The 141,720-nt window shown below is 40.2% G+C and overlaps 10 protein-coding genes and 2 long non-coding RNA genes across 20 annotated transcripts in view; 7 read left to right on the top strand and 5 right to left on the bottom strand.

The window, feature by feature from the left end:
- The first annotated feature begins 18,551 nt into the window (after positions 1-18,551).
- On the top strand, positions 18,552-31,179 carry LOC307031087 (cilia- and flagella-associated protein 100-like). Its single transcript, XM_079667862.1, has 15 exons — positions 18,552-21,610; positions 22,559-22,780; positions 22,860-22,957; positions 23,071-23,311; positions 23,393-23,457; positions 24,366-24,529; positions 24,614-24,694; positions 26,548-26,729; positions 27,178-27,262; positions 27,689-27,731; positions 27,824-27,978; positions 28,796-28,925; positions 29,015-29,217; positions 30,180-30,273; positions 30,531-31,179. Exons 2-15 carry the CDS (start codon positions 22,696-22,698, stop codon positions 30,654-30,656), a joined length of 1,752 nt encoding a protein of 583 aa, XP_079523988.1. The 5' UTR covers positions 18,552-21,610; positions 22,559-22,695; the 3' UTR covers positions 30,657-31,179.
- A 346-nt stretch (positions 31,180-31,525) lies between these two features.
- On the top strand, positions 31,526-47,327 carry ap1ar (adaptor related protein complex 1 associated regulatory protein). 3 transcript variants are annotated; one of them, XM_079670938.1, is made up of 10 exons: positions 31,527-31,758; positions 34,440-34,488; positions 34,587-34,613; positions 35,299-35,324; positions 35,410-35,506; positions 36,302-36,400; positions 37,735-37,796; positions 39,493-39,560; positions 39,690-39,812; positions 43,768-47,327. In XM_079670938.1, exons 1-10 carry the CDS (start codon positions 31,688-31,690, stop codon positions 44,037-44,039), a joined length of 894 nt encoding a protein of 297 aa, XP_079527064.1. In that variant the 5' UTR covers positions 31,527-31,687; the 3' UTR covers positions 44,040-47,327. The 3 variants fall into 3 exon arrangements, with proteins under 3 accessions (XP_079527065.1, XP_079527064.1, XP_079527063.1); XM_079670937.1 differs by having other exon boundaries at positions 37,732-37,796; XM_079670939.1 differs by lacking the exon at positions 36,302-36,400 and having other exon boundaries at positions 31,526-31,758.
- Positions 47,328-49,638: 2,311 nt separating this feature from the next.
- On the top strand, positions 49,639-61,850 carry smad5 (SMAD family member 5). Of its 3 annotated transcripts, XM_079670934.1 has the most exons (8): positions 49,639-49,900; positions 50,280-50,417; positions 52,965-53,847; positions 55,351-55,650; positions 58,296-58,403; positions 59,057-59,278; positions 59,790-60,046; positions 60,806-61,850. In XM_079670934.1, the coding sequence occupies exons 3-8, from the start codon at positions 53,445-53,447 to the stop codon at positions 60,947-60,949; spliced, it is 1,434 nt and encodes a 477-aa protein (XP_079527060.1). In that variant the 5' UTR covers positions 49,639-49,900; positions 50,280-50,417; positions 52,965-53,444; the 3' UTR covers positions 60,950-61,850. The 3 variants fall into 3 exon arrangements, with proteins under 3 accessions (XP_079527060.1, XP_079527062.1, XP_079527061.1); XM_079670936.1 differs by lacking the exon at positions 50,280-50,417; XM_079670935.1 differs by lacking the exons at positions 49,639-49,900; positions 50,280-50,417 and adding an exon at positions 50,429-50,598.
- Positions 61,851-62,695: 845 nt separating this feature from the next.
- Positions 62,696-72,172, top strand: syvn1 (synovial apoptosis inhibitor 1, synoviolin). The gene is made up of 16 exons (XM_079672121.1): positions 62,696-62,900; positions 64,729-64,880; positions 65,300-65,392; positions 65,513-65,665; positions 65,753-65,801; positions 66,112-66,215; positions 66,938-67,064; positions 67,174-67,273; positions 67,469-67,534; positions 67,931-68,047; positions 68,266-68,423; positions 69,420-69,566; positions 69,740-69,883; positions 70,417-70,600; positions 70,687-70,811; positions 71,202-72,172. The coding sequence occupies exons 2-16, from the start codon at positions 64,749-64,751 to the stop codon at positions 71,405-71,407; spliced, it is 1,905 nt and encodes a 634-aa protein (XP_079528247.1). The 5' UTR covers positions 62,696-62,900; positions 64,729-64,748; the 3' UTR covers positions 71,408-72,172.
- Positions 72,173-73,822: 1,650 nt separating this feature from the next.
- On the bottom strand, positions 73,823-80,956 carry gpr137 (G protein-coupled receptor 137). The gene is made up of 8 exons (XM_079672122.1): positions 80,833-80,956; positions 79,262-79,735; positions 78,430-78,479; positions 78,106-78,343; positions 77,433-77,582; positions 77,023-77,148; positions 76,794-76,912; positions 73,823-74,662 (listed from the first exon to the last, which is right to left on the bottom strand). The coding sequence occupies exons 2-8, from the start codon at positions 79,640-79,642 to the stop codon at positions 74,566-74,568; spliced, it is 1,161 nt and encodes a 386-aa protein (XP_079528248.1). The 5' UTR covers positions 79,643-79,735; positions 80,833-80,956; the 3' UTR covers positions 73,823-74,565.
- On the top strand, positions 80,916-93,832 carry pld7 (phospholipase D family, member 7). 5 transcript variants are annotated; one of them, XM_079672117.1, is made up of 13 exons: positions 80,916-81,035; positions 81,176-81,351; positions 82,402-82,515; positions 84,751-85,707; positions 85,896-86,080; positions 88,986-89,160; positions 89,248-89,362; positions 89,953-90,080; positions 90,220-90,423; positions 90,940-91,079; positions 92,165-92,330; positions 92,415-92,514; positions 93,072-93,832. In XM_079672117.1, exons 2-13 carry the CDS (start codon positions 81,196-81,198, stop codon positions 93,263-93,265), a joined length of 2,634 nt encoding a protein of 877 aa, XP_079528243.1. In that variant the 5' UTR covers positions 80,916-81,035; positions 81,176-81,195; the 3' UTR covers positions 93,266-93,832. The 5 variants fall into 5 exon arrangements, with proteins under 5 accessions (XP_079528243.1, XP_079528244.1, XP_079528242.1 ...); XM_079672118.1 differs by lacking the exon at positions 80,916-81,035 and having other exon boundaries at positions 81,047-81,351; positions 84,751-85,522; positions 85,622-85,707; XM_079672116.1 differs by lacking the exon at positions 80,916-81,035 and having other exon boundaries at positions 81,047-81,351.
- A 498-nt stretch (positions 93,833-94,330) lies between these two features.
- On the bottom strand, positions 94,331-96,120 carry smim19 (small integral membrane protein 19). Its single transcript, XM_079672123.1, has 3 exons — positions 95,840-96,120; positions 95,056-95,180; positions 94,331-94,869 (listed from the first exon to the last, which is right to left on the bottom strand). Exons 1-3 carry the CDS (start codon positions 95,971-95,973, stop codon positions 94,811-94,813), a joined length of 318 nt encoding a protein of 105 aa, XP_079528249.1. The 5' UTR covers positions 95,974-96,120; the 3' UTR covers positions 94,331-94,810.
- An 8,833-nt stretch (positions 96,121-104,953) lies between these two features.
- LOC307033861 lies at positions 104,954-106,510 on the bottom strand. The gene is made up of 2 exons (XR_013806682.1): positions 105,568-106,510; positions 104,954-105,088 (listed from the first exon to the last, which is right to left on the bottom strand). It is a non-coding gene; the product is annotated as an uncharacterized lncRNA (long non-coding RNA).
- Positions 106,511-106,789: 279 nt separating this feature from the next.
- Positions 106,790-118,051, bottom strand: fam199x (family with sequence similarity 199, X-linked). The gene is made up of 8 exons (XM_079668931.1): positions 117,921-118,051; positions 113,915-114,093; positions 112,889-113,111; positions 112,151-112,309; positions 111,240-111,401; positions 110,968-111,145; positions 109,812-109,915; positions 106,790-109,183 (listed from the first exon to the last, which is right to left on the bottom strand). Exons 2-8 carry the CDS (start codon positions 114,079-114,081, stop codon positions 109,010-109,012), a joined length of 1,167 nt encoding a protein of 388 aa, XP_079525057.1. The 5' UTR covers positions 114,082-114,093; positions 117,921-118,051; the 3' UTR covers positions 106,790-109,009.
- A 94-nt stretch (positions 118,052-118,145) lies between these two features.
- On the top strand, positions 118,146-126,475 carry commd5 (COMM domain containing 5). The gene is made up of 7 exons (XM_079668932.1): positions 118,146-118,280; positions 119,036-119,196; positions 119,767-119,795; positions 119,911-119,961; positions 120,797-120,892; positions 121,823-121,898; positions 126,095-126,475. Exons 1-7 carry the CDS (start codon positions 118,151-118,153, stop codon positions 126,194-126,196), a joined length of 645 nt encoding a protein of 214 aa, XP_079525058.1. The 5' UTR covers positions 118,146-118,150; the 3' UTR covers positions 126,197-126,475.
- A 5,202-nt stretch (positions 126,476-131,677) lies between these two features.
- LOC307034366 (LON peptidase N-terminal domain and RING finger protein 3-like) overlaps positions 131,678-141,720 on the top strand; it is a 12,170-nt gene continuing 2,127 nt past the window's right edge. Inside the window, exons 1-12 of the mRNA XM_079673186.1 lie at positions 131,678-132,551; positions 136,596-136,714; positions 136,822-136,944; positions 137,332-137,448; positions 137,547-137,727; positions 137,820-137,898; positions 138,077-138,191; positions 138,641-138,762; positions 139,298-139,456; positions 140,146-140,308; positions 140,399-140,548; positions 141,378-141,720. The exon at positions 141,378-141,720 is cut by the window's right edge and continues 2,127 nt beyond it. Of these exons, the coding sequence (XP_079529312.1) occupies positions 131,864-132,551; positions 136,596-136,714; positions 136,822-136,944; positions 137,332-137,448; positions 137,547-137,727; positions 137,820-137,898; positions 138,077-138,191; positions 138,641-138,762; positions 139,298-139,456; positions 140,146-140,308; positions 140,399-140,548; positions 141,378-141,536 (2,175 nt within the window). The 5' untranslated portion in view covers positions 131,678-131,863 and the 3' untranslated portion in view covers positions 141,537-141,720. The remainder of the gene's footprint in view (positions 132,552-136,595; positions 136,715-136,821; positions 136,945-137,331; positions 137,449-137,546; positions 137,728-137,819; positions 137,899-138,076; positions 138,192-138,640; positions 138,763-139,297; positions 139,457-140,145; positions 140,309-140,398; positions 140,549-141,377) is intronic.
- The window catches only part of LOC307034367, a 14,471-nt gene continuing 10,264 nt past the window's right edge, over positions 137,514-141,720 (bottom strand). Inside the window, exon 3 of the long non-coding RNA XR_013806873.1 lies at positions 137,514-137,651. This is a non-coding gene — a long non-coding RNA (uncharacterized lncRNA). The remainder of the gene's footprint in view (positions 137,652-141,720) is intronic.

The raw sequence follows: 141,720 nt of genomic DNA, 5'->3' as shown, positions 1-141,720 counted from the left end.
TGTAGCTTTTATAAACAACAAAAAAGATGTAGTCTATTGTTCAGTCGTTGAACCAGGGACCCTGCGGTCATGAGTCAACTGCTTTCCAGCTGAGCCACAGCACACACACTAAATCTCCCTGAAAACACTGTACCATATATTCCTGTATTTATTTATTCATGTTTTCTTTCCTACATTTATTTATGCTTGTATCGATTTATACTTATGACATGTTCCGACCTCTATATAAGTGAGATTCTGAGCTCTTTTAATTCCATCGTGTCACCGGGCCCAGATACAGGAGGGGTAATATGGTTCTTATTATACATCCATGGGCATTATGAGCGTTGTGGTTCAACCGATTTGAATCGCTTCCTGAAGCAGTCAAGTGGTATCGACAGGCAGCGAGGCTTCGTTTGTCATCGATGACGTCACAGGCCCAAAATGACACAAGCCTCGATACATGCTTCGCAAAAAGCTTTGGGGATTACTCGACACACGCTCCGAAGCCTCGGCGCAATACTTAACATCACTACTGTGAATTATTGGGTCTGATTTAATAAATGCCCACACAGGGTTATATTTTTGGACGTTCTGCCTCTGCCTCCTTGCTTGGTCGGGCCGCTCAATTGTGAGCTTCACAATTGGTGTCAGAAGTGGGATTGACCAAGTGAGGAGGTGAGAGTGATGGAGGAACTGAGGGAGATGATGAGGTCACTCACTCCTGCAGCTTCAGGCAGCCGGTGAGCAGTAGTTCGCACGGGTACAAGAACGGGAATTGTTAGAAATTAAAATCAATGTTTTGACGGCATAATTTAGTTTAAACATACCGTAAGTTTAAATGCTGTTTTATACTGAAAAGACAGAAGTTCTCTCGCATAACCAGTTGTTAAGATTTTATTCTGAAAATCCTTCATCTCCGGGTAGCATTTAGCATGTGGCTAATATTCCTATAGAGGTGAATTTAGTAGCGATATGACACGGAGTGTTGCACACCGAAACCTACTGATTTCAACACCACAACTATAGATGTCGAGATATTATTATTGCTGAATATTAAATGAAGGTACAGTTGATTTGAATACGTTTTGTTTACAGACGTGGGAAGCATATGACAACATCCGGAACTACCGGAAAAGATAACTGCCGTGAAGTATTTCCAGTATTTTTGATGTATTACAACGTTTAAAGTGCAACAAATGAAAACTCATGAAAGACAATATGAGGAGGAAAGACGTGTTTAGTTATATCATTGGCGAGCCGTGACTTTTATACCTAGGCCCTCTGACCGCAACGATGTCATCACTATCACTGAAGTGAGCCATCATGAACAAACTTATGCTAATCATAAATCTGTCGATCAGAAATCTATCAATTAGATTTATGATTCGAAAATAATAAAAGTAGGGTAGACATGTGGATATTATCCGGCTGAACAAAACGTGCATTTATCTAACAGGTTCGTTTTCCACAGACCTTATTTCGAGCTATTTTCCAAAATCCTATGGAGAAATCCCATTGCTTTCTGTCGAGGGAATCCGAGCGCAGCTTACTTCCGGGTTTAAGGACGTGTTACTGCACCACTTGCATAGACCTCACAGCGGGCGGAACCTGTCATAAAGTCCGCGAAAATAAAGCCCGCCCATTTAGAGGGAAGATATGATTGGTCAATTGTACTGTCATTTGACATTACTCCCTCATTGAGTTACTATAGCGGGCCCTCTGTGAATGTAGAGAGGGACAAACAAGCCCTCCCGTCTTCACAGTAACTCGCAGAGACGGCATTTAACCCTTCACATTCCAACAGAAACTGAACAGGCAGATTCGAAGGATTTATTTCTGGGGAAATCTTATTTTAAATACAATTAAATCAAGTTATTTTGGTAAAATTAATAAAAAATGTAGCAACAAAAAAATATAAAAAATAATATTTAAAAGAAAATGTTTTGTTTTTTTAATGTTTTCAAATATTATCTTTTAGAATATCTTAGGCCCTCACAGAGGGACTTGAGGGCCCTGACGGCTCGCCACTGAGTTATATATTGAATGTACAATGTCTGAATCGTCTGTTATGCGCAACAACGGACATTTAAGAAGTGGAGGGCCGGCCCCCAGCAGCGCCACCGGCCCACAGGGAGGAGCCAGCAGAGGATATTTAACAGCTGGAAGAGTGTTTCTCGCTAGTGATGGGATTTATGGCTCTTTGAAGGGATCCGGATCTTATGGCTCCGTTCCTTTCAAAGAGCTGTTCAAAAGAGCCGTTTTTTTTAAAAGGGGGCGGTGTTTATCTCTGAAATAATCACCAGGATATTATTGACTGTATTGCCAGACCTAATGTCAATAATCGGCATTGTAAACATGACACAAGGTGGCGCCATATCCATGTCATTCATGTCAGTGAATGTACTTTGAATTTACCCTCTGTATGTGTTAAGTAAATAAAGTTGCCTTGCATGCAATGAAATTCATGCAACTCTTAATATTAGATAATGTGTTTTTAAGTGGCCATGGAGATTATTTGTTGACCCTGCATTAAAGAATATTTTGCAAATGGTGCGCTTTATCACTGCCTGGGTTTTGGTTGAAGTGCATCCAAATGCTGCTGCGTTTTCGCATTTGGCTAATTTTCCATCCGAAAAACGCGTCGTCTACCTGCCCTGTACCACTTGTTATGACTTCTCTCTCGCGCGTATTCCGTTAAAACCAGTGGTGTAGTGGGCGTTGGACGCGGGGGTACCCCGTACCCCCACTTATTTGAAGCGTGATTTCTTTTTTTAATAGTCTAATAATATCTAATACATCTAAAATAATTGCCAGTGTTATCAGTTGCAAGTGTGTGTTGTCATAATGACAAAAACATAATAGGCAGATTTCACAGTAATTATAATAAAAACGTAGCTCTAGCATTTATGCAACTTGATTTGAAGTGTGTGTGTGTGTGAGGGGCAGCACCGTGTGTGTGTAGGGTGACCAGGTGTCCCGCACTGTGCGGGACTGCACACACAGCATTTTTATTATTTGTCCTGCGTCCCAAAAATTGAGACTATGTCCCGCATTTGAGTGATAGTCGCGCAGAAAGGCGAGATTGGTTCGCTGACAGCCGACACCGCCCTTTATTAATATATTGTCTAAACCCCCCCCCCCCGTTGATAGTTCACGAGCGCGTCCATATATGTCTCCCGTCCACCCACCACCCAGTAAAAAAATCCCTTCGTGCTGAAACCTACCAATGAGAGTAGGGGCGGGTCTTCACAGAATACGTTCGGGGAACAAAATCAAGCTTTTAAAAGGCGAGTGGATTTTGGCAGGCAGTGAGTGCGGACCAACAATTGAACGATGACAAGAACGTCTCTCACCAAGTAGGACTCGGTTCCCCTCGTTCGTACCAAAGAGCCGTTCAAAAGAATCGTCTCGTTCGTGACCGACACATCACTATTTCTCGCTCTCTTTCCTTCACTCTCGAGAGCCCGAGAACACGGCTGTTTCTCACTGAACAATATTCTGCTTGAAACATTACCGCGCCACTTTAATTAAAGTACCCACTTGAACCTTCTGAGAGACTCCATTGGTCTCCTTACTTTTAAAGCTCCTCTCCTGGACGCGAGAATAACGAACAAAGCTATCAATTGGTGACCCTGACGTGATCTCGTTACACCGGGAACGCGGGCATCCGTTCAAACACACAGACGAGCTCAAAAACACTCGGTAAGGAGAAGCCTGTTATATCGAATTCTTCCATAGTTTATGCAGGACAAATTAGGTTTGTGTGTTTGACGGCGGCCAGCGGATCCTGAAAATAGCTGTGCATTTAATGTTAAAACAACCTACAGTACATTTATAAACATAAGTATCCTATAACTCGTGGCGTTGCTCTGTCGCAAGCAGGGTGAGTTCACATTTTCTTTTGTTCTTCTAACCCTGCATGCTATTAATTTGTGTGGGTGTTGTATTTTAAATATTAATGTGTGTAGTCATTTTACTCCATTTAGGTGTCTTGTTGCATTTTCATGTAGGTGTCTCTTATTACGTTAGTAGTTTTGCCTATAAACGTAAGGGTATTGATGCCCATTTAACGGTTTAAAGATGTTAAGATCTATGAGACATAGCGAGTCAGTTAAGCATTGAATCTTCTTGTGAAGAACGAATTATACTTGTTAAGTGTAAGTATTAATATGTCTGCATGTAACTGCACTATAACTGTTCCACAGTAAGAGGGCGCTATAGGCGTAAGGAGGCGCAGCTATTGTAGCTGACGTCAGATATCAGATATAAGGGATTGTTCCCTCCCCTTCTATCTCTCTCTCTCTCTAGCTCTCATGGAGAGCAGGTCAAGTGGTGCAATGCACATATGAAAATAAACCACGCCAGTTAAGGCTAAAGAATACCTCGTCGTCATGATCAGTTTATTGCTATACATGTGACTCTGTGAACAGGTTATGGGCCCAGATCACGGAAGAGCGAAATAACGATAGCTAGTTAGCTGAAAAGTTTAGGCTAGTTTAGCGGCGGGAAAACCGCGGGACACTAAAGCTAAGCTAACGGGCAGCTAAGCTAAGCTACAATCAAAAGATGGCGACCAGAGGCAGAAGCAAGTGGCCCACGTTTGACGGAAGGGCAGAAGAATACGAGCTCTGGGAAGAACGGATGTTGTGCTGTATGCACCGAGTGGGGGTGAAAGAGACAATTTTGACGGGCCTCACGGGAGAAATAACGGAGGCCGCGCGAGCCCTGGATACTAAGCTGAACGCCGACGCATACTGCGAGCTAGCACCACTCCTAGACAACACGAGCTTGGGGCTGATATTCCGGGACACAAAGGACAAAGGCCGAGAGAGTCTAAAAGTGTTAAGAGAACACTACATCGGAAGAGGTAGGCCCCGGATTGTATCCCTGTATATAACATTGACCGCGCTGAAGAAAGCTAACACAGAGACGGTGACTGAATACGTCATCAGGGCGGAGCAGATCATCACGGCGCTCAAAAGTGCAGGAGAAGCACCGAGCAATGGATTAATGATGGCGATGGTTATGAGGGGACTACCGGAGATGTATAAACCGTTAACACTGTAGGTGACGCACAGTTCAGTGGACATGTCGCTGGGGGAGTTCAAGGCCAAGTTGCAGAACTACGAGGCCTCAGAAGACTCAGACCCGGTCACCGAGGAGGCGGGAGAAAGGGTAATGAAGGCCCGGGCAGCGCCAAAGAAAAAGACCGGACCCCCGACGGAGATGGCGTGTTGGCGATTTGGAGAAAAGGGTTACCGAAAAGATAATTGCACAAAAACTGTTTGGTGTAGTTCCTGTAAAACTTCGGGACACGCAGACAGAGTGTGTAGAAAGAAGCGCGAACAGAGCGCGAACAGAGCGCTCGGTACGCGCGCGTGCAAGATGGCGGCTGTGGACAAGATGGCAGCAGCGGTGGACGTGAGGCGAGTCGAGATGACGCCCGGAGAGCAGCGGGAAGAGAGGACTTCACCTTCGGGGCGCAGACAGCATACGCCAGCTGGTCAGCGCAGCAGCAGCAGGCCAAAAGGAAGGGACTGATCGTGGACACAGGTGCGTCGTCCCACATTATCAACGACAGGAACCGATTCAAGAACTTTGACAGCACCTTCGAGCCGGAGAGACACAGCATGGAGCTGGCAGACGGGAAGCGCACTTTTGGGTTGGCGCACGGGAGAGGAGACGCACAGGTATGCCTCATAGACAGTGAGGGGCGCCGGTGTACAGTGACGTTGAAGAACGCCCTCTACATACCCTCGTTCCCCCAATAACTATTTTCTGTCAAATCTGCTAATGCAAATGGTGCCAAGGTGTTCTTCAATGAAGGTAACGATGTTCTTGTTGAGCCTGACGGTACAAGATTTAACATTGAGGTGTACAAGAGAATGTATTATCTACAAACAGAATGTAATGAAAATGATGTGTGTAATGTCAGTCATGATATTCAGACATGGCATGAGATCATGGGTCATTGTAATTACGAGGATATACTGAAGCTGCAGGCGGTAACAGTAGGCATGCACATTAACGGTGAAAAGCATAGACCTAACAAAGAATGTGATGTGTGTATAAAGAGAAAGTTCACTCAAACAAGGAACAGAGGTGCCACAGAAAAAGTAAAGACACCACTTGAGCTAGTTAACACAGATCTAGCTGGTCCAGTAACTAATGAGTCCATAGGTGGCTTTAAATATATGCAGTCTTTCACAGATGTGTGTACAGGGGCAGTGTTTGTTTACTTTCTCAAAGCAAAGAGTGACGCACTTCAGGCCACAGAGAAATTCCTTGCAGATGTAGCTCCGTATGGCAGCGTAAAATGCCTGAGGTCCGACAACGGAACAGAGTTTACAAATAGAGAGTTTCAGTCACTGCTGAGAAGGAACAAGATCAGACACGAAACGTCCTGTCCTTACTCCCCACACCAGAACGGGATAGCTGAGAGGGAAGGGCGCACTCTTTTCGAAATGGCTAGGTGTAAGCTAATAGACGGTAACTTACCTAAGAGTCTATGGCATTATGCGGTCCAAGAAGCAGCTTACACCAGAAATCTGTGTTTTAACAAGCACACGGGCACCACCCCATATACAGCACTGACAGGAAAAAGGTGTGATCTAGCCAGGATGCACAAGTTTGGGTCAGTGTGTTATGCTTACCAACAGGACAGAGGAAAACTTGAGTCCCGGTGTGAGAAAGGACTTTTTGTAGGGCATGACAAAGGCAGCCCCGCTTTTCTAGTCTATTATCCCGGTAAGGGGAAAGTGCAAAAGCACAGGTTAGTAAAGTTTGTCACAAAGACAACATGTGAGAACGAGACACAGACACAGGAGCCAGAGCTGGACTCCAGAGTAGGGTGTGAGGAAAGAGAGACGACACAGCCTAGTGTACTGAGCACAGACATGCAGACAGACGGTCAACAGCCACCGGAGGATGATGGCGAGAAGCACCCTAGGGCAGGGGTTCTCAAACTTTTTCTGTCAGGCCCCCCCTTTGGAGAAGAAAAAAAGTCGGGCCCCCCCAGCTAGCGGGGAACGTTCTCACAACTTTGGCTAACGTTACCTATTGGTTCTAACAAGATTTTAAATAAACATTTTAATCTGATGTTCAAAGAACCTTTTTAAGATGTTTATTTGTTCAAATAATGTTCCTATAAGGTTAAGTAAGACATAACGTTTTAACTGCAAAATTCAGAGGATGTCTTGAGGATGTTATTAAGGCCTGAGATGACAGAAAGTTTTTTTATAAAACGTTCCTTTAATGTGATATGTTAACAAAGGTGGAACGTTTTGCCTGCAACATTCTAAGGACGTGTTTTGGACGTTTGGACACATTAAAGATGTTCTTTATAAAATGTTCCCTCAATGTTACATGATAACAAATGAAGAACATTTTCAAAGCAACATTCTGAAAATGTTTTCAGGATGTTATTGAGGCCTGAGATGAGAGAAAGGGTTCTATAAAATGTTCCCTCAATTCTCCAAGAAACATTCTGAAAATGTTTTCAGGATGTTATTGAGGCCTGAGGTGACAGAAAGTGTTTTATAAAATGTTCCTTTAATGTGATATGTTAACAAAGGTGGAACGTTTTGCCTGCAACATTCTAAGGACGTGTTTTGGACGTTGTTGGGTAACACATTAAAGATGTTCTTTATAAAACGTTCCCTCAATGTTACATGATAACAAATGAAGACCATTTTCAAAGCAACATTCTGAAAAATGTTTTCAGGATTTGTTATTGAGGCCTGAGATGACAGAAAGTGTTTTATAAAATGTTCCTTTGATGTGATATGTTAACAAAGGTGGAACGTTTGGCCTGCAACATTATATGAACGTGTTTTGGACGTTGTTGGGTAACACATTAAAGATGTTCTTTATAAAACGTTCCCTCAATGTTACATGATAACAAATGAAAAACATTTTCAAAGCAACATTCTGAAAATGTTTTCAGGATGTTATTGAGGCCTGAGATGAGAGAAAGGGTTGTATAAAATGTTCCCTCAATGTTACATGATAACAAATGAAGAACATTGTCCAAGAAACATTCTGAAAATGTTTTCAGGATGTTATTGAGGCCTGAGATGACAGAAAGTGTTTTATAAAATGTTCCTTTAATGTGATATGTTAACAAAGGTGGAACGTTTTGCCTGCAACATTCTAAGGACGTGTTTTGGGCGTTGTTGGATAACACATTAAAGATGTTCTTTATAAAACGTTCCCTCAATGTTACATGATAACAAATGAAGAACATTTTCAAAGCAACATTCCGAAAAATGTTTTCAGGAAGTTATTGAGGCCTGAGATGAGAGAAAGGGTTGTATAAAATGTTCCCTCAATGTTACATGATAACAATTGAAGAACATTCTCCAAGAAACATTCTGAAAATGTTTTCAGGATGTTATTCTTTTTTATATAAAACGTTGCTGTTATGGCAAATATTAACACGGTCATGATCAACGTCAGATTTATTTCTAGAGCGCTTTAAAAAACAAAATTGTTGCATTTGTTTGAAAAGGATATTTAAAGAAAAATCTGATGTCACCACATTTTCCTTTTGAAAAAAACAAACAAGCACGTAATTCATGATAAGCTGTAACCAGATATTGCATGTTTGCGGTGGCATGTGTGAGTTCCCAGCTAGAAATGTTTGTTACCATTCGTTGTTCTAGGAATGTTTTCAGCGGGACGTTTTATTTTGGTTCTGTTGGGGCAGAATCTCTGCTCCGCGCCGTTCCTATATGAGCGGGTTCTCAAAAGAAGGAAAAATTCAAAGCAGCCAGGATAAGGGTTAAACAATAATCTGCTTTAATGGCAAAAACATACAATACATCACCCAATCACCTAACCACGAAGCACTCTGCAGAGTACTCCGGGCTCAGGTTCTACCACCGTGTGAGACACGTCTCAGGAACGGCAAGTCAAAAAAGAGCGCCGATCTTCAAAATGATCACAACATTTATACACAGGTGGGGAGGAGTTTTATCGCTTGCTCTTCCCTAGCTATTTGTTATTGGCGAGTTCACTTCTGAGCGAGCTAGCCAGTGAGTTGGTAGTGTTCCATTGGTCGGTTTCCCTTCTGGGCGGGACCCCAGGTAGTAGGCCGCAGTTGTTGATTCCATCTGTTGCTTCACAGTGTATGTGTGTGTGTGTGTGTTTGTCCCTCTGCACTTAGGCAGATCCCCCAATCAATGATTTGGAGTCATGACAGAGGACTCTTTGACAGGACACATACTCATTCCCCCTAAACATCTTCAACACACACAAACATCGTATCATGTATCTTATCACACAACAGTCACCTGTTTTTCTCTATGAAAGCCATATTTGTAAATATCCAAACGCCATCGTCCCATGACAGTCACCGCATCAGTCAACCAACATAAGTTAATTGTTCTTGTGGCTTAATGGCTTCCCTGAACTTCCCTTCACCCCAAAGTCAGCTTACTAGGAATGAATACATTTTATTGATAAGCTCAAAAGGACGTTTATCTCGTTTACTGCTGGGTGACCCAAGTCTCAAGGCCTGCAGGATGTGTAGGAGATAAATCATTAATTCTACAGGACTTTAACTGCCTTATATCTGAAAATGTATCCGGGAATTCCCCTGTTGATTGCAAGGACTATTGATAATTAACAGAGAGACCCTAGGGGCCTCTTCTTGGTATCTGCTAGGCAAAAGTCACTCAATGCAGAAATCACAAGTTTAACACACATTCTATATAAGGTGAAATTAAAATGAATATACCAGATTGAACTTTCCTGCCATAACACGTTACTTTAATCCTTCAAATAATTCAAATAATACTTCAATTCCCCCTTTTGGTCTCGCCCCACGAGACCAACTCACATAAGACATTTGAAACATAACTACTGTCATTCTTTGCTACTGTGTCTGTCCCCCAACCTTAAACCTTTGGGAACAGAACACAACTTTCAATGTCAGTGAAGGAACTATCAGAGTGCGAACCTGATTGCCAGAAAGCAGCATCCTTGCGTGTTGTTGAATCATCAGGGCCCCCCTCCCCCTCAAAGGAATACGCCAACAAGGGCAGCTGATAGGGAGGGGGAGATGCGGCCTTTCCTTCAAAGGTGGAACTGATGAATCTGATCAGAGAGAAGTAGACTCCTCTGCTGCCTCGACAAGTCCCCCAGCCTGCTGACAGCCGCTTCCGAGTCGTCTGCTGTAGGGATGTCCTCGAGATCCTTCTCCTCCAGTCCGCTGATGACAGCTTCCGAGTCGTCTGCTGTAGGGATGTCCTCGTTGACGATAGCCAGGTCCGTCCTGATGTGTCTGGGTCCCTCCAGGTGATTTCCTCGCCGCACACTGGCTCCAGTAGTACCCGATGTCCCCCTTTTCTCCTAGGCGGACGGCATGAGATGTCCTCTGGGTCACTCAGTGGGGGCCGGAGAACCTGGGGTTGAGCCACCTTCAGCCAGACGAACTCCGCTGTGTCGGCCTCCTGCCCCTCGTGTCCCCCTTTTGGCGTCAGGAACCTGTGTGGAGAAATCTGATACCCACCCTTCCAGTCTACGCTCAGGGCTTCTGGGCCCTCAGGTGTTTGACCCACCACTGGTATGCCGCTTGGAGCCTGTTGGTGGGGTGTCTTAAAACAACAGCTGTCTGTGAACAGGTTTTCTAAATTAGTTTCAGACCTCCTATCTGCCAGTGCAGCTTCAGAATCTTAATACTTGGCCTGTGTCAACAACATAAACCCCAACATCTTCAGATGAACTAAATAACATATTTCAATAGCTCTGAATTTCTGACAAGCATCTGTGTTATTTTTAAATAAAATCCTATTTAAAATCTAAATATAATCTTAACTGCTAATGTCTCTGGTAATGGAACACACTAATGTTATGGATTAAAAAACAACTAAAATCATGATACTGACAAAGTGAATAATTTCCTGGTGATACTGCTTCTACTTGTCAGTGCTTAGATATTATCACGCTGAAAAAATGAATACAGAAATCCAACATACTGTCATCAAATGTCGTTCTATTATGAATTTAAATTAAATGTACATCCCCATAATGATCTAAACCAAAAAGTCTATGGCTTTTACTTCTTTACCAGGCTAGTTACAAGATGTTGTCTAAATTAAATTCTATCTCATTACATTACTATGTTTTAACTTAGCTGTAATATGTTCTTTCTACATTTCAAACCACAGTTACTCTAATACCTGTTGAAATATTACAAAATTGTTTTCATTATCACAGTTCACCTTCTCATTCTCATTCTGGAATTACCTCTCTCAGTAGCCCCTCGGCCACTGATTCTGCATCTGTGTTACCTGTTACAATTTAATCAATATTAGAAACATGTCAACATTTTTTAGGAAACCTCTCGTTTCCCTTGGAGCTCCAGAATAATGTGTTAGTCCAAAAACATGCTTGGTTAGTCATTGTTTTAGAATCATGCAGTTGCACTGATCACATGCAGACATTCATTCACACTCACTCTGTCAGTCAGGGTCAAATATAATTTGGTCTCAGTCTTTTGGCCATGTGTCGTGCTCTGCAGAGACTTTATTATTCTACTAGCTGGAGTTGTACTAGTGACATCATTGTGTTGATGTCAACCAATGCAACAAAGTTTTTCTCGTGTTCGCAGCACCATTTTCTTCAGATGTTTTTGATAACCGTCTTAAGATGTGGTTGATATCATTGTTAAACATTATGCCCTACTATTCTTAAAACGTTTTCAGCGGGAAGTTTTTGTTTGGTTCCCAGAATGTTCTTCTGAAAGGTAGGATAACGTTCTTTAAAAACATTCTGGAAATGTTTGGTGATAACCTTCTTAAGATGTTTTTGATAACCTTCTTAAGATGTTTTTGATAACATTATTAGAACATTATGCCCTACTGTTCTTAAAACGTTTTCAGCGGGGCGTTTTATTTGGTTCCCAGAATGTTCTTCTGAAAGGTAGGATAACATTCTCTAAAAACATTCTTAACATTTTTGGTGATAACCTTCTTAAGATCTTAATAATAAGTGCCGTTCGAATTCTCTACATAATAGGAAAGGAGGTTTCAAACTTCCTTTATAACCTCCTTTAGCTTAGGAACCACTGGACCTCCCTAACCGAAAGGAGAGGAGAAAATGCTGCCCCACAATGCCTTGCAGCCGCAGCATTTGCCATCATACAACAGTCGGCCGTTCACAGAAACAACCGATCATGACGGAGAAATTATATCATGAAACCTACGGTGCTTATTAAGCATTTTAAAATGTATGTGGTAAGTTGCCAAAGTTCTTTGTTTTGAACATTCATCAGTATTATAATCAAAAAGAGAAATATGAACGTTAGTTTTTACTGAAATGATTAAATAAAGTCAACATTTCACAGAGCTGTGTGGGGTTTTTTCAACTTTTAAAATATGTTTGAATGGTGATATACACAGTGATAGATGTTAAGGACTAACGTTTATAAAAAAATACATCCCAGCTAGCGGGGAACGTTCTCACAACTTTGGCTAACGTTACCTATAGGTTCTAATAAGGTTTTAAATAAATGTTTTAATCTGATGTTCACATAACCTTTTTAGGATAATACAAATAATGTTCCTATAAGGTTAGAATGCAAAAACAGAACGTTTTTTTATAAAATGTTCCTTTCATGTGATAAGTCAAGAAAGGTGGAACGTTTTGCCTGGACGTTGTTGGGGTAACACATTAAAGATGTTCTTTTATAGAACATTCCCTCAATGTTACATGATAACCAAAGAACAACATTTTGAAAGCAACATTTGGATAATGTTTTCAGTAGGTTATTATTTTTTTTATAAAATGCTCCTGTGATGCGAAATATTAACAGGGTCATGGTCAACGTCAGATTCATTTGTAGTGCGCTTTAAAAAACAAACTTGTTGCATTTGTTTGAAAAGGATGTTTAAAAGAAGTCTGATGTCACCACCTTTTCCTTTTTAGAAAAAAACAAGCACGTAATTCATGATATTGCATGTTTGCGTAGGCATGTCTGAGTTCCCAGCGAGACATTGTTGGTTCTAAAAACATTTTGAGAATGTTACCATTCATTGTTCTAGGAATGGTTTCATCGAGAAGTTTTATATTGGTTCCTAGAATGTACTTCTGAAAGGTAGGATAACATTCTCTAAAAACATTCTTAAAATGTTTGAACATTATACCCCAAGTGTTTTTGTTGTTTATGCACATATCTCTATTGTCATATGGATCGAATAACACTCAGAAAACCAAAGACAGACATCTAGAAGAACGGACCGACTATCACTGCCCGTTCCCTGAAACCCCTGTTAGTGTTTGTATGTGTTTGTTTCTACTGTGTGTCTCTCTCTCTGCCTGCTAGTCTGCTCTACACGGCTGGGAGCAATCTCCAATCAACCACACCTGCAACCTGCTCGTCAGCCACACTATGAAAACCTGCAGCCTGCACTCATTCCCTGCCGGATTGTTTCCGTGAACGTTTTGTTGCGTGCAGCTCTAGCTTTTTACCAGCATATTCTTTGACAACTTTGCCTGCTGTTGCCTCACACTGATTTTTGTGTCTCTCCCAGGAGGAATCCAAGACCTTTCACACTCCCAAGACCAGCCAGGCCTCTCTACCCACCCTGGAACAACTTTTTCTCACTGCCGCCATAACCAACCTCCACTCCCAGCTCCCCTTTTCTAATAAACAAATGTTACTTTCACCAGCTGATTCCGTGTCATCCTTTTACATGTGTTAATAGTCAAATTCCAATAGTTAAGTAAACTATCATAATCATCCTAATGACCACAGTGGTCAGTCCACTTACCCAGGAATTTTGAGTTGAACAATTACAGGAATATTATATCTTTTTGTTCTAATAATGTTAACATATTTTAGTAAATTGTTACCATAGAACATTTGCATAATTTCTTTAACATAAACCATGTTATCCTTCTCTAAAATAATAACATTCTGGCAACATACAAATCTAACTTGCAGCTGGAAATGTTTTAAGAACAGTAGGACATAATGTTCTAACAATGTTATCAAAAACCTTTTAAGAATGTTTTTAGAGAACGTTATCCTACCTTTTAGAAGAACATTCTGGGAACCAAAATAAAAGCTTCTTGCGAAAACGTTTTGAGAACAATAGGGCATAGTGTTCTAACAATGTTTTCAAAAACATTTTAAGAAGGTTATCACCAAACATTTTAAGAATGTTTTTACACAGCGTTATCCTACCTTTCAGAAGAACATTCTGGGAACCAAACTAAAACTTCCCGCTGAAAACTTTTTAAGAATAGGAGGGCATAATGTTCTAACAATGTTATCACCAAACATTTTAAGAATGTTTTAGAGAACGTTATCCTACCTTTCAGAAGAACGTTCTGGGAACCAAACAAAAGCTTCCCGCTGAAAACCTTCCTCGAACAATGACTGTAACATTCTCAGAATGTTTTTAGAACCAAACATTTCTAGCTGGGCCCCCCAAAACAAATAGTCAGGCTCAGTGGCGGCCCCAGAGATTTCTTTTGGGGGTGCTGAGGGGTAGCTTGACGTTTCAAAGAGGGTGCTCAAACATTTAGGGTTTCCCATTAATGTACCGGTCGATACAGTGGAATTTTCTACTGCAACATTCCCCACGCATATACAGTGTACCCGCGACTGTTACAATGAAGGCTCGATAATCAGCTCACGGCATATAGGTGTAAGCAGGGGTAAAGTGCTATTTTTATAGGTGGTGTGTGGACCTCACATAGGGGGGTCCGGGGGCAAGCTCCCCCCCGGGAAGATTTATTTTTAAATATTGAAGTTAAATGCATCAATCTGGTGCACTTTGAGAGCAAAATGAAGAGATCTATGGATACATCTCTCAACACGTAATAGTACTGTACTGCATCATATTATTTTCGAACGAATAATCTTTCAAATTATGATTTATTTATTTTTTAATCTTTTTTTTTAAAACAATTTTTCCTCCTGGGCTCTCGCGCCCCCCCTGGTATGCCTCTGCGCCTCCCAAGGGGGGCGCTCCCCACTTTGAGAACCACTGCCTTAACCTAAAGTATTCTTTACTGTTTAAATAAAGCCTTATTAGTTTGTCTGTCTGTGTCTCCTATTAATATCTAATAATACAAATAATTAGGGCCGGGACTCGATTAAAAAAATTAATCTAATTAATTAGAGGCTTTGTAATTAATTAATCAAAATTAATCGCATTTTTAATCACATATAAATATTTGACCTGAGAACAGTGAGAAGCAATTTTTTTCACATGGATTTTAGTATACCATTGAAAAATGACCGAATACATAAGCTTAAGCAACAAAACATTGTTTATTTTTTTCAAGGTGGTACTTAACCAAGACCAACAGAAAAGTGCAATTTTTGCCATAAAGTGTAGCAATAGCATATTTAGGAATATAGTACATTTCAGAGATTCAGGTAGCCTATAGGTAGGTAGACCTTCTGTAAACTATAACACTTTGTTTTTTAAGTAAAACACAATACTTTCAAGTACATTCAGAACATTGGAAACCCTGACTATTAGAAAACATCTCTCTGTTGCTTCAGAGGCCATAACAGACTCTGTTGATTTACCAACAGTTGATTTAAAAAATCTAATCAATTCCAGTCCAACTCTCTCAATAACCTTGGCCAAAACAATAAACAGTTCAACATAAAGTGCCAGTTGCACCAACAACGTAATAAATAGTTCAACATAAAGTGTACCATTTAAAATAAAATAAAAAAGTGCCAGTGATTGACCTCAATCCCTCCTATTCTTCCAATATCCTGATGAAAAATAAAATCTCTCTGTTGCATAGGCCACTGTTTGATCAACGCGAATTGGGTGTGGGTCCTTGTACTCCGAGTCGGGCTAACGTCCACGCTAGCTTCCACGCTAGCTGCTATAGGTTTTGCATTGAGGTGATACTTGAGGCTTGATGTGCTGCGGTAATATGCGAATTCCTTTTTGCATAATTTGCAAACAACCGTGCTCTTATTGACGCTTCCATCCGTCCTTTTTTAAAAACAAAATGTCCCATTCACGGGGCCAACCAAAGCGGTCTCATCAGCTTCTTCGTTCATGTTTTACAATTGTTCACTGTGGTTTGTTGTTGTCTGAAGTCATGAATGTTAGTTGGTGCTCCAGTATAATCGGTACCCCTGAAACTCATCCAGTGAGAAACGTTCTGCGGTGCAAAAATAAGTGCGATTAAAATGCGTAATTTTTTTTAAGGCGTTAATTTTTGTTTAATTAATTCATCTTAATTAACGCGTTAAAGTCCCGGCCCTACAAATAATACATTTCAATAACGTACTTTAACCACCAGGTGTCCCTTTCTATCAGCTGTGCACCGTTATGGTGTAAATATACCAATATACCGATTGGATCAAATATAAAAGTCATCCGAATTAATGTTGATACTGCAAGGAGACTTATATTGTGAAGAGAAATTGAAGATGTTGTTTAATTGCTGATATATTTATGATCCAAGTCACATATTCAGTTTCGGTGGCAGTTCTTCTAGTTTGTCCAGAAGTCTTCTCATCAGGGCTCTATAAATAGAGAACTACGGCAGATGTGTAATATTTAATGCAGCCGAACCGTGTATACAATGCTGTTATGTGATGACTTTCAAAGAGAAAAGCAAGCACACTCGGAATAAAGTATTATTTTCTCTTTTTATTTTAATTTTTTTGGATTTCATATCGCATGAACACCATATCCCAACGTGCATTGCAGCTAATCCATCCAATCACCAAGCTTAAACCATAGCTGAGTATCTTGGGTAATCAGTTCAGTGGGTGTGTATCTGTTTTCCAAAAAAGCCCGAGATTATAGAATTACACAAATAAATAAAAACAAGGATAGTTGTGTGTTATTGTTGAGTAAATAACAGTGTGTTTAGAAAAGAATAACAAATTAGAAGGAAAAAAAGATTTTAAAAATACAGATTTCAGTATTCTGAGACTCTGAGCCCCATTTCTTTTCCTCGCTGACGGCAAAAAAAGTCAGACACTATACGGTTTAAAATAAAAACAATTATCGTGGCTTGATATTGAGTAAGAACATGTTTTTATGAACCACACAGCTTCCGGTCTTCCAAGACCCGACCGGATAAAAAGACGTGGTGCAGGCACAAAACACACAGCCAATAGAAATACATTGCTTTTTAAATCGTTCTGTGTGACACGAAAAAAAGGGGAAAATCGTGTTGGTGAACACGAATCAATAGATTAAATGTTGTGACTATAACACGAAATGCCGTGAGACTGGGTTGGCTCTCCATCTCATCTGCATCGTAAGACACTGATACTGTATGCAGAACAGCATTCTGGGTAACAGAACTTAAGGAACAAAGTTTTTCGTGAACACAATTGGTTGAAGCAGTACAGATACAGACATATAAGTGACAAAAACAATATTTCATATATTGCCCATTCCCGCATTATCACCTTGTAAGATGAAATACCAAATGTTAATGCTTTAGAGCAGCGGTTTTCAAAGTGTGAGGCGTGCCTCCCCTGGGGGGCGCCAGAGAGCTTCAGGGGAGGCGTAGCGTGAGACACAAAAGAACGAGAAAAAGACGAGTAAAGTGACACTTGTCCACTTGTGGCTGTCTGTGGAGACCGAGTTCCCCCACCTTGCCAAAAAGGCTGTAAAAGTGCTCATTCCCTTCACCTCCACCTACCTGTGTGAGTGCAGGTTTTCCGCATTGACTTTGATCAAAAGCAAGTACCGGTCAAGGCTGCAGCCAGAGGATGATCTGCGTTTATTCCTGTGCATCAAAGAAGCAGACTCATTGTTCCCACTAAAGTTCAGTGTGTTACCGGGACCATATAAGGATTTATCCACCATGTTGAAAATGTTAAAAAAAATATGTCTTGAGAACACGGCGTGCGGAAATATACGGGTCGTGCTGCAGCTAGATGTGCCTGTCCTCTGTAAGAAGGTGTCGGCGACTGACATGCAAGGAAGAACGGCTGTCCACAGGCTGTTCCAACTCTAACAACTGTATTAACTTCCAGGGTAGTGAATTGAACATGCAATTGTAATTGGGTGTGTGGTATATTTTCATGCACGGACACGCATGTTCCACAGACCACAACACACAAACTGAACAACACTCATTTTTCCCCTTGCGATCTTGTTATAATAACAAGTGCACGTCACTGATGCAATATGGTTGAGACCATTCGGACTTATTCTAGAGGGGTGCAAGGAATAGTCCAAGTAGTGGGGGAGTTTTATACAATATGTTTAAAACATAAAATGGTAAAATGGACTGTACTTATATAGCGCTTTATCCAGTCTTTAAGACCCCTCAAAGCGCTTTACATATTACATGTCATTCACCCATTCACACCCATTCATACAGAGCAGTGTACCTTACTCTAGGACCTAACATTTCACACACATTCACACACCGTTGGCCATGCCATCGTGAGCAACTCAGGGTTAAGTATCTTGCCCAAGGATACATCGACATGTTGACTGCATGGGCTGGGATCGAACCCACAACCTTCTGGTTGAAAGACGACCACACTCCCTCACAGCCACAGTCGCCCATTTATTTTAAAAATAAAAAGGTTTAAAAAAGTTATTGTTTAATGTTTTAAGGAGGTGACGCTACTCAGCCAATCAAATCGGTGCAGTCAGCACGATAGATTCAAACACACACAGAGACACGACAAGAGGAGAGAAACAGTCGGAGTAATTTCAAATAGCGGAAGGTAGACAGCGAAAACAGAGCATTTAATTACATTTTCTCTTACTGGACCTCTTTGAAATGCAATTGAATACCCCTGCATTATAGCAACAACAACAATAATAATAATAATAATAATAATAACAGCAATAATAATTGGGAGGGGGGTCGCGTCTGTTCTTATGTTCTCTGAGGGGAGGCTCACCTACCCACACTCTGAAAACCCCTGCTTTAGAGTGTTGTTTTCATTTTCACCAAGTCTACACATGTGTTTACATACCCCAATATTTAGATTTGTAATACAAACATATATGACAATGTGTCACATTAATTAAATACAATAAAATACATTTAAAAAGAACATTAAGATAACTAATTAAGAACTCATTAAGAATTAATTAAGAAGTGTTGCACCACAAATGTTGTGCAGTAAAGTATATGATTATTATCATTTCTATTTTACAAGTATTACTTGTATGAATAATACCCTTTAAAGCACTTGAAATAAAAAAAAATGTTATCTACGTATTTTATTTTTTAAACTTCTTTTGAGTTATGTACATTTTCCAATATATCTAAAAAAAAAAACGATTGACACAAATTTGTATTTTTTTCTTTAACGTGTAAAGTGCTTTTTAAAACAAAATACTAAATATGAATTTAGTGAAAATTATCTTTTTTCATACAGAGTTTTTATGAAGAAATTAAAACAATAATTCTTGACACAAATATGACTTGCTGTGCAGGATGACTGTCTATCAGTAGCATTACTAAGCCTCGAATGTAGAAACTTGGAAGATAGGAGACTCGATTCCTACATGAATATATTTTTCCCCACCCCTGCCCATTAATTCTGGTGAGTACAATTTATTTTTACAATTATTATTATTATACTTGATAATAAAGCACTTAACGTGTTTGCTTTATGTTTGCTCTCCATCCCTTACGAGCATGAAACTGTCTCCTTCATATCTAAATAAAACACCTTTCCTCTCTCTTTACACAAAGTGCCCTTTCTTCTGCAAGAGCCAACACTCCCCCATGTGTTTGCATTTTAGTTTAGCCTGACAATCTGACACTGGGATTTCCTAGAAGCAACTGTGTGTAGAGTGTGTGGGCTGCTCTGTGGAGCTGAGATGAGCAGGGTCATGTGCGGATGTGTGGAAGGGAATGTACAGTATCAGCTTCTAAGTATTATCACTGGAACACACGGTAAACTGAAACAAAAGTCCACTTCATTTAGGAAGACGGTATTAGGGTTGGGAGGGTAACTTTAGGAGTGTATTCCGTTACAAGTACATGTAAAAAACAATATGTCTTCTGCTGAGTGTTTTCTTATTTTCTAAGAAAAAAACAACTGCCTTTCATTGGGCAAATTCACAATCAACCACTTACAAATCAAATCTAATTTGAGCAAGAGGGAATGCTCGGTTTTACTTGAACACATTCAGTAGATATTGCTCACCATCATTGTTATTTTTTAAACATATGGGTCCAGCTACTGAATAAAAAAATCTTGTCACATATATTCTGCTTGTTAACTATTCTCTTTCACTACATTTCAAGTCAATATATTTCTATGTATTTTAAGATATTTTTAATACTGAAATCTCTGTTTGAAGTATTGAGTTGCCTCTTTGACACAGACTGTATGATCTGTCTCTGCCATCTAGTGGAGGATTAATATGACTGGCACACAGAATTGACTTTGCCAAATGTTCTCCCCAGTAGGAAAACATATAAACAAAACATCCCCCAAATACTCATTTTAAAAAGAGACTTTTTTGGAATAAAAATGTAATTCAGAAGCAATTTGACACCAACAGTATTTGGTATTGTTTTCACAGCAAGAAATTCTTACAAAAGCTGTGCAGATTTGTCGTTGGTAGAGAAAATGTCATGTTTGGTTTCTTCAAAAACCCATGAAAAGGAGAGAATGTTATCCTGAAGGATACTGACCTTTTGAAATGTCTTACCAGAGGTGGAAAAACTACTCAGATATGGTAGTTGAGTAAAAGTAGAAAGAGTGTAAAAATACTCTGTTACAACTCAAAGTCAAAAAATTCAAAATGTTACTCAAGTAAAAGTACAAAAGTATATGCATCAAAATATACTTAAAGTAACAGAAGTAAAAGTAGTCATTGTGCAGATCGATCCATTTCAGAATAATATACATAATACGTTTTGATTATAATGATTGATCATTAAAGTGTTATCAAAGCTGGTAAAGGTGCAGCTAGTTTTAATTGTAATGACTTTGTATACTGCAGGGTAGCTTGTGAATTTACTCCAGGTGGAACTAAAGTCGATTCAAGAGTTGACTATATTTCACATCTTAAATCCAAATTTGCAAAGTAACTAAAGATATTTAATAAATGTAGTGGAGTAAAAGTACACTATTTACCTCTGAATTGTAGTGGAGTTGAAGTAGGCTACAAAGTAGCACAAATTAAAGTACAGTACCTCAACATTGTACAGTACTTGAGTAAATGTACTTTACACCACTGCTTCTTCTATTTAAACTAACAATAAGGCCAACCTTGTCTAGTGTGGTATAATCCTGGGTTCTTTGTTATTGGTTTATTTAAATAATATTTCTATACTGAATCTCCATTATGTTTTTGTTTTTTATTGAATTAAACTGCTAGCCTATAGGCTCAATATAGCCTATCGAGCCATTTTTAATTAAATTAAAATGTTTTGGCCATGAAATTAAAATTAAATTAACGTGTGTTTTTATTTAATTAATAAGCATCATTCTTTTAAAAATCCATTAATCATCTAAAAAATACGTAAATTGTAATACAGCTCCAGAGATTGATGGAGTACTATGCAAACAAGCTTTATCCAATTGGAAGGGAGTTAATAGGAGACCGTGAAGGCAACTGTTACCAAGGCAACAGTACACAAACAAAGAGGCCAGTCTGGAGATGTGTGATGCTAACAGCAACATTATCAGGCGGTAGGTGGAATACATTTTAAACATCAAATTAAAGACGTGTGTAAACAGTGAGCTTCATGCTAACCCGCACAAATTAAAAGCAACATTCCGTTTGGTTATCAGACAAACTGGGCTAATTTCACGTTAGTTTAGCAAGTAAACAGATTAACCTAATTCAGCTAATCACTCCCGGGATAAAATGTGAAAACAATCCAAACGTGATATGTTGCTAAAGTACACAGAAACTCATTTGAACGCCCATAAAGAGAATATTTAGTTACATTGTTCATCTTAACTGATGGTAGGCCTTATCATAACTAACTTGTCAAATATAAATACATATTTAAAACAGCAAATTAGTATACTATGGCAGCTTTAGTCCTGGTCCCTGGGATTGATGTGTGTTAGACATTTTGTATAAATGTAAATATCAATCCTTAAGATTTAATTCCTGGTTAATTAAGAATCTCTTTTAAAGTTTAGCAATTTGGTGACCTGTTGATAATTTAGCTTCCAGTTTTATTCCAGTTTCAGACGTGTGCATAGCCACTGACACCCAATTTGTAATACTGCAATAATATCAATATTGCAATACGTTAACAATTAAGGCCATGGGTATGATCACCATTGAAAGGTGAAAGGTTTTTTGCATCATTTAAGCACAATATTAATTGAAATAATATGTATTTTAAGCCTGACTCTAGGTCCCTCTACAAGGTACTGTAAAAGGTGAAAACCTATTATATAATAAACTATTACATTTGTAAAACATGTTGTAATTTTGTAAAAATGTGTAATATTCAAATAAATGAATACATATGTGTTGAGTTAAAAGATAAAAAGTTTTGCACTTGGACAGTTTTATTATGTTGTGTGGATTTGCCCAGCTCTGCTTTAAATGTACACTTTAAGTTCATGCTGTTTGTCTTCTGCAAAAAAAGTGTAATCTTGTATTTCTGTTACCTGCAGACACACAAAATGCTGAGCATGCGTGTTGCCAGATGGAAGAAGTCACCTCAGAGATGTCATCACTTAATCCCATAATATTTATTATAATACCATGCGTCACACATAAGACCCAGTGTCCCTGCATTCAGTGATTAATCATGTTATCAACAGAAGTACCGGAGATTTCTCCAGGCAGCGTTGTTGTTTCAGAGACTCTCAGTGCTGCCAAATCACGCAAACCAGGTACAGTAGTAGCCAGTGACAAATCTGTAAAATAGAAAGCCAAAACAATGAGATGATTGATATGTTTTATTGTTTGCAGACATGAAAAAGAGAGACACTCGACAGAGCCCATTCAAAGTGCCGGACAGCAATAGCATGTTCCTGCTGAGTGTTAATGAAAAAGCGAACCGAAAAGAGGTTGGCGTGTGTACTAATAAGTTATTTTACATACAGTGTGTGATACTCATATGGGAACAAAATGAAATATATTACCATATTAAAGTCCTGCTTCTGTTCCCATCCATGCTCAGGAGATGCGTCAATTCCTGGCTTTGCCAATTAATGAGAAGACCACCCACACTGCTCGAATGATGGCCAGGTTGAGGAAAGAGCTGCAAGAACAAGTGGAGGAGGAGGAGGAGGAGAAGAAAGAGGAGGAGGGAGAAGAAGAAAGGGAGAAGGTAAAGAGTCTCAAACAAAACAGGAGTAAGACAGTTTTCCCTCAACAGACATCCACCAGACATGAGCTGAAGATGGCCATGATGAAACGAGGTGAGCGGAGACAGAGGGGAGTGCACACCGTGGATTACTTGCTAACGTAAATGCTGACCGTTGTCTCTCCTCCATCTCCAGAAAACATTGCAAAAGACAGCAAACATGACTTGATCTACATGGAACGGCAGAAAGCAGTATTGGAGGTAAATAAAAAAGTTCCTAAATGTCCCATATTGTAAGAAGTTAGATTTCCAGATTGATATTCAATTACAAAGTAGTTCTAATTGCTGTAATACTGTAAATCAATCAAAACGAGCGATCTACGTAGAAACGAAGATAGCCCGTGTTAAAAAATCAGGCCTTTAAACAAGCTATCATCATGGTTGTGATATCAGAAATATACTGTTTATTAGTAGAAAAAGCTGCTACAGTGACACAACGGTAATATCCCAGCAGCTATGAGGAAGCAGTAACGCAGAAAGTGAAGAATATCCAGAAAGCAGATATCAGACCAGATGGACGATAACATTTTTCCAAAAGTGCTGAATCTGTGTCTGTGGCTAATGGTTGCACAATCCACAATTGTGACGTCACAAAGTTGCTGAAATCTGATCAGCTCATTTTCAGACAGGCTTTTATGTAAATGGTAAGGACAAAAAGAGAGAGAATATTTTTTCCTGAAACTTTCAGAATCTCTTAACACAGAGGGGACAGATGTTTATATAAAAGACATGAAAAAGTGGATTTTGATAATAGGTGACTTTTAAGGCAATACGAGCTGAAGACTTCAAGTTTGAAAATTGGCTGCTTTAGCTTCATGGTCTCCTGATATGAGGAAAATATGCAATAACGTTGTTGAATATAATAGCTTGTTTAATAAAAAAAAAACAGGAAATAATTTACCTAACTTTCTTTTAATGAACAAATTGAACATTGAAGTGGACACAAAATATACCATTAAAATAATGCTGGTTTTATTTTAGAGTGCAGCGAAATATCGCAGTTTGTGGTTATGTGTTTATCAATTACAGTAACAAATGTGTGCAGCCTTGATAATCCCTGCCAACGCACCCATGAGGAACAATTGAACCCTTTATTCTCCCCTCCCCAGCTGTCTCTGATGATGAAAAGGTCAGAGATTTTGAAGATGGACAAAATCATTGCAAAGGAAGACAGACAGCTGAGGCAGCTGGAGAAGAATATCGAGAGAGACAACCTGAAATTTGAGGAGTTCCTCAGGGAGAACGAGAAGAAGTCTGTGGAGGCCAGAACATTGTGAGGAGACGTGTTTTAAGACGGATGGTCGTTGCACGTTAAAAAGAGTCACGTTGTGAATGATTCTCTTGTCTCTGTTGCCAGCTTTGAACAGGAAGCAAAGGCCAAACAGGAGAAGAATGCTGACATCAAGAAACTGACGGCTGGAATAGGAACCGTAACAAGGTATGATTATGTTGTATAATTACATACAGTTGCAATTTAAATTATTCAAACACCATTCCACATTAGGTTTATTGGCAAAATATAAAAATGTTCAGCTGTTTGCAATAAACAAATGACACAAGAACTGTTTAAGTAGTTCAGTGAAACTAATATTACAACGGTTTTTATCCGAAATTCAAAACAAAATATGGCTAAGTCAAAAGAATTGTCCAAAAAGTTCAGAGAAGTGATCATTGCCTTGCGCAAACAAGGACAATTATACAAAAACATAGCAAAAGCACTGAATGTTCCTAGAGATACAGTTGGAAGCATAGTTCGCAAGTTAACATTTAAAGGAACAGTGGCTTCACTGCCTGGACGTGGCAGAAAGAGGAGGATATCAGCGGCTGCCACAAGACTCCTGAGGAGGCAAGTGGTCAAAAACCCTTGAGTGACTGCAAAACACCTGCAGCAAGACTTGGTGGCAGCAGGCACTGAGGTTTCAGTTTGCACAGTTAGGCGCCAGGCTCCATGCCCGGACTCCAAGACGTACACCACTACTGACCCAAAAGCACAAGAAAAGTAGGCTCCAATATGCTCAAGACCATACTGTATACACATGCCGAAGAAGTTTTGGAATTCTGCTTTGTGGAGCGATGAAACGAAACTGAAACTTTTTGGGCCTATGGACCAGTGGTATGTCTGGAGGAAAAAGAATGAAGCGTATGCTGAAAAGAACGCCCTGCCTACAGTGAAACATGGCGGTGGCTCAGTGAGGCTCTGGTGCAGCTTTGCTTCCTCCGGCATTGGAAACCCTGATGGATTCAGTCAAGTATCAGGAAATCTTAGGAAAACACGTCATGCCGTCTGTGAGGAAGCTGAAGCTTGGTTGCATTTGACCTTCCAACAGGAAAATGATGGATACCTCAAAGTCCACCAAGGCTTGGTTTCAGAAGAAGAGATGGAAGATTCGAGAGTGGTCTCACAGTTGCCTCACTTGAAACCCATAGAAAACCTCTGGTGGGATTTGAAGAAGGCGGTAGCAAAACGCACACCCAAGAATATTACTGAATTGGAGGCAATGCCCATGAGGAATGGGCTAAGATTCCTCAGGAAGGCTGTCAGAAGCTGGGGTCTGGCCAAGCATCATGTTAGAGCAGGTCACAACAGAAAAAAGGTGCTCTACTAAGTTCTGAAGATGCTAGTCATGAAGGGGTTGAATAACTTTGAGACTGCAGTAGTCATTGAAAGTAGCATTTTTTCTGTTGAATTTGGATAAAAACCCTTGTAATATTAGTTTCATTTAACTACTTAAACAGTTCTTGTTGAATTTGTTTATGGCAAACAGCTAAGACATTCTTTATTTCGCCAATAAACCTAATGTGCAATGGGGGTTGAATCATTTTCAATCTTTCGTTGTCATAGTGAGTGTGGTGGGAATGTATTTATCAAATGTGAATAGAGAATCAAACCATTCAGCTGTCTTTGTCGTATTTTATTTCTTGCAAGACAGTTCAGTCAGTCATACAGAGAGCATACAGTCTGCAGAGTGAAAGACGAAGGATAGAGTTTGGGTTGCATGTTTAAACACAGAGAGAGGACAAAGGGAGGGGTGAAGCTTGGTGATACTGAAAGGAGCATTCTGGGAGTTAGGGAGGCCATATCAGGATGTTCTCAGTTCACCTGAGTTGAAGGTCATACTGTTGGTGCACATGGAGTGTAACTAACAACGTTGCAACAAATCTTCTTAATAAGGAATTTTCCCAAGCTTAGCTAAGAAGTGTGAGAAGTAGTAAATATAGATAAACATTAGCAAATACGAATCACACAATGATATTTTTAAAGTAAGTGAGTATAATATGTTTCTATTACAGTGAGATTGCCAAGTTTGAAGATATCCTGATAGACTACAAGAGGTACAAGGAGCTGCTGTTTGAGTTGTCTCCTCCAGAGTGGCAGGAGGCCCAGAAGACCAAAGCTTTGAAAAACAAGGATCTGTCTGAAGGAGAAGCTCAGGAGAAGGACAGGGAGCCTGAGGAGTCAGCTGTTAGGAAGGGCAAGTAAACCAAGGGAATCAACATCACACTCATTATAAACACCAGGGTATGGAAGCCCATTGCATACGTTATTATAATAAAATTGTCATTCCTCAAAATCATAATAATCTTCGATATGTTTAACTTATTTAAAAGTAAAATAGAAAAATACAATTATTACAATTTGCGTTTTCATGCACATACTAGTATCCATTTTTTTTAAAGGAACACGCTTTACAGTGAGCAATATTCACTTTTTTTCCATATTTGTATGAAATATTTAACAAAAAATTAAAATCCTATTTTCTTATAATTAAGAAATACCATAAACAAATATTTCATAAAAACTTATAAGAAAATATTCAAATGTAAAATCAGTGATAAGTGGTCCAAGAACCCTTTTGTTTAAGTAAGTATGACTAGTATTGTAATGTGATAATGGCGGATTTGGATTTTTCTAACACACAGGTTTGGAGATGGAGGTGTACGGTCCAGGCCGAGAGCTGGCGTCCATCACAGAGACCGGGCAGTCCTCAGCCAATAGCGACGCAGTGTGAGGGAACACAAACACATCACATCACAACATTGATGGCTGTTTTGCTTTTATTATTTATTCTTTATATTCATACACAATGATGCAGCAATAAATAAGAGTAAACACCAAAATAAGCGCAAAAATAATAATCGCCTATATTCATAATAGAAATAGCTTTAAAATAATTTGTACCTATTGAATACCTATGTTCGGAAGCACTTAAAGGCAAGTGGCAGACTTTTGAGTGTGATCCATTTTACTTTATTTATTTTTTTCGATAGTATGATTGAAAAAATGTCTTCAGACCATTAAACATGATTTCAAGTCATTTTCCGAATGCTTGTATCATTTTGAACACCTTACCATAAATTCATTTTAAATCCTGTTTATATGCTGCTGCAAACACTTTCTCCTGACTCCAAAACTCCTTCTTACTTCTTCCAGGATAACAATTTCCAAACTGGATAGTGGCCACCCAGAATTTGAGGTCAGTTTTCCAAATCTAAAATATTTAACATATTTTTATCTTGCAGTATTATTGCAGTACTTTTTTGCCCACCTTGTGTATGATCTCTGCAGGAGGATCCGGAGCTGTACTTCTCTGACCCCCAGCAGCTGATGAATCTGGTGACGGAGCTGACGGAGCAGATCTTGTCTCTGATTCAGAACTCTACAAGGGTGGAGGAGACTCTGGAAAAACTCAAGCAGTCCATGGACACGACCAGCAAGAAGATGTAAGCATCATGGGTCAAAGGTCAAAGCTCTAGGAGTTGCTTTAAAATAAGAAGACTTTTTGCCATCCTGAGCTCTGCAGGAGCCTCCCTTTTTACTTGGAATCACATATATATTATTACCTCTATTCTTATTTGCACATTATTTATTTCCTTATCCCCTCAACTTTCCCACATCCTATTAGAAATGTTTTATTATGAAACATCATTTTCAACGATTATAAATCGTGGTATTGCCATGTTTCCCTTCATATAAACAAACAATGTTAAAAGCCATACAAAGACACACTTAAAAATAAATAAATAAAAAATGAATAAACTAAAGAATAATAATAGTAATAACTATTTAATTATAAATAAAATTATAAATAAAATAAAAATATCAACAATAAAAATAGTCATATTTATTTAACGTTCCTTCATATAAGAGAGAAATAGAAGACCTCCAACCCATTACTAGCTTCACACTCCCCACCCCCCATCCGAGGACCACAAATAAAACGTGGTTCCTTCTGTGAGATGAGGGAATTAAGGTTTCCATATTTCCTGAAAAAATTAATTAAATAGTCTTTAATGAGAAGATAGATTCACGTGAGGTGAAGTTCATCATTTATCTGAGCCATATATTCATAGGTTAGACATTGTTTGTCTTATTCAAAAACACAAAAAGGCGACAGGTAAAGTGTTTTTGATAAGTCATTATAAAAGGAAGTACCAGTTTTAGTTTCCTTACACATTTTTTTATATCCACACCATTTTTAAACTTGGGTCTGGAAAATGTTTCACAATCCATTGAATGCTGAAACCCTTCTGACTGAAGTGAAAAGGACAAAGAGCAGCTGACCCTGCAGATCAACGACATGAAACAGAGAATCGACGTAGAGAAGGAAAGAGGCGCCAAGCTCGGACAGAAGGTTGAGCTCCATGTGATTCTGAAGACAGAAGACCAGGTGAGGAAGCAGCCTTTCTAATTTAAGGACTTAGTGATGACACCCAGGAAGTCATTTTTTCCCTTGTTCCTTTCCACTCTTGATTGCAGGACGTCGTGTTGGATGATCTGGGGGACAAGGTGGATGAGGTCCATCGCTGCTGCGTGGACGACAGACTCACCAACCTCAGCACCTTGGAGAAGATGGCCAATATTGAGAACCGCATAGCTTTACTGCTGCAGAGCCTCGAGAGCATCCCTGAGGACAGCTTAGAGATGATGAAGAAGATCAAGGACAGTGAGAGGAGGAGCAGGTATGCCTCAGTGGAGATATACAATTATTACTTACTCTTGCCTGCAAGAAAAAGTTGATTGAGCAACAACTTCATTTCTGCTTCTAATGTCGACTACTAGATTGCATGTTTTTCCTTTAATCAGGGTTAATACAGGTTCTGAAAAGATTCTTACAATATATAGGAATCATTCAAATCAAAAGACTTATCAGTATCAAACTGTGGCAAATCAATCTATGTAAAGTCTAAAAAATCCTAAGACATGGCAAGTATCTTTTTTTCTGTTATTGAAATGTAAGATCAGATCAATTTAGTGATAGTGGAACCACCGAAAATAGTTATTTCATCAATTGTGGTTACTGAAAAGTTAGTCTTACACATTATGTGGTAAACTCTTGAAAATGCATTTGATTTATTAAATAAAAAATATGGACTTCCTTGGTATTGAAACATCTAGAATAAATCTTTTTGAATTCTTAAAAAATCTAAACAATGGCAAGTCATTTTTTTATGACATGGTACCATCTATTTTCTTATATAAGTTGCAGAATGCCTTTCTGATTAAAATCATACAGATCAGAAGGGTAGAACTGACAATAGTTTTTTTCTTCAGATTTGGTTCTTGTAAAGTTGGTCTTGAATTCATTCGGAAAGGTTTTTGTTATTTTATATATAGGTTTTTGTGCATGTAAATGGTTTGCAAAGGCTAAAATCTCTGTGATCCCTCCAGAGGGAGTTTCTCCCCCACAACCCCCTGCCTGGAACTCCTCCATTAAACTCCTTTCTTAAATACTCCTTTTTATTTACACAAAATACAAATATAAATCAGAAAATGAGCATAGTATGTTCGCTTTAATTATTTTAATCTTTGCCGTAGAAACCCGTTTCAGCACTTTAATTCCAAATGTAATTTTTTTAATACAATAGCTTGTTGTATTAAAAAAACGTGCTCTTACTTCATGTCATCCTTCATCATGTTGCAGGCAGCGTGAAGAAAAGCTGAGAGAGCAGAGAGAGAAACAGCAGGAGAGGATGAGGAGGTACCTGGAGAGATCTCTGGCTGACTCCAAGAAAATAGTAAGTCATTTCCTGCATTTAAAATAAATGTGTTGCACTGGGTAAGATATGGATGAATTTTGTGGAAATAAATGAAAGCTCATTACAAAAAGACAAAAATCAACTTGTGTATACATTATTTTAAAAACATTTTATTAGCTTTTAATGTTTTTGAAGATTAACAGAGGCTCCACCTCATACAATTACCCACTTTTAAATGAGAAACTGTCAAAAAAAGAATAAATTAAAAACAGGACCAATACAATTATTTCTTTCAGACTGGGAGAAAGCTCGTGCCCAGATGCAAACCTGTTGCCCAGAAAGTCAGAGTCAGCAATGTGGACAACACGCCTGCTGAAGACGAGCTGCATGCCTACCTCTTCAGCCCCGATGACATAGACTAGAGGAAACTAATCTAAGCTAATCCATCCAACACAACAGTTGAGGAGTGAAAATATTTCGCAATATAATCATAATTACTTGCCTACACCATATCATGACATAAAACCAGATAGATTCCATTAATCATTAGCTGAAATGTTAACACAACATTATCATGCATTATAGTGTGACTCGAGCAATGAAGTTTATGTGTAAGAGAATCATGTAAAGAATAATAAGTCTGATTGCAATGAGTGCCTGGTTGTATAACTGTTGTGAAATAGAACATTTTAGATCATTTAAACCATATACATAATCATTTATAAAGCATGCTTTCCTACTACAAATCTGTTGCTGACTTCATAGGAAAGACTTTGTCACTTGCTAAATTAAAGACAATGTAGGATGTTACATTTCCCCTATAAAATGAAAAAACTTACAGTTTACTAAACTTTATTTTTGTTGTCATGGTATAATATAACGTTCTTACAGCTTAATTAAATGATTTGTTTGAGACTTAAAAACATTCTCTTTTTTCTTCACAACTTAATGTGTCTTAACTTAGATGTGTAGTTGTTTCTCCTTAATTTTTACAAAATACAAATTTGTTAGAGATAACCAAAGATCTTGAGACAAATATGTGGCTGACTGTGATAAATGTCATGCTTGTTTTGGGAAAGCATGTAAAAGGGAGACGCCATTCCTACTGTTCCTTTTGCTGTATAAATAGTTACTTATATCAGTAGGCCTACTTATGTTAGTTTGGCTAATTATTAACAGTAACAAATAGAGGGGGGGTCCAATTTGTGTAGCTTCTTGCCTGTCAAAATGGCAATTTCTATCAATAACTGTTTTGAAGTTGTGAAAAAACGTAAAAAATCGTCAGCAGGTGGTGGTATCGAACACTTGTGTCATCATCGGGAGAGGAAGGAGGATGAGGAAGTGGCTGCTGGAGTAGGACTGGAGATGTTGCTTCCTACACCAATGCACCAGCATCTGTCAGGACTTTACTAGCTAGTAGGCTGATAGATAATAGTAATATTTTGAAAATGCGATGGGTAACTGCTGGGCATACTGTGCTGGGTTCTTCAGGAGAGAAGCTAACAGGATTCAGAGAGGAGGCGGGTGAGTGAAACATGACATTAGCTAGCTGTGCTAACTAGCATGAAAGCATCTGTGAAGCAGCGGCATCCGGTTACAGCTAACGTTAGCTCAAAGTTAGTTAGTCGATAAGTGGCTCCACTTAAGACTTATTGACAGCTGTATATGTGAACCTGGTGGGGATGTTGTTACCCTGAGATAAGGGTTTTCTAGTGGTGAGGCTAGGGTCTGTGTGGGGTGGTCTAACCTGCAGTCGGACAGTCCAACAGTTCAGACCCCACCCCTATTGTCAACAGTGGTCATGTAGTTTAGCTAGGTCTAATTAAATTAGCACTAGCATAAAAAACACTAAGCTACGGTTGTTCTATAAGTCTTTCACAAGGAGTGTAGACTTATATTTGGACATTGTAGTTTAATGTATTTTTGAAAATATGCTGGGAATCAATTTTCTGTTTCTATGCATTATTTGCACCCAGTTATGTCACCAAATTTGAGTTAATAATTCATGAGTTTTGGTCTGACTGTTCTTTGTTTAAAATACAGAAGGCCTCCTCTCTTCTAGCAGCTTGCTTTTTCACACTTAGGTATACTATGTATCCATATGTTAACATGTTGGAGCTGACAGATAGGCCTACACGTACAGTATAGGTAGCAGTGTTTGGTGAAAACCTGCATTAACATTTTGTAAACGTACACTTTAAGTGCTCTTATTAGGTCTAAAGAAAACGGAAATCAGGTCTTTAAAATCAGGATTAAAAACATGAAGGGCCAGGTTCTGTGCAACACACAACAAAGTCAAATAAAAGGAAGAATATAAACCCAAAGTGGACATCCTTAAGCTTAAATACATCTTAACTTAATCAAGTACATAAGCCAAAAGAGAGCAATTGCACTGCTGACATGTCATAGCACTCAAACACAGGTGTGATCAATAATGCTAATTAACGCTGCAATGGATTTGTAGGAGTCTGTTAAAGGGCCCTGATCCCTTACTCTGTCACTTAAATGGAACTTACTGAACCATTTTTAATATTAGTTACACCTGTGCTTATTTGCTGTGACAGAAGCAGATATTTGCCCCGTTAAATGGACAGTGTCTAAAAATCCATTAACCGTTAACTCCAAGAGAACCATATTTTTTCATGACTTGGCAACACAATAAAATGCCATTGATTGCATATAAACATTTCAGGACATTAAATAAACTAAGAGAACAGATTGTTATGATTCCAAGCTTATCTATGAATCTCTGTAGGCCTACTGTGTTACAAACGTTGTGTTACTTACTGCTTTATTGTGTAAAGCTGCTGAAGATGATTCTTGGTTGTAACTATTACAGAAGACGCATTTATTACACATGATATATTTGTATTACTGTCACAGCATTATCAGTGAGCGAAATCTGTCAAATCTGGCATCACATCCGCAACAAAAAAAGGTCTTAATGTTGGCATAAAGTGCCAGAGCTGCTGATACTCATCTACTAGGGCCCCGTCTCAGGTCGGTTAAATTAAATCCTTGCTTCCCTCACTTGCGTCGTTTCCCTGTGTTTAGTCCCTCCCTCCAGGGAAGCAGGGAGGGACGCAAGGAAACCACGAGAAGCAGGGAAATTAGTTTTAAGAGCAATGGGAAGTGCTTTCCTCCGGAGCGTCACGTGAAGCGACGTCCGTTTGTGATGATGCCGCACAGCTGTTCGTCTGACAGCAGCTCTGTCCCCGTTATTTTCACAAACACCCCTGCCACACATTTACTGACACAAACATGTGTATCATCTGTTGTAGACCCCAATAAATAAAATCAAATAAGAACTCATTCTCAAAAAAGATAAACACCATTCTTAAAATTTATAAACGAACAATAGTTTGATTAATATTGATTAGAGTGCACAATAGAAATAAAATAATTGAGAGAAGAAAAAGATATATATTATCTATCAAAACCCAGTTAGATTAACATTCATTGGATTGCACACTTTGTTTGTTTGTGTGGATATGTAGCACATTAACATTTTAATAGCACTTAATGACTGACTGAATGGAAATGACAGTAAATGAAAATATAAAACGAAAAAAGCGATCATGAAAATGTTTCCAATAAATGAATACAATGATTTTTGACCACTTTGTTGTTCAGATATATCACATATTTGTAACTAAATGATACATGAATTGAAACAAAACACAGTTTAAACTGAGGAGTGACTCTCGTGAGTTTCATTTATTTTCTTCACTCCGCTGGGGTACTGCTCTCATGTCAAGAACAAGAAGCATGAGATCAGTGCATGCACTGCATCGTCCAATCAGTGAGCGATACACAGTAAGGGGGCGGGGCGAGTATCTGAGGATTTCATCGGAGGATGGACTGGTGGTTCCTCGATTATCGCTCCTCCATTATCGCTCCTCGCTCTTCGATCCTCGGTCCTCCGGCAGAAATAAGAGCCATGGGACAGTACTCAAGATGGCGCAGACAAATCAACTTCCGGTGAGACAGAGGACCGAGGAGCGAGGAAAGGAAAATAGTCGACCTGAGACAGGGCCTAGGAACACAGAAGCTGCTTTGTCTTCTTTATTGGCAGTTATTCACAATGTAACCCTCATACTGCTCTGTCATTTCAAATGGCCACTTTTTAAATTCCATCTTTAAGCCATCATCCCATTTTTAAGATGATTGCCAGTATGTTTAAACTCTCTCAATTATTCCTACAGGTCCAAATACTTCCGGAGCACCACCACAGGGGAACATTATACAATAGAGGTGTGAGTCGTGCATTTACTAGCATTATGTTTTGGTATTAAAGATGACTCTTCCGTATAATGTTATATATTATATATGTGTCTCTTTTCATTTTGCAGTTTGAAAATCTGGTAGAGAGTGATGAGGTAAGTTTGTGCATGTAATGATGACGTTTCCATAAATAACAGCTTTAAATAAGTATAAGGAAAATATTGTTCTGTCAACTGTTGCGACTGATAGACAGCAGCATTGTTAGCATTGCACATTAATTACAAATATTTGAAAAATTGAATCAAATACAAATAGAATAAAATAAACATAAAGAGCAAATATACATCCACGGTAGAAAAGACAACTCTCAAGAGAGTATCTAAAGAACACACAATATAAAATATACAGAATGAATTAGAATACTCTATAATAGACCAATCTACTCTAGGAACAGAAACAAATATACATAGGGTACTTTATACATAAGTAGCTGTTTTTTTAATTTAGATAAACCTTTAAATTAGATCCCTTCAGGTAGTGTGAGTACAATTTGTGCAAAGTTCAATTTGTAAGTACAATACATGCAAATACATATTTTGTTAGACTGATTTTGCTGGTAGTCCCCGGATACCCTTTACTTTCAGAAGTCACTTTGTTAGCCTTCCTCCAGTGATGGATATAACATGATGGGTGCAGCCACTGTGCATCACCGTGTAACTCGATTACTGTCTTCAGAGTCCCAGACTAGTTGCACTTGAGTCAAACCCTGCAGCAGGGAAGAGGATCTGACACTGATAACTATTACTGTAATGATAAACTGTTGTGTTTGTTGCATTGCAGGCTGAGAGCCCACAGCCCTGCCCGAGGTAAGAGATCTGGTGTGAATACAAAACAATAATCATAAATATTCTCTGACAAAATAATGCTTGACCTTTACTTTTTTTGTATTAGGCCCATCAATGAAGAGGAGATCAAGAACCTCAAGGAGCACCGCTACGCCGCGCTCCAAGATCAACAGATCCTGATCGACCAGAAGCTGCAAGCGGAGGTGAGACACACTGTCTTTTATTTAATTTCATGTTTTCGGCCTATTTTTTACAACGTCGTATCAAGTCCATTGTAGGTAAAGAAGAAAAAAAGAAGCAGTAATTTGAGAGATCTATGAAAGGGGGGGACATTTTGGGTAAAAAGTAAAGATTTCCACGTTTAAGTTAATAATTAAAGAGATAAAAACTTGAATATTTACTTAAATTAAAAGGGTACATTTAGAGAAAAAATATATATTCTATAGATTATAAATGTATGAATTGTGAGAAAGAAATCTGAATTTTTATGAGATTAAACTCACACATTTAAAATAAATACATTTGGAAACATAGTGTTTGATATGAACCACTTCCCTTTGCAAGGTTGCAATCCCAGTTTAAAGGACAGGGGAAACAACATGTTAGTGAGGAGCTGCAACATATAATTTTCTTTTTTTTTTTCTTCTCCAATGGCCGAATTCAAATGTTTCTTTGAAGTCGGGATCAAAAGAAGAGATTCTGGACTCACAAATATTGTGTTATTGCTAATTCATATTGCAAAGTATAATTTGTATAGGTCTTGTAATCCAGTGGAGGTACGATAGGGTTGATCCAACCTTGCAAACTGAAGTTTTCAGTGTACAAATATTTTATTTTGAGGCTTACTTTGTAGGGTATTTATTGTTTACCTACAATGGCCTTAACACAGCGTCATAATTTGTCTTTATTTTTAATTTGCTGCATTGTTTTTTCTGTTTGGTAATTTTCTGTTCTGTGTTTTTTCTGTTTGTTTTTTTATTTTTGTTATGTCTGCCCAGTTAGAGGCACAAGAGGAGAAGTTGAGGCTAGAAGAGGAGGCTAGAAATGCCACCCAGCGCGAGGCCGCCAGGTTGGCGCGTGAACGAAAGTTGAAGGAGGTGAGGCAGCACTGAGTGCTCCCTTCTGCCACTTTGACTAAAACAAACTAACTCCTCTAACCCGCTGGCCCTGTGCACAGCCTTCCAGCGTTTCAAGTCCTCAGCCTTATCTTTAAGGGACATTTCTCTGTTCAGTCTTTTGTTGCCCTTTTGTCCTTGTCATTGTATGTCTTGTTGCTTAATTTACGTGACAAACAACTTGTTAGCATTCTTAATTATCATAGAGGAACAAAGCTAACTATCAGTCGTTCAGTCATTTCAAGGACTCAAGATTGAAAGGTTTTTTTGGCCAATGCTAGCTTTCCAAAAAGTCTGAGGCTCTTCCAAAAGTGCACTATACAATATACTTAAGAGATACAAGAAAAAAACTTAAATAGTGCAAGTACAAATGCAGGAATAAGTAGACTCTGTACATGTCAAATTAAAGAGGCCCTATTATGCTTTTTAGGGGTTTCCCTTCCCTGTAGGAGGATTTTCTGCATTTACATTGAGAGATCTCTAATCCGTTGACCAATCAAAAGACAGCTGACCAGCTAACCAATTAGAGCAGACTGGGCTCTGGTTTCAGACAGAGGGTGAAAAGAGGTGCTGCAGCACAGGCAGTATTAGAAGAATAAAGGGCTTTTTGAACCTTAGAGCATGGAGACATGTTACAGTAGAGGAACGAAATACTAATATTAAACCTGACCTGAACATTAGCATAATAGGGCGCCTTTAAATAAAATAATTTAAAATGAAATACTGCACACCGAAAACATGTCTTATTGTAAAATAAAAAATATATTTTTCTAGTAAACGAAAAAAAATTTTTTTCTAGTAGAACGGCAAGAAAGCTCTCTTACAGTACATATATATTAACCAGTAGATGATGTACAATATACAGCAAGGTCTAAAGTGCAAACAGACATAAAACCTGCTATTACCTTCCTTTACAAGGAGTCAAATGAGAAAATACAAGGCCAGTGCTGCAAATAATAGCATTATTTTTGCCTTGCTATTTTTTCCATTACAGTCCTCGCATCACAAATAGAGAAATGTGACCCATTGTAATGTAATAGTATTGCAGCAAGACAAATATTATGGCTGTATATTTCCTATACTATTTCAGGGTAATACATGCTCCAGGGGATATAGCTTTCATTGAAAGTGAAATAATGAGTATGGGACTTTCTTTGCTTTTCACGCCTCATTCAACTGCTTCTCTGCTGTCGCTTGGTTTCTGTTGTTTGCTAACATTTTTCCTTAATGGCACCAAATAATGTGTTTTTTCTTTCAAATTAAGTCTATATTTTCGTTCTGAGAAGAATCTGAACTGTGTTTTTTTTTGTTAGCAGCTGCCTGCCCAGAGGACACGGGGGAAAGCAGATGGCTCCGGCGGAGAAACGCAGCAAAGAAAGTGAGTCACTAAAGTCCATCAGACAACAGGACGACTGTGTGGCTGAGGACACGCTGCGGTCATGAGGCTCTGCTAAGGCTTCAGTAGGCGCACTCAAGTAGATATAATTAGTAACGGCTACGTTCAGCTGGTGACTCGGGAATCGGGACAGAGAAAATGTCAGGAGTTTGGAAGTATTATAACATTGAAAGTGAAGGCAGTGTAACAGCCTGTTTGCAAGGCGGAGACTTTTAAAAGGAAAGAGAAACTGCCCCAGAACATTGAAAAGGCCAAATAAATAACAGCCACGATAGCTGAATTCATCGTGTTGGATGACCAGCCGTTATCTGTTACCCTATTTTTCATACCAAGGACCACTTAACCAATAAAAAAACACTCGCGGACCACCTAACTCCACACATATCCAAAAACACATCGTTTTTCTAGAACAGATTACAAATCGCCTGAAAATGGTACAAACAGGTTGCAACATGTGTGACGAAGGTGTTGCGCTGGGCCATATCATAAAATCGAAAGTCAAACTTAAGCTCGCTCCATTGCGGAGATATTCCCGCGAGAGTGCGGAAAACTTAAATTTATTTATTTATTTCAAATGTGAAATGTTACCAATATACTCAAGGACCACTAGGGGGCGCTCACGGGCCACCAGTGGTCCGCGGACCACACTTTGAGAAGCACTGCTTTAGATGTATGATATTTGTGTTGATATTTGGCAGACAGGCGTCTTACCTATTTATTTTTTAAGATCTCAGCAGAAAATCTATTTTGAATCATGTCATTTGTTTCTCCAGTTAAAGCACTACACAGTGAGTAAGGATTAAAACGCAGCTAGCCCATCATTTTTGTGTAGCTACTTACTAGAGAAATCAATAATTTGACACACCATATTAATTTAAATGGGATTTTATTGATTTAAAAATGTCATGTTGCTCCCGCTAAGATAAAAGGGCCCTTTTTACTGCGTAGCGATAGTTGAAACTGATGAAGGTTTTCTGCTCTGTCAAAAGTAATTTTATTTTCCATTAACCAGTCTTTAAATACTGCCAGATCCACTGCTGTGTTCCTGTTAGTGTGTACTTCCTGTCTGTTTAGCCATAATGAATCCAGAGTTTTTTGCCCTCCACAAATATAATAATATATAAAAACAAAAAAAGTATTCAAGGGGGTCTAGAGCAGGGGTTCCCAAAGTGGGGGTCGCGAGATGATTAAAAAATAAAAATTGTGACGAAGGTGTTGCGCTGAAAACACATAGTTTTTCTAGAACAGATTACATATCGCCTGAAAATGGTACAAACAGGTGGCAACATGTGTGACGAAGGTGTTGCGCCGGGCTATATCATGCAATCGAAAGTGAAACGTAAGCTCGCTCCATTGCGGAGATATTCCCACGAAAGTGCGGAAAACGTATATATATTAATTTATTCACTAGCACCCCCCCTCTCGTTGACAGGGGTCGCCAGTCTCTGGCACTGTTATTTTGAGGGTCGCGGGCTGAAAAGTTTGGGAACCCCTGGTCTAGAGGACCCGGGTTCGTCATAGTCCTTCAACACAAAGTACAGAAAGAGTAGACCGCTGAATGTCCAAATTGACCAATTAGAATAAATGATCAATTAAGCTGTGTTTATAAAGTCTTAACAATTCCAAAGTCAGTGACTGCTCTTCCAGTTGTGTTGATTGTTGTCATGGCCAATTCCAGGGCTCCTGGGGATTTTGACGTCTACCTCAATCATGTGAAGGCCCAGTCGGACGCCTTCAGGAGCAACAGTAAGTGCCCCACCTGGCCTTGGTAATATTAGTTCAAATAATACATAGGTATACATACAAGGTGTTTGTTGGTTCCTATGAAAGAGATCTAGAGTTACTCCCTGTTAATAATTGACTCTTTATTTCCAGGACTGCCGTCAGACACGAACGTGGTGACCCCCAACACTGAGTACAGCTGGGACTTCACCACCAAGACGCGCTCCACCAACGACGACGGCACCTCGCTGGATCTAGAGTGGGAAGACGAGGAAGGTGAGGGATTCATTTCATCTGTCGCAAATCACTAATCCATCAAAGGTTCTGGTGACATCTTGACTGATGTTCAATCACAGAACGCTCCCGGCCTCCAGACCCGGGCTCTGGTCATTTCTCAGCCGAGATCAATTCTGTTTTCAATGACACTGCAGCAAAGTTGGGGGAGAGAGGCAGAGCAGCACTGTTTGTGCTCAGTGCAAACAAACGGTATTGAATACAAGCACCAGGGTTATTTAAGTTTGGCAGTCAATTCTGATGACCTTAGTGTGTTATGCTGTTCTTGGTCACCACTATGTTTCTTCTGATCATCTTGATACACTCCTGATATGTCGACTGTGGCTGTGAGGGAGTGTGGTCGTCTTTCAACCAGAAGGTTGTGGGTTCGATCCCAGCCCATGCAGTCAACATGTCGATGTATCCTTGGGCAAGATACTTAACCCTGAGTTGCTCACGATGGCATGGCCAACGGTGTGTGAAATGTTAGGTCCTAGAGTAAGGTACACTGCTCTGTATGAATGGGTGTGAATGGGTGAATGACATGTAATATGTAAAGCGCTTTGAGGGGTCTTAAAGACTGGATAAAGCGCTATATAAGTACAGTCCATTTACCATTTACCATTTACCATGTCAGGTGGTCCAAAAGTTATACATTTATATAAATATATAATCATATTACCGTAATTTTCGGACTATAAGGCGCACCTGAATATAAGCCGCAGCAGCTAAATTGAATGATGTGTACATATATAAGCCGCACTGGACTATAAGCCGCAGGTGTTTTAATGTTTAATTACCATATGTAAGGGTTCGTGCACAGAGGGGATTGTCGGGAAAGAGATGGCTGTTTGAGGAAGCTCCCATTTATTAACATTTCAACAAACAAGTTGCATAACGTATTCAAGTGTTACCATTTAGTGCAATGGTAGCTAGAGAACATGTACTGTGCTGTGTAAACTGTACTGTATCACATAGCGTTTCAGACACACAAACTTTTCAACTTTCAAACTTAAACGGTGCGCTCCCAGCGCATGTTTAACACCTTTGCACAAACTGTCTCGCTCTCGTAATGTCTGTCTGTGTTGCTCTCATTCTGTCTCTCGTACCACTCTCGGTTCCACTTTTACTTTTGCGCGCTACCTGTCTCACTCTTTTCCGGCCTCCAGCTTTTCCTGCTGGAGCCCGCCGCTTAAAGGTAGGGGGCGCGGACCGGCCATAGAGCCCATAGAGTTAAAGGTGGTGGACTGTAACCTGTAAAATCCATAGATTTAGGAGGTCCCCTAGACCCTAGTGGCCGTTAGCTGTAAAAATCTATAGATTAGCCGCACCGTTATATAAGCCGCAGGGTCGAAAAATTGGGAAAAAGGCGCGGCTTATAGTCCGAAAATTACGGTATATACATATGAATGAGCAAATGTTTAAACAATATTTATTTTTATTTTATAGTTAATTTTTTGCTATTGAAATACACATTATATTAAAATATGTACCCCCTGTTTAAAAAAAAAAAACAGAATTTGCATTGGTAGAATTTTGGTTTTTACACTAAGTGTATTTCAGTTTCTTGAAAAGCTCTTTAATTAAAAATTAATGTGTGTATATGTATATATATATATGTATGTATGTATGTATGTATGTATGTATGTATGTGTATATATATATATATATATATATATATATATATATACATATATATATACATATATGTATGTGTGTGTGTGTGTGTGTGTATATATATATATATATATATATCTATATATATATATAGATATATATACACACATTCATTTTTAATTAAAAAAGTGGCTATTTAGTCAGCCACCAATTGTGCAAATTCTCCCACTTAAAAAGATGAGAGAGGCCTGTAATTTTCATCCTAGGTATACCTCAACTATGAGAGACAAAATGAGAAAAAAATATCCAGAAAATCACATTGTCTGATTTTTAAAGAATTTATTTGCAAATTATGGTGGAAAATAAGTATTTGGTCTCCTCTAGAGCAGTGACGTTTTGGGGCTGTCGCTGGGCAACACAGACTTTCAACTCCCTCCAAAGATTTTCTATGGGGTTGAGATCTGGAGACTGGCTAGGCCACTCCAGGACCTTGAAATGCTTCTTACAAAGCCACTCCTTCGTTGCCCGGGCGGTGTGTTTGGGATCATTGTCATGCTGAAAGACCCAGCCAAGTTTCATCTTCAATGCCTTTGCTGATGGAAGGAGGTTGTCACTCAAAATCTCACGATACATGGCCCCATTCATTCTTTTCTTTACACGGATCAGTCGTCCTGGTCCCTTTGCAGAAAGACAGCCCCAAAGCATGATGTTTCCACCCCCATGTTTCACAGTAGGTATGGTGTTCTTTGGATGCAACTCCGCCTTCTTTCTCCTCCAAACACGTCTAGTTGAGTTTTTACCAAAAAGTTCTATTTTGGTTTCATCATATCATATCATTTTTTCATATGACATTCTCCCAATCCTCTTCTGGATCATCTAAATGCTCTATTGCAAACTTCAGACGGGCCTGGACATGTACTGGCTTTAGCAGGGGGACACGTCTGGCACTGCAGGATTTTAGTCCCTGGCGGCATAGTGTGTTACTGATGGTAGCCTTTGTTACTTTGGTCCCAGCTCTCTGCAGGTCATTGACTACGTCCCCCGTGTGGTTCTGGGATTTTTGCTCACCGTTCTTTTGATCATTTTGACCCCACGGGGTGAGATCTTGCGTGGAGCCCCAGATCGAGGGAGATTATCAGTGGTCTTGTATGTCTTCCATTTTCTAATAATTGCTCCCACAGTTGATTTCTTCACACCAAGCTGCTTACCTATTGCAGAATCAGTCTTCCCAGCCTGGTGCGGGTCTACAATTTTGTTTCTGGTGTCCTTTGACAGCTCTTTCGTCTTGGCCATAGTGGAGTTTGGAGTGTGACTGTTTGAGGTTGTGGACAGGTGTCTTTTATACTGATAACGATTTCAAACAGGTGCCATTAATACAGTTAACAAGTGGAGGACAGAGGAGGCTCTTAAAGAAGAAGTTACAGGTCTGTGAGAGCCAGAAATCTTGTTTGTTTGTAGGTGACCAAATACTTATTTTCCACCATAATTTGCAAATAAATTCTTTAAAAATCAGACAGTGATTTTCTGGATTTTTTTTTCTCATTTTGTCTCTCATAGTGGAGGTATACCTAGGATGAAAATGACAGGCCTCTCATCTTTCTAAGTGGGAGAACTTGCACAATTGGTGGCTGACTAAATACTTTTTTGCCCCACTGTGTGTATATATATATATATATATATATATATATATATATATATTATTGGTATATATTCTGAAATCATGATAATTTGGGCAGGTTGGCTTTGAGTCTGTTATCGTTAATATCACAAAACACAGTAACTCAATAAGGTTAAAAATCATTTAATTTGCTGCAAATAGCTTTTTATATTGTTTAATAGCTCGTGAATGAATGTAGTGCATTGTGTAATCACGGAAAAGGTGCAGAATTCCCCCCATCAACAAATCAATTGATTGAAGTGTAGTTGCATCCACTACAGCCTGTACATACTGTACATAAATGGCTTCTAAGTTATATGAGAGGGAACGATCATTTTTTAAACATTATTCACATTATCATTGAAAAATATATTCAAATGATCATGGTTTGAATTTTTTTTTTACAATTTCTATGATTTTTACTAACTGTACCAAGCAAGGTTTTTTTTTATTCTTCTCTGCAGCACCAAAATAATTGCTCTGAATTATATTTTTTATAAAGTTAGCCTTTACCAAACATTTTTTTGGTCCATATTGTCCATATTTCGATAAAACTTGATTAACTGATTAAGTTTCAAATTCGGTTTGGACAGTGTTGAGTTGGAACAGATTACTGCCTGCTGCCATTTTGGACTTCAGTGACTTCTGCTGTCAGAATGAAAAGCTGCCGTCCTTTCTTTGCAGGAATCAATCGTGCTCTTCCAGCCTGGGAGAGGTCCCGGACGGAGGAGGACATCCTGCGCGCCGCCCTGAAGCCCGGGGGCAAGCAGGTGACCAGCGGGCCCACCTCTACCTCGGAGGACTCCAACGCACTGGAGTGGGAGAACGATTTTGTGAGTACGCTCCCAGAGGACAGCTTAGACACTGAATTCGAAGGGTTCGTCAATCCCGTCCTAGACACTCCCTCCGAGGACGCGTCGGACCGCGGCCTCAAGTTGGAGCTCCAGGACAGATAGTGTTCAGCACCAAAGGAGACGTTTGTTCTGTCCTCTCTATGTCCAAGCTCACCAGCGTCTGCCTCATCGAATGGACTCTTCCTATTTCTGCACTCTGACGCTGCAGGAATACGTCACGCTACTCACTACAGTTCGCTGTCGTGATGTCTTTATCAAATACTCATTTTTTTTCAGTGCCTTCATTTGCCATATTAGCCGACCATATATGCATTGTAAATTACACAGATCAGTTACCATCCATTACAATTTGAGACATTGTGTAAAAAATAAATTCTAGGCAACTGGAATGAGTGCTAACGTTAGCTTAAAGCTGCATTCACATGCTAAGCTAACAGGGAGGTATCATAGGTAACTAATCTAAACTCGCTGTTTTCACAGCAAGGCTCTGCACCCGAACCTCGTGTTGAGCAAAGACAACATTGTGTATCAAGTGAATGCAGCTCAACAGAAAACTTGATCCTTAAAAGCATAGTTAATTATACAGTTAAAATGAAAAAAACGACTTATCTGAAATCTCAAGTGCCACACAAATGTACCTCAAGGCGGTTTAAGGTGAGATTATTTTAGCTACAGTGGGGTACAGTTTCGATAATTCAGCATTGGAAATGATTTCATCCCGAGGAGTTTACGGCACACAACACAAGGTGAAAGTAGCAATCAAAAACGTTTTCATTGATGACAACAAAGAGATGCACCAAAGTTTTTTCAACGCGCTTTGATAAAACAAACCCTGATCATTATTTAAAATGCACAGACAGTGCCCAGGCAATAATACAGAAAATACTCTGACATACTCGAGGAATAAAAAACGCTGTGTGTTTTAATCACTGACGGAAACTACACATTTCCCTCGATGTAAGTTATTACTGTTCTTTTTAAAGCCCAGCATGAGCATGTCTCTGCATTTGAACTATCCTAACTGTTTAGTACGGCTCTAACAAAACATTGATCTGGACCATTCAGTGTTTAATGAGCTGTTATCATCCACGCAAAGTGAAAACATTAATACATATAAGACAAGCCCTTATTTTTTTAAATATATAAAAAATCAGATTTTCATAAAAGAGCCCATTCACACAATTGTCAAATAATATTATCGTTGCTTTCAGTGAGTTTATATGAATAGAAACTGACTGTGGTAAACAGGTTTATGATATTGTCCCATATCGAATGCAGACCCCTAAACTGAATGGAAAATTGTGATATCAGCAAATATGTTTTTAGGAAAAGTTAATATATCTTACCAATACAAAACGTGTTGTTTACGTCCCTACTAGCTAGCAGCAGCAGACTATCCTGACTTTTGGTTTGTATCCTGTTGATGATGCAGTGTTAGCACAGCCACTGTTTCCACATTTCAAGCCTGTACCCAAGATTGTTTCTGCAGTCGCTCGGGGTGTTGTTTTGTTATTATCATCACTAAATTTTTGACAACATTTATACTTTTTGTTTAATTTTGTACTGTTTAATTGAAGGTGGTAAGACAGAGCATGTCATAAAGAAGCAGCCACTAAAATAAGTCCTGGGGTTTGTGATGTCACAAAGTCAGAGGATTATTGCCAATATGGGGCCCGTCAAATGTAAGACTGCGTAACTGATAACTGTAGAAGATCAACAAATATGGTACTAATGTATGAGACACCCATTCAAATTCAAAGGCTTTCATATTTGATTAAATGTATCAATATTCAGGTCAGCGTTCACAAAATTAAAGAAACACTCACTGTCCATTTGCAGTCAAAAGCACAGTGGTTTTATGCTTTTAAATATTCATATTTCTTATAACATCTGCCAACAAAAAAAAATTTTATACCATTTTATTTTAGTTAAAAAACAATAGCACAGAACAGCGACATCATTGCCACAACACATAATATATTATGGATTATTAAGGACAGTGTTTTTATGCATTTCTACATATATGCATACATTCCCTATTTCAGAAATATCTAAACTGGCCATCTCATCTTAATTCCAGTAATTCTCTTCAACTGTATCTTTCGTTATTGTGGATAATTATTCTGATATACAGAGGAATAGCTGCAGAATCTACAACATATGTGGAACAAATGTACCAGTTTAGAACAATTACTGTTGATTTCTGATTGGTTTCTGGCATTAGGTGTTCAAATTATTTAATTTGATATGACATCATTTATCGTTTATAATTAAAGCAATATTTTGTGCAGAAAATGTGAAAAGATGGAGGTCAGGAAACATTCAAAATGTGACGTAATATTAATATGAATAGATATAATGCTGCTCACCTGAGGAATCTGCTGTATACATGAATCTACTTCCTGTGCTTCGACCTTCGCAAACGTTTGTGCTTCACGTTGATTATTTAATCTGTTTGAATCAAAGGTAGTTCACTGATTGCACTCTGATTTTTGATTTTGGTGTTATTATCTCTTAGAAAACTTTCACTGAAATGATTTTGTGTGTGTGTGTGTGTGTGTGTGTGTGTGTGTGTGTGTGTGTGTGTGTGTGTGTGTGTGTGTGTGTGTGTGTGTGTGTGTGTGTGTGTGTGTGTGTGTGTGTGTGTGTGTGTGTGTGTGTGTGTGTGTGTGTGTGTGTGTGTGTGTGTGTGTGTGTGTGTGTGTGTGTGTGTGTGTGTGTGTGTGTGTGTGTGTGTGTGTGTGTGTGTGTGTGTGTGTGTGTAAAAAAACTGATCCGAGGAATGGGCACTGCTGTTTGAAGTGTGTAGACAAGACCAAGTTGATTTTTATGTTTTTATTTGAGTGTGTCATTTAAGAAATGTTGAACACGTTGACTTTTGGTGTGATAACATTATTTCTGATTAATCACTGTAACTTTTCTGTACAGTTACATTCCTTTTCACACTGAGCTTGAAATAAAATATAGAAAAAATGCATCTTGCAACACCTACAGTGTAATGACCAAATACAATTTGAGATGAAGCACAGCTAATTCTAACATTTAGCCTGTGTGAAATATTGCCTTAAAAAGGACAAAGTACAAAACTCAAGAGTGACAAACCAAATTTAAGGTCGATTTTAGAGAACTTCAAAAAGCATCGTAAAAAAGTACAAGTTCATCAGAATACACATTAAATAATCTACAGTACATGTTAAAAAAAATATGTGGCTGCCTTTCATTTACTTTCCACTGTGTTACTTTGTGTTTTGTTTCATCTCTGAACATTTTCAAGGGTCCAAATCCCTTTAAAGAAATCTATACTGATGAAATACTGTAAGATCATGCACCAAAGCCTATTTACTCTGTACAGCTTATCATGTTTTATTAAAGTTGGTTATAGTATCTTTATTCACGGTTTCTGCTCATTTGTATGATTCCCAAAAGGTCCGTATTATGCTCTTTGGTGTTTTCCCTTTCCTGTGTGTTATAAGGCAAGTTTATTTATATAGCACCTTTCAGCACACGGCAATTCAAAGTGCTTTACAAAATAAAATAAAAGACATTTAAGAATAAATAAAGTAGAAACACATTATAAAATGGCATTTCAAAACAGGCATTTAAAAAGCAAAGATAATAAAATAAACAACAGGTATAAAATACATGAATAAAAGCCATACTGCAGTGTGAATATGAACAACTCACTAAAATGCAGCGTCAAAAATATACGCATTTAGTCTGGATTTAAAAGTATCAACAGTTGCACCGGACCTGCAGGATTCAGGGAGTTTGTTCCAGATTGTCGGGGCATACAAACTAAACGCTGCTTCTCCATGTTTAGTTCTGACTGTTGTAACAGAGAGCAGCCCCGTCCCAGAAGACCTGAGGCTCCTGGACGGTTCATAGTTATGCAGGAGATCGTTAATATACTTTGGTCCTAAACCATTTAGTGCTTTAAAAACCAGCAATAGTATTTTAAAATCAATTATTTAGCAAACTGGAAGCCAGTGTAAAGACTTCAGAACCGGACTGACTTGATCCACTTTCTTAGTGTTAGTGAGGACTCGAGCAGCGGCGTTCTGAATCAGCTGCAGCTTTCTAATGGATTTTTTAGTGAGACCTGTGAAGACACCATTACAGTAGTCCAGTCTACTGAAGATAAAAGCATGGACAAGTTTTTCTAAATCCTGCTGTGACATTAGTCTTTTAATCCTAGATATGTTCTTAAGGTGATAGTATGCAGACTTAATAACTGTTGTAATGTGACTTAAAATTCATGTCGGAGTCCATCACTACACCTAGATTTCTTGCTTTATTCGTTGTTTTGAAGTCTGCTGACTGAAGCTCTGCGATGACTTTTAATCGTTCCTCCTTTGCTCCAAAAACAATAATCTCAGTTGTCTTTTTGTTCAATTTGAGAAAGTTCCTACTCATTGATGTGCTCAATGCACTTACTCAATGTTTTAATCGGAGAATAGTCTCCTGGTGACATTTTTATATAAACTTGGGTGTCATCTGCATAGATATGATAACTAAGGTCGTTGTTTTTCATTATTTGAGCCAGTGGTAGCATATAAATATTAAAAAGCAGTGGTCCTAAGATGGAGCCTTGAGGAACCCCACATTTCATATTTGTCATCGCCGATGTGTTGCCCTATAGAGACAAAGGTTACTGTGTAAATGGCCTGCAAAATCCCTTTGTTCCCTCCGGAGGGAGTTTCTCTCTCACATACTCCCCCCCTCATCATATAGGCGATAACGGTCTCTTCAATATTGCATTTCGATGATGAACATTTCAGAAGGCAAGGGAGGCATTATCAGAATAAAACTCAATTTAGTTTCCAGGTTTGAAAAGTTTGTAAATAGCATGGATGGGCAAGTAGAAAATGTTGACTGTTACAGTAAACATAAATTATTGGATGACAGTATTTTATGGGTGGTTTATATTTCACAAACTATATTGCTTCTGGTAATATGTTTCTTTTTTTTTAATACAACTTGTGGCAATAATATACCTTTAAAATTAATTTAAATGGCAACTAAGATTGTCAAAGAAGAAACAATAGGTGGTTTAAATGCAGTGGTGGAAATGAACTAAGTACATTTACTCAAGTGAGATTCTTAGTATTGATGGATTACATGTCTGATATGTGTCACTTGTAATGTAAAAGCGCGAAAATCACAAAAATAAATCTAATGAATTATTATTAATTAACACTTAAGTACACATTTGAGGAACTTGTACTTTACCCGAGTATTTTCATTTGATACTTTTACTACATTTGGAAGAAAATGTTGTACCTTTTACTCCACTGCATTCATTTGACAGAAACTTAAACAATTTGATTATTTGGTATCTAGATGAAACCATCCAACATTTTATTTAAGTAACTAAAAACATGAGTGGGTTAACAGAAAATTAATTGGCAGCAATTTTGCCAAGAAGTTTTTTGTTCTTCTTTAATGTGAAGATGTACTGCTTTTGCTTTAAAATATGGTTTCAGTACTTTAATTTCAATTAACTTGAGTATTTTTACAGTGTGTTATTAGTACTTTTACTCAAGTAAAGAATCTCAACACTTTTTACACCACTGCTAAAGTTGTTTAAATTGAACGGAAGTCTGTTTTGGTAAAATACCTTCATCAAGTCTATGAAATACACCTTTAACAACCCAGATCCTGGTGTAGGTCGCCCACTAGTGGTTGAACACGTACATCGCCTTTCATTTTCACCTGAAGACTGAATGAGGAGTCCGCACTCCCAACATTATCCTACAGAGAGAGTAGAGGCTCGTCCAAATATATTAGTGTGCAATGGGGATTATTATTATTTTTAAATAAAGTTATATTAGTCTATGGCGCGAGGACTGTAAAAGGTTGGAACAAGTGACTACAAAGGACAACAATACACAAAAAACCGCAGTGCTCCAGACTGAGTGGAGCCAGCAATTTGTGAGACGTCCCAGAGCCGCAGCACGACCACTGTAAGAACTACAACTTTACACTGTAACATCATTAACGTATTTTTTTTTTAAACACGTAATTGTGTTGAAGTTTTAGGGTGTGCTGCTCGTATTATATTGGACACTTATGACCATAATTTTCTGTCAAAGGCGGAACAAGTTTGTTCACTCGTAACATTCACTTAATCTCTGTGCAATGAAAACGTGCTACGAACAGTTAGCCGTTAACCTAACTCACTTTGGAAACCAATATTATATGTTAGTTATGGTTTATAGTGTGGTGGTTTGTTTGATACAATTTGGAACCGAAATCTCATCAGCTGTAACGCTAAAGCGAGCCCTAGTTTATCAGTAAAGCGGAGTGATATGCACTCCGCCTCACCATTCTACTTGTGTCCAGGGTCTGGAGGACATGGCACGGGGAGACGGAGAGAAGAAACGCTGGAAAACGAGAGGAAATATTTAAGCGAGTAGCAACTGCACTCTTAACGTGACACGAAAACGCTTTGCCATGGCTCTCATGGGGTTCTGTTGAGAGGTATGTTACTAAGCGAATTGTTTCATTAAAAGTGAACTCCAGTGAGCTGCATCAGCAGGATACGCTGGGCAGAGGAGGGCTGGGCTAACAGCTAGCTTAGCATTAGCCTCAGTTGTTCAAAAAGTTTCTGGAATGGAGGAAGAGGAGGAAGGGTGAAGTATCTTCGGCTAACCGTTACGAGGTAAAAACTATGGCTCCAAAAGTCTTGTTTTAAAGAGGAAACAGCTTCCTAAAGTTGTAAACTAGATAGTTAAAGTTGTCAGTTGTTATTAGAGGTGTCTGACTGTAAATGTAAGCTAAACAAGTTGTGTACTGTTAGCTAAGCTAGTTAGCAAATTACTTACATTAGCTTGCTACATACCAGGGTAAGCTAACAGCACTGGAATAATGTGTTATGTTATGACTGTGCTTACTTTTGTGCCACATTTAAATCAGAGCAGCACTAAAAGCTATTTGTTCTGCTGTTTGGGGATTTGTGTAACGCTAGATGTTTCTGAATCTCTTTCTCCCTTTCTCTGGGTGGGGGGTGCTTACTACTCACCGGATCGTTCTTCCATATTGTCTGTGTCCTGTACTTCATACATGTCAAGCATTTCAGGCAGATCTCACACACACAGTTATGATTGTGTGGGAAATTCTTCCCAATGTTACGTGTTCTGTAGGCGAGAATGAAAGCGTTACTTTAACTTAAAGGGGATAAGACTGTGATGAACAGCTTCATACGCAGGCCATTTTTAACAGAGATGTTGTTGTTTACCACTTATTTTTTTCACTTTTTATGGAGTAGTTCTGGCTTTTGGACAGAGCTGCAGATGAGTATTGATTCTTCAGTATAAATTATATCACATGGTTTTCTAAAATGGTTTTAAAGCATGTTATCTTCTGCTGAGAGTATACTGTTAAAATATATATGAACATTGGACATCGATAGTAGGAAAACAATTGCCTCTCTTTTAGAAAACAGTCATATCAAAAATATGTAGGTATCTTTTCTTAGATACACATTTATATGACCCATATTCTCAGTTATTCTGAAGATAAGGATCATAAACCATCTTTCGTCTGTAAATCCTGGGTTACAGCCCCCCCCCCCCCCCCCCAAATTATCTTTCAAAATGTGAAAGTGTGTTCATTCAAGATGGATTTCATGTTCAGCCTTTTGATGTCATTGATGGCGGACACACAAAGAGCTATCAGTGTGATGATCAGTTTGTAAAAGCTTTATCTGAAGGATTAGTCATTTAGATGCAAATCAGCCTTTATACAGCGTTACCTCAGGCAGGTAAGATCTATGACCTGTTCACCAAACAATATGTTCCTGCTCGTTTCAGGAAGATAGGACACGTTCTTATGTTGAAATCTATGATTTGGCATTGCTCACCCTTATACAATGAACTGATGAATCACTGCTGAGGATCTAAAAGAGGCCTGACTGCATCCAGATCTCTGACTGATCAGGATATGTGGAAACAGCTGCTGGAACCTTATCTGATGAATGTCTGCAAAGCGTACAGACTGGTCATTATTTGTGCCAACATGAGTCTTTAGGAGGTTTCCCTCCACTCTCATGTGCCTGTGGAACAATGAGCAGTGGAAGTGGGTGCAGTGGTGTTGGACAGCTGTGTGCTGGAAGGGAGGGATCGGGCAGAGATGGGCTGAGGGAGGAAGCAGCCCTTTGTGGTCACATCCTTTTTGACTAAGGCCATTTTCACAAGCCCCCAAACAGCTGCTGCAGGCTACATGTGTTTGATTGTCTGCTGTCTGTGCTGCATGATATGGACAGGAGTGTCAGATATCACACTTTCATTTAGCGCAGTTATGCATCAGGAAGATGGTTTGAAACATGTCATGTCCCTACATCAGTTGGTGTTAACTTGTGGCAATCATCCTAAAGCAATACTACATACATTTGTAAGGTTATTATTCACTCGTTGTTCATTCTTTCACATGTGGTTCTGCAATGTAGAAATGGATCAAAGAGATAACGATCATGCTGTAATAATAATAATAATAATATTAAGCTATAGAAAAAGAAAGGGGCTTTATTTGTTTCTAACACCTTTTTGAATTTGTAATGTATTTTAATGTCTGAGTACTAAGTGTTTGCAAAAGTTGAACAAATAACAAATGGTTTGATTCTAGTTGATATTGCAGTTGAGATATGATTCAAGATATTGAAGAATTACAATGATTGATTTCATCTGGATCTATACTAAACAAATATATTAGCCCACACTTTAAGCGTTGTTTAACTGGCTCTTAAATGTGGTTACAAATATTTGTATGCTGATAAATGATGGATTCTGATTGTAATCTTTCATGATATTACGTGGGGACTGAGTGCTTTTTGATCATCCTACTAGTCACATGTTCAGCTGAGGTTCAGACTTCATTCATAGTTGGATTTAAAAAAAGAAAGAAATTGTATTGTGATTTATATATTTACAAAAGTCAGGAAAATGGGCTTGTTTATCTACAGTGTTGATGTAAGGGCAAATAATTGAGTGAGTCGCCAAGCTTTACATGTGTCTCTTCTCTGTTTTGCAGGAGGCTTGTGGACTGGTTGGAGGAGTCAATCTGGACTGAAGAGGAGCAGGGAGTTGTTGTTAAGAAGCAGCGTCTTCCTGATTTCTCAGCCTGTCGTCTTGTACCGGTGAGCCCTGCTTCAGTTGGACAGAGGTCCTGATCTGAGCCCCTGCAGGCTGCACCCCCCCCCTCCCATCAGTGGTGGTGACCCAACTTCGGACCGCTTGCTGCAGGGCCCTTCCTGAGCAGCAGCAGCTGCGTCCTGCTTGCTGACTCCCCTCCCTCCCCTGCTTCCTGTCCTTGGTCAGACAAGGCTACAGCCTCCTCTCCCCTCCCCTACCCCACCCCTCATCTCTGCTGGCCTGTCACACACACTCAAGTGGTTTCTCTTGTTAAACACACGTTTTAGGCTACAAACGCTAATCGGAGAACATCAACAGGGGACTCCTAGACTCCCCATTGGTCCTCCCCCTTTTTTCTACCTGCACTGCATCATCCAGCATGACCTCCATGTCCAGTCTCTTCTCCTTCACGAGCCCAGCTGTCAAACGCCTGCTCGGCTGGAAGCAGGGCGACGAGGAGGAGAAATGGGCAGAGAAGGCGGTGGACGCGCTGGTGAAAAAGCTGAAAAAGAAGAAGGGCGCCATGGAGGACCTGGAGAAGGCTCTGAGCTGTCCCGGGCAGACCAGCAAGTGCGTCACCATTCCCAGATCGCTGGACGGACGCCTGCAGGTGTCCCACAGGAAAGGCCTGCCGCACGTTATCTACTGCCGAGTGTGGCGCTGGCCCGACCTGCAGTCGCACCACGAGCTTAAGCCCCTGGAGGTGTGCGAGTACCCGTTTGGCTCCAAGCAGAAGGAGGTCTGCATCAACCCGTACCACTACAAGAGAGTGGAGAGTCCTGGTATGTACTCATACTTTACTACTGATAGTAGACCACAGATATCAACATGTCTTTAACTTTTTTGTACTGGACACTAATGTTTAACACAAAAAGTGTATTCAATATTTCAGCCATTTCCATTTCCAAACATATTAGACATAACGTATGTGACAGATTAGACCAGCGTAGAGCTGTGCACATCCCCGAGTTATATCTCTGAGCAAACTGTGTAGCCGGTAAACAAATCCACAGAGGTCAGGAGGCTGTCATCACACGGGCCGTTCCACCCGCCCCCCGTACATTTCACAGAAAATCAATATCACTAGCTCTTTTAGGATCTTATTAGATGATATGCCTCAGGCACTCCAGATGGGGTGTGGCATCGGAGAGTGGATCACTAAATGCATAAAGCACTCAGACCAAACTTCCAGCACTTTCTCATCACTAGCCCTTCTCTTCCTCCTTCTCTCCCGGTCTCTCACACACTAACGGGTGACCCTGAGGGGACAGCCGCTCTGACATTACACTGCTCTGGGACTGCCAGCTCTGTATTGACCAGTCCGATGATATGGATCACATGTCAGTCAGGAGAGGCTGAAAAGCGAAGCTCATTGGGTAGCTTTAGGAGGGACAGCCGTGGAGTCGTGACGTTTAAAGTCACTTAGGAGATGATAATCAAGAAGCACTCTATCTGCTACATGAAGTCGAGAATAGAAATAAATGTGGATGACCTCTGTTGTATCTTTACAAAGGTCTAAAGTGGCTTTTGAGGAATTCAGAGTTGTTGCTGTTTGGTCATGTTTTGTAATTTATGTGTAACGGCTTCAAAACAGGGGTGGAGATTCAATCAGAAAACGTTATTTATCTGGGGGGAAATTGGGTTTTGTGACAGGCAGTTGTTCCATTTTAGAATAAAATATGATAATGCATAAATATGAAACATTTAATAAAAAATGTATAAACAGGAGTTGTATTCAAAAATAGAATACATATATGTATATAAGCCTACAAAAAACAAATATATAAAGTACATTTATATAAACATAAGAAGTTTAAGAAACTTTCCAATATAAAATTTGCATATTTGTTTAAAAATAAGAAGTTACAATATCTAACATTTATTTTACGATATGTACAGTGGTGTATAAATACTAATAAGATATTAATGCTGAATGGCACATTTAAAAAATGGTTTGGCTGCTGATGGTACTAAAAAATATAAAAAACAATAAATATGTAAAATGTCTATCACAATAAATACAGAGGTGTTTAGGTATTAAAAAAGATATTAGTGATTTAAAAAAAAAAAAACAGATATTGCTTGAAATGTTCTGTGCTATACTCAAGTATTTTAAGTGTTAATATTGTGCTGTTGAATTATTGCAGAGGTTACATAGTTACGTGTTTCATAAAAAAGAAGGAAGTGTAAATAATAATAAAATACCTTTGTTCCTCTGTCTTTGGGCTTCATTAATTCCCCCCCCCCCCCCCCCCCCCCCCCCCCCCCCTCTGTTCCTCCATCAGTGCTCCCTCCGGTCCTGGTACCGCGGCACAGCGAGTTCAACCCGCAGCACAGCCTGCTGGTACAGTTCCGTAACCTCACCCACAACGAGCCGCACATGCCCCTGAACGCCACCTTTCCAGAGTCCTTCCAGCAGCCCCACAGCGGGGGCGGCAGCAGCAGCGGAGGTGTGGGGGGAGGAGGTGGAGGCGGTTCTTTTCCCATCTCGCCCAACTCTCCGTATCCCTCGTCCCCAGCCAGCAGCGGTACTTATCCAAACTCTCCGGCTAGCTCGGGACCCTCCAGTCCATTCCAGCTCCCAGGTACGACACGCACACTCTCTATGTACCTGGCCCTGGGTGAGGAGCCAAACTATTGTGTTGTTTTTCTGGATAGTTGCTGCCAAGTGTCCCTCAAGAACTGTTAAAAAACAAGAGTCTCTGGGTTTTTTTCAATTGTTTGAGTTGTTTAATGTGTAGGGAAAAATGACAGTGTTGGTCCCAAAAGGTCACAATCGAATTGGATCAGAAAACCAGATAAAAATCATTTTTGATATGCATTTAATTTTCTAAATACAATGCAGTACATTGAAGTATCATCTTCATTGTGTACTACAATGTCAGACAATTCCATTTGTAATTACAAATAGCTGTAAAAAGGGCTTTACCCAATGTGACTTTTCTTACCGTCAAAGCTCCTATTCTGTTTTTTCTAGTGACGCTTTGAATGTCTGCCGTCTTATTTTAGGATGTCCCTATTAATCCTCACTTGAAATGAAGTGATGAATCGCACTGATTGAGAAGGTCACTTGTTTGGGTTTTATAATATAACTCGGTGCGTGCTTCTCTTTGTGTTGCAACCAGGAGAGCATACCGTTTTTCTGATCCCAGTGAGAGTTGTTTTTGAATGGCTCAATGACAACTAATATGAATTTTGGTTAAATAATATCATCTGCATTCTGAAAATGTTATTAGGTCAATCAATACATCTTAACTTTGGAGTTATTTTGCTTGGAGTTTTTTTTAATGAAAACAATCCTATGCAGTCACTCCTGGAATACTACAAACCATATACCAGTGTTAATCACATGAGTGAAATATCTGCAACTCTGCAGACTTACCAGCTTTGAACTGTATAAAAAGACATGGAAAAAAAGCTTTGCAACCTTCCAATGATTTAAAAATGTGAATGTCCATGAATGAAGCCTCAAACATTTTGGTACAGCCCTAGTTTAAACCCATGCATGATAACTTTATCAGTAGGCGAAAAAGTTTTACAGGGTCAAGTTATTTTATTAATCCAAATAAAGCTGAACCCCTGAATGAGAACAAAGGAAATGCCAGCTAAGCATTGTTCAGTAGAGCCAGGGCTGCTGGCTGCTGTCAAGGCACTAACTCAGCGGAGCAGGCCTCCTCTGTCATGTCACTGACCGGAGACAGAACAGACACGTCTAGCATGAAGAAATATCACTTCACTGAGACACTCCTCTCTGTCATGTTCAGTAGTCTAGATTGATTGGAGTAATACTTTTTGACTATAGTATTTTTGTAGGCCGACACGGAAGTTAGCATTTCAAGGGCTTCCTCAACAAAAAGCCAATTCAATTTTGAAATATCGCAAAAAATAAGCTCTGTGGCTAACGTATGCTTTTAATTCTTACTCGTTTTGTTCAGGAGGATAATCTCACAACTAGTGAGATAAAGGCACATCTTTATATGATCATTATAGTTATAAAAAAATAAAGGAAAAACAGGTATAAAATACTATATGACAGTAAAAAAAAGTTGTTATTAATAAACAAGAATACAGTTTGAAAGGGGAGTGATTTGTAAAATATCCTTAAAGAAAAATAAATCTGCTTACAGTTCTGTTTCATATGGGTGTTGAGAGATGTATCCGTACTGTAAATCTCTTAATGTTGCTCTCAAAGTGCACCAGATTGATGCTTTTAACTTCAATATTTAAAAACAAATCTTCCCAGGGGAGCATGCCCCCCGGACCCCCCTAGAGGAGGTTAGGTCCCCCCCCCCCCCCCACACTTAAATCATGTCCACATGGATAGGTGGTCATGCCACACCGTGCACGTGCATGCATGCGCGAGTCATGTTAAGATATCTGGATTAAGAGGTTAGTTTTTCTTTGCACAGCATGAGAGAAAGGCCAAATGAATGGGCTGTGATTTTAGTTTTTTTAAGCAGAGGTCAATAATTTGTACGGCCCTCGGAGGATGTTGAGAAAATTGAAATGGCCCTTGAGAGGAAAAAGGTTCCCCACCCCTGACTTGCATACACCAAACCTTCCAGTTTTATTCCTATCAACATTCTGAAGGTTTTTACTGAAGGGTTTGTTTATATATCATTCATAGCCTGAATTATATAACATTTTATACCTAAAAATATGGCAAAAATTGATATTTTAGAGCTGTTGAGTGATAAAAAGAGACATCCAAAGTCCCTTCTGTAAAAACTCTAGATTCTAATATGACTACAAAATTAAACAAGAATGTTGAACCTGGCTTTATCCAATGTTCAGATTTGTGTTCCTGAAATGTATTAAAATATGCGCATATTTAATGAGAGTATGGCTCATTTGCATATTTAAACATGCTATTTCATAACACTTTTTAATACAAAAAACAATTCTGTTAATGTAAGTAATTAACTGGAGAAATGTCTAGCTGATATCTTAAAGTAAATCCCCACTTGTAACCTAAGTGGAGGTTTACTGTATTGTTATTTCCTTTGGGCCTGAATATTGGCTCTGGAAGCTCGTGTTGCATCTCTGTTGGGAATGGGTTAGCATGTGGCTGAACAAGTGAGGGATATGTGAAATGTGACACCATATCCGGGGTACATATCCTGTGATGATTGTCCAAGTCTGGGGAAATGTGTGTTTCCGAGTGTGTGAGTGTGTGTGCCAGCTGCAACAACTGGTCTCATCCTCGCTAACTGGTCTCTTAATGTCTCAGCTGACACCCCACCCCCCGCCTACATGCCCCCCGATGAGCAGCTGGGCCAGGAGAGCCAGTCCATGGAGACGAGCAGCCCCCTGGTGGCCCCTAACATGCCCAGAGGAGGTAAGGACAAACGCATTATGAGACAATGGCACTACAGTGATAATATTACTGCGGGTGAAATACCAACCAGGAAGTACATTTTGAAGGTTTATGGAAGTCAAAGACCACTTACTGAAGGCACGACTTGACTGCGCTGTAAAACAAAATCCCCTTAGTATCAGCATATTTGTTAGTGCATTTGAATTCCAGAAACTATTCATGATGATGCATTCCTGTAAAAATTAAGCCAGCCTTTTTTTTTAAACTGCCCTATTCTTCTGTAAAAGTATTCAGGTCACAGTGCTGTACAACTGCAACATTGACAATACAATTTCCAATTTTGTACAAGAATAATTTGAGGATTTCATCATCTTTAATTAAATAGTTATTTTGCACTGAATGACATACTTCCGGTAACAATAGTTGCTGTGTACTACGCTAATCCGTTGTTAATGAATTAATCCTGTTCAAGCTTTAGTGTGTCTTAAGGTAGGAGCTGGTGATAATAATAGACCCATAGGGACAGTTCAAAGTCCCATGCTGCCAGAATTCAGCCTCTATCTATTACTCTTTCTCTGTATTCATCTCATGTCTAATACCTTCTAGTAGATATCTGTGTGACGATGTCCTCAGCCAAGTTTTTGACTCTCCTGTTCGTATGTCACCTGTCTCAGACGTGCAGCCGGTGGAGTACGAGGAGCCGAGCCACTGGTGCTCTATCGTCTACTACGAACTCAACAATCGAGTGGGTGAGGCTTATCACGCCTCGTCGACCAGCGTGCTGGTGGACGGCTTCACTGACCCTTCAAACAACAAGAACCGCTTCTGCCTCGGACTGCTGTCCAACGTCAACCGCAACTCCACCATCGAGAACACCCGCAGGCACATCGGCAAAGGTACGAATATCGACTAACGGCTACGGAGCCAGTTGATCAGGTGTTCGTTAGATCACATTTCATTTAAATAGCCTGATCTAAAAAAAGCACATACTAGAGATGTTGTTCTATGGATTAAGAAAGATAATAAAATGACAACATAAACAATTCAAGTGACAACAATTATAACATTAAAGTATATGAAAATATTCAGGAGGATGTCAAAAATGTTAAGGTGCAGCTGAAAAAAAAATGATTGAGACTAGAATGCATACAGCTCAAGAGAATGAGAAGTAGGAGAAAAGTGGTGAAAAGTGATAGGCAAGGGTCCCCCGACAGTCTTCAGTCTGAAGCAGCTTGCTCAGGCTTACCTTGAACCAGCCCTATGAGCTTTATCAAAAAGGAAAGTCTTAAGCCTAATCTTAAATGAGAAGAGGGTGTCTTTCCCCCCAACACAAACTGAGTTCTGGTTCAACAGAAGAGAAACTGAGTGAATATCCTGACCCCTCTTATGTCTGTCTCTGTTATCCAGGGGTTCACCTGTACTACGTGGGCGGGGAAGTGTACGCAGAGTGCCTCAGCGACACCAGCATCTTTGTCCAGAGCCGTAACTGTAACTACCACCACGGCTTCCACCCCACCACCGTCTGCAAGATCCCCAGCGGATGCAGCCTCAAGATCTTCAACAACCAGGAGTTCGCTCAGCTGCTGGCCCAGTCGGTCAACCACGGCTTCGAGGCCGTCTACGAGCTAACCAAGATGTGTACCATTAGGATGAGCTTCGTCAAGGTGAGGAACTCAGGAACTCAGGAAGGCACAGCTAAACATGTCACAGGTTTTTTTTATAGCAAACTTCCTCACAAACATCAAATATCATGATTATAGGAGGCACTGTTGTTAAAAGGCTTCTCTCAAAGTTTCCACATTTTGGAAAATGCCTTATTTTAACCATTGTTTTTAAATTGTAAGAAATACGCTAGAATTTGATATATATACTCCTTGGTCAAATATTAGATTTTTATCATAATGTAGTAATTCTTATGTAAACTTAAGTATGTTTTTTTTATTTGAATTGAAACAGTCCTGTTGAAGTGTTTTGTCTCCTGCCTTCTATCACCAAATCAAAGTGAATATGAACAGCTGATAATGTGAACTAGGTAAAACAGTTTGATTGTTGCAGGTATTAAAGGAATTATGTCAATGTTTTTGCAATTGCGTTGAGCACTGCCAAGATAAATCAATTAGTTGTAGTAATAGATTTTTTAATCCAAGCTTTCTTTAATGATTTTTTCCCCCTAGTTTCTTCCAGAACAAATTGGAAGACTTATTTTTTTCAAATTTCTGACATTTAAGAAGCAAAACTGCTTATGGATATTGTTAAGAAAGAATTATTGCCATTTGAAAATAATCATTATCTGAAGACTTAATTAAATTAATAGTAATAATTGAATGTAATGAAGTCCAGTCATTCTTGGTCTATGCGACCTGACAGAGCTTGAATATTACTTAATATTAACCCTTTCTTTAATTTCCTCTGCCTCCCCTCAGGGCTGGGGGGCCGAGTATCACCGACAGGACGTCACCAGCACCCCCTGCTGGATCGAGGTGCACCTGCACGGGCCCCTCCAGTGGCTCGACAAGGTGCTCACACAGATGGGCTCGCCTCTCAACCCCATCTCCTCCGTGTCCTAATGATGGACTTGTGGGAGCTCGGGAAAATCCTTTCTACTTTTTTTCTTTTTTACTTTTCTCCCCCCTTAGTGATTTATAATTGAAGGTGGTCTTAATGGCTGAACTGTTTACACTTAACTTTGGGAAGGGATATTGAACTTTGGCTGGAGATTCGAGAACAGCAAACAGCCGGAATGAATTGTTGAAACAGATTTACGAGAATAAAGAGCAGTAACGACATGGACACACTGCTGCTTGACAATGCTCCAGCACCTGCAAGAATCCAGGGCTCCATTGTCAAGCTTGAATCTGTCAAATTTTCATTTTTTGCAAGTTTTTATTGTTTTCTTAAACGTTTTTATTTCTGTGTATGTGTAGTTTTTAATGTAGCAGAACTGTGTCACTACCCTGCCTTATGTCCGACAGACAAATTGGAATTTTGCCGAAAACCTTTCTTACATCGTCGTCTCCGATATTTACAATTTGAAGATATAGACACGACAATGTTTACCATTAGGCCCAGATATAACAAGTGCTTTCTTTTTATAGTCTCTACTGCTAGAAATGAACACTGAGCTACCGCCCTTTTTAACAAGTATGCCGACCTGATAGTTTTCAAAATGGGAAATCAATCACTGAACAAGTTTTAACATGCCATAAGCTAACAACATTGTGAATGTTACATCTATCGCTATAGAAGTTGTCATTTATGATATATTCAGACAATGGACATCAAGTTAGATTCTTGTTTGTACTCTCGAGTCCAAGTAAGAGTGACCGTATTTTATATACTCACCGTATTAACAATATTGTGCACTCATGGATTTTGTGGAGGCATATTATTGGCGTGGGTACCAAGGCATTATGTTGATAATTGAATTCATTGTCTCAATGAAATAAACAGGTTATTTGGTAACAGTGATTTGTGTATTTTATCTCTTTGTCTGTTCTTTTATACTTTTAGTAATACTTGGAAAGATGGAAAAGGAAAATAAGTGAATCCAATTATAGAATCAGAAAGCCACATTTAGGGTTAGCTATGCTATATAAATTGAAGTATTAAAGAATACTTACTTTAGATAAAATGTTTAAATACTTTCCAGAATCTAAAGCAAGTCCAGGTGCCCTTTTATAGAGAATATCATGGTACTCAAAGCCACTTTACATTTACAGATCAAAATGAAAAAAAACACAACCTTCCAGGTTTAATGAATAACCTTGGCCCTTGGGAAACATCTTTTGATTTACATTATTGATGAGAAACACGTTATGGTGGAAAGCAGAAACCAGCAGATATAACATTCAGAGACACGTTTATCTCCATAATCCAAATCTTGCTTCCCGTTGATATTTTTCTTAAATCAAAGAGTTCTTAGAGCAAGAGTTTTTGAATAAAGGGATATAAAGTATCCTTAAGCCACATTTGTAGACTGATTTGGGCCTATATTTGCCTATTGAATAAATCCTAACGTCCTGTGTGTGCAGTATTCCCACATTATGGCAGCATACGAAACCTGCATGTAACCTGACAACTTCCTATTGGTCCACGTTGGTTTTCTACCGTAAATCTCCTAAAAGACAGGTCCCTCAACTATACCAAATACAATACACATATACATCTACAAATACATCTAAGAAAATGTGTGATTTAATATAAATGACACGTGAAATTAATATCCAAGGCAAATATTCTCTTCCTAAATGCTCCTAAACCGAGTAACTGACGGAAAGGTGCAGTGTGAAATTGCTCTTGCGTCATATTACCTCAGCAGCCGGATGTGATGTGGCTCCTAAGGAGCAAGCCAAAGATAAACACGTAGCCAGACGAACAGGGGCGAGGATAATACATATTATAGAGGGGCTACCGTGAAAAGATCGAAATGGAGTAGGAGCTAACAATACAGAGATTTTAGCAGGCAAGGAGACTTTTTCAAATTAACAAAGAAGCAAGTCTTCCGCAGACATCGAGTCGGTGAGTCCCGCAGAGTACTGACAGCTGTAACGTTACCTGCTAGCTAGCTTACGGTTAGCTAACCGTAGCTAACTATCATAATTACCTTTCTTTGGCAGTTAACTAGGAGGTCTCTGGAGCAAAGTAACATTACTCCATCAAATGGGTATACATTCAGCTTTCTCAGAAGCATATACATAGCTCATTAGCTAAAGTAAATGTTTATTTTATCTTGCAAAAGCCGTTACAAGGTTGGAGGTGCTTTAGGCTTCAATTTAAAATGTTAGCTTAAACGTTAGCGAGCTAAGTTAGCTAAAAGAGCTATTTATTCTCTGGGATGGTTCATGTTGGCTTTAGCTACTTTCATATACACAGAAATAAGATTCATATTGTTTTTTTGTGTTGCATGCAACATGAGGAATGTAGCATATGAAGGACGAATTCAATACCTGCAACAGTGGGAGTGTGTACACAATGCTAACAAAGTGCACTGCTTAGCATTTGTACAGGAGCAAACAAAAATCAAGCATCAATGTTTTGATTTTGAACACGTATGGTATTTAGTAATGCTGTGTGGCCTGATAAAACATATGTACAAAACACCACCTTACACTCGAGCTATGACTGTAGATTTATTGTAAAAAAGAATGCTATATCAGTTTGTAGCTTTTCATACAACAGGTGTTTTAACAAAAGTGGGAACATAATATTCTACAAAGTTAAAATATACCTTAATGTCTTAATGATAAATAAAATATGTTAATCAGATTGCTCATTTTGTAAGGAATTATTTGATATAAGGATTTGTTAACAAATACTTGCTAGTGTGTTTACTCGCGAGATCTTACCCAAACAGCCCTAAATGCTTAATGTTATTTGACCGTGTATAGTTAACACTTAAGAGTAGGTGTGATTCATGTCCAACCCCTGGGTAAATACTTCAACATTTTTCTTGGATCTTCCTGAAAAAAAACCCAATCAGTTCTAAACACATCATCCTTTTTGAATTAAACTGCTTCCACTGGAGCCTATCACTTCAGTTTTGAAAATGCTACTTTGCATTACTGAGATTTCCACATGAGCAGTCATCTGTGTCATCTGAGATATAACAAACGATCTAAACATGGACTACGCTTCATTATCAGAGTTCTTGGATGTTGTAAATTGTTGTAATCATTATTATGAGCAGTATTGGCACAGAATATTGTCTTCCTGATTACAAAATAAATAGCTGGTAATTGGAATCTGTAGGTACAGGTTTGTCTGGTGCCTATATTTGACACTATCTCTGGAACAGGCCTTGAGGAGGGGTCAACACTGTTCTTGAGAGTTTTGCTGTTTGCCGTTAATGCAATACTTACCAGATACCAGAAAGTAGTGACATACATTGGAACAAAAAATAAAATCATAAGCTGTTTAGCTGCTGAACAGATAATAATAACCCTGAAAATGTATTTTACAGTTAAAGTGTTTGTTGTCTGCACAGAATTGTAGGAAAACAAAGGCATTGTACGTCGCGTCACAGCAAACAGACACTCTTCAGTGCGGCTGCATTTTATTGCCTCATTAACCCTCAAATATCACAATCATACATTATTGATTGTTTTAACCTCTTTAAAGGTTTGCTGTTGGGATGTTTTTAACCACGAATGATGGTGTCCTTAACATTTTAATGATAACATAGTTTACAAAGGAGATCATTATGAAAGATTAAAAGGCTATATATATTGGCAGAGAATTAAATCATTTAACTGTACTGCCTGAGAAACGATTTGCATGCTGCTCTGCTACATCAGTCAGCTTTCACTTGCATCAACCTCTTCTCCCTCCCTCTGTTTCCCCTCCACAGTATCTGTAGCCGAATCCAAAATGGTGCGAGCAGCCTTGGTGACCGCCACCAGCCTGGCTCTGACCGGGGCCGTGGTGGCACACGCTTACCTCCTCAAAAACCAGTTCTACCCGACCGTGGTCTACCTCACCAAGAGCAGCCCCAGTATGGCGGTAAGAGCAGCGATAATGTGAAGTCAAACCCTGAGTGACATTTGGAACATTCAAATATCTTAACTAGGGATGCACAGATTGCAAATTACTCAGCCAATACCAAAAACCGATGGTTAGATTTATAATTTGGCTGATACCAAAGTATTTGTTTTAATTTCCCCCGTCCCCCCGTCCACCGGCATATGAAGACACACAGTTTTTTTGTCTTTCATTATTTAAGAAAAATGATAGCACACACATCCTTTACCAACAGTATTTGGTTGTTGCATGTCACCTTATTTGCTGTTTGCTGATGTATGGCCAATGCAGCGGTGCCTCCCTTATTAATAACATTGAAATATGACAATAGTTCCTCCAAATCCCTCACAGCGACTTTGTAATGACTCATCTTTCTGTTCCACCTTTGTTTCTGGTTCCAGGTGTTGTACATCCAGGCCTTTGTGTTGGTGTTTCTGCTGGGAAAGTTCATGAGGAAGGTCTTCTTCGGACAGCTAAGGGCTGCGGAAATGGAGGTAAAGTTTTTAAAATATGACTCATAATCGTTACAGTTGATTATGCAATACATTGTCCCAGTAGACAACACTGTATGCAAGCCTCTTTGTTAATGTGCATTATTTCCGCTCCATCACCAGCATCTCATCGAGCGCTCCTGGTATGCCGTGACCGAGACGTGCCTGGCCTTCACCGTCTTCAGGGACGACTTCTCCCCACGCTTCGTCGCCCTCTTCACCCTCCTGCTCTTCCTCAAGTGCTTCCACTGGTTGGCTGAGGACAGGGTGGACTTTGTGAGTGACTTCATCTTTATCTTTAATAAAATACAATATGGCTGTGGCTTAATTTCTTACAGTGACATGTAATACTCCTTCTTTCAGATGGAACGCAGTCCGAACATATCCTGGATTTTTCACTTCCGAGTGTTATGTAAGTTATCATTATCAGCCACGTCAGAAATCCTTCTACCCGCCCTGCTCTGTGTTTAATCTCTGACTTCTGTCCTCACCTCATTTGTTTTATTGACTCTACTTATGAAACACTTCTTTAAGCTAAATGAAACTGTATGCAAATCATTGCTGCAAGCACATGAGGCCAGGTGCTCTGCAGATTAATGGACACATCAACGCAAAGCAATTTAAATATTAAAAACAACATTCTAAACACTGCTGAAGAAATCATTCATAGGCATTTCTTTGGATATGTAGAAGTTTTATTCCATGTTCTTTATCTCCTGCAGCTCTCATGGGACTGCTGGCTATCCTGGACTTCCTGTTTGTTAACCACGCCTGCCACAGCATCATCACCAGAGGAGCCTCAGTTCAGCTCGTCTTTGGATTTGAGGTTGGTTATACTTTGAAGCTGAATTTTGTGTTTTTGCTGTTAAAAAGGCCATTTAAACAGGCAATACATCACTGCCACTCATTTTGCAATGTGCTAATGAGCATATGCTATCGTCTGCTGACTTTCCGTCTTTGAAGATAGTGCTAGTTACTTTCTTTAGAAAAGAGTTGCCAACACTGGATGGGACACACCACATATTCTTTTCATGGTTTCCTCGGTTGATGCACCATCCGCCGTATCCATTACTGGAGACAGTAACTGCAAATAACTTCCAGTAATAATCTTTGGTAAATGTTGAAAGCTACTGACCGCTACCAGGGAAAAGGGCTATCCTCTTCATGTTTTTGTTTACCAAAGGTCGCCGTAATTACTTTGTCCCGTTAATTGAGACTTCATTTTTTGCTGGAGATTCAACTCGGTGACAGACAGAATTATGAAGTCTTATAGGAACCAAAGTAAAAAGAGTTATGATAAATATATATGTCTAGTCATCACATTGACTAATCAACAATTACTCCACAATCATAAGTTAAGGAAAAACACTTTTGCCACTTTTATCCAACAAATACCCAACAATATTAAAAAGTTTAAAAGCAGATGTCACGTTGAGACATGATGATAATAACACCCCACAATGCTTCACCACAACCTCATACTTTTATCCTTTACGTACTAAGTTCTTCATCCCCACACACATAACCCCTCCCACTAACTCTCCTCAGTACGCCATCCTGATGACCATGGTGCTGACCACCTTCATTAAGTACCTCCTGCACACCGTGGACCTGCAGAGTGAGAACCCCTGGGACAACAAGGCCGTCTACATGCTCTACACCGAGCTCTTCACAGGTACACAGCCAGCGGAGCTTTGAAATGTTCTTTTAAACACAGTGTGTGTGAATCAAGACGAAGGCGGTGACAGCCATACTGACATTATAGTTGATGATTTGTATTCCAGGTTTCATCAAAGTGCTGTTGTACATCGCCTTCATGACCATCATGATCAAGGTCCACACCTTCCCTCTGTTTGCCATCCGGCCCATGTATCTGGCTATGAGGTGAGCAGAGTGACGCCTCATTGAGTTCTCGCAGAGCTTTAAATATTCTTCAAATGAATAGAAGTTTGGCCATATCCAAATCTCCATGATGATATTTCATATATTGTTACATTATGATTTGTAGTCACTTTATATATTTAGAATGCATGTGTAAGCCATGTTGTGAGTTTGGTTTGGTTTTCTCTCTTCTCTCAGGCAGTTCAAGAAAGCTGTAACAGATGCTATAATGTCTCGGAGAGCCATCCGCAACATGAACACACTGTGAGTAATACAAATCGTTATTTTTAGAAAGCTCCTTTTTTGAAAGTTGTTTTACAAAATGCTTCGACAAAGATAAAGCAGGATACTCAGAAGAAGATATAACAGGAGGCAAACAATAACAAGACAGAATGAACTATAGGTTAATAAGAATAAAAGCAATACAAATAATCAGAATACCTTTTATTCTTCCCACAGAAGGGCAATTTACATTTACACAATAATGTAAATGTCCTTTTTATGGTTTCAGAGAATACAAAGCTTCATTTCTTTTGTTTACACAGCCTTTGGAGAGTTGCAACAACAAAAAAACATATATATATCTTTTTTTCTTTTGAATGTTTTTCTGTAATATTCTTTCTCTGCTGTTAATTTACCTTCTCATTGTTTCCTGTTCAGATACCCTGATGCCACTCCTGAAGACCTGCTGGCCTCTGACAACGTCTGCATCATCTGCCGAGAGGAAATGGTCACGGGAGCCAAGAAACTGCCTTGTAATCACATTTTCCACTCCAGGTGAGTCCCGTGGTCGACCATCCGACTCGAAGAAATATCTTAGGCCGTAAATGCAGATGTGAGACGCTCAGCATCTACAGTTACTGTTGACACTCACAGTTCCTGTATTTAAACTGTAGTCGGCTAACAGATAAACATGACCTAAAACAAGAAGCTCTGGTTTCACATTGTATTTAAATGTTTGTTTGTTTCCCCCCCCCCCCCCCCCCTCCCCACAGCTGTCTCCGCTCCTGGTTCCAGAGACAGCAGACCTGCCCGACCTGTCGTATGGACGTTCTGCGTGCGACCACTAACAATCAGACTCCAGCCCCCGCCCAGGCTCCGCCCCCTGCTCCTGCAGCCCCCGCCAACGCCCCCGCAGCCCCGCCCCCCAATGGTAAGAGTCACATCATGAACACATGACGCCTAGCTACGCCCAAATAATTGGCAGACCGGCACGTACTTCATGTGGCTGCGTAAGACTAAAGCAGTCTTTAAAAACAACTTCTGCAATAGAGTGGTGCAGGAATGAGTCCTAAACCTGGAGATAAGTTAGCATTTTGACACTTTCCCCATCTGAAATCAGCCTTTTTTTAACTTTTTGGTTCGATGCCTTTTTACGAGAATTAGACGTTTTGTTAAAAAAAACATTAAAAAAGCCAGTAAACAGCCCGCTTGTGAACACCTGTAGCTTCTATCTGTATTAAAAACGTGTCTTAGCTTAGTTGTGGTGACACTATTCAACCCTCGTGTAGTTTGTTGTTAGCTTTTTACCTCTTGCGGTTGCATTTACGCTTTGACTATTATAAAAACGGTTCTAATATGTGGAGATTATCCTGCTGCGTGTGTTTGCCACAGAGCTTTTTAGCAATATTACAAATTCCAATAGAAAATCTCCTTGGCTTTCTGTCCAGGGAGCCCTTAAGCTAACGTCCAGGTCAGCCTACAGAAATACATCATCACTGCACCACTCTATTCTGCACATTCCAATACCTAAGAGTACCGTTACCTCTTCCCTCTAACACATTCTAAAAACCTTTTCCATTGATATGAGTCACTAAGGGCTTTCCCACTACACACATTCCAAGTGGGCTTACCCGGCTTCGGCCTAAAAGTTAAACGGCCTAAAGAGGAATTAGCGTCAAGCTAAGGGATACCCGGGCTAAGAATAGGCAGTAAATGTTTGTAAAAAATGTTGACTATCCTGCATTTGTATTCACACATAGTGGCTTACGTTTTGAGAATCCATTCTACTTGATGTGAACTTTTCTTGCTTAATTAACATGTAGCGTTTCCCGGACTTTGCAAAGTTAATCATTAAAACAAACAAAAACATTTTCGGAGCCTTCTCAAGGGTTGTTAAGGATCTCTTTTGTCCCCGTTTCGTCTCCAGTGGCCCCAGGCATGTTACCTGGCTTCCCCCCCGGCGTCTTCCCCTTCTGGGGTCCCTTCCCTGCAGTGCACCCCCCTGCTGCAGCCGCCGCAGCCCCCGGGAACACCAACGCTCCTCAGAGCAGCACAGAGGCCGCACAGGCAGCCGGTAAGGATCACTCACAAAAATATATTAAAAAATAGCAGTATTTACATTGAATATGGTTGTATTCCTAAAAATCAAATTGAATAAAATATGTGCAGTAATAACAAACAGGATAAACATAATAATGTTTTTTATGGTTTGTCATCTCAATCAAAATGTTGTGTTTGTGTCTTCAGGGAGCGCGGCCGGTTCGTCGACTGCAGACGCGGCGGCAGGTGCAGCTGCTCCAGGATCAGCCATCCCAGGCTTCCCCTTCTCCTTCCCCCCGCCCCCCTTCCCCTCTGCACCGTGGATGCCCATGCCTCCACCTCCCCCCTTCGGTGAGAACACACACTCTGCACTGTTAGACTGAAATAAACACACTCTGTGTCGTGTTATAAGAATGCAAATTAGTCATGTGGATTATATTTTTGTCTTACTTCTTTGTAAAGCCTTTGTTTAAGGAAGTGCTGAGCGTTACCATAACGACGCGCTATCCCGTCACACTGTGTGAAAGTCATTTCCAGCTACATTTACTACATTTTTTGTAACCTTCAAAAGTCTTTTCAAAGTGATCAAGAGTGGAGGCCTCTCACTGAAGGGAGTTGTTATTGTTTTCATTAGATTTTGGAAAGCTGAAAGTAGTCTGAGCTTCTGCAAATGTAGTTTTAAAGTGAAATAAATACAAGAAACAGTGAAAGCATTGCGCTAGTGCTGCTTTTAATGATCATTGTCTTGATTATTAATCCATGTCACATAATGTGGTGACACATGCTCATGAGTGTTGCTTAAAGCACACGTCCTACAATGACTTTTTTTACTCAAAAACATTCATTCTCCTCTCCTCCTCCTCTCTCCTCTCCCCCACCTGCAGTGTCTTCGATGCCCCCCCCTCCCCCCTCCCTGTCCCAGCTGTCAGAGGAGGAGCTGAGGCAGCTGGAGGCAGACGGTCGTCAGGGTCTGGAGGCTCGGCTGCAGTGTCTGCAGAACATCCACACGCTGCTGGACGCCGCCATGCTCAACATCCACCACTACCTCAGCACCGTGGCCACACTCAGGTAACCCCCCCCCCCCTTCATGTGGGATTTCAATTTGCAGTTTGCAGTTGAACGACTCAGCATATTTCTGTCTCTGTTCCCCGCAGTCCTCCCCGGGCTGAGGCCAGCACTGCAGAAGCCAGCGGGACAAACACCACCCCCCCCTCTGCTTCTGCTGAACCCCCCGCAGCCAGCACCAGCACAGACAGCCAGGAGAAGGACTCCAGCAGCTGTAAGTACACTGACCTTTCCCACCAAACAGAACGACCACCAAATATCTCCCCTCTGAGAGATATGGTTAAAAAGAACACAATGATGCTCCAGGAGGAGATTCAGGTGATAAGGGGGGGGGGGGGTGTTACCTTGGTTGGTTATTGGCTAATGGTTACACAAGCCGAAAAAACATTATGACATCATAAAGTTGCTAAAATCTGATCCGCTGATTTTCAGACAGGTTTTTATATAAATGGATCAGGACAAAAAGAGAGAGAATCTTTTGTCCTGAAACGTTCAGAATCTCTTGACACAGTGGGGACACATGTTGATGTAGAAAAGACATGAACAAGTGGATTTTGCATAATAGGGGACCTTTTAAATGTTTTTTTCCCCTCTTTTTTTGTAGCTGAGCAGGCAGAAGCAGCTTCTTCTCAGGCGGCCGACTCTACATCCATCGCCTCAGACATGGACACAAAAGAGGAGACGGAGGATGGAGTGGCGGGGGGGGATGGAGAGGAGGACGCAGAGCCCAACGCCTCAGAGCTGAGGCGCCGCCGCCTCCGTAAGCTGGAGACGTCGTCGCCGTCCTCCTCTCCGCCTCCGGACAACTGATCCCCGCGCTCTGACTCGGACATTTCGCCGTGGACCGACAGGAACTCTGATCCTACGCTGCCGCCGCGGTCCTTTCTTCCCCGCGACCTCCCACAGGCTCAGGTTTTGGAACTGTGTCGACCCGGACTCAGGACGCGATGATCGGTGCCGCCTTTCTGGAGTGTTTCTGCGTCGGAAAAGCAATAGCACCACCTTTTTAAGGAAACCTAGAATGACCACTGCAATAACACTGCAGGTGTTTGAGAGTTTAATCAGGCGGGAGAGGAATTTCAAACCTTTATTTGGTCAATGTGAGAGAGACGGTGTTCGGATTTGTGTTTGGTAGTTTTACTGTCGGTGAGGTCCTCGCCTGCACTTTGATTTGTCTTTTTCTTAATTCCCATTCATCGACATGTTACACCTGGATCCAGATCCAGTGAATTCAAATCAAAGGGGAAGTAGTTCAAACTGCTTTGGCTTCACTTTTCATTTTTTTCATTTTAACATCATCATCATCCATCTTCTGTTGCCGCTGCGGTCGCTGTAACATACTGATTTATTTGAATGTGTACATACTGTATAAAGAGTTTTAATAGGATGATCTGTACATAATGCAGAATAAACTGTTTGACTGAAGAGGCGCGGCACGTATGTGGGAGTGTGTGTGTTCACAGAGGGATGCCGCAGAGGTGGAATGTGTTGAAGTGAAGCTCGTAGACTGTGAGCACTTTGTGTGTCAGAGTTTAAATGTTGCCTTTGAAATAAAGATTGGGCTTTCAAATGTAATTTTATTATCATTCGTAGGTACAAAGCTTATTTTAAGTTTCCTTTCAGAAAAGACAAATAAGACTTGAGGTGCTGCAGCAGTATGAGGAAAATAAGGAGCTTTTTGAACATTAAAGGTGGGGTAGGTGATTTTGGAGAAACCAGCTCGAATGCGCTAGAATTTGAAAATACACAACAGGAAAAAAATCTGCCACTTCCTTACAGAACCTCCTCCAACACACACGAACGCACACATGACCAATGAGGGCACAAGAGAAGTTTGTAAAGTGCACAGATGGAAGGCTGACAGGCAGGTAGGCCATCCAGTTACTTTAGCAGGGCCGGCTCAAATGATTGGTCGTGCTTTTTACAGTACTACGGCTTCCGCAGATGACATTTTTTTTATGTATCTTTTTTCAAAGCACTTGAGATATTCATTGCTATCGGGATGTTAATGGAATATAACAAAAAGTATCTCGAGCCAGTTTCTCAAACTTACCTACCCCACCTTTAAAGCACGGAGACATGTCCCAGTAGAGACACAGAATACAATTATATGAACCTGATAATAAACATCGTAGGGCCTCTTTTAAAGTGAAGGGTTTATCTACAATTTCTTTATGGCGCTATCTTGCTTTCAGACAGGCAACGTAAGCCTTTATCTATGCTCTCTTCAAACCCGACAGACTCTATTGACATAAACAATCATTTTATCTCACAGGACACTGGAGTTGCTGGTCTACTGTCACCTCGATTGAGTTAGTTCCCGCTAGTGTGTGATTTTGGTAAATATGAACTAACACTTTTAAATACCAAAGTCTCACATGTGCAAACAAGAGGTAGATAAGCAACTCCTGTGTTTTACAAGGTCAAATTATACCAGGAAAAATTTCTGTTAATGGAGTCTGGTGGGTTTGAAGAGAGCACAGATAACGACTTTAGCTTTGCGTCTGAAAGGGTTGTCTTACAACAAAGTAAAGCGATGATATAATCTAAATAAAGCAAACACAGGTGGGGAAGGTAATTCACTTCAGAAACATTTTTATATTCCATGGAATGCTCTTAACATCCCGATAGCAATGAACACATTAAAATAATGCTTTGACAAAAAATCCATAACAAAATGTACCTCATACAACCCCGCCCGCCTCAGAACATCTGAACTATCCCTTAAAGTACGGCTCTTACAAATCTGTCAGTCATTTCCCAGGAAGTCCCAAGAAGGGGAGATAAAAATGTCCTTAGAAGAAAAGCTCTCTGAAAACCAAACTACATTTGATTCAGTATTCATTGGTCATTGAAGAATAAATAGTTAAATGTTTTATTTTCAGCTGGCTTTTGTGTAACAAGCAAATTATTTCCCCGTTTATTTATTACCAAATGAAATCCTTCTTTTAGGGGAAATGATTCGGAAATTATGCAGAAATGATAGAACTGTAAATAAAGAGTTATTTATTTCAAAATATAGTTTGTCAAGACATGCCTGATTGTTTTTGTAGTTCACAATTTTATCCACTGCCGAACTTCATTTTATTTTTGTCTTTACACTGTAGACACTTTATTTTAAAGTTCGGCAATGGATACAACTTCAAAAACAAATTGCACGACACATTTTTTAATGTATTAAATGTTTTCTCCATTTATGTTTTGTGCTTAACAAAAGGCTGAACAAACTCTTTAAAGTTTCTTTATTGGTCTGTTGTTTACACAGTCAAATATCAATCATGCGGTAATCACATGACAGTGACTCGCTATGAGGAAGCCTCTTTCCAGTAAACATGAAGTAAAATAACATTTGATTGAAGTGCAGATATAAAATAACTTAAAATGTCAAACTAATATACAATCATACAGGGAAGGAATACAAATCCAAATTAACTTAAAGAGAATTGCTAAATGTACATAAAAAAAGTCAACCTGCTGATGTGGAATCATAATGAAACATTGTCAAAAGATTTATAATTATTTCCAGTGGTTGTCACCAAGCTTATAAACTACTTTATATGCATTCATTTTAAGGAATGCTATAGAAGCTAAATGTGCAATTTTTCGGGATTGTAAGAGCTAGTTACAAAAACAATCGAACAAGAACGTATCATATATAAGCGAACACATTGTAAACCACACGTTACCCTTTAAAAAGGAGATCACTGAGCACAATATCTGTCGGTCATGGCGTCTCCCATCCAGTTTGTTCCCTTTGAGCCGAGAAAGAATGTCAATATATTCTCTGTTCAAATTCTACAAGGTGCTTTTTCTCTGTTTGTCGGATGAGTTCCTGAGGATCTCAGTGCAAGAGGAGTTCACAGGGGGGGGGGGGGGGCTGCTGGCTGTGTGTGGCCTGTGCTGGAGGACACGCTGACCCGGATGGTGGAAAGGAGTCTGGGTAGGTTCTGAAGGTGGGGGGGTGGGGGTCAGTTCTGGGGGGTGGAGTAGAAGGAATGGTGCTGGTGGATCTGGTCTGGAGGTTTGCTGGCGAACAGGAGAGGAGCGCTCTCTGATCCGTACCAGCTGGAACAGTGAGAAGAAACACAAGTCACATAAACGCACAAACTGATTACACATCTATTAGCTCGGGCATGATTTGAGGGGGTCCTTCTCATATTTTGGAAACTCAACCTGAGCTCGTATAATAAAACTTTTGTTTTACAAGTGTGAGATAGAAGTAGGGATTCTCAACGACAGAAATGTCCTCGTTGAAACCAAGCTCCCAGGAAGTGTGCGGGCCGTTGAAGCTAATTTTCCTAGCGGCCAACTGATGGTAGCCTACCACAACTTCTGTGTCAATCCATCACAACACTTTTCCCCATTGACTTACATTGGGAAGGAGATCTCTGTAAATCTGCATATAATTTTAATTAGTTAAATCGACCACCCAGTACGAACACGTTTATAGCCCTTATTGAAATCAATATGTTCTGAAAGTTAAAAAAATCGCTAAAAGCCGAATCCAGAGTTTTTTCCTCTCTCCATTCATCTGACTGAGCGGAGAGAGGAGGCTTGTTTGAGACGAGCTGCTGCTCGCCACGAAAGTAGACGAGAATAGCCGATCGCAGCCGGGGGAGGTCTCAAAAAGCTCGCCTGAAGTCGGACAGCTCGGAGTCGGCTTCTTCTTCTTCTTCTTCTCTCGGTTTTTTGGCGCAACTTTAAGGTGCATTTTGCCGCCTCCAGAGTCGGCTTGACTCGGTTTGCATTTATAAAGAATGCACATATGTGTTTAATCGTTAATGTCAGATATGTAATAAGTAAATACATTTGTTCCTGCTCAAGATCAGATTCCACTTTATTGTTATTGCACATATTACAGGTACTGATACAACGAAATGCAGTTTAGCTTCTAACCAGGAGTGCAACAAGCAGTAAAGTGAAAAGTAATGTACACAATCTACAGAATAAAAGATAGAATTAATTGAATGATGAATAAACAGTGAGGGGTATGAATAGATATACACAGCAGCCTGTAAGCAGTATGAACAGTGTTTATGAATATGCTAAGATATATAAAGTATGAAAACGGTAAGCAGTGCAAGTATAGTATAACATATATAGATATTAATTTCATGATGATAAACATTGTGGAACAATGATGAAAAATGTTAATGGAGGGGGCGTCGTAAAACTGAGACAAACAACAACAAACTTTTGCCGAACCAATTGAAGAGGTTCATCAGCAGCACGTGGTAAAAACCACCAATGAGCGCTCGGCTCGAGATACCAGCGAGTCGTTTCACATCAAGCATTTCGCTTCCGCAGCCCGTGGAGAGGAACTGCGCCGCCTCGCCGCGCCTCGGTCTCAAGCTCAAGGCTGCGGGCGTCTTTGTCCCGCGAGATTTCAACGTCTCATGTTGGCGAGCCTCCAGAACAAGTCGCACAAAATGACTAACCATCATGGAACGTCTTGCTAGTGCGTTGCCTGATGGTATGATGGTATGGTATGATAGTGTATTAAAGTTTAAATCTTCCGGAAAAAATTATAAAAGTGCCAGTCTTCTTTGTTATTTATTGAGCTTTAAAACAAATGAATAACGACTCTATATAATACAATAATAAAATACACGGAGCCTCTTTTTCCTCCCTCTCTTGACAGTGTCAGTTTCTGTGTCATGCTGATCCAGTAATGAGTGACCCGGCTGACAGCAAAAATAAACATATTTATAACTAGTTTAGGTAGTTTGAGAGGTAATTAAAATAGCTAAGGGTGATGATCTGACTTGAAGTGTGTGTTTTGCTGTTTTGCTGCATCACAGCGGGAGGAGCTGCAGGTGAGCAGAGCTGCGTGTCTCCGTCCTTTCAGATTAAACTTCACTCGCGTTTATGTCCATATCGAGAGAAAAATACATAATCTGTTCTCATGTACTCATGTTTGCCCTATGATGCATGGTCTTTTCCTGGTTTGCAGCACAGAAGAATAAAAAGCAGCAGCATCAAAACATGTTGATGCTTATCACTGACATACACATGACTGGAAAAAATAAAATCACCCTAGCATTTAGATAAGAAAAGATAACTCCAACTCTAAAGGATTTAAATTCTGAATGGTAGGCATACATTTACTTCATAACGTACATATCAAAAGTAGATATATAGGTAGGTCTAACTCTATGTATATTGACTTCTACCTCTACCTGTGCGTTGACAGTACCTTGCGTGTGGGTGGGAGGCGGGTGCCCACGGCATCGGAGCATCCTCATCGCTACCTTGAGGGTTGTCAAAGAAATACGGTCGAGGTAAGACCCTGTTGTTGACGGCCATGCTGCTGCTCTGTGAAAACAGAAAAAACCCACATATTGAGATCATTTACAACACTTCAGCACGGAAATGTCTTTACTTAGTTGACATAAAGTTCAGTTTCTGTCCGATTTGCTCTCTACCTCTTGAGCAGGCCGGCGCACTCTGAGGATGAGGATGAGGAGGCCGGTGGGGAGCAGCTCCCAGATGAAGAGGATGGCACCGAAGGCCAGGTAGCCTGCGTCGCCCAGCTCACTGCGCAGGTCAGCCTACACACACACACACACACACACACACACACACACACACACACACACACACACACACACACACACACACACACACACACACACACACACACACACACACACACACACACACACACACACACACACACACACACACACACACACACACACACACACACACACACACACACACACACACACACACACACACACACACACACATCGAGCAGTGTTCACAGGCCATTCTTAAAGCATTGACAAACATTACTGTGTACTGGCTCCGCCTCTAATGTTTAGACGCTCACCTGGTCGGAGACGTTGTACCAGTCGAAGTTGAAGGACTCCACCCGCTGGCTCTGACACAGGATGAGCACCGTCAGGTTGTAGCAGGCTCGACTGGAGAACAATAAGATCACCGCTGCTCCCAGTGCAGCTGTACGACACACCGTGGTGCCCTGGGGGGGAGAAATACACCAGGTAGGACCCTATTTGTGGTACTTAATGTGGAATTTTGATTTCAACATAAAAAGTATAATTATGTTTAAAAGCGGCATCCAGTGATTAGAATTGTACTGTGTATACATTTTTTTAATTCATAAAAATGATTTTTTTTTTATTTGATATGTTTTAATATACAATTCATAAATGTATTTATACTGGTACAAATGTGTTTAAAAGCAACATCCTACCAATTTATTTTTCATTTTTCTTTAAGATTTGTTAAATTACTTTTGTAAATTATTTATTGGATTATGAACTAATTTAGATATTTAATTTACCTCTCATTGCATTGTTTTTCTCATCCCTTATTTTTATTTTGTCGTTATCAGTTCTCCAATATTGTGTACAAAAGTGTATTTGCCTGTACCAATTAAAACAAGTGGAGTGCCCCTTTAACTTAAATGTATTCTAGCATTTTATAAAAACAGAAATCGTTTTTGGGTCCGGTATCTTTTCCAAAGCATGCCGTTAGCACACCTTGCTGATCAGGTAGGGGTTGGTGGAGTGTGAGTGGCGGGCCAGCAGCATCAGCAGAGCGGCCAGGAGCACCGCGTCCAGGATGAAGAGCGAGTCGTTGACCAGGACTCGAACCAGGACCAGATTCCAGGTCCGTTCCCCAGACCCTCCACCCTCCCCGTCCCTGAGAGCCGCACAGACCACGTTCACGCAGAAGAAGAGAGCGCTCATCGCACCGTACATGCAGCGCGCCAGCCATCTGAGGAAGACAGGGAACACATTAGTACTTATTTAGTATTCCAAAGGAAAAGGGCTTTTGACTTTCTAATGCGGGGGGAAACTTACATTCCTCTGTCCACGTCTGAGCTGTACGTCTCTCTCACTTTGAGTAACACCTGTGGTACAAGAGAGAAAAAGCAACAATAAGTAAACAAAAAAAAATCAACGTTAACTATTTGTTACAATGCCACCTGCCATACGTCGTTTATGTACAGTTTTCTCTCAGTTTTGAGAGATTATGACACGTACAAAACTCTTATAAAACAGGAAGTGGCACCGTCAGCAAAATACTGATAGTCGAATCCTTCACACTAAGGAATAAAAACAAATGTATAGCCCCAAAGAACGTGAGTCAACATCCGTGATTTTGAAAATCTACATGTGTCACCACTTAAATAATGTTGACCCCGCCCCGAAAAAAGGCCCACACAATACTGCAAGAGAAATGAATGATGTTAGTATGATAGACCTTGAAACTCTTCTACTTTCACCTATTTACTCATCATAAAAAGTATTTAAAATGTAATGGTTGTGTCAGACCATGATTTTTACAATTGTATTATACATTTCTGTGAGCTAAGAGAGTTTGGTCTTGTTTGGTCAAACTATTAGTCCACAGGAAAAATAAATTCACAATGACGTTAAATAAGAGCTAACACAATTACAAAACAGAATCGGGGACATATTTGGTGTTTGAACAAATGTTTTGGGATCTATTAATCACAACAATTATAGTTTAAAAAAACAAATATATATATTTATTTCACAATAAAGTGAATACCTTTAATTTTCTCGATTGCTGGTTGGACAAAAACAGTACTTTTAAAAATGCTTTACAACTATTTTCTATAGATTCCAGTCCATCAGCGTTTCCCTGGTGCATCATAGCTTTTCTTACCTGAGTGAAGTACAGGTTGATGAGGCTGAGGGTGAAGAACTGCAGGCAGACGGGGGAGCAGTAGAGTAGCCAGTACGCGGCCGCAGGCAGGTGGTTGGCCTCCAGAGCGTTACAGAAGTAGAAGGAGAAGAGGGTGGTGCGGAGGGCCGCCCACAGCAGGCAGAGGAACAGGAAGACGCTCTGGTAGCTCCATGTCTTGTGTCTGTACAGGTAGAGGCGCCACAGCTGGGCGTACACCACCAGGAAGAGTCCGGCGTACAGAGAGGTGTAGAGGATGGTGAAGCCCAGCTGCACCGACGGGGCCACGGCCGGGCGCAGGGGGATGGGCGCGGGCTGGGTGGAGGAGTTAGGGGGGGGCGGAGCTGTGACTGGAGCTTCCATTGGAGTACTGATAGGACTAACTAAGTGTTCATCATCGTCACAGAAAAAGTGACAAACCTTCCCCTGTCAGACACATCGGTGCAAATAGGAGACCTGGAAGAAGATCCCCAGAGGTCAGCAAGAGCAGAACACTGAGCGACAGACGGAGGGAAAACGAGAACTTGATAACACTATGATTGGACGATATACAACATGAGGCCATATTATTTTGAGGGCAATGTTTTCGTTTTCGAGAATAATTTCACATTATTGTGATTATTGTTTTTCCTTTACAATGTATTTCTTTATGATTCTCACGAAAAATAATCAATTCATAACTAAATTGATATACAAACATAAACAAGACCATTTTTTTCCCTTGCTATTTGGTCTTTTAATGTGTGTTAACTGTGACTACTTTGAATTTACAAAAATGCGCTATAGTCATAAAATTATGTATATCTAATAGCGATTTATTTCAACATTGCCATTTAATTAAGGTGAAGTTAACCTTATTACAGTCTTATTTGATGCATGAATTGGGCAGGGGTGTAGCACATTATGAAAAGAAAGCAGTGCTCTGTTGATTGATTTTCAATATTGATATAAATCGTAGTATGGGTAACTTTCAATATCGTACACTAGAAGTGTTCACAACACTTGTAACAACAATCCCATGATACATATTTGTTCCAGCCGTGTCAGCCTTTACAGTACATTGATTTAAACAGTGATCCTTTTAAATAACAATACAACAGTCACATTATGGTGGCTGTTGATCCCACCTCTTACAGGACAGGAATACATACACTTTTATATCAACATTCATTTAATATGTCAGATACAGAAAGCCCAGAGATTCTCTCTAATGTTCGACATATTTATCAACATTTCAAACTCTAGTTATGTCATATTTGTGGCACTATTGGATGTCCTGATAATGTGCAGATTGTCATGTCCCCTGTGTAGTTTTCAGTGACCTTTGAGACTCAGTTACCCAGAGAAAAAATCTCTTAATAAGATAAATAACCGCTCCTGCTGCTCCGCCTGGGCTGCAAGACAACAGCGGCTAAGCTAACTGAAACTAACTTAACTAACGTCAGAATGAATGTCAACTATTTCATACCGACGCTCATCTATTCTTTGCTTTATCCCAAACAAACACACCATATGTATAGGCTGTCAGTTCTCATTTAACAAAAACAACGGACCTTTTTGACGGGAGCAGGGTCAGTAGCGGACGACGGTAATCCCTCGCTTCCGTGTTGTGTGTTCTGCGTGACGTCAGATGGGTGGAGCCAGTATTTTGAATCCAACCCCCAACCGCCAATCAGCAGTCACAGGAAATCGCGGTTTCTTTAAGTCGTTGCTTACTGATCTCAAGAAGCACGGGACATTAATATATAATTAAACGGTAAGAGTGATTATAAGTGACTGATAAATATGTTTATTTAGTACTATAAGGTGTCCCATGCAACTTTTATTTACAATACCTCTATATTTACTAAAGTGGGCTCTCAACGGACGCATTACCGTTATTCCCGTGTCACGAAGGTGTTGTATTATTAACAAAGATGCCAATGGTGCTGCGGACACGGAAATCCCTCGCCCCCACTAAGGTGAGTGAGGGAGAGGAGAGTGAGGAAAAGCCCCAGGAAAAAGAGTCCCAGGACATAGACCCGGTAACTCCGAGAAGGTCGGCCCGCCCGCACGGGAGCACTACGTACGAGGTGGGTATTTTTATTACTCAGCTTTTCCGCCTCCTCTTCCTCCTCTTCTTCCTCCGCTGCTGCTACTGCTGAACACTTCAGCCACGTAGCTCCTCGATAACGTCAACGGCAGCGTTAGCTAACCCGAGAGAAACAGTACAGGAAAGAGAATATAGACAGAAGACTACCTTAAAGTGACGTACATTTACTGCTTCTAACACTTTGACGTATGTAATGTTTGCTTAGCCGGTTAGCAATACTGTCGGGAGCTAATAACTGCACCGTGAGTGTGAACCACTGCGCCCTGCTTTAAATCACTGCATCATGGTAAGTTGTTATCTCTATGCTGAGGACGGTGGTTTTATTTAAAGAAAATTACTAAATGTTGGTCCTTAATTTATATTACTTTCTTAATCTTGAATATTGATAAACAACAGCTTAATATTTATTTACATTTTCCATTGTCTGTGCTGTAAATTAACTTTACTTTTCAAGCACACTACTTAAGTACATTTTGAAGATACTAGTAATATATTTATTATAATACTTTGTACTTCTATCCCACTACAATTCGAAGGTTAATCATTTACTTAAGTTACTTAAGTTACTTTGCAGATTTGGGTTAATGATGTGGAATATATAACCAACACTTAAATCAGACATTTAATGTAATTGGTTCCACCTGGAGTAAATTCACAAGCTCCCCTGCAGTATACAAAGTAATTCAAAGTAGCTGCACCTTTACCAGCTTTGATAACATTTTCATGATCAATCATTATAATCAAAACATATAAATAATATTATGAGAAAATGGGCCAATCTGCTTAATGAGTACTTTTACTTTTGGTACTTTAAGTATATTTTGATGCTGATACTTTTTAACTTTTATTTGAGTAACATTTTGAATGCAGGACTTTTACATTTAACAGAGTATTCCTACACTGGTATTTCTACTTTTACTCAAGTACAAGATATGAAAACGTCTTCCACCTCTGCCCATTGTGTATATGCTTTATAACATTGCTTCCTCTTTGTTTACTGTGAATATAATGTGTCTTCTTGTCCCATCAGGACTCAGGCTCTGAGTCAGACTCTGAGTCTGTCCAGATCATAAAGATGGAGGAGACACTTCAAAGTCCCCCTGCAGAGCTGGAGGAGGAAACTGCTGAGGAAGCCCATCTAACGGTAGTCTATAATTCACCTCTCACAAAAAACGCGCCTCACGCTGTTAGATGTTTTCTAAAGGCCGGAAAAGCTAGTGTGTGCAGCTGCATGTAATCTTCAACAGGATATATTGGAAGGCTAGTGGGGAAGTGTCCTAATCTCAATTAGCCGCAGTACAGCAGCAAAGCTCATATTTAGCCTACATGCTTGCTATTTGCATATTAACAGGGGAACCCATATAGACATGACTAATATGTGAACAAAAAGGTAAATATATATTAAGCACCAATAAAATGTAGATGAAGCGTCTACATATAAAGTCAGCCTTCAAAACAATATAAAGAAGGCAAAGAAATAAATACTCAATGGATAAACATAGACTAGATGATTTTGTACAGTTCATTATTTTGGGGTTTATTGTCTTAATTTTAGTATACATTTACATTTAAAGAATCCCTGAAATTTGAATTTATTTTGGTTTGAAATGAGTTATTTCCAGTTTGGAATGACACCTAAAAACAATTGCACTTTTGCAGCCATTTTATTATTTACATTTTAACAGGAATAAAATACAGTATGTATGTCACGATATTTTCCTTTAAGTATAAATTGGTTACATTGTCAATGTCTGACTGCTAGCTGTTTTAAATGAGATTTTTTTAAACACTTATTTATACCTACCAGTATTTATCATAACTTCACAGATTGATTTATCATAAAAAATGTACCTAAAGTAATGAGAAAGTCATAGAATATGAATGGATGTCCATTCGCCAAAATGTGTAGAAACCCAGATTTTTTGCTTGTATGCCAACAAATATGCCATTTCTTACAATCACAGCCTGTCATTAAACCAATCAGGCTTTAAGTGTATATTTTTATAAAGACACTTTCAGGAGTAGTTTTCATAAAGAGCTAAAATGACATATATAATATTAACCAATATTAACGCACTACAGATATATCTGTATCAGTGAACAGGCAGGCAGATTATTCAGTACACTTATAAAAGCAAAAATGTGTTAAAGGTAACCTAAAACCAATGTTTAAATTGCTTTGATTCCCCTTCAGTAGTTGAAAAAAATGTCCCATTTGGTGATCGTATCAAATTCTAATCTGAAGGATAATTACAAAATAATAATAAAGAATGACTATTGGCATATTTTGATATTTGCCTCAAATCCTGTATACGTCGTTGGGCTATAAGAGTTGTGCTCTATCTGCAGACATGTTGCCATAGTAGGGAAAGCACAGGTGTTACTGATAATACTAACAATGGCTCAGCTCTATTGAAGTGTCTGTGACAGTGTGACACCGAGCCAGCATGAACTCAATGGAATCCACCATTAATCATTTACACCTGGGGTTTCACTACGTGACATGTAAAAATGTCTTCTGTGGCATTCCAGAAAATAACAAGTACAAAATACAAACATTGGAGAGGAAGGGACTGAAATCAAAAATATATAATTAAAAGGCATTAGTATTATTATTTAATGTAAGGACTACAAAAGTTGTAAAATGAATGCAGCAGCTACAGAAATGTGTCCTGTGAAAGTTATGATTATTTTTAAAAAAAAAATTTTTTATTGATAGCCCAACCCTAGTTAATATGTATGTTATTTCTAAAATGCTTCTTATTTTCCTCTTAGGAACTAAATAACCTGTATTTTCTTGTTTTTTCTACACATATGTGTACATTTTCCTAATTCCCTAAAGACTTCTGATTTAATAACAAAATCAACTTAAAAAACAGTAAAAGTTTTTACAAAAGAGAAAACTAATTTCAAACACTTTGGAATCTACTTTGGAAGGACGTTGCCATTGGATATTAGTGTATACAATGATTGAATTAAACTCAAAGCAAATTGAATGCTCATCAGAATGTAAAGTTCAAATATGTTGTAGCCATGGTGATACCCACGTGTCATTCATAAACAAATATGTAGAAATGATAAACAGTCTGTGGTGCATCAGACAGGAGAGCTCATTTGAATAGGAGTGGCTACCACTGTGCTTCGGAGCCTCAGCAGGTAATACAGTGTTATGGTATTGTTGTTGAACAATAACAAGGAGTTTGCAAATGACTGTTTAACTGCTAGCTTTTAGAAAGCCGTTTTGAGTGTTTAGTGCTGCTTAGGCTGTCGAAATGGGTTTAAAGTCATTTAACTTGTGTGTAAGAGGTGCTGTAGATGTTAGTTTTTCAAATTAGCTGCACACATGATGTTTTTTCTAATTTAGTGATGTCTTCCACAGGAATTTAAGTATTGTAGCGTCGTGCTAGATCGTATTGGGGCTGAGGACAAGGCAAGTAGAGAGCTTGAAGAGAGAGAAGACATGAACCGAAAAGGTGGGAAACTCGTCTCCCGGATCCCCACTTTCCAAAAACGACCCAGCGGCGCAATCCCAACCCCGGAGCTCCATGTTCACAAAAAAGATCCCCCTGTCCACATAGCTCAGCCTCTGGAGAAATCTGGGAGCGGGGGCGCAGAGGCCTTGAAGTCCAAGCTAACCGAAGTCAGAGAAAAACTCCCTGCACTCCCTTTACCGTCAGTGCAGACCCCCAAGATCGGCTTTGAAGCGGAACCTTCCACCACATTTGCCCATAGTCCCGTTACTACCACTCCCAAGAGTCTCTTTGAATCTGGGCAATACTCTTCCATGATTGTGAGCCCCAGGCCTGCCCTCAGACTGCAGCAAGGCTCAGAGCAACATCTACCAGAGGAAGACCAGAGCCAAACGCTTGAAAAAGGAGCCGATAACGTACTTGATGCCCCCGATTCTCAGCTGCCAGACCAGGGCCTCATTGGGCAAAAGCCTTTGGAACACACTAAAGAAAACTATGACGTAACGGTTGAAAGCCGGATCACTCTCAATGCCTATGGAGACACCAATAAGTCTGAAGACGAACTTCACACAACCAAGGTCAGCGATGTGGCGTCAATCATGGACGAACAACCGCCGTGGGAAATACAACTGAAGAACCTGCTCGAATTCAAGGACAGTAAATCTTCATCAGAAGCTGAATGTGAGGATGATTTAGCAAAGGAAAAGTCCGAGGACCATGATGATGAAGGGGAAATGAAAGAACATTATGAACCTCTTATAACCAAGTCTGAGTTTTTAGGTAATGCAGAGAAAAGCTTCAACGTTGATGAAGCGACCTCTCCTGCAGCACCAGAGAAACCTGCGGAATCTACCAAGTCGACTAAGGTGGGTAGAAAAGATCAGTCACACTGTTGTCTCGGTGGTCTTAGTCACACAAAAAGGAATTCCACCACACCCTGCAGTAACAGCTGTGGTATGCAACACAGCCCTCAGCTGTTTTCCAGTCTTGTGACAAAAGCTTAGATCATAACTTTGCACGTAACTTTCACAATGTTGCCCGTCTTGTTTTGTAGAGCTCAGGAGGCTGCAGTTTTGCCCTCTTCTGCTTCCTGCCCACCCTCTTGCTGCTGGTCGGGGGGCTGGGTCAGCATGTGTGGCACTACGGGCTCCCCTTGTCCGTGGCCCAGCTCACGGCTCAGATGGAGCTGCACTGGATGGAGGGCTTGCTGGTTCCAGAGCCCTGCAGCACTGACTGTCGGTAGGACACAATCAGGCTAATTGTTCGTCTATCACCGAAAATGAGCCACCCACTTTGACAAAAGTAGTGTTGAATTTGTAAAATGTATCCTTTTGAAACCTCAAGACACACTTATCCCAAAAGAGAAATCTTTGTTATTTTTCCCCTTTTATTTACCAAGATATCTGCGTATGGTGTTCGAATTACCCATTTGCTTTCGGGGGAGCCCTATTTTTTTGTGCACATCCTGCTACTAAATATGTCACACGCACGCTCTGTTGACTGGCGCAGCAGCGCGGATGCGATCAATTGCTATAAAAACACTGCTATTTTTTATTTATTTATGAAAAGCCATGGATACCTTTCATTCCACTCACTCCATCTTTTCTGTGTCCAGTTAAAAGGCAGGTCATGGGCATCGTCAGGTTCGCTAGTGCAGGTGGCGCTGGCGGCTGTGGCCGTTGTTGAAGCCTCGGCTCCGCAACGGCAGGCCTCTCCCTCGGTATGGAGCTGTCAAACTCGACCGCTTACAGCCGGCCAACTAAAAGTTGTTCCGTTCACGTTGTCATTTTTAGAGACTCCTTCGCTTCTTTGCTTGTGAATCCAAAAGCTGCGAGGCTTGGCTGTTTTCGTTTCGCCATATATTTTTTATTACAAAGCCAGAGTTAAAAAAATATCAATATGAACATTTCAAATACCGCACCGTCATCGCTGCAGTAACCATAGCAACGTAGCGTAAAGAATGCAGCGCAGCCACGTACAGATGGCAACACCCAGACATATTCACAAATATAAAACAAATAATCAGAAACTAGAACGACTATTTATTTCAAGGATTTTTTATTTACAGAAACTCAACATTTCTAATCTGTGTGACACAAATATGCATGATTTATTTTTTTGGGCTCCCCCTATTTATCTAAAAGTCGGCCTTCAGGGGCGCTCCCCCCTCTTTTAGGGGAGCCAAGTTCCCCCTGGCTCCCCCCCATTTCGAACAGTGTTATGCACCACTCTACGGAAGCCTTGAGAGGCAAGTGAGAGAGAAAAGATTTTGGAGAAATTTTAGTTTTTTCAAATATGATCTAAATTGTTTAGTACTTAGGAACAGTTGAAAGAGTATAACGGCAGCAAAATATTAAAGAGCAACTTGCAGGTTAAATAAATGTGTAGGAAAATGATGTATACACTATAATTTCAAAAACAAATACAGAAATATACACTACAGTGACATCTGGCGTCGTTTTTGTAAGACAATTTTTCTTCCGCATACAAAAAGCCTCCCCACGTGACCTCCCGCGTGTGACGTAACATGGGGGAGAGCGGCCGGTCTAACGTATTAATAAACATGGATCACAATGCTAGTTTTGACACAGAAGAGGTTGAAAATATATATTCGAATGCATATGATTATAATTATGAGCCTGCTATGAGTCCAAGAGACCAGGAGCAGCCAAGGATTAGAAGAAACAACGGCCATCGGCGAGAAATGGAGCTTTGGTGTGAGGAGAACCAGTGGAGAACAGAACAGCTGTCTTGGTGAGTGACCGGCGTTAGCTACAGACAGCTGTTAGCTAACGTCGGTCACATCACAACATTGTGAAGTTAGCTATCATATATCAGGCTATAACTAAAGTTGATAATATAGTAACGTTACTGGCAGGACTGTTGATACTGATCCATAACAGAAACTAATGCACAAGTATCAGCCGTATCTCGCGTTACCTAACGCAACTCCACACTACGTTACGGTGCTGTCAGGGCCATATATATTATATGGCTCTGGGTGCTGTGTACCGGAGGGGAGAGAGGGAGAGAGAGGAGCGAAGGGGGGGAGAGAGAGGAGCGAAGGGGGGGAGAGAGATGTCATACGGTTTCCTGATAAACGTTTTGTTTGATAGGCCTCAGCTGTGGAGAGTATGTGCTGCAGGGAGGTGGATGCACAACGCACCCAGGAACGAACGCTAGCTCCGGTCCTGTTAGGTAAACTGTGGACTCGATGTCCTGACAGGCTGGAGTTTGTGCAACCTGCACAAACTCCAGCTCACCATGATTTAAAAATGGGGAAATGCAATGTAAAATTACCGAAAAAATACCAGCTCACTAAGTCACAACCGCTCAAACCAACTTCAAACTACTACCGCGGATTGGGCAGAGAAGGAGTCCGAGAAAGTTGCTCCCCATGTGACGTAATATGACGCGTTTGACGTATAACGTAAAAAAAAAGCAGTTTTTAAGAGCAGAGCTCAAAACGGCTCCTTTTCCTCTGAATTCCTGCCCTTATGTCTTGTAAAACATATCAAATCCTGCACTAACTTTTTGAATTGCAAGGTTAAGAATAAATGTAGTAAAAAAAAAAAACCTGCAAGTTGCTCTTTAAGGACGCTAACAAAAAAAAAATCACCTGACAAAAGAGTAAATTCGAAAAATCACACTTTTAAAAAATAATTGTTCACATACTTATTTCAAAGGAGGGCTGCAGCTAATGAAATATATATATATTTATATATATATATATATATATATATATACTTTAATGATATTAAACAAAGCATAAACGTTTACATATTTAAGAAAGTCTTTTGGGTCAATTTTGCACAAAAACATTACTTTGGAAATGAATCAATAGTCAAAATAGTTGTAGATTATTTCGGTGTTGCCCAATTTCTTTTATGCTACTTTTTCTTTTTATTGTCAAACATGTTTCTTATCAATCTGTTATTCAGACATAAACACAGCAGAGGAATCAGTTTAGATCCCAAATAATAACCTTTTTCCTACTGGCCTCTCAGGGCTTCCGTACACAATGACTGTCCATTTTGCTGTTTGGAAGCTGACCTTTGGGCCATAGCTAAATCATTATAAACCTGTACAACTTTAAAGTTTAGCATCTCTACTAGTTTAAGACAATTTATTTTCCCGTGTTCAGGGTGCGGCTGGTTGAAAGCATCCCCGAGGGTCTCTACCCGTACTCCCCCCCGTCCAGGCGGAGCATCGCAGACAGCTGGCTGCACCTGCTGGACAAAGCTAACAGCTCGGTCGATATCGCTGCGTTCTACTTCAGCCTGCGAGGCAGCGAGGTTCCAGACGCCACTGACACTGAGGTGGGTTCAGCGCCACGCCCCTAATGAATGTTGCTGTATTTATTTCACCCTCTAATGTGTGTAACATCATTTCCACATATTTTGCAGGGGAGAATGGTGTTTGAGAAACTGAAACAACTTGAATCCAAAGGTGTGAAGCTTCAGATGGCCGTCAACGCCCCACAGACCTCCACTGAGGATACGGCAGAGTTGGCTGCTACAGGTACATCATCCCCAACAACATGGAGATCATTGTGTTGCACCATGAACCACAGCTGGACAGGGACACATCAGTTCTTCGTCATAATGATTTTACCATTTGTGTAATGGGGGATCATTCTATTTATTTTTAAATTGCTTTCATTTTGTTTGCAAAATGTATACATGTACAATATTTCTTTATCTAATTCAGAATCAGAATACTTTATTTATCCTGGGGTGAAATGGGATTGTTGCTCCTTTTTAGAGTTAAAATAAATAAATATTTCTTATTATAAACATCAGTTAAAGTAAAAATGTCAAATAGAAGATCAAATTAAATTAAACTATTCAAAAGAACATAAGAAGTGAGAGTAAGAAGGTACAATGAAAAGATATACAAATAAATGCATTTATATTCAAATAAGATATTAATTAAGATCGAATAAAATATACAATTAAATTAAAACATTTATAAATAAATATTATTGGATTACTGGATTTCTCGTTTAAAACTCATCAAACATATTGTTTAAAAAAAAAAAAATGAAAAGGAATGATTAGTTTTGTTCTGCAGGGATTAGTGATCATGTGTATGGTTTGTTTTGTGTTCAGGTGCAGAAGTGAGAGAGGTGGACCTGAAGGCTGTGACCGGAGGCATCGTCCACACTAAGCTGCTGGTGGTGGATCAGAAGCATTTCTACCTGGGCAGCGCCAACATGGACTGGCGCTCTCTGAGTCAGGTAAATCGCAGTAGACGTGTAGTTGCTAAAATAATCTGGATTATCAACACTATTGTTCATTCTACATGTTAGAGTTGGTTTGAGGTTCATCCACAGCAGTAGTATGTGAGTGACAGAGTGACTGCTTCCTGTTGGGCAGGTGAAGGAGGTGGGGCTGTGGGTGGAGGACTGCAGCTGCCTGGCTCAGGACGCCTTCAGGATCTTCGGGGTGTACCGGAGCATCGGAGGGTTGAACAACGGCTCCCTGCCGCCCTACTGGCCTGCTCGTTTCTCCGCCCTGTCCAGTTCCCAGAACCCCCTGCACCTCATGTTCAATGGCGTGCCGGCTCAGGTCTACCTGTCTGTAAGTTCAGAGGCCTCCTGAAGAGGGAAACAACTGAAATCATACTTTTGGGTTTTAGTTTAATTTACAAGGATTCATATGTTTTTTATAGAGCTGGGTATACAAAATACTGTATGATGAGTTTTATTCTAACGTGTTAACGACAATTTTCAAACCCAATCAAATCTGTAATTTTAATCAAAGTTAAGGTGCGTTTTTCTTTTTTCGCCTGTATGACGTGGTATCCCTTTTTAAGCATCCATTGTCAGAATGGGAAATAAATACAATTTTATTCCGTTTTTGAATAATTTTGAACTATATAATAACATTGAAACAAAAAATATTGTCAATCCGGATCTTAAATTATCGAATAAACAGGCCTGAGCAAAATAAGCAGCAGTCAGTTATACACAGACTTTATTCAGTGTTCCCACTTAGTGAAACTTGTTATAAGGGTCTTTGTTTCCCCAGTAGTGACGTCCTCTTGCCGGTTGCTCCAATGATTCTCACCTGCTCTGTTCTATCTCTTTCCTGCAGAGCGCCCCCCCGCAGATCTCAGCGCGCGGCCGCTCAGACGATCTCTCCACCATCCTGTCCGTCATCGAGGACGCCCACACATTCATTCACATCTCCGTCATGGACTACCTTCCTCTGTCCCAGTTCTCAGAGCCACTCAGGTGACGTTACCCTCAACTCAACAATCCCAGACAGGACACCAATAGATTCCTAGATCTAGTAAATCTCCATCTCAATAATTGGTGCAGGAGTGAGTCCTAAAACCCAAAAATGAGTTGGCATGTTAACACTTGTGGACACCTGAAATAAGCTCTTTGGTTAACACAAGCTTAATCAAGTTTCACGTTTTGTTCTAGAACATAAAATAAGTTGGTAAATACTCCACTGTCAATGTCCAAAGTCTTTGTGTGTCATAAAACGGTTGCTAATAAGTGGCTAAATGAGACAACTAAACGTCATCAGGCCAATCATTATCCGCCTTTAGCTTAGTGGTGTTGTTGTTGTGTAGTTTGTTTTTAGCCTAACGTTAGCTTTTGACTTCTAGCATTAGCATTTAGGCTTCAACTTCTATAAAAGTTGTGTTAGCCATAGATTACAGTGTTTCTTTTTGCTATGAACTCAAATCCAATGGAAAATTCCCATTGACTTCTTGCCGAAGAAGCCCCTGCGATGCTAACTTCCTGTTCGTCCTTTTAAAAAAAAATATATATCACTGCACCACTCTATATGTTGAGTTACTGAATTAAAGATTCGGGTATGACAGTAACAAAGAATGCGATCCATGGAACTTTGTAAATAGATTAGTTAAGAGTATTTAATGAATCAACAGTCACAACACTGGACCCGGATTGGCTGACAGAGCAGCTACTGGGAGTAAAATTATGTTCAGCTGCTGATTTAGTGGTAGTGACTACTTTTTGTCTTTTTTTGTTTACTTAGTTGTGTTCTCTGTATTTTATATGTCTGTTATGTGTAAAAATGTGTAACGTTGCTGCCTTCTTGGCCAGGTCAGCATTGTAAATTAGATTTTATCTCAATGCTTTTTATCTGGTTAAATAAAGGTTAAATAAATACTTTTTTTAAAGCTTTCTAGTTCAAAGGCATTATAGAATAGAATAGAATCCTTTATTGTCATTATACAGGTACAATGAGATCCTTTCCTCTCCTTGGGTGTAGCCCACTAGCACCACAGACTGTTTGATATCGACAGTGTTTATCAAAGTGTGTGTTGTCCTCCCTCTCTCAGGTTCTGGCCGGCCATCGACTCAGCGCTGCGCTCGGCGGCGTGCACCAGAGGCGTGCAGGTCCACCTACTGGTCAGCTGCTGGAAGCACTCCCCCTCCGCCATGTTCCCCTTCCTGCAGTCCCTGCTGCTGCTCAACAGGCCCCCACTCCAATGCAACGTTGACGTGGTGAGTTGAGTTGTCCTACATAATGACGCAGTCCTTAACAGAACGTGATCTATGTTAAACTTCTGCTGTTTGGTTTCCGTGCAGAAAATCTTCACAGTGCCTTCTACAGCGAAGCAGATGGAGATCCCCTTCGCCCGAGTCAATCACGCCAAGTACATGGTTACTGACAGAGTGGTGTATATAGGTACGATGTTAACACTAAATATGGCATAGTATATAGCAGGAGATGCTGTGAATTCCTTCTTTTTTCTGTAGTGTTAAGATGTTTAAGGTGGTTTCACTTAATGTTGCTTTATACTTCTACTCCACCTTAATTGTATGAAAATAACTATTTATTTCACAGACAAAATTTCATTCAAATAAATATATAATTAGCTTCTAAAACATGATGCTTGGATCAGAGCAGGGAGATTGTTGCAAACGGAATCAAGCAGTGAAAAGAAATGTCCTAAACCCAATTTAAAAGTTAGAAATATATAAAATATAAATGAATGAAACTATTATAACCTTGGTCCAGAAAAGAAAAACCTTAACTCATACCAAGTCATTTAAGTTTTATTTTTGAAGTATTTCCAGTGTTGTAGGTTTATTTGAACCTGTTTTCAATGCTTCTCTCCCAAAAAATTATACTTTTAAATATGATTTTATTTATTTTACAGAACCCAAGTTGGGAACAAATGAGTGTTGGTAGTTCCTGTGACCGCCGTGCTTACTGACGTGTCATTTCTTTTGTGTCCCCAGGCACCTCTAACTGGTCGGAGGACTATTTCACGCAGACGGCAGGGGTCGGCCTGGTGGTGAACCAGACGGGCTCCGAGGTGAAGGAGGGGCAGGAGACGCTGCAGGCGCAGGCGGAGGAGCTGTTCCTCAGAGACTGGCTGTCAGACTACGCCCGCCCTCTCTATGTGGACGACCTGGACGTCTGCCGGCACTGACGCTGTGTCCTCTAATAAAGCATCTCGCCTGCTCCTGCTGCTTGAACTTTATGAAGAATCCTCTTGCTGTACCGCGGGAATGAACTCTTATTTTATTTCGCAACTTGCTGCCTAATTTTTGTATATAGTTGCATTTTTTTATATTTGAAGACGTGTTATTTTGTATATCGCTCTGATGGTTTCCGCTTTGTACACTTTATTTCATGCCTGGAGCATTCTGTATATTTTCCTTCTTAAAATGCGGGTGCCAAGCTTTAGTAATCCTATGCAGGATATATAGAGATTCTATTTGAGCTATGAGCTGTTAATGATTGTGTGTAAGCCTTAGTTAGTCAATTCTTGTAAATACTGTCTTTTTCAGTTTAGTTTGAAGATGTAGAACCAAACAGAAAATAGTTGACCTTAAATAAGAGCATTCTTAGTTCTTTTGACGCTTTTTCTGGTCTGTTGAAAATGCCTGTTTACTTCATCACCAGGGTCATTGTATTACGCTTCAAATAAGGTTTGTGCTCCTGACTCAGCAGCTTACTGGATGTTTCCGTCTAAATAAAACCTTCTTGGTTGGAATTGGAGAGCTTCAATATGCTTTCTCGAATATAATGGAACTAGATGGAAATCTGCTTGTGGTGCCAAAAGTGCAGACATTTTGTTTGAGAAACGCAATGTCTCCTGCCAGAAATAATGATCTGGTCATTCAAGATTATCCACAGATAGGGTTGTGATTAATTGAGTGTAGAGCCATGAGACACTACTTAAAGAGGACACAGTATGCTCATTTTCAGGTTCATCTTTGTATTTAGCTCCTCTACTGTGACATGTCTCCATGCTTTAATGTTCAAAGAGCTCTTTATTCTTCTCATACTGCCTGTGCTGCAGCACCTCTTTTCACACTCTGCCTGAATCCAGAGTCCAGTCTGCCTTTGCAGACAATTTACATGCACAAAAACCTTCATTACTTGCTACAGGAATAACTTTAAACCAAAATATTACATAGTAAAAATAATCATGGTAAGAGAACACGTTTTCCTTTAAGTGTGTTAATCAAAGCATTTGCTGACTCAGCTGTTAGTTTGTGCCATTTTATTTTCACATTTCAAAATGTTTACTTTACTATTCAGTTGATACAAAACATTTAATAGAAGTAACAAAAAACAATGGAATCACCTATGTTAGTTTAAAATAATCTCTAATGTGCAAAAGAAACCTTTTTTTTATAAATCTCATGCGATACAGAAAGTATCTTTATTAAATCTGCTTCAGTTACAGGTTCATCATTCCTCAATCAAGGTTAGAGTCTCTGCTGCTTCTTCATAAACCCAAATGTGCCTTCTCAATGCCTAACACACAAAAAGGAGACAACAGAAGGGGAATGAAGATACTTGAGGACAAGGAGCAAACCAGAAGCCATCAGAATGGCAGTAGCAGCCGCTTTTCTGCCATCTCTGATCATGTCAGTCATCGAAATCCTTTCCTATTAACGCCCCAGAGGGCTCGCAGGCGCAGGAGTGTTTACTCTGACAGAAAGCGATGAGTCTCTTCCTGATGTCATTCCATGGAGAGCTGCACACTGTCCGTCTGGCCCTGCTGCTGATCAAATTTTCTAGCTAAAAGACAGAAAACATTTAAATGAACCTCCAGATAACCCAAAATGTCAACATGATCCAATTAAACCTCAGAAAAGTCAGTAATAGGGTGTTAACAGGACCGCATTGACACATGAACCGATAACAATTGGGTTGAAATCCTTATCTGTTATGGATTTTGTCCTGCAGATCTACCCCGATGCTTACCCAGAGAGTACATCTCCAGTTGCTGCCGCAGGCGGACCTTCTGCAGGCTGTCGTAGAAGTTTGGCTCCGGGCTGCTGCCAACGGTGGGAGGCAGGGCGAAGATACGCATGATCTTCCTCTTGTTTCTGAGTGTCAGTGAGAAAGCATGAGAATATTTTCTGACAGAAGTTGAACATTATGTTTGGAGGATTATATGAAAGCCGAATTCACCAGAAGACAGCAGTAAATATTTGCAGTAGGCTACTAAGTTATGTCACATAATGCAAGTTTATTTAAATGTTACCAAGGAATTACCAAAACGGTCAACGGTGTACTGGGGGGAGGGCAGGAGCTCCAACAAGCCGTTTAGGACAGTGAGTGAATACACATACTATACAGAGATGGGACCTTAAGACGTGAAGGGAGACTGCTCTGACTTAAACATAATGTCACCATTTATTTCTGACAGTACTAATCTAATGATAAACTAATCACTGATACAAATCGACTTCAAATGATAATGCATCAAGTTTGGAGGATTTTATGCATGCCGAATTAACCAAATGACACCAATATATACGTATACTGTTAAATCAATGCCAGAAAATCCATTTATCTTTTCATTTGGTACAAGAAAACATCAAAAATAAAAACATGTTCAATCGAGTCTGGCCTGAAATGTAATATTTTAGATAAGAACCGAAGGGACAACAGTCTGACTGAACTATACAAATGAAGCGTTCGTCTACATATTATAAACCCAGCGACACAGGGAATAGTTGAAAGCAGGTGCAGACTGTCTTACTTTCTGGCGTACATGAGCAGGCCGAAGCTGACCAGGATCACCAGCAGGTAAACATTGGTGGCCTCATTCCAGGCTTCGTGCACAGAGTAGTCAATGGTCTCGGGCTCGTTCCCCACACCCCCGTGACCCCCCATGGAAATACAGCAGCTACTCCCAAATGCTGCAGTAAATGTGAAACAGAAATACTTCTATTGCCGCTTTATTATCTCTATCACTCAACCAACCTCTGAGTGTTTACGGCGTAAACACAACTACGCCTTCTTCGTATTTTTCTGTTTCCGGGTAGCTCGCACGCTGCAGGGCACGTTGTTTCCCTCCGCTGTCCAAAGTGTGAACTGCAGCATGAACACAACAATTATTATTTTAAAACGTATTTCTTCGACACTTCCGGTTTGGGACGGTATGGAGTAGAAGCATATACATACATACATACATACATACATACATACATACATACATACATACATACATACATACATACATACATACATACATGATGTATTACACATACTGTATGTGTAATACATGTATACATACATGTATTTATATATACAGTCTATGAGTAGAAGTAACGTGCTGGCGCTCCTGCTTAATTTTCATATGTTCACCCAATAACCACTGTCTCAGTGAGGTACTCAGATGAGTACCTGGAGTCAGTGTTTGGTACTCCAACTTCTGGCTCCCCTCAAAGTTCCCATGAAGCCCTCTGTATCGCGAATGTCAACGGGGGGGTGCTTATGGGACATGAAGCCCTCTGTATCGCGAATGTCAACGGGGGGGGGGGGGGGGTGCTTGTGGAGTATGAAGCCCGATCTGTATCGCGAATGTTAAAGGGGGGGGGGGGGTGCTTGTGGAGTATGAAGCCCGATCTGTATTGCTAATGTCAACGGGGGGGGGGGGGGTGCTTGTGGAGTATGAAGCCCTCTGTATCGCGAATGTCGACGGGGGGGGGGGGGGTGCTTGTTGAGTATGAAGCCCGATCTGTATCGCGAATGTCAACAGGGGGGGGGGGGGGGGACCACAGAGCGTGTGAACGTTGTGAACAGCTGTTTTAGCAGTCCGACGTTAACAGCAGCCCTGTCTGTGCACACGGAAACCGACTCTGTCGTCCGGTAATCTAACCGCCTTCTGGAAAAGCTTCACAAGTACGTCGGTACGCAAATGTATGCGCTTTGTGACACAAGTGACGGTACGCATGCGTACCTGCGTACCATTTATGTGCACCCCTGCCCATAACCCCTCAATTGTACAACTAAATTGCTTCACTTCATAAATTACTTTGGCTTCAAAGAGCAGTACACAGGGACAAAAGTATGACCCCATCTATCTATCCATCTATCTATTTATCTATAACAATAGTCTTCATTTACAAAGTTATGATGTCATATAACATACAATTGTATAAAACACATTTTGCTTACATCTTTGTTCTCTTTTGAGAATCAAACAAAACAGATTTAAATAAACGACATAATGCAAACAAGTGAAATGAACTAAGTTGCTGAATTGCTTTTAATTCACTGGCAGGAGCGACAAGTGAGGAGGACTAAAAAGTGAACAAAGTCAGACAGCCCAGATATTAGTGCCGAGGAGCCTCTTCATGGTATTGAGGTCCCAATTGGCTTCAGGAGAGAAGACCACACTGCAGTCCCCAACAATGAAGACTCGGGAAGCATCCCCAGCGAGGAAGACTCAGACAAATATGAAAATGGATGACGAAGGTTCTTGACTCCTGATATCTGTGAAAGACCAGGGGTCGTCTGGAAGACGTCAACACGACAACAGGCAGGATCTCCAAATTCCTCAGCGAGGGAAAGGTGAATTCCCTTTTCCGACGTTCAAAGGGATCCTCCTGTCCGCTTCGTGTACCGACGTCAGGGTTTACTCCGGGTGCTCCGGTTTCTTCTCAAATAAAAAAAAGATAGGCCTATACAAGTTATATATTACAAGTTAAGTGTATTTCTGCCACTATGTGTCAGCCTTATGTCAACTAATCTTGATGTACTTAACTTTATAAAAATGCAAAATGTTATGCAAATAAGATTAGCTTCAATAAGATTAATAATTTTTTATTAAGAATATAGGAGAAATTAAGAATGCCTAAAGTGTCTTTTAAAACAAGCCATTTAAAATTGGACTTCTCTGCTTCTTTGTCCGCAGTGGACCGTTGTAACGTTTTAACCCTTTAACTGCCGGACCAAGAAAAAAGCTATGGACATTTTTTTTTGTTGCATTTTCTTATCAAATGGGCCACAAATAAGCAAAAACACTTTTTTTTTTGTTTGACTGACCACACAGTTTTGTCTTTATGAGCCTCTACCAAATGGTCGAGCTGGCCTATGGTAAAAGTAATCATCATATACAGTACAGTATTTGTATGCATCAAACTCAAATAAAACACAAACTCAAATACATTTGTTTCTTTTATGGAAAATGAGCAATATATACAACCAGATATATTCATAAAAGATAATAAATTATAATTGTAAAAAAAAAATGGAAAAAAGTCATGTAAAGTGTTTTTCATGATAAAAAAAATACTTGCTCATCTTACTGTATATGCTGAATTGACCTAAAAGGAAACCACTGGCCTAACAGCACATGTCCATATCCTGTGTTGGCCTAACTTGCTCATCTGTGTGCAATTTTGGGCTGAATGCCATGCATGAAATGTGCTATATAAATTATTATCACTCTTTCACTCTGAGACTCATAAGGCAGAACTAGATTTAGTAATATTACCATGAATCTAGCCATTTATTTACCATATTTTATTGGAAAACATCTCTGAAACTCTGAAAAAGTCATATTGCTAGCTTACCATAAAAGGCCAATTCGACCGATTGGTTGAGCATATTTTCAAAAATAAATTACACCCTTGTTAAAACCTTTTTTGTGCATCAAGTTATCTAATTATGTTCAGTCAGTGCCCTGCCACAAAAATATGTCAAAAATTATATGTTTACCTTACAAAAGTTGACCAAAAAGAGTGATTTCTTCAGCAGTGATTTTTAGCATTGCCAACTTTCTCAGTTGAAGCTAGCTGAAGGGCATTCTGCGCTTGTGATCGACAATAGTTTGGTACAAATTGTTATCCATTTTACCAGAGCAAGCTTCATTGTGTAACTGTCGCCTGTACCACAAATTGGTTTTCGCGCCGTCACTAATGACTTTATGACGCGGGAACGAGTGGGGTGCGCGTGTGCAAGTTGCTTGTGTTGGTAATGCGCAAAATTAATCCAGTAGACAGACATGTGCGCATATATAAGATAATTAACTGCATTACATTCTTTCTTGATCTGGGCTATAATAAGGGGAGACTGCAAGGTTTCTTATATTAAACTTTGCCTATAAAAATCTAATAAATCTTCAAAATGAATGTTTATTTTATGTGTGATAATGTACACAATTTTAGTATGGATAATATGTCACTTTATTTCTTTATTTCATTCAACGTGTATTATGAATTACTGTGTGTGTGTAAATGTATTGGACAATTGCAGGACTAGCCCTCACTCCATATTGGTTTTATTTGTGACTCGGATGATAAACCAGGCCTGTAATAAAATACACCCCGAGTTTCATGAATGTGACCCTTTTATTTTGTAAGATAGCAAGGGGGTGCATATTGTGATAAGCAGTCCTGTCATAAAATGCACCCCACCCAAAAAAGATGGTTCTCTTATTCCCACCCTCAAGCATTTTTCAGGGTATGGTTGTTGGTATGGGTATGGTTGTTGGACTCCTCTCTGAAGAACCAGCACCTTACCGTGGTAGAGAGGTTTGTGTGCCCTGATTAACCTGGGGGCTGTGTTGTCTGGAACCTTGTGTTCCTGGTAGGGTCTCCCATGGCAAATTGGTCTCAGGCAAGGGGCCAGACTAAGATTGGTTCACAAGACCTCATGAAAGACGACACACGAAGTGAGGATACCCGGCCCGGAGGAAGCCCGGGGTACCCTTCTGGAGCCAGGCCCAGAAGGAGGACTCGTCGGCGAGCGTCTGGTGGCCGGGCTTGCCACGGAGCCCGGCCGGGCACAGCCCGAAAAGGCGACGTGGGCAACACCTCCGCTTCTCCGTCCCGCGGGCCCACCACCTACGGGAAACAGCGATGGGGTCGGGTGCGCTGCCAGAAGGGTGGTAGTGAAGGCAGAGGGTCTCGACGGACCAGACCCGGGCGACAGAAGCTGGCTTTGGGGACGTGGAACATCACCTCTCTGGGGGGGAAGGAGTCGGAGCTTGTGCGGGAGGTGGAGCGTTACCAGTTGGATCTGGTTGGGCTCACCTCTACGCACAGCGTTGGCTCTGGAACCTTACTTCTGGATAGGGGTTGGACTCTATTCTTCTCCGGAGTTGCTCAAGGTGTGAGGCGCCGGGCGGGTGTGGGGATACTCACAAGTCCCCGGTTGGGTGCTTCGTTGTTGGAGTCTACCCCAGTGGACGAGAGGGTTGCCTCCCTACGCCTGCGGGTTATGGGGGGGAAAACTCTGACTGTTGTGTGTGCTTATGCACCCAACAGCAGTTCAGAGTATACGGCCTTCTTGGAGACCCTGGAAAGAGTCCTGTATGGGGCTCCTGAAGGGGACTCTTTAATCTTGCTGGGAGACTTCAACGCACATGTGGGCAATGATGGAGACACTTGGAGGGGAGTGATTGGGAGGAACGGCCCCCCTGATCTGAACCGGAGTGGTGGTTTGTTACTGGACTTCTGTGCTAGTCATGGATTGGCCATAACAAACACCATGTTCGAACATAAGGATGCTCATAAGTGTACGTGGTACCAGAGCACCCTAGGCAGAAGGTCCATGATCGATTTTGTTATCGTATCATCGGACCTGAGGCCGTATGTTTTGGACACTCGGGTAAAGAGAGGGGCGGAGTTGTCAACTGATCACCATCTGGTGGTGAGTTGGGTCGAGTGGCGGGGGAAGCCTCTGGATAGACCTGGTAAGCCCAAACGTGTAGTTCGGGTGAACTGGGAACGTCTGGAGGAGGCCCAAGTTCAGGAGGCCTTCAACTCACACCTCCGGCGGAGCTTTTCGGGCATTCCTGTGGAGGTTGGGGACATTGAACCAGAGTGGTCGGTGTTCAAAGCCTCTATTGCCGAAGCCGCTGCGGGGAGCTGTGGTCTCAAGGTCCTAGGTGCCTCAAGGGGCGGTAACCCTCGAACCTCCTGGTGGACACCGGTGGTCAGGGAAGCCGTCCGACTGAAGAAGGAGGCCTTCAGGGATTTGTTATCCCGGGGGACTCCCGAGGCAGTTGCAAGGTACCGACAGGCCCGAAGGCCGGCAGCCTCAGCCGTGGCCGAGGCAAAGCAGCGGGTGTGGGAGAAGTTCGGAGAAGACATGGAAAAAGACTTTCGGGCGGCACCAAAGTTGTTCTGGAAAACTGTCCGACACCTCAGGAGGGGGAAGCAGGGAACCATCCAAGCTGTGTACAGTAAGGATGGGACGTTGTTGACCTCAACTGATGGAGTGTTAGGGCGTTGGAAGGAGCACTTTGAGGAACTCCTGAACCCGACAACTCCGCCCTCTATGTTAGAGGCAGAGCTGGAGTATGACGGGGGATCGACACCAATCTCCCGGGGGGAGGTCACTGAGGTCGTCAAACAACTTCACAGTGGCAAAGCCCCGGGGGTGGATGAGATCCGCGCAGAAATGCTGAAGGCTCTGGGTGTTGAGGGACTGTCATGGTTGACACGTCTCATCAACGTTGCGTGGAAGTCTGAAACAGTACCGAAGGAGTGGCAGACCGGGGTGGTGGTTCCCCTTTTCAAAAAGGGGGATCAGAGGGTGTGTGCCAATTACAGAGGCATCACACTACTCAGCCTCCCCGGGAAAGTTTACTCTAAGGTACTCGAAAGGAGTGTCAGGCCGATTGTCGAACCTCAGATTGAGGAGGAACAATGCGGATTCCGTCCTGGTCGTGGAACGACGGATCAGCTTTTTACTCTCGCAAGGATCCTGGAGGGGGCCTGGGAGTACGCTCATCCAGTCTACATGTGTTTTGTAGACTTGGAGAAGGCGTATGACCGGGTTCCCAGGGAGTCACTGTGGGAGGTGCTGCGGGAGTATGGGGTGAGGGGGTCTCTACTCAGGGCCATCCAATCTCTGTACTCCCAAAGCGAGAGCTGTGTCCGGGTCCTCGGCAGTAAGTCGGACCCATTTCAGGTGAGGGTTGGCCTCCGCCAGGGCTGCGCTTTGTCACCAATCCTGTTTGTAATATACATGGATCGGATTTCGAGGCGTAGTCGTGGGGGAGGGGGTCTGCAGTTTGGTGGACTAAGGATTGCACCACTGCTTTTTGCAGATGATGTGGTTCTGATGGCTTCATCGGTCTGCGACCTTCAGCACTCACTAGATCGGTTCGCAACCGAGTGTGAAGCGGCTGGGATGAGGATCAGCACCTCCAAATCTGAGGCCATGGTTCTCAGCAGGAAACCGATGGACTGTCCACTCCAAGTAGGGAATGAGTCCTTACCCCAAGTGAAGGAGTTCAAGTATCTCGGGGTCTTGTTCTCGAGTGAGGGAACAATGGAGCGTGAGATGGGTCGGAGAATCGGAGCAGCGGGAGCGGTACTGCAGTCTCTTTACCGCACCGTTGTGACGAAAAGGGAGCTGAGCCAGAAGGCAAAGCTCTCTGTCTACCGGGCAATTTTCGTTCCTACCCTCACCTATGGTCATGAAGGATGGGTCATGACCGAAAGAACGAGATCGCGGGTACAAGCGGCCGAGATGGGTTTTCTCCGCAGGGCGGCTGGTGTCTCCCTTAGGGATAAGGTGAGAAGTTCGGTCATCCGGGAGGGACTCGGAGTTGAACCGCTCCTCCTTCGCGTCGAAAGGAGCCAGTTGAGGTGGTTCGGGCACCTAGTTAGGATGCCACCTGGGCGCCTCCCTAGGGAGGTGTTCCAGGCACGTCCAGCTGGGAAGAGACCAAGGGGTAGACCTAGGACCAGGTGGAGGGATTATATCTCTTCTCTGGCCTGGGAGCGCCTTGGAATCCCCCAGTCAGAGCTGGTTGATGTGGCCAGGGAAAAGAAAGTTTGGGGCTCTCTGCTGGAACTGCTACCTCCGCGACCCGACCACGGATAAGCGGGAGAAGATGGATGGATGGATGGTTGTTGGACTAGTACCAATGAATGGAGCAAGTTTCATGAATGTGACACTTTTATTTTGTAAGACTATGTAACATTTGTAAACATATATTTTGATTATTAGATGACAACTATGTAAAATTAAACAATACATTTTAAAGCACGTTTATACAGACAGGACGTAACAATAATAATAAAAAAAGATTACAAAAAAACAAAACTGAAAAGGAAGTGACGAATGAATTTCGACACCGCTACCATCAAATACGGAGCGAAAAGTTAAACCAGAAGAATCAAGACTATTATGAGCTACCACTAAACAACTCACAGTCTGAAAATTACCATTAATAAAAACCCTGAACGTTTACTTTTCGTTTTAAACATCGTTTTAAGGTGTAAACGTGTCATTTAGAAATGCGCGTTCCCGTGACAAGGGGGGCATTTCATGACGGGGGGACATAATTTGACACAACACCTGCACTATCAGAAACGTCGCACTATCAGAAACAATGCGTGACGTATTTTGGAAGTAATACGGTCTGTGTTTACATTAGCAAGCATCGGTAACAGAGCTAATGCTGTAGGCTACTGGAGAAAGTATGTGTAAAAAAAGCCGTATAAAAAAAGTAACTCACCTTGTGGTAAACCCGCAAGACAGAGAGAAAAAGCATTTGATCTCCACACTGTTTCAGAAATAATCCTTGATGTGGTTTTGAACATAATATGGCCAGTGGCGAGCCCTCTAAGATATTCTACAAAATAATATTTAAAAACATTAAAAAAAATAATGTTTTTTTTAATAATATTTTTTAAATTATTTTGTTGTTGTTATATTTTTCATTAGTTTTACCAAAAATAACTTGATTTAATTGTATTTAAAATAACATTTCCAAATAAATAAATCCTTTGAATCTGCCTATTCAGTTTCTGTTGGAATGTGAATGGTTAAATGAAAGAAGCTCGTCTCTGCGAGTTACTGGGAAGAGAGGAGCTGTTGGACGTCCAGGCGGTCCAGCTATGAATTCACAGGGCCAGCCAGCCAGCTGGGACAACTATAGTAACTGACAGCGCCGTATAGATAGAAGAGTTACGACAGCGGAAGTCCAAAAACGGTTATCGTCACGTGGTTCATGCAGACGAGAATCGTTCCCTGGAAGTTCATGGCGGGCAATGTGAATGCATTGATAACAGGAGATAGAACTTCGACTTTTGGTAATTATTAGTGAATAAAGGTTTTGATTTGCAATATTTATACAACAAATCGATATGTGTATGTATTTACATCAATATGTTTTAAAAAATAAAATAGAATTTGCTAATATTAAGTGATAATATTAGGATTAGTGTGAACAACTAGTTTACATGTTAGGCTAACAGTGCCTTGGTTAAAGAGCCTGTTGCGGTTTATTTATAGCTTTGAATTCTTTCAAACCAATATTATCTTCTTAAACTTGTATAGTAGTCAGGAGCATCACTTTCTAATGTTTATTGATATATTTAGAGGGAGGGGATCTAAAGGAATGCTTCAAAATTCAGATTAGATTAATTTCTACCATTTTATTAAATTCATGGTAGTTTCAGTAATCCCATGGTAATTGAGGACACAAGTTATCTAAATGACTAATGTCATCTTTATGGCTTTCAGAAAGGACAGGAGACCGACAGGTGACTATCAAAGGACTAGCAGCAGCAGCAGCAGCAGCAGCAGCAGCAGCAGCAGCATGATGATGATGTTAAATGTATTGTTTTAGGAACATCCATTGCAAATACATGGAATTCAATAAACATTGAATAGCATATCATGCAGTTTGTCTGTGCCTTTTCCTCCGTGTTGTCCTGGTTTGCTGTGCTGCCTCCTAGTCGCCACCATGGTTTGCTGTGCTGCCTGGGAATGCTCAAATCGCTCTGAGAAAGGAGTACGAATGTACGGCTTCCCCACTGACACAGAGCGGAGGAAAAAATGGCTGGCACAAGTCAGCAGGAGCAATTTCATGACCAACAGCAAAAAAATATGTGAGGTTAGGTTCAAAGCTTAACGTTTTGTTTAATACAAAAAAACAGGGAAAGGCTTGAAAAACACAGAGTTGAGACTCAGGGTGCAGGGTGAGGGTCTCAGTGCAGGTATTCAGGCTCCATTGAATCCCCCTCTGGTTCTTGTGCTGAAAGAGGGAGTAACAGACAGGAGACAGGGTTATACACACCTATATAGCACACCTATATAGCACACCTATTGGATGGGAAATTGCCTTGGGGAGATAAGGTGTGGTCTTTGTTCCCAACTGAAGTTATGGAACTTTATTATTTGTGAGTTTAACAAAGTATGACAAATGGCATCAGTAACAGATGTGATATGAATTTCTATAAAGTTGTCTCACTTTCTTGGTCATATTTTATATACAGTATATAATGAGTATAACATGTCCAGTAAGTATAAAGTGTTTCCTAATACTGTGTATTCAACCACTATGGTATAGTGTATGGTACTATGGTATGGTATCCTAGCTTAATCTGTTATCTGTAAACGTTCCCTAAATCTACTAATTTAGGGATAATCCACTGACATCCTTTAATACACATGTTAATTTGAATCAGATGTACTGATAATATCCGCAATATAAATCTTTAAGCTTCTTCTTACCTTTAAAAGTCCGTCACGAACGGTCTATTATGCTGCAAATCTACAGCTCTGCTAGCCTTGGCGCTAACTTCCGGGGAACGATTGAGAGGCTCCACGATCCGCCATTGCTGTAAAAAAGTGGTCCATTGGAGTGAACGGAGATGACATAACTCTCAGTCTATACGACGCTGGTAACTGAACGAGAGAGTAATGTCAAATGACAGTACAATTGACCAATCATATATTCCCTCTAAATGGGTGGGTGTTATTATCGCGGACTTTATGACAAGTTCCGCCCGCTGTGAAACTTTTCTTGTTTCCATAGCAACAACAACTTCCTGTCAATAGCGTTAACTCGTCTTCAAAATAAAAGCATGCCAAATTACACTTAAGACATACAACTGCAACGAAAGTAACAAACACAATGCAATATCCTTTTCAATTTCAAAGATCACAAATAGGGTTATTTACAGGTGTTGTTTTCTGTGGTAGAGGGTCGCTTTCATTGATGCGTTTTGCACCCTGGGCCGTTGTTTTGATATTCCGCTGAAGTATACGCTGTGACGTAATAACTCGAGGGAAGGGTTGGGGGTCAGAGGGCCTAGGTATAAAAGTCACGGCTCGCCACTGAATATGGACTTTAATCACGGTAGCATTTGGCTGAGAATTTGCTGAGTTGTCAACCTTCTCTTCATAGAGCTCACTGCTTGCATGCGGAAAGGGGCGTGGCCAGCAGCAGCTCGGGTTACAGTTGAAGCTACTGACCCAGAATCAGCACTTTAGTAACAGGGCTGAAATAGAGGGGTATGACGAGGCATGCTACAACGGGTGATCTGTTTGGTATTTTTTAGCTAAACACTTGTTGTGTACAGATATGGCCTTACAATATATTGTTCAAATATAGAATAATAGGTGAGCTTGTAAACTCCACGAAAAACAATTTGCCAAGATTATTACAAATAGTTTGAATAGATGAGTCAGCACAACCTGCTCTCATCCAAGCCAAAAAGACAGGTGGAGAATGATTTAACATTAAACTATTGTAAATCAACTCCACCTGTGAATAGAATAAATCCTGCACAATATTAGTAAGCAGTGAAACAACTTCCTAATCAATAAATCAATAAAAATGAAGAATATATATATATATTTCAGATTTATTGTAAATGTAATAAAATAACACTTCCATACTTAAAATAATAATAATAGCTAACTAATAAAATGCAATCACTGACGAGAACAGTAGGATGCAACAGTGTAAGTTTATTTGTCAAGTTTACAGTCAATCAATACATGAAAAAAAGTCTAATTGCAGCTGATGGTTCATATCTGAACACGTCAAATAATAACATTGACACTGAGGAAAAACAAAAAGTTTCCTTTGCACAAAACCTGTTTTTGTAATAATTATTTAATCAGTCCAATGTCATTCAGTATCAGCAATGACATGTTACTTTATATACACAAATAACTTTGTTGCATCACACAGGCTTATTTTACATTTTTTTCAAAATTATCTTATTTTTCAAAATAGAGTTTTGCTAATTCATACCTACAGAATACATAAAGCGGCATTTAACATAATTGCTGTAATAATAACTTTATACATGAGACAGAGACGAGAGCCATAGCTCAGTACTCGTAAAGTATAAGAAATAACGGAAGGCTTTTAGGCCAATTACTGCGGGAGAGTGGAAACAAAGAGGGGGAAACACATACAAAAGAAACAATCTCTGGTTGCTACTCCTAGCAAATATGGAAACTGCAGGGTAGCTCCACAGAAATCTGAGGTGTTAGTGCTTTTCTTGTAGAGTCTCAGTATTGAAAGTAAATGGCTCAACATTAGATGCACATGCTCAAGAAACCAGCTCAAGGTCAGCGCCGAAAACAAACCAGCCATTCAGTACGTGGGCAGACATGATCTGTAAATACTTCTCTTAAGACTTCACCTCAATCCTCAAATGCTTCAAAGTTATCGTGGTGGTCAAATGATAAGTAAATAATAGCAAATCTAGAACTATCAAGGTCGGTCTCAGGTGAAATACAGTAGGAGTGCTGGCAGAGAAACGAAGATGTTTGAGACAATGACCAAACTCAAGTGACAAAACGAATAAATGCTTCAAAATAAGACTCAACAACATAGAGAAGAACCAGTGTAGCATTTAAGCTAGGAAACCAATTTATACCGTGTCATACTATACTGTATATACACACATAGAAGGCCAAATAAAACTAGAAATCAAACATTCATCACCAAGAAAAAACCTGCAAACAAGCAGTAGGTAAATATGCTGTTATTTATCATTTATTTACAACACTTAAGCTATTTTTTAAACAGGTTCGTATGCACATAATGAAGCAGGTTGGTTAGTTGTTGGGCCACGGGGGGGCTGGGTGTGGGTGACGGTGTTAGACATGCAGATTCAGTGCTCCCTCTAAGCCTTCAGAGTAAAAACCCAGCAGGTAGAAAGACAGACAGAAGATTCACCCATGAAAATGAATTGTCATTTAGACTGCTTAAAAATGCTCACCAATGCAATGATTAAATCTCAAGATTTCGTGTTTTCATATTGACGGTACGGACACTTCGCACTCACGATACTTTGACGGAAGCCCTTGGGTTCTTAAACATGCTGTAACATTACCTTCAGCAGTTCAAACCTGATCTGCACATCTACAGAGGTTGGTTAGGGTTGGACAGATGTCAATATTTTCCAACCAGTTTGACATTTAGCTAATATTCGGATATGACGGCTATACCAGAGTTGACCGCTAGGGGTCACACTTGATGAAGCAGCCGCACATTACTTTTCTTTCAGTGTCTACGCGTTGTTACCCCGTCTGTTTTGATACGAGTATACAAGATATCGCAACCAATCTAGATATAGAGACGCTAGCATTAGTGCTGTGATGTGCCTAAATGCTCAATCCGGTTTAGGCAGTTTACATAAAATCGAACCAGTTTAAGCTTGTTAATTGGAAATCGACCAAACTCTACCAGTGCTGATAACTGTTGAGTATGGACATCTTTTTTCCAAATTAGCTAAAATAGTGCCACCTTGCACATAGTTATGTTATGTTTTTTCCGTAGCAGCATAATGCACAATGTAGCCAAACTCTTCTCTGCAGTGATCTGGCCTTCTGTGGGGGGTAGTTGTATTAGTAGCAGTGCATATACCCTGATGCAGCATCTATAAGTAATCCAAACCAAGTGTAGAGTCAAACTGAATGTCATCAAAGCCTAATGTCATAATTGCCTAATCAAAGCATTAGCAGTACTTTAGCATTATTGCTGTAGCGGCTATCAGCTTTAGCACTAGCGGAATCAAGCTAGGCTACTATTACTGCTCATTACATTACTCTGCATAATTGAAGCCTACTGAAAGCGGATGCATGCGGTGATCTGTGGCTGGGTGGAGCTGAGGCAGCAGGCGTAGAGGGAGCACTGATTGGTTCACTGGTGTCACATCAGTATGTCTAGGTCGTCCCCACGGTCGTCCTCCTCTGTCACCCGCAGCGCCAGCACCTCCTCGTTCAGGAACAGTCCGCTCAGGTGCTCCTTGCGGGCCTGGCGCTGCTCCTTCAGCTGCCGCTTCCTCAGAGCCTTCTGCTGGAGCTTCCGCTGCTTGGAGCGTTTCTGAAGAGATGGCAGGGCAGGAGAGAGACGTTTAAGAAGGGAAAAGATGAGGTTAAAGGCTTTGAGGGAAATGTAACCCTAAGGATGCTTCCCTGCATTCTTTTTAGCAAGTAAAATAAACTCAATAAATGGATATATTAAATATTTTGGATGCTGCCATGCACCTCAAAAAAGTGAATGTAACTCTGGTTTCTGAACTAAAGAAATAAAGGATTTCACTTTCGACTGTGTGACTAATGGCATAGAAAATTATTTTTTTGAGGGACAAAAACCTGATTACAGATTCATTTAAAAACAAATGTAACAGGGAGAGATACCTTCTGTTTTCTCTGTTTTGCGATGGATCAATGAAGCTGGATCCCGATGAAATCCCGCTACATGGATCCATGTATTTTAAATTCATCTGTAATCAGCCATTTTCTGCACTGTGTCTCTTTTAAATGCTTTAAAGACAGAGGAGACGGCGGGATTTCCTGCCATTCAGTGTGAGCTACACAAGGCGGCCCTACAGGAACATTCCACAACTGATCAAAGATGTGTAATGTGTCACCACAGTGATCCAGAAGGAATAGTATTTGTCAAAAACAGGTTTTTCTACACTTTCACCCAAACACGCACACATTCTTACTTTAGAGTCTCGTATACGTTCTGCAGCACTGGAAAGGTTGCCATCGCTGTGAGCTCTGCTAATGTTAGCAACACTGCTGCCACTGCAGGCTGATGCTGGACCACCTGCAACACAACATGTATTACAACCAGGAAGACTCAAGAGAAACAAAACCGAGCTGAACATCTTACTTAATGTTGTGATTGCTTATTATTTCACCAACAAAATGGTCTATCTGTCATTGTTTAATCCTATTGGCGGCGGCAATAGCTCAGTCTTTAAGGACACAAGTCCAGATGGGACCAAAAATACGGAGTGTGGACCAGTCACTGTTAATAACACCAGATTGAAAGTGAATTTACACTCTGGATTAATAAAGGTGATCTTAATCTTAATGAGTTGTGCAGGAATGATTCTGAAAACGAACGAGCATTTTAACACTTCTTCTCTGTTATCTCTAAGTCAATGTTTTTTCTGAAGTCATTTTTGGTTAGATGCTTGAAATAAGGTCGGTGTTTAACACAAGCTTACGAAATGTTTACATTTTTAAACCTGCTGGTGAATGTCCTAGGTGTCTAAACACTTGCTACCGTGACTTAATGTAACTATTACATTTCATCACGTCAATTATAGCCGCCTTTAGCTTAGTGATGGTGATGTGTAGTCATGTGACCGTTCTGTATTTCCTTTATAGCCAAAAAGTAGTTTTTAGCATTTTAGCACTTGTGCTTTTACATAAAATATATCTGTAAATGTGCCATAGGTGAAAGTCTGAAGCATAAGTCATAAGAACAGCGGTTGCTAACAACTAAACATCACAACATGATTAGCCGCCTTTAGCTTAGCTACGGTGACGTGAAGTCATGTGACAGTGCTTTAGTTCCTTTATGGTTAGAATTGATTTCTGGCAATTGCATTTACACGTCAAAAATCATTAAAGTGGTGTTAATAGGTGGAGATTATCCTGCTGAACAAAATGTTGACGTATCATAAACAAATGTTTGCCACTGATAATATTTTCTGCAATATTCCAAAATCCAAGAGATAAATCCCATTGGCTTTTTGCTCCCAGGAGCCCCTGCAATGCTAACTTCCAGGACAGTACACAAAAAGACATCTCCTTGCACCACTTTATATCTGAGCCCCATCGTTACACCATTTCAAGGCAGGGTCTCACCTGCCACAGAGTTGGAGGCGGTGGAGCCGGTGGAGGAGCTGGTGGAGCTGACCATGCTGCCGTTGCTGCTGCTGGCGGCGCTGACCCCCCCGGTGCTGGCGCTGCTGTGGCTGCTCCTCTTCCAGCCCTCCCTGCTGGCCCGCTGCCTCGGGCTGTGCTCTCGGATGTAGTTACGCACCTGAAGGCATCACACAGGTACCAATTATTTACTTCTCACATCCTGCAGAACTGAAATGTAATGGACTGGCGGTGTTTTCACAGCTGCTGCCCACCTGCTTGAGCTTCTCGTCGGTGAGGCAGTTGAGCTCGATGATGAACTCGCTGTCGGTGGGGGAGATCTGAGCGCAGGGGTCGATGATCTTGATGATGTCCAGCTGCTCCCTCAGGCCCATCTCTGTGCTCACCTTCCGACTCAGGTACTCGATATACTCCACCTGGAAGTGGAAACACACACATGAAGTTTTCATGCTTTTTTTCCAGGTATTTCTGCCCACACTGAAGACTTAAAGGTTGATTTAAAGTGTTTCACTGAATGTAGTGGGGTGTTTCTAACTACTGCAAACAATCACTGGATTGGAAATGGCTAGAACTTTATATTTCTGATAATGAGTAAAATAATACATTACAAACAAAGGGAGTTGGGAGTTCAGACATACCACAGGATGTAGGGAGAAAAGCACATGAAATTACCAACGCAAGTACATGAAGGGATTTCAATTTGAGGTAATTCCGGAAAGTACTATAGGAGCTAAAAGAAAGTTCCAAAAACAGCAGCAGCATGCGTGGGTGTTAATGTGTACACACATTCACACACATTTTAATATTTGTATTGTTTTTCCTGTTTGATCTATGTGGATACAGCTAGGAATATGGGGGGGGGGGGGGTTGATTACGATAGTGTAGCTTCTCATAAATTCATTATGCTATCTGGCTGCTTTTAAAAGAATGTTTTAAGTTGGTGAAATAGTGACAATTAAAAGCAAAATCCAACAAAATAAAACGGGGAAACCTTTTTGTATTGAGATGCAAGCCAAGCCATAATCTAATTGTTACCGGACATTCACGTGAAACAATTGACCAGCAGAAATATTTAAAACATACTGGTAGCTGGGTCAGAAATCTGGTCAGTTAAATGATCTCCTTAATGACTTAGAAGCACTATGATACAGAGAGGTGTGTTTACTTGTTCATCGTTGGTCATGGCGCTCCATGGTAACTCGTCCAGGTTGCGGTGGGGGTGGGGCTTAGGCTTCCTCTTGGAGAACAGACATGGTGAACTGGGAACGCTGGGGATGATGTCAGAGAGGACGTCGCTGCCACTGGCGATGTCACTTCCTGGCAGCTGTGGGGAATGTAACAAAAAAAAAAAGGAATGGACAACATCGCGCTAATCACTTCATTTTTGGGATGATCGTGGCTGTGACGAAGTGTGGTCGTCCAGCATTCGGAAAGTTGGGAGTTCGAAGTCCACACCTTAACCTATCATGTACAATGTGTTGGACTTTTAGCCAATTCAAGCGCAAGTGTTACCTTCCTTTGGAGACATTTTGCGATTTTAGTCTTTGCAGACCAAAACCTATATAACATTCTACAGGAAAAAGAAAACCCAAAAGAACATTTTAGGGCCCCTTTAACCTGTTAAGCGCCAAGGTCCCCACCGGTGGGTACTTTTTCTTTTTTTTTCACGACACTGTGTCTCACGGGCCTGAAACCTGAAAAACAGGCTTGGGGCCTAACAGGTTAAGTAACTTTCTTTTGGGACAATATTTGTCTCCTGGTTTAATAGCATCTCTTTTTTCCTCTTTTATCAATTTGCTAAAGCTAACATACCAATTACGTCAATGTGCTTGTTCACTACAAAAGCTACACGGGCTGAGTGCAAAAAAAATAAATACCATCCGAGTTAGATAATGCCACCGACCTGCCACTCAAACTCGCTGCTGTCGGACCAGTCCCAATATGTGCTGATGGAGGAGGAGACATCGCTGCAGACACTGCCCTCTGGAAACAGGTCCAGAGACGTCAGTTCCTGGTCGTCCAGCAGGGAGTAGCAGTCTTCCTGATCCCCCACAGACACGGAGGAGAAGAGCTCCTCGCTGCACTCTGAGCTGGCCACGCTCGTCCCACAGGAAGTGAGGTTCCACCTGCGGACAACAATGACAGCACGTCAGTGCACTTTCTAGGAGTAAGTCATGGAAATTGATCTGAAGGTTTTTCAAGACTGGGGGAGGGTGCAGGCAAGATAAGGAAGTACATTTCAACTATGTCAATTATTTTTTAAATGTCAACAAAAACATGGATGCAGGAGTCACAGAGTATACGGTTCACAGCTAATTTCCAGTGGCACCTTTTTCACAATTAACCTTTTTTCTGAGACTTGCCACCTAAGAAATACAAATAATACTGAATAGACTATACATTTTATGTGAATTTTATATGACTTCTTTACATTTTTGTCTGGAGAACTGTATAATTGTCCTTATTAAAGTCAACAGAATGGACTTTAGCTTATCAATGAGTGTATAGAACCTCCTTCCTTTAAAACAAGGTAAAAAAAGGTCAGGTAGTGTTAAGGTGCGTTCACACAGGACATGAAGCTAATTGTGTACCGTGCCATCGTTTGTAACAACGCTCGTCAGTAAAACTAGACGTCCAATCAAGGAGGCAGGGCTGATTTCCTTGTAGATACCAACAATGTTTTTATTAGCCATGGCCGAAATCACAACAAAGTATGAGTATGGACAAAATCATCTTTTTTTTTGTTATGCCACCAATAGCTGCATTGCCACATGTTGCAGCAGTTTATGGTGGGTCCATCTTTTGAGTACTGTACCATTAAGGTTGGTATTTTGATAAAAATCTTTTGAAAAAACATCCTGAAAGTCAGTTGACCTCACAAACTGATGACACAAATGTGAACACAAGGTCACACCACTGGTCTACTTGCCTGTTGCTGTTGAAGCGGTGCAGAGGGTCTGTTCTGTGACAAGATGAGAGTTGACAGCCAAAGTCACTGACGTCCAGAGTTCCCACATCACTGAGGTTGGCTCTTTGAGAGAGGAGTGGGAAAGGCTCCTCTGGTGCCAAAAACTTCTCATACAGAGACTCAGACATGGCCAGATGGATCTACAAAAACAGAGGCAAAGATAAGACAAACAAAACAAAATAGGGTGCATATCAATAGAGCTACAGTCTCAATTATTAACACCAAATTATATAGACCAGGGGTAGCCAACGCGGTGCCCGCGGGCACTAAGTCGCCCGCAGGGGGGAAATTGGTCGCCCGCGTGCATGTTCTAAAAATAGCACAAGTCACCATGGAGCTCCGTCTAAAAAAATTATTGAATACATTTTTAATTTTTTAAATGACAATATTGAATATAACATTTTAAAAGCACACATTTTGTATGTACATATGTAAGTGAAATGGAGATTTGGTGCGTGAAATTGAACTCTGACCCCAGATAGGTTCAGAGTTGAACTCCACGCACCAAATCTCCGTTCCACCTTTAGCTGAGACAAGCTAGCATGAGCAGCTACGATCATGGGCCTCATCACACACACACACACACACACACACACACACACACACACACACACACACACACACACACACACACACACACACACACACACACACACACACACACACACACACACACACACACACACACACACACACACACACACACACACACACACACACACACACACACACACACACACACACACACACACACACACACACACACACACACACACACACACACACACACACACACACACACACACCAGTGGTGAGGATCTCAGCCTGCCACTGACGTTCAACCAGAAAACATCAGCAGTTAGCTGTTAGCCAACAGAGATCACAGCTCCTCATATCTTTTCAGAAACTGGACAAAAGTTAAACAAGTACAAACCAGACTGTCTGTGTCATGGCGAATACAGTCGCTGGTTTATTTATGTCTGTAGGCCGTTGTTATGAGTGTGGAATGAGCATATACAACGTTAGCTTAGCCTGGTCGACCCAATCTCCATTCAGAAAACAAGCATTTTAAAAGGTTTTTCGCCTGCCGTCTTGTCTGCAGACTTGTCAAGCATTAATTCATGGTTATTACTAAACGGTATCAGTATGTTGTTACTTCGGCCTCATTTAGAAACGTGTATTACAATTTAATCATGGTAAAATATGTTCATTTTGTTTTAGTTGAAGCTCCCGAGCCAGCGCGTCTTGTTTGAATGATGCGAGTAAACACAGCTGGAAGCAGCGGTGAAACTCAAGCGATTAGAGCGAAGTCGCGTCCGGTGTGAACGCAGCATTACAACTACCCCTGATAGATCTCGCGAGAATGTGTATAAACATAGATACATTTTCATAACAAAACAATGGGGTTGCTATAGACAAGTTTACGCGCCAAACCACGGGTAGCGCCATAACCCTACACAAATGCACTTCATTTCCGCCGGAAGTCTTTTGCACAGCGTCTGTCGTTGTAAACCGGTGTAAACAGTCAGACGGGCACTGGTGTAAACACAGCGATTTCGATGCTAACAGTGATGCTAGCTTGGGAACACGATTCTACTTCTTTGACTGGAGATGGCGTTACTCTCCCCCACCCGAATTCAGTGCAAAACTGGGAGGATAACATGACGACGTGGCCCAGCATAACGTACAGCAAAATTTGCTCCTACTTCGTTCAATCCATGGCAATAGATGGAAAAGCAATGGACAGTCTGAAGGCATATCATAAGGCTGCGCACATTCTACTTTGCCCACATGCTCCCGAAAATTGTTGACGATTTTGTTGAGGGAAGGTTACAGTTCTGCAGTAAATATCTCAGCATTTTAAAACCAAAATAAACTGCCTTATTTAGGTCATGCCCACAGGAGCCAACAGTTGTCTGTTGTTTACATAATGCACAATTTACATGATCTCTTTATGCTGTGCAATATATCATATGTGCCTGTACTGTTTGAGTGAAAATAAAGTTTGATGTAATTTAATTTCATTATTGCACTGTTATTGCATTATTGCATTTCATATGTTCCTTAGAGTGCTACAATTTCTTTTAACACAGTTCATCATTCATATTAAGCTCATACTGTACATAAATAACACTGAATTAATTAATTGTTGAGAGGAAACTAAAGAAATGGCTTCAACAAGAAAGATCACATGTTTAATCCTAAGAGGTATTAAAAGCAGCCCACACAATTACATCACTATGAAAATATTCATATATAATATTAAAAAATACAATGCATGCAGTATTTGTTGTGTTTATCTGTATTTAATGAACAACATGGCTGGGTGCTGGGTGCTGGTTTGTGGTCGTAACACTCTCTATCTAACCACTCGTTCAGGTGCTTTCTCGAGTGATTGCAACCAACTACCGCACACGTAGTTCCCGAACCACTTTTCTTCATGTTGTAATTGTTATATCCTCTTTGTCTCTGCGATATCAGTGCTTTGTCGGCACAACGGAGCTAGCTAGCAAAACAAACCCAGTCCGCCAAAACGGAAGTGCATTGCATCGAAGGGAGGAGTTCAGGATGTAGAGCGGAAACGGCTCAATAACTTGTGTATAGCAATGGTAAATCATTGTTAATAATTATTGTGAGGAATAATTAACATTAACATGTGAACAGACATTCCTTCACATACAGTAAATTAATATGTATTCTGATTATTATTAATAATAATATTATCATTAAAGGTGAACCGTGCAATTATGTTATTCAGGAAGTTTGTATCAAACAAGTAGCCCTTCGTATTACTCAGTACCCTTGAAGTAGCCCTCGGTGACAAAAAGGTTGGTGACCCCTGATATAGACACATCTGACAGACACACTGTCCAAAAGCTTTCTAAAAGGGTAGTAACAGCTGAACCACAATATGGTGTATTGCCAAGTAGGGTTTTACCCTCAAGGAATGTATTTGCTGTACTGCAAATCATAACAGAGTAACAGACAATTGTATTAAAATTAAAAACAGGTATTGCGAAAAAATAAGAAAAAGGGACAATTAAGATATTAACTATTTATCGATTTAAATGAAAGTGTGTGCAATTGTAATTTTAGAATATGTGTCCTAATGTGCAAATTAATGTATTTTAAATTATATTAAACATTCTGTTGTGTGGGCGGAAGGAAGTGAATATCTAATAGACAACTCTTACAAAGTTGCTGATCTTTTCCAGAGGTAAAGCACCTTGATATACAGATACAGACACAATGAACAAAACCAAATATGATATTTAAGGTATTTAGTTCAGTTTTAACTTGATCTGATGGACTTCAACATTGTTGCTTGTAAAAATGTTCCATATGTGTAAATCATTGTTGTTAATAAATGTAGTTCAAAAATGAAACTACAAAAATGTGGCAGTAGGTCACTGAAGAAAGCAAAACTTCGTCCAAATACAAGCAGTTACCTCAAGAATACGAGCTCCTTTACATTTGGGTCTTTTGTTGGTAACATAAGTGACGTTAGTGGCCAAAGCTAGTATTATTACAAGTACTAATAATGAGCTTTTAAGCATGTTAAAGACACTTCTCATGTTCATCTTTGATACTAGATGTCATCTACGTTAAGCCTCTAACTCCCATAATTGTTGTTTTTCTTAACAACACAACAAGATGCTTGACAGTCACGCAAAGCACACCAAGACAACATAAGAATACACCATTAAAGAAGGAAGCTACATTAGCTTTAATAACTCAAACATTACCATATACGGTACTATTATTTTTCACCAAGGCGCATATTCTGTGTTTGGAAAACAACACTAGCTAACGTCATTAGCTAGTTGCTAATCCTTCAAATGTGCAGGTAGCGTTTACCTAGCCAGAAAAAGAGCTCTAAATAATCATTTTCATTAATAACACACCTGAAGGTCTCATAAACCTGGTAAAGTTATTATAAAGAAGCTATAAACATTAAAACACTAACCTTTTGTCGTTCAAATAATGATCATTTCTGCCACCTCCATTTGCAAATCCTTTCTTTTCCAGCGATGAGCTAAGCTGTCACCGCGAGACTCCCGCGAGCCAACACTGTTGTCATGTGACGTGAGGCGGAAGTGGTCACACAAACAGAAAACTAGCATAAAAAAAGAGCATTCTGTGCTTAAAATTTCACAATTTTGCTATTTGTTATCGCAAAATACAACATATGATTGCATGGTACTCATGTCTTTAAGCCACACAAAGGACTCCAGCTTTTTGGGGGGAAGGATACCCGCAGAAATCGAGTCAATGTCGAAAAACCTGAAGGATGTGGACCACGAGTTGTTCAGAAAAATACTAAAAGGTAAAATAGCTGTTTACAAGGTAAAGTTGTTTTTAATGTCTATATGACTCATTACAGAACTGGTCAGCCGTCTGTATGATAACTATTTTTGTATTGCATTGTAAAAGCCACTAACAATGTTTTAAAACGTTGATAAGGTGTTCATTGAGTAATGATATCGGAGTTCCAACAACTTTTACTGTGAGATTTTAATAAATAGGTAGAGCAAAAACTTATTTTTTGAGAAAAGGATCATTTACAAAAAAAAAAAAACCATAGCAACACAACCAGAACAAATATACCTAATACAATCACCGTGAAGGGCATACATTATAACGTTAAACGAAAAAGTAAAAGTTATGTTATATCATCATAATCAGTCAGTGTCCCGGAAAAAATTTCCACACATTTCTAAAAGCCTATTAATCCCCCAAAAATCATGAAAAGTTCTAACATGAACCCAATAATACAGACAGAATCAAGATCTGTCCAAAATATGTGGAATATTTCACAAATACAAAAGATGGTCAATTGTGTCAATATTATTTTTTTAAACTTACACAACAAATATAAATATCTGTCGCCCAAACTTGGCGATAAGACAAATAGCTAGTTGTATTTTATGGAACATTTAAAAAGTGTTCAAATATGCTTTTAGTTCATGAAAACAGCCCAAAGAATGGGGCCCCGTGACAGTGCCCAATATCCCTGAACAAGTGCAAATGAAGTAAATCCATAGCAGAGGTAAGTATGCCTGTGAACTCTTTTCTGTCCAGCTGTGGTCAGCGCCCTGGAGGGGAAGGACAACAGAGAGGTGATGAAGTCGATAGCAGAGAGCAGCGTCATCCCCCAGGAGAGGCTCAGTTACATCGTGGCTGGGATGCACAGAGTGCTGTCTGAGGCCATCCGCATCCCCACATTGTCGCTAAAGCAGGAGGTGAGCTGCTGTAAAACACTGGAAATTACATTATGAACATGCTGACACAGTCTCAGTCTGTGTGCACTTAAGAGATGGGTCTTTCCCACAGTACACATTTTGACATGTTACAGGAGCATTAATAATAACCAGTTTATGGTCATGATTTCCCAATGTGCCTAAATCCAACAAAAACAATCATTACTGTTATATTCACATGCTCTTTTTTTTCTATTACAAGACATGAGATTGGTCTTTATTGCATGCTGTTGACATTGGACTGTATACTCAAAAACTCTATTATTATTCCCACCAATTTTATAGTACCTTTTTCCTCTCATTTGCGTACATTGACTTTCAGAGATTATTGACATCCTAAGTTGTTCTGACAGAAGACATTTTAACAGGCCACAGTACAAACTTATATTTTGTTAATACTAAAAATGTACTAGTGCTGAATTCCACCTCTTGTGGTTATCTAAGGACACACTTCCTTGTTCCCGCCGCTTCAAAAGCATCTTCTTACACATTGTAAGATCTTAATAATTGAATATTGAAAATACTTAACACTTGATTTGTGTCCCTGTTTAGGCCTTCAAAGAAGATCTTAGAGAACTGAGGCAAGGCTCGTCATCATTTTAACACATCTTCTATGTTTTCATGCATTACCTCTGCTGGCTTATACACAACACACTCTCAATCTGAGATGATAAATGATTATGTTTTGTTACCTAGGATACCTGAAGACTTTATCACAGATTTCTCCAGTGTGGTCTTTGGAAGCAGGTATGTTGGATTTATAAAGACATAGAAACAGTCTAAACTCAGGCCCAATTCCAACCAACCCCTACATCCTCCCCCTTACTGAATTCCACCCTTTTTGAATGTTTGTGAGGTTCTTCCAACACATTTGGTGTTGTTTCTAAACACTAGTGGAGAGTGGAAGTTATTAAAATCTCCACCTGACCAGGTGCATTGCTGTTTCTATCCGTCACTTGAACATGCTGTGTAGAATGTCTGTGCAAACATTTATTAGTAAACGCCCCAAAATTAGATGGACCTTTTTAATATTTTCATTCAGATGTTAAGAACTTCAAAGGTACATTTTCTAACATATATATATATTTTTGTATGTATATATATTTTGTATAGCCCATTACAGCACAAGGCCATTCAAAATGCTTTACTGCAAAATGTGCAAATAAAAACATTAAAAGCATTAACAGAAAGTGCAACAGAAAAATTACATTTTAACACAGTCATTAAAAAAACCAAGAGAATATATTTTTGCAGTTTTATCATTTGTTATTTTTCGTCCAAGAGAAGAATTACGACAGTTCCCGGTCCTGCCAGAAACATGGGAGTTTGTCCAAAAATTGCCGCTTTATTTTCAGTCTCCACCTTAATGAAGAAGCCTCATTCAGCTGAGAGTGAGACAGTCAGAGTTCACTCTGTCAAGGAGTGAGTGTGGATGGGTGGGTCTGGAGTTGGGCCATAGTGAAGAAAGCATGCCTTTTTCAAAGTCTAACTGAAACTTGTTTTCATCAGTATTGTGGTTGGCTATGAATGCCATTCATGGTTATATTATTATAGCATCATGTACACTGCTTTATGTTTGCAGACGTGCAGCTCTCGATGCAGCTACCTCTCAAAATGATCCACACCTCCCCACAATGGAAGACTTTAAATGGAGAGTAGATGTTACAATTTCTACAAGGTAATGTATCGAATACAGAGGGGCAAGACATGTTTTTGCTTTTCAAGGTTCCAGGTTCTTTATTGTCAAACTAACATAGCTACAGAGTAATTATGTCGTTGAAAATCTTAGGTCACAGGCTTCTCCAACAATGCAACACAATAATACAGATAAGCATACAATATTAAAGCAATATTAAAGTATATTATATTAAAAGTAATACAGAAGAAAAATAGTTCTAAAAAAAGTGGAATAGTGATAGAATAGATAGAATAGAACGAGTCTATATACAAGTTATTGGAATGATATATTAGATCAGTGATTCTCAAACTTTTTTCAATAATGTACCCCCTTTGAAAAACATATTCAGCCAAGTACCCCCTGATCAGCTCAAAAACTATTTGTTAAGGAAGAAATGCCTATATAAAGAGGTACAGTACAGCGCTGCACCATCGGTGTCTGATTTATTAAAACAACAACCTTGTAACTGAGAAACACTTAAATGCTACATTTCAAATGTTTACAATCCATCACTAAATTCATGGCAAACCAATTTTAACATCATGCAATAACACTAAGACAACATTAGTTGCCCATGCATTGAACTGATCTTTTTAATAAGTTGTACTTACAATTTAGTGATAAACATGGGCTTGTGCTTCACTGAGGATCTTTGTCATTCTGACAGGGAGGCAACTGCAGTTATTACACTTCGCGTTTTGAAATATGTTTTTTTTTTTTTCAATAAACATAAAATAAATCTCACGTACCCCCTGCAGTACTCCAACATACCCCTAGGGGTCCGCATACCCCCATTTGAGAACCACTGTATTAGATAATAGATAAATAATTACTAAGTAGCAGATTTTCAAAATACAACCAGAATCCTGAAGCTTTTAAAATGTTTTTGTTGTTTTTATTGTAACTGAGTGTGTTTCTGTATCTCCCCAGCTCTTTAGCCCGAGCCCTGCAGCCATCTGTTCTGATGCAGATGAAGCTATCAGACGGTAGCTGTCAGCGCTTTGAGGTACTGAAACTAATGATTTCTCCCTGATAGTACAGGCAGTTTTACATTCACCACAAAGAAACCTGTTTTCATTTTAAATGTGTGCCCAGATTCTTAATACATATACTTACCAATGGGCCTTAATTATTTATTAAATAATTTAAATTTAAATTATTTTATCCTTTTTTTGGTTGTTTACTGTTACCTGTAGTGTGTTATATAGACACTCGAGCTTTTATTTTCTAACGCTCCAACACATTGTACGTGACAGGCTAAGGGGCGGTGCAGCTCTAAGCAGTTGACCAATCACAACAGAGCCTGCTTCTTTTCACCCTCAAAAGAGATGCTGCAGCACAGGCAGTATGGGAAAAGTATTGAACATTAATGTACATGTAAACATGTAACAGTAGATGAACAGAATACAAATATATGAACCTGAAAATGTTTATAATAAGGCCCCCTTAAAACCGACAAAAGAAATGTGGTGAGCATAATAATTCTCTGCATTCTCACTTCTTCTTAAAGCGAAGTGTCTTGTTGAAAATAAATATTAAATGTTGTTGATTGTAAACCTTTCCATTTTAGAAATCATACCACTTATATTCTTAATTCATCAGGTGTCTCACTCAATGAGTTATAGCGTCCCATGCATCCTTTTTTTGTTTCTTTTATATCCACTACTGAAGCTACTTAAAATGGCTTTTTATTTCTTTACGTTTACAATTGGGCGGTCCAACCTGTTCAGACTTTAGTCGGGTGTTCTTGACTTAATTTTCCCATTTTTGTTCCTATTTCCTTGTTTTGTGCACACAGCCCTGGAACCTCATGCCCTTTTAACCCTCTTGTTGTCCTCGGGTCAAATCTGACCAATTTACTACTTTCATCAATCATAACTTTTTTGTTTTACATTCGATTGCATTAAGGCTTTATGATATCCTTCACAGTAGACATTTGAACATATCAAATTGCTGATCACCACTTTCATTGAATTGTGGATGATTTAGTCAACTTTGTAACACCCATGGTGTTCCTGTTCAAAAATGACCGCCATAAGGAAAAATAATTAGTAACCATCCCGATCAGATAAAACACACACACGCACACGCACACGCACACACACTTTAGATGTGTTCCCCCCCCTTATGTGCCCATCCCCCCATGTGAATCACACCTGGCACACACAAACACACACACACACACACACACACACAGAACAATTTGACACATTTCCCGCTCGTATGTGCCCATCCCCCCGCATGGATCACACCTGGCACACGCAATACATGTTCAGTGACTATTCTTTGTATATTTACTACAGTTCTTCATGTATACCAGTAGTCTGATACAATATTTACAGTCTGTAAGGGTGTTAAATGACATTTGGTGATGATTAATGGTTTTTGTGTTAATGTAAAAGCAGTTAAAACAGGACCGGTCCAATTTGACCGCGAACCCCAAAGTAAGGAGGGGGAAACAAAGGCAATAGGAGGGTTAAGGAGATTGGCGTGGGGTTTGCATTGTTTTTAGGATCACCTGGCTGGCGCTTTAAATGTACAAGGCCAAAGATAAATCACTATAAGAACACCGCCCGGTACAAACAATCAATTAGTACCTGTGTATAATTGTTGATGTAGTTGCTATATGTTTGGTTATACTCAAACATTGTACAATATAAACATCATTTACATCAAATCCCCCTTTTTGCCAACTTAAATGTATTTTAGAACGCATTATAAAGGTCTACTATGTATTTATAATTTACCTTTAGCCTGTGGCTTGAAAGAGTTGGTTGTTAGCCAGCGACCTAATGTAGGTCGGTTTTACTTAATAGGATCCAAGTGGAATAATTGAGGTAACATTTATTATAACTACAACCTGACCTAGAACCTATTCTTGGCCAAGTGTTGCTGATACAGTCTGTGACAGTTGTGTTTGTTTGTTTGTTTGTACACTTAGTATACCACAATATATATACTTCAAAGCAAAACAGATAGATACTTTAGAATGGTTCTATCTCTGAGAAAAACAATTCTAGAGGAATTACAGCAGAACCTCTGACAGTATTTCTTTAGTTAAATTAGGTTTAATTTACAGTAGAAAATACCCAATTATCAGTTGAAGAGTGAAATAAAAGTCATAAAAATGTGACTTTTTAATAAAACAAAGGATTGTAGTTTAACTATGACAGCAGTCACCCAATAACAATAATAACATGAATAACTTTAAATCATACAATAGTGCTCATTGAAATAAATGCAGTCAGCGTTAAATGATTCGTAAGGCTAATAATACAAAGTGAGAAACAAAAAATGTATTAAATAATCAACAAGTTAGTACAATGCTGAATCAGCAGGGGACGCCACACTCCATTCTCAATCAATCAATTAATCAAACGTTATTCATACGACACATTGAATACACAGCAGGCTTTAGTGATTACTAGGGCTGTCAAACGATTAACATTTTTAATCAGATTAATCACAGCTTAAAAATTAATTAATCATGATTAATCACCATTCGAACTATGTCCAAAATATGCCATTTCTTTGTGTATATTGTTGTGGGAATGGAAAGATAAATGAAAGAAGGCGGATATATCCATTTAACATACATATGTATATATATATATACATATTTATGTATGTATGTATGTATCTCATAGCCTATGTATGTATGTTTATTATAACATTGTTCTGTGTGTCAAAATGAAAGACAGCCCACACACACCTATCTCATCAAACCGTGGGGTCTTATTTCATTACGTGTTGATTTCTATCAACACGGGGGGGGGGGGGGGGGGTGATCTAACCGCCTTCTGGAAAAGCTTCACAAGTACGTCGGTATGCAAATGCGCTTTGTGACACAAGTGACGGTACGTATTTCAGATTGTTGCCGCGCATGCGTACCTGCGTCCCAGTTATGTGTGTCACTACCCGATCCGTCCCCCTGCCCGATCGGTACTGCGCATGTGTGAGATGGTCCGCCATATTGGTTATGGCTAGAAAGGATCCGTCTTGTGTAAATATGACGTCACGTTCTCATTGTAACTCTCGTTGGAGCGGCTCGGAAACACATCTACAGCAGTAACATGATGCAACATACACATTAATGCAGCAGGATAATAGTAAAACACTGAAAGGGAACATTTTATTGCACCAGGAGCTATCTTGGGACTTTTACTGCAACAACGTTGACTTGACTGTGAATAAAAAATAAACCATAGTGTTGGTGATCTACAGTGTTGTCATTCTTCTTTGAACAGCAAGACCGCTAACACCCTATTTCAACAATCACACTCCCTGTCATTGACATCATTAATAGATAGTTTAGCTTCTCACGATCATTTGCTGTGGCCCACTGATGTTAACGACCTAACTGAAAGGCTGCCTGCCAAACGTAAACATTCAGCCACGTGACTTGCAAACTCTCGCGAGAGTTTTACACTAGAAGGATCCTTTCTAGCCATAACCCGCCATATTGGACAACTCCGGACGGCAACCCAAGATGGACACTTGACACAGTGGCTTTTAGCAAAGCTCAAAAAGGAAAAGAGAGAGAGATGAGTTATTGTTATTACAACGTGACTTCACTATTATTTAACAACTCTTTTTATTGGGTTCTTTTATTTGGGGTTAAGTACATTGTCTGAAAAAGGGAGAAATGAATTTAACTTCTGTTAGACAGCCATATGCCATACATTTTTGCATACATTCACAGTAAATATTTATTCAGTATGATAGCTGTCTAACAGAAGTTAAATTAATTTCTGGCATTAGCTCCGCCTCCTCTTTTTTCTTTTTCAAGCGAAGTACCCAAAATCCGCGTTTCTCTAACAGGGCTTCAAAAGAGGGGTATGAGCAGTATGAGGCATGGCTACAATGGGTGATCTGTTTGGTATTTTAAGCAAAAAACTTCACAGACATGTTTTATATAGGTATGGCCCTACAATATAGGTTTCCAATATAGCATAATAGGTCCACTTTAAATATTTGAATTCAGTTTTAGTTTTATTAGACCTATAACTAATTATTTATAATTATAAAAAATATTGTTTTGTTTATTTATTTGAATCCTTTTTTATTATATTCTAAAATTGAAATACTGTCATACAAAATTCTGATTCTGATCCCCCCCACCTTGGCTGTGCAGTTTTCAAATGGGACACTTTGTTCTTCTGTTACCTCATCAGTGATTCATCTTGTTTTTTTCTCGTCCAGGTGCCATTGTCCAAATTCCAGGAGCTCCGTTACAACGTGGCTCTGATTCTCAAGGAAATGAATGATCTGGAGAAGAGGAACATCCTCAAAATCCAGGATTGATATCCCGATATTTAATAAACCTCTCTTTTCTACTTTAGATTTAGTGGAGTCCTGTAAATAGCACCACTCATTTTAAATCATACCTACTGTGATATCATGAAAGATAATAATAATCCTCCTTTCATGGTGCTACGATCTGATCGCGTTGGCATCCAACATACTTGACTGCTGCCAGAGTGTAAAACGATATAATAGTTATCCAGCTGACTGCACCACAGGAATACTTTATAACCATGACAAAAAGACTCATAGATTTAAAAATAAATCTGTAAAATCAGACTGGATCAATCATTTTCTTGCATTCTTGTTAACTGTACATATTAGCATTGTTGTATCCAGTGGTTGTTGTTGTGAGATTTGAGACAGATACAGAGCCTCCATTGTGCCAAAATACAAATGCATTCAAGTGAGACCCTCTCTTACTGGGTATCCACTTTAACCGGAGTCATGTGATCCGAGTCTGAACACTTTGTCCACATGCTAATAAAACATGAGGGTGTGCAAATTAAAGAATCATCCAAGACATTTTTCTACAAATGTTCTTGTATGCGTGCCACTCAAACCTGAACAAAATGAACTGTAATATATAAAGCAAGATTGAATGTTTGTTTGCCATAATAACATAAAGACTTTTTACCTCTTGAATCACTTTTCTCTAATAAAATAACTTTAATACTTTTTTATGCATGCTTCTAAGTAACATTAAGCTGTCTTTGGCCCTGCTGTAACAACGTACATTTCCCCTCTGGGACGAATAAAGGTATTCTGATTCTGAATGCTTGTTAAAGAGAGGAATAGCTGACAAATCTAATGATGAAGCTGTTCCAAAAGCTACTAATCAACAACGCCATCCGTCATACAGTGGTGTAAGACGAATGAGAATAATACATGTATACGAGTATTTCTTACAGCACTTGATAAAAGTGTGGGAGGTGGCTTTGATGGCCTATTTATGTTCACAAAGTGTGAAGGGACACTGTGTGATCATGCCTTCTGAGTGTGTTTCATAATGCCCTGATTTTCAGATATGGGTCAAATATATTGGTGATTTCAATCAGGAGAGACTTCATTTTGTTTAAAGAACATTTATTGACACATGTCATATGATAAATGTTAAGTCTTTGGCGATTAGACCCCGATCCTGAAATCGTATATCCAAAGGGGGAAATGCAGCCGTGAGCATATAGGGAACCCCCCGGGGTCTAGACACTGGTGATGATGCTGCAGATCTGGATTTGATGAGGAGGAGGTGTGATGATGAGGTCTTTGGATTAACTCTCCTGGCACTGGATGTGATGAAAAGAAGTGGATGGGGAGGAGGCGGGCGGCAACATGAACGCCTGAAATCACAGCTGACTGCAGGGGAGAGGAGAACCATTTTAAAGTTTGGCTGCAGCACAGTGATTGGCTGCTGGAGAATGAGGTGAATGTAATGGGTTATAGACAACGCCCGTGATGAGCTGATTATATGCAGCTGCGGAGTGAATGTATACATACCCAGTCTTCCTGAAAGAACTTGCGCTGAGCTTCATATACAGTAAGTTTTTTTTCATCCAAATAAATCAGATGTTCTTAAAAATGTTATGTGCAATCATGATTTCCCTTAAAAGTAAAACATTCCCTGCCTAACAAGCTCTCAGTAATCTTTAGTGTTTATAATAAAAAGTAAATGCATTTATTTAGAGATTTTGTTAAAAGTGTTCATATGTTTTTGTTTAATAATGTCGCCATTGCATTACTATTAATTCCTAAATTAAACTGACAGGCTAATCTTTCCTGTAAATTGCATAAAATACAGATAAAATGCTTTAAAGAAAATACTGTTCTGATGCTGTTCCACCTTTGTTTTATACAGTGCCTGCAGCTCAGTTATGTCAGTCCGTCTGTTTTTGCATGTGTGTCAGTTTGTCTGCTCCTGTGAATATTATCAGTCAGCGGTTTGTGTCTGTGCAGGATTGAGTTCATAGACCGGCCGACCTACATCTCCTGCACCACACTACACTAATTACATGGACACTGATAGACTGAACGGCCTGTAATCCCCACTCACACATGCAGGTTGTATTTTGAGGCTGCAGGATACTTCGGGCTTGGCTTAAAATACAACGTCGGCTATTATCGGAACAATTTGGAGGACAATCCTGTAACCAGAGTCATTAAACTCTGAGATTAACCTACTTCTATCAGCAGCCACTGTATCCAAATGCAGTGTGGACTAAGAACTCTGACCTTAATAATGCTACAAGCACTGGCCACTTCTATGCATTCACTAAAAAAAAACTTATAAACGTATTATACTCATAAGTTGTAGAGTATCTGTCTGCAGCAAATCTGGCAAACTACTAAGCTTATAGTTTTTGTGCAAATGTATGACTGTATTTTCAAGGTCCTCTTGTTGTTGTGGTTATATACATTTTTGAATCAAGCTTTGTCATTGATTGTTTTATACCGTTATTGATTGATGACTCGTCACTACTCTTAAAGGTCCGGTAAAAGACTCAAGTGATCAACAGCTGCTTCTGCATAATGACACTTCTAGCATTCCCTCTGGCCAAAAGGTCAGGCCTAAAATCTCAAATCCATAGAAAGGTTCTGTCTTATTTTGAACTGAAGCATGTGCAGTTTAATTATATACCAAAAATGTTATGATCAACTAAAGTAAAGCCAAGATAAATACATCCAGTTGTTGTTATCTCTGCTGCCATTGTGTCTTTAAGGGAGCCGGGAGTCACTATAAAGTGAGATTCATCTCTTCTTTGTTTTGAAAGGCAGAGGAAGACACACCTGGTGGAGATTTGCACTGACCTTTTGTCATTTGTCAACACTTTTATGCAACAATGACTGACTAAAGTTCTGGGAAGTGACTGTTGCCTCACAGTTAACAAACAGGTTGTGTCACTGTTTGATAATCGCCTTATGTCGTCTTGACACCCAAGGAACTGATGTGAGGGGCTAGGACAAGAAGGGACGTGTTCTTCTGATAAAATGACCACAGTACAGAGTGTGTAATGGCTTAACAGGAATACCAGCAACCCTAAACAAATGTTGCTGAGTGCAGCGGATTGGTACAAAAGGACAACTTGACTACTTGACCTATGAAAAATGCCTAAGTAATGATTTTATTTCGAGGTTTTCATGAAACGAAAAATACTTATGTCAAGCATTTTTGTCACACCTTTTAATTTCTTTGTCACATAACTGATGTTCCTGCTGTATGACGGGTGAAGCCGGTGACTTAACAGGCCTCTCAAAGACAAAATCCCATGGGTTAAACATTTTGTTCCTAATCAGTTAAATTAACCACCTCAGTCACTGGTAGAAAACCACACACACACACACACACACACACACACACACACACACACACACACACACACACACACACACACACACACACACACACACACACACACACACACACACACACACACACACACACACACACACACACACACACACACACACACACACACACACACGGTTGTGCATCAACAATACTTATTTGAAATATCTACATTTTGTAAAGTTGGGTACTTCTATTATTGCCCGGTAGCTCACTAACTAAGACTGTAACAACAATGTTGTGAAATATATATATTTAAGCAATAGCTCACGACAGGCCGTGGTATATGCTCATTATATCACAACTAAGGGGGGTGGTCGACCCTCCGCTTCGCGCCGAACCACGCCCCTTAGCTGTGATATAATGAGCATATACCACGGCCTGTCGTGAGCTATTGCTTTTATAAAACAGTTACCAAGTGTGGCAATATGAAAGAAAAATACACACTCTAATTTAAATAGTTTTTATTAGTAAATAATGATGTTCAAAATAAAATAGTCCCTCCGTTGCCTTCTGCACAAAACATAGTGCAAGGTGGTTGCTATGCAACAAAACTAACAGCAAGCGAACATATTAGATAGAGAGCGTTGATCCATTATTTGGCTGTTTATTTACATTAATGTGTATGTTGCTGTTTATTGTGCATCCACTGAAAAACTGTCCAGCATCAGTAGCATGGCTTACGTGGTCACTTGTATAGGTTGAGGTTGTTCGAGGCTGTTGCTTGGCATGGCGAGAATATTGCTCCACTTTCTCCGGTCCCCGAGATTGGGCTTCCAGTAGCTCTGGAGAGAGCTTTCGCACCTGTGGCCACTAACGGTCATAATTTCTCTGCTTTGTTTCAAGACCCGCATCAGAAAGCTTTTGAATGGTGGTACTTTTCCAGTTGGTCTACCTGCTCTTCACGTAGCTCTGCATGTCGTAGTTTAGGTGCTTTTTTTTCTGGAGATAGGCACTGCTCAATCCACTCCTCCATAGTAAGACCCCCCCGGAGTTCGAAGTTAATCTTAAATGTTTCCATTTTATGCTTTGTACGTTTGTTTCGTAACGGAAGAAATGTAAATATATTTATAAAACTGACAAGTCAAATCAAGCAATCTGATTGGTCGATAGCGTTTTTGCGGACCTCTTTGATTACAGATTTGAAAACATCGTTGCTTGCTTTAAAAGTAGCACAATTCATTATGTTAAACCTTCAAAAGTATCTAGATATCCCTGCCCTAATGCCAAAGGAACTGCACACTGAATATGTTTTGCCGTTTGATGTCTATGTCTGGACCGCTGCGTCAAAAAGGAGGGCTTCTGCCCCGTTACTTCTCCGCTGCATTCTTGTTCCAGTAGCTTTTCAGCCCAACGGTATACTGTTTTTCTCAGACGCGGAGGGATACTGACTTGTTGTGAAAAGTAACTTACAATTCTACCCGTGGTATACGCTCAGTATATCACGGCTAAGAACCAATCAGATTGCTTGATTTGACTTGTCCGTTTTATAAATATATACTGTATATATATATTACAATTTAATATAGTTATTACTGGCTGCTACTCATGTTGTTTGCCTTTTATCAGAACTCTCTCCTTTGCTGTAATTATGTTAATTTCCCCACTCTAGGACGACTAAAAGATTATGATTACCAGAAAGACAGATGGAGAACAGGGTTATGGCTAGAAAGGATCCGTCTTGTGTAAATGTGACGTCACGTTCTCGTTGTAACTCTCGTTGGAGCGGCTCTGAAACACATCTACAGCAGTAACATGAGGCCTGACCAGTTGAGAACCACACTAACTGACTCCACCACACCCCATTTAATTTTACTTTTTTACAGTAGGCCTGTGTCCCCTGTGCAGTTAAGGGTCATTCCATTGCACAGCAGAGTCAAAACTTGTGAAACAAATAATATCATATTATTATTAAAAATGAATTACACTGAATAACTTCCTGAAATGTGACACCACTTAATTATTGAGTAGAAAACCCCCCAGCTCAGTGCCCTACGATTTGGATGCCCCCCCCCTCGGACTCCCACACTGACCCGCCAACTGTTCAATACATTCCCGCATGCAGGTCAGAAAGGCTCCGGCCGCCGACACTGAAACTGTTTGCAATGTTTTGTAACCGGTTTCCAAAACGTCCAATCAGAACAGCTGATCGGCGTCACATGACGCATATTTTACGTAACCGTTTTTTTTCCTCCTGCGACGTTCCATTGAGAATAATATGGACCTTCCAGGACTACATCATGAGCCAGCACTGTAGTCAGCCAGTACTTCCAGCAGCAGACGAGTGACCAGACATTGGTTAGGGACTTCTGAAACTGTTGGTCATGAGGACAGATAGTGAGAGTATGCTTCAGCTTGCAGCGGAGGCTTTCCAGTCGAAAAACTTCGACCTAGCTGCAGATATCTACGAGTGCCAACTAGCGGGTCTGAGAGATTCAGGAAGCCGGCGGCAGGAGCTGATGGTGAAGCGGGCTGACGCGCTCTCTTTCGGGGGCAAATTCTCCGAAGCTCTAGATATGTACCGACAAGCCTCGGAGACAGACAGACTTGGACCGGTTCACCTGAGCAACCTCATAGACTACCTGGCGAGTAATATCAGAAGGCAAGCCGGGGGGCACAGGATTCCGAGCAGGGCAGGTGAGGCAGGGGCGGAGGCGGGATGCCCGGGAGTCGGTGCTACAGGTTTCGAACAGTTCTCCTGCCGGATATGTCTGAGCTTTCTGTTCGAACCGGTGACTCTGCCGTGCGGACACTGCTTCTGCAAGAAGTGTCTGGAGAGGGAGAGGGAGAGGAAGGAGAAGGAGCGGCCAGGGGTCTGCAGAGAGTGCCGGGCCAGCACCGGGGAAGAGGAGGTCCAGAGTTACCGGGTCAACGTGGTGCTTAGCAACCTGCTGGCCAAGTGGTTCCCGACCCCACACCAGGCCGGCCGGCTGCGGCGGGAGGGCAACGCTCTGTACGTCGAGAGGAGGCTGGAGGCAGCGCTGGAGAAATACAACCAAGCCATAATGATAGGTAGGACAACCATTGACTTGTGTTTTTGAAGAAAGTGTTACAAAGTGACGTTAATTAACAGAACATTTTCTGCTGCGTATGTGCCTTGGCTAAATAAGCTACTTTAACCTGTTTTTTAACTGTTTCCCTAAGAGTAGCCTACATTTTGCTACTGCGTATGTCACTATGCAAAAATATCTTTGCCTCTAACTTCATGTTTTTAATTTTACTCTTCAGTATTACACGTTGTTTTGCTACATGTAGAATGTCAGTTGACACACCATTGAGCCACAACATCTCTGTTATAAAATGACTGTTTCATAAGTGTGTTACAAAGTGTGTGAGTAGCTGCTTCTGCCACAGAGCCATGTGTTGGATAACACCGTTATGTAGGCTGGGCTAGTAAACCAAACATTGCGTAAGCACGTAACCCGCCCCCCTCAGCTCCCTCATTGTGTAACGTCAAACAATGACTCAGGGAGATGTGGTCAAGGCTAATATTGCAGGTCACACCACTAGGAAAAGAGCCCTACGGGGGTTTCATATTGGCAGAGGTGGTAATGACACAGGTGAACTGTGACCTACAGACGGGATTTTGAGTACGGAAATACCCTTTAATAGACACAGATGTAATATATATTTTAGGATCAATACTCTGGAATAGAGCAGTCTCTGTCACTGACTGTACATGTTGGTTGTGTAATTTTAAACATCAAACATATTTTTTTTGTGCTGTTTAAGTGTTTATCAATCGAAATGATACTTACTAAAGATAACTCATTGTGAACAATTTAATGTAGGAACTATTTGTCTTTCATCCATCCATATCTCCGCGCAGAAGAAAGCAAAGCATGCATTTGCATACTCACTCTTTGACAGGTGTAGTTGGTTAGAGATAAACAGTTCCTTTATGAAACTGGAAAATCAGGAAACAGGTTAAATGTAACTTTTTTGAGAGGTGAAATGTCCCTTCTAAAGCCTTGTTTGATAGAGATGGTGGCCCATGCATTGGGGCTCATTCCCCACTGCAGGTGACCTGGGTTTGAATCCAACCTAAGGGCAATCTAACTTCCAGCTGATGCTGAAGCGGAGATGCTCAGACACCAACAATGCTGCTTAGTTAATCTGCGTTGCTCCCAAAGGCATAGAATCAGATTGTTCTGGTATGTGTCCAGAATCTTAATTTGCACCAACATGCTATTAAAAGTGATCCTGTGTGTTTGGGAAAGCTGATTTGATAAATAATGAGTCACACAGAGTGATATAACTGGCTTCAAACTGCAATGACTTGCAGAATTATCCTTTGAATCTGGAGGGGTGAATGGCTGCTCCATTAACTGCGTCACTCTGACTCATTTGTGGTTATAACCAGTGTTGGGCAAGTTACTTTTAAAAAGTAACTAGTAATAGTTATAGTTACTGCTCTCAAAAGTAACTAATTACTTTATTAGTTACTAAATTATAAAAGTAACAAGTTACTTTACTTTACTTTAAAAAATAATAACAATAAAAATACAAGTTTTTGAGTTGTTTTTTGCTGACTAGTTATCTGAAGGCATGCAACAGACTGGACCGTTGCGATGGGCAGCATGTCCTAAACAACATACCTGGCAATCAATCTGTTTCGTTGACTCTGGGTGACATGTGGCGTTTTTTGGCTGTTTAGATTGTGTTGCTCCATCTGGGTCACTGCCGGTCGTTGAGACGGTGGGGTCTTTGGCGACTTGTTTTATAGCCCAATGTACATTACTTAGGTGCTTCAGGAGATTGGCATTGCTGTTTTTCGATGTGGACAATGCTTTCTGACCTGCACACAGTTTACCTTTTACCTTAATATATTTTGCGTCCTTTATCCCCACAAATTGAAAATAGTGGTTATATTTCCAAGTTGCAAATGCGCTGCTGCTCTCGCTGATACTTTCATCTGCCATTGTGTGTGTGCTGGTGGTGAGCGTTGCCGCGTGTGTGTGTTAGCATTAGCAAGTGTTCGTGTGTGTGTATTTTCCCCATAAGGCAAGACCCGCCCAACTCTGTCTCTGTTTGGCTTACCCTGAAATGTTATCCCGCGTTAACCAATCATCACTCCTCTCTGGTTACTTTCACTTTTCCAAGGTGTTGTAAGAGGACATCGCTGTATTCGCAATCCGCAGGGAGATTCGGTTCAGTTCCATCACATAATGAAACGCAGTGTAACGCACCCATTTAAATCAAAGTAACTATAACGGCGTTACTTAATGGAAATATGTAACTAGTAACGCTATTAGTTGCCAAAATGTGGTTGCGTTACTTTGTAACGTGTTAGTCCCAACACTGGTTATAACTAAAGGCAAAGGAACACTTGCTTCGCTAAAGAAGGTACAGATTCATTTGCAACCCTAATCAACTTGCTAGTACTTGCAGAATCGTTGCCTATATTATTCTTTCATCTATATATTGGAAATGAAATATAAAGATGTGTCGATATTTGGCGAAGATATATACTTTTGTGTGTTTGTGTGTGCGCAATCCCTTTGTGGGGGGGGGATTAATTTATCATCCTAAAATGATGCGATTCAATTTATAACTGGGGAATTTCTTATTTTATGTTACAATTATATTTTAGAGTTCCTTTTTAAAGTTGGATCTGGATTAATAATTGTTCTTCTAACCAATTTTTACAAGGGAAACTAAACTATTTTAGGTGTGTAAAATAATCTCCTCCCATCACACACTGTTTTTATTTCATGGTGTAAAATGCATCCTCTGATTCCCACATGCTGCGCATTTGCATACGAATTTCTAGTTATGAAGCCTAACATGTGGGTGACCTTGATATTGCTGCATGGTTTTGTGAGGCAGCACTTTTCTTTCATAACCTGTTTTATAATGTGGAAACTGATTAATTCAAACATTCTTCCTTTCATGTAACTCTGATTCTTGTATCACCAGCGACTTCAGCTTTTTAGTAGGGCTGCTCGATTATGGCAAAAATCATAATCTCGATTAATTGGGTCAATAATTGATATCACGATTATTAAAAACGATTATCCATTTACTTTGAAAACCATCAATTTATTGAAAAAAAAAATGTGAACAGTATGTTTTTAACAATTGATTACCCTCAACTTTAAGTATAATTCAACTGAAAAAACAATAATAATAATAATAATAATAATAATAATAATAAAAAAGGACGTGGTAGATGAGGCCATGCTTTCTTTTCTTTTTTTATTCTGCAGTGTGTTGTGAAACAGTTGCGTCAGTATTGGGTTCACTAAACTGACTGGGTATGTCATGGTTTTAAGCTGATAGAAATAATTGACTAGTTCATTGACAGAATACAGATTTACACTATTGATATTATATCAACTATTTCAATAGTATAAAAAGCAAAAATGCCCAAACTTTAATGTGGAAATATACTGTTTCTCTCAGTTCTAAACTGTAAATGGAGCATCAAAAGCAATGTAAAGACCTGCATGGACTCTTTAATAATGACACATATATTTCAGAACATACAGTGTTTCAGTGGTGACGGATTCTTTTAGGGCGGCCTGGAAGTTGGCACAGCAGGGGCTCCCTCGACAAAAGGCTAATGGGTTTTTCGCCTAAGTTAAAGGCGGACTCATGTTCGGCGTGATGCCATTTAGTCACTTGTTAGCAACCTTTTTTCTTATGACACATAGCAGCTTTAGACATTGCCCAGTGGCGAATTTACCGACATATTCTATGTCGTAGAAACATTTAAAAAATCTCTTAAGCTTGTTTTAACATAGCTTTTTTCCCAGGAATCTAACCAAAAACTCAACATTTAAAAACGTCGACTTTAAGACAAGGGAAGAGGTCAAATGCAAACTTATTTCCAGGTTTAGACTCATTCCTGGTTTAGTCTTGTGCAGCCACATGGCATGCCAATTGTTTGGTCACAGCTAAGTGTCTTGCGTTCATTGTGGTGACTCTTTTGGGCCATGGTGTTTGCCCCATCGGAAGGCCGGTAGTCCTAAAATGCTATATAATTCCTGCACCACTCTATTCTCTTGTAACAATCTACCTATGGTTACTAACTGTCCCTTCTCTTCTCCAAAGCACCCATGGACCACATACTGTTCAGTAACCGCTCCCAGATTCACTCCAGTCTGAGACACCATGAAAAGGCTCTGAGAGATGCAGAGATGACCTGCAGACTCAGGCCTCACTGGTCCAAGGTACGGCCCACAGATTGATCCGCATTATTAAACCGGTTTATGTTAGTGAAATGCAAACCGCTCTTGCGTGTGGTTGGATAAGTGATGTGTGTTCCACCCTACTGCAGGGTCATATCCGTAAGGCGCAGGCTTTGGTGTCTCTGGGCAGGACGGAGGAGGCTCTGAGGGAGAACCTGCTGTGTCTGTCCATAGAGCCCGACTGCAGACTGGCAAAGACCGAGGCTCACAAGGTGAGCACAACTTTATAGAGCACACCCACAGATACATATCAATTCAAAACATATTTATTCCATCTTTCATTCATCATGTCATGTATGTCAAACATTTCCTATTAGATTTATTATAGATTATATTTATTTTTCACTGATGAGAATAAGGTAACATTTTTTTAAAAGAATTATTAGAAAAAGAAAAAATCTAGACCTTTTTGTTCATGTATGAATGTATATAATTTGAAGGACCCCACAGTCATATTCAGTGTCAAACATTTGTCTTTTTTTTGTGTAGTATTTTTTTAAAGGAGAACACGACACACTGCATCAGCAAAGAGCATATATTATAATATTGTTTTAAATGTCAGCAGAATAATCACATCACTGTTTATTGTCTTCTCTCAGCTCCTCAGTGATCTCCTGGCTCCGGTTGCAGATCAGGTCCCTGAACACATCTCCGACTACAGCAACATACTTTCTTTTAGAGCTCACATCAAGAATAGCATCACTACGCCCTCCCAGGTAAGAGCTGCTCCACCTCCAGCTGGCAGCAGTTATATAAACAAAAACACTGAGGGGACGTGAGGATTCATTATCTTCTCCTTCCATCTGTCGCTTAGATGTTCAGTCCCAGCCTCATGTCTCTGGCACCTGAGAGATCAGACGTTGGTGACGGCAAAGGTCAGATGAAGCCTGAAGTCAGGAGTCCGGACCACAGTTTCCACCTTAAAAGAAAATGGAGCAGCACAGAGGAGAAGGGAGGACAGGAGGGAAGAGAAGATCACAAGAGAGCCAAATCTGGTGAGCTTCTTAGTTTGTGCACACACACAAATGCACTCGCTCAAGCAGCAGCAAGTGTGTCTTATCTTGTATGTGATCATGTCTCCATTTAGAGCCAGCGGAAGTTAAGAATCTCGTGAGTTCTGGAGATGTCTTGGACCCGACAGATCTGGAGTGTTCTCTTTGTATGAGGTGAGATGTACAGCTTGTAAATCCTTATAGACACCCACCATGCAGTACATCTGAATACTTGATTAATCACATGGGGCATTAGGTTTCATGACAGTCGCTCCATTTAAGAATACAATTAAGTAATACTCTTGTCTCTATGGTTTTGACTTATTGTATTTTTCGTGTGTTTTGTACCCAGACTTTTCTACGAGCCGGTGACGACGTCGTGCGGTCACACGTTCTGTCTTCGCTGTCTGGAGCGATGTATGGACCACAACCCAAAGTGTCCGCTCTGTAAAGAGGAGCTCTCAGAGGTAATATTCCCCTTCCAACAATGTTATCTAAACTTGATTCAGTATATTAGCACTAAAACCATGTCAACATCATAACTCAGAGTATCTATTTTCCCAAATGTAAAACATTGACTTCACTGTAGAACTCATTGGGGTTATTTGATATGAGGTAGCATGGTGCCAGAGATTGCTATAGAACTAAAACACTTTGCAATGACATGAATGTAACTGATAGTGGAAATGCCATATTTTCAAAAGGACTTTGGTGCCCAAACTGTGTTTCATTTGGATCAGTTATGTCATGGCTGTTACCTAACCGCTCAATATGGTCATTTTCTGGGCCTCAAACACAAACGGATGATGTCACGAGGCAAAAATGAAAAGCAAGCCTCTACATGAATATTGATGCAAAATGTTTCTGCAACGATGAATACGTTTCTAACAGCCTTTCTGTCTGTGTCTCTCCCCAGTTCCTGGTCCAGAGGCAGTACTGTAAAACAGTGCTAATTGAAAAGCTCATCTTGTGGTATTTCCCCTCAGAGCTCAAAGAGAGACAGAAAATCCACCAGGACGAGATGGCTGAGCTCTCCAAGTAAGTGTGTGTCCTCTTCTGCTCTCCAGTGTCTTATCCTCAGGTTTTATTTGACTGTTATCACATATTATCTTCTCACAGATTATGGTTCACAGTGGACTGACATAGCTCTGTGAAGATCATGTACTGTTGTCTGACCCACTGACCTACAATGTGACACACTGATCTCTCAGCGTGCGTCACCTCAGGCCTCCAGTGTCCCCTTACTGAAGCCAATGATTCTCTTCTCCTATTTAGCCAGTATTTTTTTTTTTGTTGCTTTTTACATGTCGCCGATTAGTTTTGAGGAATGATGTAACAAAGTTTGAGCAGTTGTTCCTAGATTGAGGACATATTACGTTCATTTTCAGGTTCATATTAGTTGTGTCTCTACTGTGACACGTCTACACGCTTTAATGTTCAAAAAGCTCTTTATTTTTCTCATGCTGCCTGTGCTGCAGCACCTCTTTTCACCCTCCGTCTGTATATAGACATGTTCTTGTACCTGCTGTGCACCCCGTTAAACCTTTGGTCCTTTCTTCTTGTCTCTCCACAGTCTGAACAAGAACGTGCCTATATTTGTGTGCACCATGGCCTTCCCCACTGTGCCGTGCCCTCTCCATATCTTCGAGCCCTGCTACAGGCTGATGATCCGCCGCTGCATCGAGGCGGGAACCAACTGCTTTGGCATGTGTCTGGGAAACGACCTCAAAGGGTCAGTGTTGGAAACTACCTCTGTGTAATTGGTTATTAGGTCTTAAATGGCGCATTTACACTGCAGGCCTCGCTCGGTTTGGTTAGGCCTTATTAGGCCCGGCTCACTTTAATGCTGCGCTCACATTACAGTTTAGGAACTGGGGTAGTTACTATAGTAACGCAGTGTAGGTGGGGCGATCGGCTTTTTGGCGGGCGGAGCGACGCTGCATACAACTGCTGTGACGTCATCTTCAATGCGACACAACTCACAAAACACACAACAACAATGGAGGATGTGGAAGCCATCGTTTCCTTGCTTCTTGGTATGTGGTTTTTTCTTCTTAGGTTCACTGTTTTCAAAAATGCTGCAAGCGTCCCTTAATATATGCGACACTAGGGATTAAGTCGCGCGAGAATTGTGACGATTCTCTCTGACCAATCAGCAGTCGCCACTAGTTTAGCATATTCCGCCCGGTTGTTGGCTCCGCTTGTTGGCCTCGATAGAACCACGATTTAGTCGGGCCAGAAAAAAGGTGAAAAAGTAGCCCCGGGCCAAAACTAGGCCAAGTGGAAGCGCAACCAAAAACGGGCCCCGCACGGCTCGGCACGCTTAAAGCGAGCTCCGCACTGCAGTGTGAATGCGCCATAAAACACATGTATAAAGCTGTGTATCCATACTGATGATGACATTTCTCCATCTGCCTCCAGGTTTGCAGACTACGGGTGCTTGTTGGAGATTCGGGATGTGCAGTTCTTCTCCGACGGCCGCTCAGTTGTGGACACCATCGGCATGCGGAGGTTTAAAGTCATCCAGCACCGCGAGAGGGACGGATACAACACAGCTGATATAGAGTACCTGGAGGATGTAAAGGTATGAAGGGGAAAGGGAGAGGATTGAGAAGTAAAGCTTGATAGATAATTACTAGAATAGGTTCATCTAACTCAAATGGTGTGTGTGTAGGTGGAGGGCGTGGCGGAGCGTGAGCTGCAGTCTCTGCACGACTCGGTGTACGACCAGGCCCTGGTGTGGGTCAACTCCCTGAAGAAGGAGCAGAGGGAACGCATTGAAGGTCACTTTGGACCCATGCCTCAGAAAGACTCTAAACTTCAGGTAAACCCAAACACAATTGACAAAGGCACAACGAAAATATTCATACTTCTTTCAAATGTGTCTTATATTTCAATGAAAATGAACCACTGAAACCATGTTTTAGACTTATACTATTAAATCCAATAATAGTAAGATACTATACTATTAAATCCAATAATAGTAAGATACTATACTATTAAATCCAATAATAGTATGATACTATACTATTAAATCCAATAATAGTATGACACTATACTATTAAATCCAATAATAGTAAGATACTATACTATTAAATCCAATAATAGTATGATACTATACTATTAAATCCAATAATAGTATGATACTATACTATTAAATCCAATAATAGTATGATACTATACTATTAAATCCAATAATAGTAAGATACTATACTATTAAATCCAATAATAGTATGATACTATACTATTAAATCCAATAATAGTATGATACTATCAAATCTGATAATGGTAACTATACGATCCGATGCTATATAATTCGATAATATACAATACGATAATTTATGAGATAAAACCTTCAACAGCTCAATTGACAGATCAAGTCAGAATGTTTTTATTTCCCTATCTCTATTTGCACATCAACAAGGACAAATATTTGTGTCCAAACACGGAAACAGACATTCATCAAAACACCACAATCCCTGAAGGCAATATCCTCAATGGCCTTTTAACGTACATTTGTTCTGGGATTAAACTTGTATTTCATCTATAAAATCATAGGGCCCTGTTAAAGCAACCATTATTCTCATAATAAGACCCAAATTGAAACACACCTCCTAATATTTCTCCTTTCTTTGTTTCTCCTCCTCCTTCAGGACAGCCCTAACGGCCCCCTGTGGTGCTGGTGGCTGCTAGCAGTTCTTCCGTTGGAGGGCCGAGCCCAGCTGCCCTTCCTGGCCCTCACCTCTCTGAAGGATCGCCTCAGTGGCATCCGCAAGGTGCTTCTTTTCATGGCCCACAGCAGGCTCCGGTGACATGTTCCACACTCAGCGTTCACCATGCCTCGATAATGCAGTAACCCCCCACCCCTGCAAACAAAACCCCCTCCGCACCGTCCTGCAGTGGACCTGCTGTTCTTCCTCTTTTTGGATGCACATAAAACTGTTGCACCTTCCTTGATGTAGCGCCATGGACTGATCTTCACGTCAAAGATTGTTG

Source organism: Notothenia rossii (assembly GCF_949606895.1).
Source record: "Notothenia rossii genome assembly, chromosome: 3".
NCBI classification, from domain to species: Eukaryota; Metazoa; Chordata; class Actinopteri; order Perciformes; family Nototheniidae; genus Notothenia; species Notothenia rossii.
Note: the sequence above shows the minus strand (reverse complement) of the source record. Positions and strands in the feature narration are given on the sequence as shown.

Bases quoted from the DNA above. Each gene is read 5' to 3' on its own strand.
- fam199x (XM_079668931.1), bottom strand. From the start codon at position 114,081: ATGTCTGAGTCTCTGTATGAGAAGTTTTTGGCACCAGAGGAGCCTTTC. The intron at 112,310-112,888 runs GTCGGTGGCATT...CATTCCCCACAG, and splicing joins GCAGCGAGTTTGAGTGGCAG to CTGCCAGGAAGTGACATCGC. The intron at 109,916-110,967 runs GTGAGACCCTGC...GTTGTGTTGCAG, and splicing joins CGCCTCCAACTCTGTGGCAG to GTGGTCCAGCATCAGCCTGC.
- syvn1 (XM_079672121.1), top strand. From the start codon at position 64,749: ATGGTGCGAGCAGCCTTGGTGACCGCCACCAGCCTGGCTCTGACCGGG. The intron at 69,567-69,739 runs GTAAGGATCACT...TTGTGTCTTCAG, and splicing joins AGAGGCCGCACAGGCAGCCG to GGAGCGCGGCCGGTTCGTCG. The intron at 70,812-71,201 runs GTAAGTACACTG...CTTTTTTTGTAG, and splicing joins GGAGAAGGACTCCAGCAGCT to CTGAGCAGGCAGAAGCAGCT.
- gpr137 (XM_079672122.1), bottom strand. From the start codon at position 79,642: ATGGAAGCTCCAGTCACAGCTCCGCCCCCCCCTAACTCCTCCACCCAG. The intron at 77,583-78,105 runs GTGTGCTAACGG...TCTCCCCCCCAG, and splicing joins ACCCCTACCTGATCAGCAAG to GGCACCACGGTGTGTCGTAC. The intron at 76,913-77,022 runs GTAGAGAGCAAA...CTGTTTTCACAG, and splicing joins TGCGCCGGCCTGCTCAAGAG to AGCAGCAGCATGGCCGTCAA.
- pld7 (XM_079672117.1), top strand. From the start codon at position 81,196: ATGCCAATGGTGCTGCGGACACGGAAATCCCTCGCCCCCACTAAGGTG. The intron at 81,352-82,401 runs GTGGGTATTTTT...TTGTCCCATCAG, and splicing joins ACGGGAGCACTACGTACGAG to GACTCAGGCTCTGAGTCAGA. The intron at 90,081-90,219 runs GTAAATCGCAGT...CCTGTTGGGCAG, and splicing joins ACTGGCGCTCTCTGAGTCAG to GTGAAGGAGGTGGGGCTGTG.
- ap1ar (XM_079670937.1), top strand. From the start codon at position 31,688: ATGGGTAACTGCTGGGCATACTGTGCTGGGTTCTTCAGGAGAGAAGCT. The intron at 31,759-34,439 runs GTGAGTGAAACA...TTATTCCTACAG, and splicing joins AGGATTCAGAGAGGAGGCGG to GTCCAAATACTTCCGGAGCA. The intron at 39,813-43,767 runs GTGAGGGATTCA...CTTTCTTTGCAG, and splicing joins AGAGTGGGAAGACGAGGAAG to GAATCAATCGTGCTCTTCCA.
- commd5 (XM_079668932.1), top strand. From the start codon at position 118,151: ATGGTACTCATGTCTTTAAGCCACACAAAGGACTCCAGCTTTTTGGGG. The intron at 119,197-119,766 runs GTGAGCTGCTGT...GTCCCTGTTTAG, and splicing joins CATTGTCGCTAAAGCAGGAG to GCCTTCAAAGAAGATCTTAG. The intron at 119,796-119,910 runs GCAAGGCTCGTC...TTTGTTACCTAG, and splicing joins GAAGATCTTAGAGAACTGAG to GATACCTGAAGACTTTATCA.
- smim19 (XM_079672123.1), bottom strand. From the start codon at position 95,973: ATGGGGGGTCACGGGGGTGTGGGGAACGAGCCCGAGACCATTGACTAC. The intron at 95,181-95,839 runs GTAAGACAGTCT...ACTGACACTCAG, and splicing joins CTGCTCATGTACGCCAGAAA to AAACAAGAGGAAGATCATGC. The intron at 94,870-95,055 runs GTAAGCATCGGG...TCTGTCTTTTAG, and splicing joins ACTGGAGATGTACTCTCTGG to CTAGAAAATTTGATCAGCAG.
- smad5 (XM_079670936.1), top strand. From the start codon at position 53,445: ATGACCTCCATGTCCAGTCTCTTCTCCTTCACGAGCCCAGCTGTCAAA. The intron at 53,848-55,350 runs GTATGTACTCAT...TTCCTCCATCAG, and splicing joins CAAGAGAGTGGAGAGTCCTG to TGCTCCCTCCGGTCCTGGTA. The intron at 55,651-58,295 runs GTACGACACGCA...TTAATGTCTCAG, and splicing joins CAGTCCATTCCAGCTCCCAG to CTGACACCCCACCCCCCGCC.
- LOC307031087 (XM_079667862.1), top strand. From the start codon at position 22,696: ATGTTATCAACAGAAGTACCGGAGATTTCTCCAGGCAGCGTTGTTGTT. The intron at 22,958-23,070 runs GTTGGCGTGTGT...ATCCATGCTCAG, and splicing joins AAAAAGCGAACCGAAAAGAG to GAGATGCGTCAATTCCTGGC. The intron at 24,695-26,547 runs GTATGATTATGT...TTTCTATTACAG, and splicing joins GGAATAGGAACCGTAACAAG to TGAGATTGCCAAGTTTGAAG.